At 38.7% G+C, this 112,474-nt stretch overlaps 4 protein-coding genes across 4 annotated transcripts; 1 reads left to right on the top strand and 3 right to left on the bottom strand.

Annotated features, from left to right (window-relative positions):
• Positions 1–460: 460 nt before the first annotated feature.
• LOC106909327 (hatching enzyme 1.2-like) lies at positions 461–5,001 on the bottom strand. The gene is made up of 10 exons (XM_014975677.2): positions 4,876–5,001; positions 4,694–4,724; positions 4,472–4,537; positions 4,209–4,361; positions 2,660–2,777; positions 2,376–2,554; positions 2,172–2,253; positions 1,243–1,367; positions 984–1,045; positions 461–627 (listed from the first exon to the last, which is right to left on the bottom strand). Exons 1-9 carry the CDS (start codon positions 4,921–4,923, stop codon positions 993–995), a joined length of 855 nt encoding a protein of 284 aa, XP_014831163.2. The 5' UTR covers positions 4,924–5,001; the 3' UTR covers positions 461–627; positions 984–992.
• A 9,673-nt stretch (positions 5,002–14,674) lies between these two features.
• LOC106909328 (hatching enzyme 1.2-like) lies at positions 14,675–18,469 on the top strand. Its single transcript, XM_014975678.2, has 9 exons — positions 14,675–14,749; positions 15,071–15,074; positions 15,160–15,237; positions 15,357–15,512; positions 15,634–15,754; positions 15,989–16,167; positions 16,934–17,015; positions 17,575–17,699; positions 18,287–18,469. Coding segments are annotated over exons 1-9 (807 nt in total). The 5' UTR covers positions 14,675–14,689; the 3' UTR covers positions 18,289–18,469.
• An 18,173-nt stretch (positions 18,470–36,642) lies between these two features.
• On the bottom strand, positions 36,643–64,984 carry hdip1 (HDAC and MIER1 interacting protein 1). The gene is made up of 4 exons (XM_088004048.1): positions 64,708–64,984; positions 62,712–62,811; positions 50,459–50,638; positions 36,643–37,204 (listed from the first exon to the last, which is right to left on the bottom strand). Exons 1-4 carry the CDS (start codon positions 64,771–64,773, stop codon positions 37,086–37,088), a joined length of 465 nt encoding a protein of 154 aa, XP_087860174.1. The 5' UTR covers positions 64,774–64,984; the 3' UTR covers positions 36,643–37,085.
• A 7,811-nt stretch (positions 64,985–72,795) lies between these two features.
• Positions 72,796–112,145, bottom strand: vps35 (VPS35 retromer complex component). The gene is made up of 17 exons (XM_088004047.1): positions 111,992–112,145; positions 106,580–106,678; positions 96,125–96,221; positions 95,139–95,262; positions 92,534–92,716; positions 91,147–91,366; positions 86,889–86,972; positions 86,214–86,323; positions 85,342–85,438; positions 85,074–85,222; positions 84,770–84,977; positions 83,186–83,341; positions 82,828–82,950; positions 82,571–82,750; positions 82,211–82,450; positions 79,216–79,359; positions 72,796–73,560 (listed from the first exon to the last, which is right to left on the bottom strand). Exons 1-17 carry the CDS (start codon positions 111,992–111,994, stop codon positions 73,381–73,383), a joined length of 2,397 nt encoding a protein of 798 aa, XP_087860173.1. The 5' UTR covers positions 111,995–112,145; the 3' UTR covers positions 72,796–73,380.
• Positions 112,146–112,474: the final 329 nt, after the last annotated feature.

The following is a 112,474-nucleotide window of genomic DNA, read 5'->3' as shown; positions in this document are numbered from 1 at the left end:
CTTTACCAAGTCTTTTATTCTCTTCTTACTTTAGTCCAAATATTACAACCTAAACCACATTCTCTTGCGTTTAACACTGTTTCTTGGACCATAATGGCAAGTCTGCTGTAGGAGCAAGTAAGAAAACATGAGAACAAAGTTTCTGTTTTTGTGACAGCTTGCACAAACTTCAACATAAGAGTCTTCAGTTATATGAAAAAAAATAGAACTTATCAAAACCTAAGCTAAAATGTTTATTGATAGTGATTATTTAAACTTCTAATCGTACCAAATGTGACATTCTCACAGATCTGAGTTGAGCTTTCAGATCGGTTCCACCTTGAGGCTTATCACTGACACAATTTCCTATGTTTGATCACCTGTGTTTGTCAGAATTGCTGTGGGCCACATACTGTAGACAACATTACTGAATCTGATGTTGTATTTTGAGTGAAAGAAATAAGCACAATGAACATTTAGGTCGCTTTGACTAGTTTTATTAATATTTGCATTGCATCAAGCTGGAAAGCATCCATTCTTGTGTATTTGTGGAAAAAGCAGTGACAGTTCAGTCGTTTTAATTTCTCATTAGGTCAGCAAAGAAGCCAATAAAAGCAAGAAGCCTCCTCTGTATGTCTGCTACTGGTCCTGTAGGGTTAAAGAAAAAGATGCAACAAAATCAATAGTTATCACCAGAATATTTTAAAAGCTACGTTCAAGGACACACACAACAGTTCTTAATCATATGGTGTGTGAAACTAACAGCATCTCCTACAGTCTCTGCAGTGATAAAATAAGACATTTCTGTAGGTCAATGCTGATGAGGCAACATACGTTTTAGCTTGTTTATTTTGGAAGTGCAAAAAATATTCCTTCATGTATCATCAGTAAAATATTCTATAATTTTAATAGAACTGTTCATGTGCAGTTATTGTAAAATATCACATGTTGCGTGTGACTGAGAATGTTATAGGTACTGCTGTGTAATGAAACATTGAGCTTACTTTGAACTCTCAGAGGAATTGCATTCCCGACGCAGATTGTTTATTCTTAAGAACATTTGAATCTGCAATGAAATAAAAGAGACATCAGTAAAAGCTGATAGATTTCCTGTCATAAAACCCACTGGACTAACTGATCACTCCACATTTTTAACTTGTAAGATTCAGGCCGTGCGGCTCATTAGGGATTAAAAAAGACCTCTGGTATTTTGTGCCCTTCGTCCAGCAAAGGTGATGGCAAGATTTTGGAAGAAATACTCACTGCATTGATAGAGGCGATTCACCCGGAGGATGTCATTCCGACTCATCTGGGTGGCTCTTCCAATCTCTACGTTTGGGTCGGGGATGGGAACAATGGTTGGCTCTCTGTTCCTAGAGAAGGCAAACCTGCCAGAATATAACCAGAAATGTTATTTCTCTTCTCAGGCACTTTATTGAATCACTTCTTGCTTCCTATTGTGCAGCATGAAGGTTAGAGGTCTAAACTAAAATGAAGAATGGTGTGGTACTGAGGAGGTTTAGACTTCTCCAGGCAGTTGGAGGACAAAAAGAAAACAGAAATAAAAGAACTTAATATTGGATAACTTGTTTTCCATCTTTGAGAAGACAGCCATAAAAATATTCCTACTCTCACTCTTTGTTCAGGCAGTCTGGCTTTCTGCTGCTGCTGGCAATGTTTGTAGCACAAGTCTTGCTACAAATATCAGCTGACACTTTAAGAGAAAGTGTCAGCTGAGTGACACGCCAGGACCTAGCTAGTCCTAAACACACAAGTCACTCACTACTACTACCCCCTAACATTTTATTCAGAGGAAACTGAAGAAAATGAAGTCAGTGATCAACAAGAAACAACAGTTTCAATGTGTTGTTTCTCAGGATGAATGTACAGAGCAGACTAGCTCATCAATAACACCACATACTGACATACAGACATGTATGGCCATTCAGGGTTCCAATTAGAACTGTGTTCAAAATAGATTTTTTGAACTTAAGATTATAAAAATAATTCCAAGGAATCATGTTGACAGGCATTAGGAACATCCTCCCTGAATAATCCCACTCCTAATGACCCAAAAGGTTCTTGTTGGCCAAAGTGACATTTAGATCTTATATTTGATTTTACAAAGTTATCATTTCCCTGAACAAAGACCCAACCAGAAAGCTAAGATAAGATGAAAACCTTTCTGTTACCTTCCATAGTGCATGACAGAGTTGTAGTCATAGGGAGTGCCAAGGTTATTGGTCTGGATTTTCCTGAAGTTATGCTCCTGTCCTGTAGGCGGGAAACATAACTATGATTCCTCTGAATTATATATTTAGACAAATTAAGTTCAAAAAAATCTTATTCCATGTTTATTTGAACACAGTTATAAAGGTTTGTGTACGGCGGCTCACCAGGGATAACATTCTCCAAAAGGATCCGGACATGACTGTCCCTGTCGGAGCGGGTCTGTTCATGGTTGAAGCCCAAAGCATGTAGCAGCTCATGCTGGACGATCTGATGGAAAACACACCCGTTGCGCATCAACGACACCACCTGACCGCCGCCACGACGGCCAACAAAAGACCAGCACCTGGATTGATACAACATAACTACATCACACCACAAACGACTATCTGCCAGCTGACCTGATGCAGTGGGAGAGCACTGCATTGGGGTTTTTGTATCAGGTTGTTACCCAGAGAGGGACTGGATGTCCACAAAGTCTCTTTCCCTTTGGTGGGGCCTGAAGCGAAGGCAAGTTGAGTCGTGAAATGACTCCAGACCTCTGACGATGATGCTTCTTTCTCTTTGAGCTTGGAATAAATATGACAGGAAACATTATTGCTGTAACTGTAACAATTAACTGTGTGCAAGGATATGTGTTATCATTACTGTATGTTCCTGGAAACAAGCAAAGCAGTTGTGTATGTGAAGCTTCCTATACCCCTGAAGCAAACACACTTACTGTTGAGCTATGATCAGCTATCAAGAGTTTAGATAAAACTGTAAGACAAAGAAAACTCAGGATGCTGTTGGACATCAAGGTACCAAGTTGAGCTAAGCTACACTTTATTTAATATGTCCCAAAGACCATAAACATTTCATATTGAGATATGATGAAAAGTTATGAAGTAGTATAGAGTAAAGAGCATATGCTTACTGTTGTATGATTATGTTTAAATGTTTAAGGCTTTTACTTTCTTAAGTTTTTATTATTTTAATCAGATTGCTGTTTATTGATATAATGTGTTAAAATGTGTTGTTTAGGTCAGAGGTTGTCTGCCTTTGACAGTTGTAACAGAAAAGTTCCTGTTTTTTTATCTACACACTTACATGTACATGTTACATTACACAAGTAGAAAAATGAGCAGAATTCAGTTGCTGAAGCACTGAAGACAGAAAGTGATTCACAGGGAAAGGCCCTTTTAGGACGTAGTTTAGTTTAGATGCCTAATAGGAGATGAATCCTATTGTTTGGTGCCACACCATGTTTGCTACCTTATTGATGCACAGCTGTGGGCCAGCACTGAAATGAGAAACTACTTCTCTGTTCTTGTTATACATTGTATTGGATATTTTTCTGTAATAAATTGGATTGTTGATTTTAACTTTGTTTTCTTGGTTATTCGAGACAATCTCTTCCAAAAGAACATTACTCAATAACTAAACTTGAAGCCATGTTGGGCTTGAGTGCTGTTTCAAACTGCATGCTGTTATATTTGTGTCACTGACCTGAGCGTGCAGTGATGTGAACACACATCTGAACAAACTAATAAATCTTTCTCCACTCTAACAATCTCCTGTCCTGCCTGTTCTGTTCCCCCAACGTAACCACCAGGCAATCACAGACAGATCTTTTTCTTCCAATTAGAGTATTTCTAGCAAGTACTGCATGTGCTTAGATGGAAAACAATCACAACCAGCAAATCAAAAATGCTGCAGCAAGCAGCAGGAATGATAAAACAGAACAGTATGATTTATGAAAAACATCATAAAACATGATCAAATAAACACTTCTGTGGCCTTAGCATATTCATTGCATCTTAACTAAAATGTTTGAGTTTCTTGAGTTAAAGTGTGACATGTGAAATATATTTTATAATTTTTCAGTAGACTTTTAGAGATAGACTTAGTCAAATATCTCCTACGCTCTCCCCCGCATCTTGCTTGTGCATTGACAGCGACAATCCACTCCCAGTCCACTCACACTCCCACACTTTTGAATAGCTTGCTACACCACTCACAGAACTGGTTGGAAATCCTGTAAGGAATGTAGACGTTGCCGTCCTGGTCTTTATTCCACAGGCAGCCTCGAGCGGTGCAGGGGTCAGCATTCCGTAGACCAGTTGGCAAGGCAATGTCTCCAAACATCACCAGAGGGTCATCCAAGTTCTTCCCTGTCAAATATAAGGAGAGGAAATGTCATTGTGTACTTCCTGTATTGTTAGTATGCAGAGGTGATTATATTCTAATTTTTTACAGTATAAGTTCTAGATGACATGCATACCCAGGTTAGCATTGGCCTTTTCCAGCAGGGTGGAGACACTGAAGTCATCATCCTCAATGTTGTTGCCTGTGAAACAGAACACAAATTCAGGGAGGTTAGGGTATGAGTAGCTCTGATTACAACAAAACATATGAACTAATCAAGAATTAAAATATCACTAAAGACAATGTTTTAAAGGACATATTTCAGAACAAATGTTCTGAAATACAAGTCAAGTCTTACCATCGTTGTCATCAGTCTTTACAAATAAAGGCTGCAAAAAAGTAGTCGATTAGTCTGAGACAGTGTAAATAAAACACAAAATAACCCACAAATGTTTTCTAGTTTTTGTAGAAGTCATTTTTTCAGCAGAGTGAACTAATTGTTACAGCAAAAGCTCTATAATAATTAGACTCTAATCTCACCTGTGATGTGGACAGGAGCCCACAGAGGAGAGCAGTTAGGAGCATCATGGCTGTTGGATAGCAGCGACTCACTCAACACTCAAGCAAAGAGCTGGAGCTTAGGCCTATATATGTGGGAAAGTCAACTTATTCTCATCCTAAAATGGGAAACTGCTCAACAAAGACAGTTATTACTCAACAGGTTCTGTGGTATCAGTAAACTGTGACACACTTTGCAGTTTTGATGAAATTTCCTCTTGTCTTCTCAAAACACCAAACACAGCCACCAAAATACAATCCATGACTGCTTCCCAATTCAAGCGTAGTGTGTCTCAATGAATCTATTGATAAAACATCATAAGTGGCACAAACGAAATTATGTGCTGCATAAACCTGCACAAACGTTTGACACCAGTATGTGAGCTCAGTGGCGCAGCAACACTTTCTCTGAAGAAAACTGAACGAGGCTTCTAGGTGAAGACTCCTCAGTTGTCCCTGATGCTGTGAGGCATTTAGAATATTATAAGTAGGCCTTCATGCAGCTAGAAGTAACGGTGAGCTAATCAAGACTGGTGTTTGGTTATTACACTTTACCTGCCTGCTTTACTGACTGGTTTCTAGCTGACTCACCAGCTTCCTTTCACTCTTTATTACATGAGTTAAACGTTGGTACTGAGACTTGAGTGACAGACCAGGAGTCCAGGTCAAGTCTCCAGTCTGATGGCACCAGGCTGCATCAAGCCTAAAGTCTTTTATTTTTGTGAAACAGTGGACAGTTTTTCCTTTCCACTGTTGCCATGTGTGCTGCATTAGGGATTATTGCAAAGTCAAATATTTGATGTAGCCAGCCAATTTTCCTGAGATATATCAAAATGTAACAGTAATTTTGCAATAGGATGTGAACCTGACTAAAGCTGGATTTAACAATGCACAATTAGAGTTCTAGTATTATGAAGTAATTTATATTTTAGGAAAAAGACTTTACCTGAACTATTAAAACTTCTGGCCTCAGCTTACCGTTGTACAGGTGGAGTCCGAACACCCTCTCCCCATTTCACATGCAAATATTCTGGGTTTTTTCATTCATGCAGCAACGGCTTCAGGCTTGTACTGCTTATTGGAAAGTTATACTGAATAACATCAGCATTCCCCCTCTTTTCCATCTAATCTTCATCATTCAGCTCTGTGAACCAAATTAGAATTAAACTGAATTCCATGTTCCATATACCGTAATTGGTCATGTCTTGGCCCAGAGGTTTGTCTTGTGAACTTTTTAAGACATTTGAATTTGCTCTAAAATAACACAATTCAACACAATGCAGCTGAAATAAATTGCTTCATATGGACCAGATATTCTTTGTGCATATATGTCCTGGTGTGAAAATGTACTCAACCTCTTTTTGGTTAAAAGTGGGGTTGAAGATTTGTAACAGTTCCTTAGTATTTCCATTGCATTACTTCTTTAAAATGTGGGAACAGTTGCACTATCTATTGCTTGCACCTACATTACAAAAGAACATGTTGAAAGCTTTCTCTAGAAAACCATTGTCTCAAAGAAAATGCTTTGTGCATTTATAACAGTGTCTTCCTGACTTGCAGGGGCATTAAATACCGCTCAGCTTTTGTCTTTTTAGTCACATTTACTTTTATGTAGGGGCAGTGATGTTGACAGTAGTAGGAGTTCATCAGACAATTGGTGAATTGCTGGTTCAATCCCTGCTCTGTCTGCCTCCATCGTTGTGTTCTTGGGCAAGATACTTCACCGCCTGCTGGTGGTGGTAAGAAGGGCCAATGGGGCTGATGAACGGCATCATCACCTCTGTGACTGACCCAGCACATCTGTAGTTACTATCTAGTGCATGTCACATGTGTAGCACTTTATCATATCTATTAATTTATTTTACACATTTATTTCACATATCCTATCTTAGCATTTCAGACAAATCCTACAATCCAATAAATTTACTTTATTAAATCCAGACTGCATCTGGCAGTTGACAGGCCAGCTTGATTATAAAAAAGGAACCCCATGTCTGTATAAAAATCAACATAAGAAGCAAAATACAAATAAAAAATATGTAAAGGAGAGGATACATTTTTAAAGTAATATTGGTTCTGTAGTTAAAGTTTTAGAAACAAGATTAAACTTGTTTTTGTTGTTTGCAGACAAAATGCTTACAGTCAAGACAGTTATCATACTTGACTGTATTCTTCAAAAACTGCATAATTTCCTTGCATTTAACTGTAAATTGTGTTCACCTAAAAGGAATTTTTTTTGTCGTTGTTGCTTTTTACATTGCCAACATGATGCTGTTCGTAGAAGCGTTTTTATGTGACCTGTCTGGCAGTGTGAATTGTTGTCAAGGTGAGGCCCAACAGATTTACTTTCACAAGTGGAGCATTACTGCTTTCACCATGATGCGCTACTCGATATATGGAACTTTATCAAGATATATGACTTGATAAAGTCATATATCTTTATCAAGATAAATGGCCATATATCTTGATAAAGATCCATATATCTTTTCTGACACAGATACAGAAAAGAAAGGAGGAAAAACACAACAGTTTTGCCAGGACTGTGCAGAGACCACTAAAGGGACAGGTGCTCAAAAAAAAGGGCACATCTAACCGCCTTCTAGGACAAAATATGAACAAAGCCACAGCTTTCAGAGCTTAAAACCCTCTTAAGACCATAATTGTAACTGGGGCGCCTGGTATTTTTCTGATTTTATGGCTGTAAAATTCTCAAAAAATGTGCAATAAGTCTGAATTTTTGCTCTTTTTTCCAGAACAACCTCAGCTTTCAGTATTCGATAGTTATTTAACATTTCTGTCTATTAAAAATTGAGAATAAACAGTTTAAAGACAAAAAAAACAAAAATCGGAATTGAAATTTTCAGGTTTATTTCTGAACAAAAAGTTTCTGATTACAGGGGCAAACAATTTCAGATGAACAATTTCAACTTTCAACTATATTACATAAATGCAGAGAAAACTGTGAAGCCTGGCCTCCAATTTACAAGTTTTTATGCCTGTTTTTTATTAAATTATTTCAGGCGTTTTCATTTTTTGTGGTAGGCTCTAAAGCAGTTCCTCTCCAGCTGCAGACAGAATCTCACTCTTGATCCATTCATACTTTATCTATCAGACTTCAGGTTGAAAGGGTCCTGGTATCCTTCTCCAGTGGTCAAGAGCAAGAGGCATCGGACACACTGGACAGGTCACCAATCCCTCACTTGGCTGATTTGTTGTTGTTTTCACAATTCATCTTTTGGCAGAAAAAAAAGTGTTGGTGATTTTTATTTTTTTCCTTTTTGCCAAAATCACTTTAGGTAAAAATATTACTTAGGACATTATTTTAGGAAGACCACGATTTTATTTTCAGCATAATAAATAATTATTGCACAAATTATGCAGGAATCAAGATGGAGCTAACAGTTAGCCAATAGCTGTGCAGCATTCATATGACTAACGTTAGCTTGTACAAATATTTTACATAAGCTGGTTATATGTCTCTTATGTTCACTGCCTTCAGACATCAGTCTTCTGGACCCTTAATCAGTTTGGTGGATTTTCTTTTAGACATTTCCATAATTTTATGCGCGATTTCAGCTCGTCCTCTGCCGTTTTCTCTCTCTCTCGCACCGCTACTCCGCTGATACAACACGGAGCCCCGCAGGGAAATTCCGTAACGAAAATATTTACTCTAATATCTGCTGCAACATGAACATGTGATACACCGTTGGAAAGCTTATTTTATGCACTTTCTAATACTTTTTGAATTTTTTGAATGCGACCAACTGTTCAGGAGTTACGATACAGAGTAGGTTGGGTGACAAATATGACACAACGGAGAATCTTTCTTGTGATTGGTCAAGCTCATATCAAACTTTCCCGGGTGGCTACCGTAATATATCATATATGCCCTGAAAGCGCAATGTCTTAGCTTTTCTGCACTTTTGGAATTTTTTTGATATGTTGAACTGTTCATAAATTACGGTAATGGGAATTACACATGCGGAATCCTGTCGGCGCCGACAGGTTGGTCGTAAGAGGGTTTTAATAAACAATGATAAATTACAATCAAAGCTAAGGAAAATCTCTAAAGCATACAACTATCCATATGTAAGATATTGTATTAGTAATTTCTTTCTGCAGGTCTATTTTGTTATAGCAAAGTATTGCAATATTCAAACCCACAATTTAGCAAGAAATGTAAATCAGAGCTGGACCACCAGACATATTTTGTCTTTACAGAATTACACTATTAAAATATAAACAAGGGCATAATGCAACCTTTTAGTGACTGTAATTTATAAAAAAGAGCTGCCTGTTTGCTACACTTGCAGTGGAGATGAAGATGGTTCATTCAGGAAAGCAGAGCTGGATCAAACTTTAATATGGAACTGCAGAAAAAAGAAAAAAAAAAAACACAAAAGCAGATATTGAATTAATGCATGTCACCATGAGAAAAGCCTACTGAGTTTTGCTTGAAAAAACTTTTTTTTTTATTAAAATCACATATTTTTGTCGCATGAAGTGAATTTTTTTTTTTTTTTTTTTTTTTTGCAAAACAAACTTATTTGCACTTGTCATAAATCTTTTCTTGCTATTCTAAGTTTTTGTTTGTGACTCAAAGTTTTGCTTGTGATTCTCACATGACGTCGTGGGCAGGGCCTAAAATCACAACAAAAGATTTCTAATGTGTGCAAATAAAAATTTATGTTTTCCAAATAACTTTTTAAGTTCACAAGACAAAAATGAGTTATTTAATTTAAAAAAAAGTTTTTTAAACAAAACTTTTTGTTTAAGAAAAAAAAATCATTACAATTCCAAAAGTTTTGATTAGAATCTTATTTTACTTAAGTGAGGTTAGTTTTTTTTTTCTCTCATTGAATGATTCCATCCATCCATTTTCTAACACCCTTGTCCCTTAGTGGGGTCAGGAGGGTTGTTGGTGCCCATCTCCAGCTAACGTTCCAGGTGAGAGGCGGGGTCACCTGGACAAGTCGCCAGTCTAAAGCAGGGCAACACAGAGACAGACAGGACACACAACCATGCACACACACACACCTATGGAGAATTTAGAGAGACCAATTAACCTGACAGTCATGTTTTTGGACTGTGGGAGGAAGTGGAGTACCCGGAGAGAACCCACCATGCACAGGGAGAACATGCAAACTCCATACAGAAAGACTCCGGGCCAGGAATTGAACCCAGAACCTTCTTTCTTGAATAATTGTGAAACAAATTTAACTTCATACTCTGTGAACCAGACCCTAAACTTACTTAAATTCTGGATTGAGTTTTTTCCCCTTCATTATGACACACTTTTATTGGACCGGAGCAGCTTGATTGATTATTACATACATTATATCTATCATGGTAATTCAGGGTGAGTTATTTTTAATTCTAAATAATATCCTTATTGGACTTTTATTTAAGTGCTATTCTCCTTCAAGATACATTTACCTAACGCCAGAATAAATGCAATGTACATTATGCAGCAATGTACATCCGGACCCCCCCAATCTTGGAAAAGTCTAAAATTGCCCCCCGCCCCCAAAAAAAAAAAAAAAAATCATTGAAGAAACATTTGCGTTTAAATAATATCAATATGAAACAGAGAACGAACTAAATCTGCTATTTATCCCAGAGAAAAAAATAAGAATGAATTTTTAGGATCCCCCCTACCATTGTTAGAACAATGGTTCAGTTAAACATGAAGGAAGAGCAACAACAGGGCACAGGCTGGTCAGAGCCACTGAAATGAGGAGTTAGCTGTTAGCTGTTAGCTGTGGCTCTCCATCACAAACATAAAACCCTCCAGTAAGTAAATACTTAAAAGACATGTAACACCTTGCATTTACTTTCACTACTCAATAAGAAGAAACACATTAACAATAAAGATCAGACTGCAGTTCGTTATTTTCTTACTTTGAATCATAAGTTTCCTCATTAGCAAAACTGCTACACTGCTTTCATAGACTTAAGCTTTTTCGTTAAAGGTATCTAGAGCCTGGCTGCTTTATGTGTGTCTAGTGTTCTCAACCAATCCAGGCTGTTTGGCTGAAACAGATTTCTTGGCTCACTTCATGGTGGACAGATATGGAAGTTTTCAGGAATCTTTAACACCTGTTTCCTATCAGTCTAAATACTTAAAACACAACAACTTTTTCCACATCTTGGCAAATCCTGAATTTCTTATTGACTTTTCAGGTCCGAGTGACCCAGTGCATGTATAAACATTTCTTTCTTGAAAATGTCCATATTGTTTTTGGCTAATAGCGTATTTATTAACAAATAACAACAAGGTCCTGGTATAATTTGAACTGGATATAATTATTGATACTTGTTGCATAACCGTAGCAACAAGGTATTGTTTTACAACTGGGAGAAACTGATTAGCATCTCAAAAGCTCTAATTAAACATGATTTATGACCTCAAACCCCAGAGGAGGTGAAAATGAAACTTCATTGATACAAAGCAGGACCAGAGAGAGAGAGGAGGAAGTTCAAACCATCTCTTCCATCCAACATGATGATCAAGGATCATATCGCAGACTCCAGCATCTCTCTGCTGACTTTCTTCTGAAAGCAAAAGAGGTGGATTAGCAGAGCTGCTAAGGACGTTACTGTGGCAAATTGTCTCTGTTGCCTGGATACTGAGCTGTTAGTGTGATATGAAGGTCACACTAACCTTCAAAGCATTTTGTTTTCTGTAACATGCTGCTTTTGCCAAGGAAGAAATTATATAATTCTATTGCACATTGCATACTCTATATGGGCAGTCCCCAGTAAAGGATGAGATCTGATGACAGTTTAGTTCATTTATATGTTGCCAGTGAAGTAATCTGGTATTCAGAAAAACCAGAATACATCCAAATGAAAGCAGAAACATAAAATTATAATTTTATCTATTCCAAGTCAATAGGTCAGTCCAATAAATATTCAGTTCAGTATGATTCTCCTCAGTCAAATAAAGTTACTCAGTATGTCAACTATTTAATACAATTATCCACTAGAATCAGTCAGCTGTAATATAACAACAAACTGAAAGATATCTCACTTGAGCTCAAACTCTTCATGATGTGCAGCATAAAATAAGTTAAACTGATGATGTGCAGAGCTTTAATTTCTAGACATATCCCAGAAAAAATGTACAATTCCAAAGTATTGATTGATTGGTTAAACATTTTCATGCTCGCTATCTGACAGTGAAAATCTAGAGATCAATTTTCAAGAAAAATATACTTATTGTAAAGCAAAGCTAAATGTAAGAGAATAAAATACATACAAGTCATTTTTGAATTTATTCAAAACAATATTGATGAGCACCAAAACAAATGTCTTAATGATTACATGTTTGGCAATGTGGTTCATTTGTAGAGCTTAGTGCAATAACCAGTTCACAGGCAATAGGTTCTGAAAATGTCCACTGCAACAACTTCTCATAACGCAGCAAGTAGAAACAGAGGTATAATGTTTGTATGTTGTAACAAAAATGAGGAAGAGTGTGTTGCAGAAGTCTGGTGCATGCAATGTTTTCTGGAGTCACATTGTTGTGTAAAACTCATAATTTTACCAAATGAATCAACTGACTTCAAAACCACAAATCTAAATCAAGACATTACCATGAAGCAAACAAACATGGTTGGACTATGTAGAAAAAACACTTTAAAAAGAAAACAAAGACAATGCAATAGAAATATTTTCTTGCCATACCGTTATACTGAACCACTGAAATCTTACATGGAGCACATTACATATTTTTTGCATACTTTTTCCAAAATGTCCTAAAAGAAAACTTTTTTTTAAAATTAACATTTAACGTTAATCTTCTTTTATTATTAGCTCATCTGTTAAATAATAAACATCTATAACATATATAATTTTAAACATGTCATGATTTGTGTTTGTGAACAGTGAGGGAGACGCAGGCAGGCCCAGGTTGTCATAATGAAAATGAAGATGATTTAATGATAAATACGTTAACAGGGTAGCACGAGGAACAGACTACAGACAGGTAGGACGACATGGAGCAACGAATGTATGACAAGGACCCGACAAGGAACAAAGACAACAGGTGGACTTAAACACACAGGAAGAGTAATCATGGAACTAGACACAGCTGGGATCAATCAACAGGGAGGACAGGACATCACAGAGACTCACAGGGGAACAGAACACATAAAAACCAAGAAATGAATACACAGAAACAGAACCCAATAAAACATCTGTTTCTCTGTTGCAAAACACTGGGCTTATCAGTCAGGAACATTCAGTTCACCACTGAATGAAGGACCCACCCACTGTGAAATCACCCACCCACTGTGAAACAGCCAGACCAAACCACATGCTGTTAGTATGTGCCTGTTTGCGTACTTAGAAAGTAGACACAAGTGGTATGACGATAAAGTATTTTTCTGAAAAATTAAACTAAAAGAAAAAACAGAAACATATCAGTTTATTTGTATCACACATTTACAGGTAGGACGTAAATGTCCTTCTGCAACAAGGCAGTTCAAAGTGCTTTACATAATAAAAACACAAAAATATAAAGTCATAGAACAATACTAAGTCATAGAACTTTATCACAGAGATGTGGGGGTGATGGTGGTGAGGTAGAACGCAGACAGACCCAGGTCGTAGAAGATAAATGATTTAAAGAAGGATAAGCTCTTACACAGTTCAGGAAGCTGGCAGCACAGCAGAGCGGAAGGCTCGGGCTCAGCACTGGTAGCAAACAGTACAGAACTGAATAAATGAGAGCTACGCAGTCTCAGGACTACACAGTTCAACTGAGACGACTGACATGCAACAACGACCAGGGACAGACGTTAGACAAGGACACAACAAGAGACAAAGACAACAGGTGGACTTAAATACACAGGAGGTAATCAGGGGAACTAGACATAGCTGGGATCAATCAAGGGGGAACGAGACATAACATCACAGAGACTCACAAGACAGAACCAAAGATAAACACACAGAGAAACTCAAATCAACACAGAGAAAACCAAATCCTTACAAATGGGTCATCAGGCTGAAGAGCAGTGGGCTCAGTACACAGCCCTGAAGGAGCCAGTGCTGAGGAAGATGACCTTGAAGTATTTTTCCCAACCCTCACAGACTGGGGTCTGTCTGTGAGGAAAGCCAGCAGCCAGTTACACAGGGGGTGTTGAGCCCAAAGGGAGCTGGTTTGCTCACCAGGAGCTGGGGAATGATTGTGTTGAACAGTGAGCTGAAGTCCAGAAACAGCAACAAGAGTATTCATCTCCTCCAGGTGTTTCAGGCTCAGGTGCCGTGTGGAGGAAGCAGCATCCTCTGTGCAACGATTGGTATCATCTCAGTATCACCACGTCTGACAGAAGCAAAACAGAAAAAGGGACTAACTGAAAGAGTCCATCAAATAAAACTGTTTCAGTAACTTCTGATAAGAAGTTTAAAAAAGGAGCTGCAGAGGCCGTGTGAACAGCAAAAAATCAGCCATTAGTCAGTGATCAGTGGAGGGTAAGATGTTCCACACTGACGGCCTGTTCTGGAAACACCTGTGCAAATAACATAAAGTAGGGAGGAAACCCCAGAAACTTCAGCTTACTCTGATAAAGGTGTGCTGCAGTGTTTGCACTTTTACTCGTATGTTTATTTGCCTTTGGCTGGATAGTGAGTATAAAATGTCTCCCTTGCTGGCAGAGAGTTATTGGCTCTTGGGTAAGATCCACGAATCCAACAGCAACGTGCCTCTGTGTATTGCTGACAGCTTGCATACAGAAGCCGCAGTTGCATATTTTATGGCCATGTTTTTGTCTCTCACAGGTCTGTTGCAGCCATGCAGGTTTTCTCTTGGTGTTTTGTGGTTCTGGTGCTTCTGTCTTTCTCCTGGGCTGAGGTAAACATGTCCAGTGCTGGCATGCAGCGGCAGCTGCTCAGAACTGGAAATTGTTGCTCTGTAGCAGATTAGAAAGGTTAATATAGGTGGGAATCTTCCTAATGCCAAGAAGAATTCTTGATATTTAACATTTTGAAACAACAAAATATATTTTAATAAATACATAAAACACCTATTAAAATATTTTGGATGTAGATGTGTTAATAAAATTATTAAAACACAACATGATTGTACAAAAGCTAGTTTCAACAGCAGAATGTCTCTGATATGCATGTATAACAATCATTTTTCTCTTTTTTGTGCTGTGGTGACTGAGGACAGGAAGGTAAGTTAGAAATTAGCAGCACTCTTTTCTCGTTTTTAAAGCTGAAAGGGACTGGAGCAGTATCTAAATGTTTTATTTCATACAGAGGTTGCTACCTTGGAGGTGGACACCTCCCAAGAGCTGTCTGTGGGTGAGCTGCTAGAGAGAGCCAACAGAGACCGCAGTAGGTCAACACTCCAGTCAGCAATGCTCACATTTATCTGTTGCACAAAAAATCCACTCCAAGGAAAAACCTGGTCATGCAACCAGATGATGTAAGCTGTAGCTGTGTGTGTCTGGCAGCTCCTGACTTTGATGAACCGGTCCTCATCGGAGGAGACATTGCTTTACGGTCTGAGGCAGACAGAAATGCTGACCCTTGCACCTCCAGTGGGTGCCTCTGGTTGAAATACACTGATGGGAACGTCTACATCCCCTACTACATTGCCAACCATTACTGTAAGCAGCAGCTCATTGGTTTTCCCACTGAACTGAGAACACAAAGGTGAACAGCTGATCTGAATCCACTTGTACCTGATGGGTCTGGAATTTCAATGTTTCCTGACAGAGAGAGAGACAGCTGACAGAGAGAGAGAGATCATTGTTCGTGGGCTGCAGTCGTTTTCCACGGTCTCCTGCATCCGCTTCAGGCCTTACCAGAACGGTGACCATGAATGGTTGAGCATTGAATCTAGGAATGGGTGCGTCTCATTTTTTGTTTTTTCCACATTAAATGCTAGTTCAGAGTGGTAATCCTAAATGCTGAGCTAAAATCCACACTTTCAGATGACTTAAAGACTGGCTAATCAGAATAGTGGTTGGGGTCTGCAGGGCTGGTATAAAACTGATTGGTTAGTCAAAATCAGGTTTGCTGCAGTGTTGGATGTTGGATGTTTCTGTTGCAATGGACTTCTGATGTGAGTGTGTGGTTGCAGCTGCTACTCCTATGTGGGCCGTGTGGGTGGAGGTCAGACAGTGTCTCTAAGCCGCCAGGGCTGCCTGTACCACAGCACCGTCCAGCATGAGCTGCTGCACGCCCTGGGCTTCAACCACGAGCAGACCCGCTCCGACAGGGACAACCACATCAGAGTGCACTGGGACAACATCATTGAAGGTGACACACTCCCATCATCCACTGCCCATCATTGGTTCATGCTTGGTAGTCCTACCTTCTACTTTAAAGATTGTTGAGATGAGCTCTAAAATCTTTTTATTTCACTTCACCATGACTGTGACCGAGTGAGGCCTCTGTAAAGGTTTTTTAGCTCCATTGCCCCCCTGTGCACCAACTGGAAGCGGCCTGCACCTAATCCCTGATCAGTCTGAGATATTGAAACCAGTGGAACTGAATGGATTTGCAACCAAGGAAAGGTTTTCAGGATGTATAAAGGCAAACTAGAAAACTAAGCTGTTCTCCATTTTTCACCAGCAGGTGGCAGATTAGAACACAGGGTGAAATTCAACCTGATGTTCTTTAACTATATTTTTAAATATGTTTGCTTGCATTATGCTACACTTAATCAAAGCCTGTGTGTAGATATTTCATAAAATCTAAATGTTTAAATTTGTAGACATCCACATCATTAATGACTCTTATGGGAAAAACATGGAGCAAACAAAAGTAATGACAGTTTTTAGACACTATTGCTATGAATGCAGAGTGCTGCAGCATGCAGATGTCTTCATTTAGCAGAAGTCTTAAAGCAGGGTGATCTAAAGAAGTGGCTGAGCTGCTGCAGATGTGCAGCATGCTGAGTATTCATACATTTTTTTTTCTCTCAATCCGATCCATAGTTTGGACTCTACCAGTTCTGTACCGAGGCACACAAACCTGTTTCAATCAAACCTAAAACTATGCATCTCTCCTTTATTCTCTCTAGGCATGGAGTATAACTTCTATAAGATTAACACTCTGAACCAGGGAACTCCTTATGATTACAACTCTGTCATGCAATATGAGAGGTAAAGAAACAATTAGCTGTTTTATTAACAACACTTAAAATATTTTTGGTGAATTTTGATTCTTTACTTGTAAATTTTAAATCAGCAGGTAATTTTTTCCAATTCAAATGTATTTCATCAAGGATGGCACATTAAACCATGTTACATGTGAGACACAGAGCAACCATTGTTTTGTACATAGGTTTTCTAGCCACAGGCTGATGTCCTTCGTTGGACCTATAATAAAAGTAAATATAAAAAAATTAAAAATTTCTGTCACATGCACATATAGAACACTACACTAAATTTCTGCTACTATAAACTAGAAAACATGAAAATGCATATTAGAGAAAGCTAATTCTCCAAAGTAAAGAAGGCTAGAATACATCACTGTAGCAGCTGTTTCAAGGCCTAATCAGAGTCTGTGGAGGGCTGACATCTAACTCTGACTTAGACATTGGAAAGAAGACTCATGGCTAAGTTGTAGCATTTTAGCCTTAATGATATTTCTGCCCACTAAAGAGTTGAGTGGGAGTGTTGGGCGTGATCACCTGTCTGTGTGGAACCTGCGTCTCTTCAGGTACGCCTTCTCCAAGAACAACCTTCCCACCATGGAGCCCATTCCTAACAGCAACGTGTCCTTTGGCAAGGCCACACAGATGAGCCAGAATGATATTGACAGGCTGAACAGACTCTACAAATGCTGTAAGTGTAATAAATCGTACACTATTATCAGTATATTATTCTCACTGTACTCTAGGTGGTGTGATTAAACATAGGGGAAGAAAAAAGTGGCTCTTCCTCAGTTTGACACATGAGCTGAAGAAGCCTGTCTGCTCTCAGCTCAGCTTAGAACTTTTAGAAAGCTATTCTTTAGGGGTTTTAAACTGACATCTTACCAGATGACAACTAAACATTAGATTTTTGTTTATTTGATGAGGCTTTGGGAGAGAGGGTGAGGATGGATGATTTAAATATAATCAAATATGAGGGTCTCTTGCATGGTTTGACCAAATCTAACAAATAGTCTACACACATCTGAAGACTGCCATCTACTGTCAACAACAGTAACAGTCACCTGTTCGATTTGTGTGAAGGTCATTCTGACCCTTAGAAAAGTAGGAACCACAACAAAGAGGAGGTAGAAGTGTTTTACCACCATGCTGCCGTTTCCTTCCTATACTAACATTAGTGTCTAACTGAGCAGCTACTGATGGTCAGAGACCAGCCAGCCTACATTTATTATCCATGGTTCAACAAAGCTCCATCACCAATGTGAATTTGATTTGCAGAAACTTCAGCTGTGACCTTTGACCTACAAAGCTGTTGACATGGGAACATGCCAAGGAAGGAGGCGTGGATTGGTGCACTTTAGTTGCCAACTCCAAAATCATTAAATGCTGATGTGAATGTGAAGCAAAATGAGAAGAAATAAAATACTGGAAATAAAAATAAAGTTTCATTCAAAATGGTTAGAGCTGTTGAAGCATTCTTCACAACCTGATTATAATGAAGCTTTTATTTAGCGCAGAAGGTTTGATTGAATACTCAGTAGTTCCAGTGAGAAGCCGACATCCCTTCGTTGTGGGCTTTAATGTCATTAAATCTGGACTTTTAATCAGAGATTTGACACATTTGCTAGAGTGATCAAAATTATACACATTGGCCGAAATATATATCTTCACATAAATAAGCATTAGTAAGGCTTTAGAACAGAGGAACCAAACTCCAGATCTTGATGACCGATGTTTTAATGCATTCCTGCTTTCATGCTGCTGATAACTGCAAACCCCTCAGCATAGAGTTGACCTCTAAAGTCCTGCTAGTAACCTAATAGGATTCATTTGACAATAAATAATCACTGATGGAGAACAAATAATTACAATAATATAGTATAATAATAACCAAAGGCAGCATGGCCAAAACAATAATCAGCTACTTTCTAACTAGCAAGAAACTGGAACTACCAACAGACTGTGTCTACAGTCTGTTGGTAGTTCAGTTTATTTCATTAGGAGTTATTTTGAGAAAAACATAAAGTAGTACATAAATGTGAAACCATAATGCACTGATTTCTTTCTTTTTTTTAAGTAATCTGAAAAGTGTGGCATGTATTTGTATTCAGCCTGAAGGAGTTGATGTTTGGTGAAATTGTGTATTATTGCAATAGCAGTTAAAATTCTTCAGATTTAAGTCTTGAAGCCCTGTTCTGTTATCAAGGCTCTTCGTTTCATTTCCAGGATTGCCTTTTATTTGGTTCCATCCATCTTCCCAGCAGCTCTGAGTAGCTGCACCATCTCTGTGGACAAAAAGCATCACCACAGGATGATGCTGCCACCACCATCACAGTGGTATTCAGGGGGATTTGTGCATCCAGGCCAAAACGTTCACTCATAGATTGTACTGAAATGTATAAGGTGTTAGAAAAGGGGACATGAGAACATATTCATGCTATTTAAAATGTACATTTTTAAATTTACTGTAGCAATGTGCCAAAAGGTGGAAACATTCACAGAAATCACAGCAGTGATAAAAGAACTCCATTTCAAATGAGGTTAAGCTAGAGGTCATGTCCAGTCAGAACCTCATGAGTTGTTTGTGTGTTTAGTCTGAAGTGCAGATTTCACTCTAAGAAAACCTGGACTTGCATAGTTAAAGATACTATATATAATCATCTTGTTCATTAAAGGGCTGTTTCACAGTTTTTAGGGAATCTACCGTGTTTCCCCGATAGTAAGACACCCCCGATTGTAAGACGTATCGGGGGTTTCAGGGGGGTCGGCTAATATAAGCCGTACCCCGAAAGTAAGACATATGTCTTACTTTTCGGGGAAACACCTCTCATCTAGCTGCGCGCCGCCTCCTGCCCACGCCTGCGCCGTCCCCCCTCCATACGTCACCGCGCCGATTCGAAAAAATTCGACAATTTTTTTCCAATGTAAGACATACCCCGAAAGTAAGACATAGTGGGGCTTTTGGGGATAAAAAGAAAGTAAGACACTGTCTTACTTTCGGGGAAACACGGTAGTATATGCTTTATTATCTGAAGCTAATTCTAAGACTTGCAATAGCTCCTACGTTCAGCTCTACAATGAAAATTCATAGAATTTTTAAACTTGAGCTTTCCAAGATAAAAGTTATTCACAAAGCATCTTAGGCCTTATGAGAGCTACTAACATGACAAAATGTTAAGAGTAGAGAGGACGAGCGCTTTAGTTAACCTAAAAAGAGAACAATAAGGCTGAAAATTGAATGTAGAGCTGCAATTCAGAGATTGTCCATTTTTCTCTTCTTTATGTTTATATCCTCTCAGCTGCAGCTCTCATGAAACTCAACATTTAGGCTTAGTCCCACCTTCAAACCACCAGAAGAAAAGTCAGAGGTTATCAGATGCTTATCTGCCTTAATCATCCATCCATCCATTTTCTTTACACCCTTGTCCCTTGGTGGGGTCGGGAGGGTTGATGGTGCCTATTTCCAGCTAACGTTCCAGGTGAGAGGCCTGTCACCCTGGACAGGTCGCCAGTCTGTCACAGGGCAACACAGAGACAAACAACCATGCATACACACACTCACACCCAGGGGCAATTTGGAGAGGCCAATTAACCTGACATGTTTTTGGATTGTGGGAGGAAACTGGAATACCCAGAGAAAACCCATGCATGCACAGGGAGAACATGCATACTCCATGCAGAAGGACCAGGGATTGAACCCAGAACCTTCTTGCTGCAAGGCAACAGCTCTACCAACTGCGCCACTGTGCATCCCTGCCTTAATTATAACAATCATAATATTGATGTTCTTAGCAATATATTTAATGTCAAAATCATAAACGTATTGGGAACAGACCCTTAGTAATAGTTGAAGGCCAGCACTATACGGGCACAGGACTACCAAATTATCTGCATACATTATCTGTTATTGATTATGGGATCACCAACAACAAAGCCTGTTTTACAATTTGACAGTTCATCCATTCAGAATTCTAATTAAACATTTGGGTACACCTCCATTTTCTAGCTTGTAAAACTAATTTTGATGATTCTCACAATCAAATCCTTTACAAGTATCAATAAATCGCATAAATACTGTAGTGTTATGTAAGTTGTACAAGTCTAAAATCTCCTTTAGTGCAAAGATGCACTTGTCTGTGCTATGTTTAGGTTTGAAACCAAAATGATTATCAGAGGTCAAGACAAATTCTTCCAGCCTATTTAATAGAATTCTTTCTAGCTAAAGCTATGGGTCTGTAATTCTCCAAAGAGCTAATCTTACCAGCTTTGTTCTTAATACGATTAATAGCATTCAGTTAGGTAGCAAACCATGTACTTGAAAGCCAGTAAAACACATAGAAAGTAATGGACAGAGTTTCTTACTGGCATTTTGCAGATGCTCAGTAGAAATGTTATCAATCCCACACACATTGTCTTTCAGCAGGCACGTACAGAGGCGGGAGTGGTGGCTTGAGCCCCTGCCTCTTATATCCTTGATGCCCTTAGTGCTCTTTTTGAATTGTTTTTTTGTTTTTTTTGTATGTCAGAATGCCTGCTTGTGCCCCTTGTCGAGAAAAGTCGACCTCATCCCACTTCCCTATGCTGGAGATTTTAGTTTAATAATAACAATAAATAAAGTTATCTTTAAAACTGATTACACAGGTGACATGAAGACCCAACAGTAGAGTCAGACGGTAAAAAAATTAATCTGGTTATGTGTGTTGTTATAGTGTCCTGCAAACTTTGCTTTAATTCTACTTTTTTCTATTTAATCATAAAAAAAACATAATCAGACAGAAAGAGAGTCATGGAACAGGAAGAGCAGGTTTCCTGAAGAAAGAGGAAGTTTCCAGCCTGCAGTGAATAAAAATAGTTCAGATTGCTCATTTCGGAGCATTAAAGGTTTAAGGAATAAAATCTAAACATTTTGAGTAATTGGATAAAACCCAGAGTAAAATACTTAAATTAATAATGATAACTTATAATTAAGCCAATAATTAATATTGGTTTAACCGGTGGTTGATGTTGGTTTGATTATAAGAATATTTACACTTACTCTTAAACTTATGGAAGTACTTAAAGGTAAAATAAGTAACTGTAACATGGTATCAAATAATTAGAATAATGGATTATTCTTGGTTTCTTTTCAGAAATGTCTGTAATAACTCACATCATGATTATAATAAGAGTAATGTTGAGAAAATAAATTTAAAATAATCTAGTTTTAAAACTTAACATGTCTTGATTCAAATGGCCTAATTGTGGTTTTGAATTTAGTAATGTATTCTGACTTTTTGACCTTTATGTTACCTGTAGTTACAGCAGATGGTTTGCTAGGATCGTTTGAACTGCCTTTTGTCTGTGGGAAAACAATACAGGAGAAGTTGTAGCTTTTCACACTCATCTGTGAAAAGCCGTAAACACGGCAGGGGTTTCTGGCTTCAGATAGAGGGTCAGAGATAGCTCCTGGATTGGATGAGCAAAGATACGCCTTATTTGAATAAATTAAAGAAAAGAAGATAAAACTTTCTACACAGAAGTAACAGATCAGATTTGCTCTTGCAACTCTCCAAAGATGTCTTTGCACGTCTTTGCTTTTCTTTCTTTCCTTCTTTTCCAAGTGTGTCAGGTAAATGAATGTATGTCTCCGTTGTTCTGCAGTTTCTGGTGTAAGTTTATTAAACTCTGTAATTCTGTGACGTCAACACGCATTGTTGTTTTCCTTGTGGCTACACATGGCTCGCCGAGAGGACCTGGGATCCAGAGGAAGAGAGAGCCAAACTTTTTCCAAAGTTAACTATTTTAGATAATATATTCTTCCTTAACAGTAACTAAAAATTTATGGTTATATAAAATTACAAATGAATGCTAAATCAGAGAAACTAAAAGGTTATAAATGTGATTTTGACATTGAACTTGAAATGGTGTAAAGTGTGTAACTGTAACTAAAGGTCACTGATGTTGTGTTGGAGGTAGATGGTAGGTGAAAGGTCAGGTGAAAAGAGGAACCGAAAGGAGAGCAGAGGTGACCAAGGCATTAATTAGGTCATTAGAACAGACATCATGTCTCCAAGACGGTGATGGATATGAGATCATCTGTCCAAGCAGAAACAGGAAGTGAGATTTTTGAGATGCATGAAGGAAACAGGTGCAGAAGGCAAATGGAGAACTTCAGAAAGTTCAGTTCTAAAAAACAAGGGAGTTCATCTGAAGATTGAGGCCAACCAAAAGGCAGTTGACGTCAAGGAAAAAAGTACGTGAGGAAAGTTGAGCGGCTGCTGATAAGAATAAAAAGACACCAGACAGGAGGATTGGGGTTCTTTGTTCCGCAGCGTTCGAGTCGAGCACACATGGAGATGCAGAATCAACGGAGGGCTGCGTGCTGATACCCCGGGACGATGAGACTGCTCGCTGCACAAGGAAGGAACAAGATCCATTTACCCACAACCCGGGATTCTGATTCGACTGCGGCCCCACACTCAACCCAAAGGATTCCAACGATGCTGCAGTGGACATGGGGAATAGACAAAGATTGTATTTGGATAAAGAACTGAGTTCGTTGAGGATTCTCACCAGTTCAACTTTGGATTTATTCTAAAAGGATTCTGCCAAGACAAAGACAGGACTCCATCCATGGACGTTAAAGTTTTCTGCTGCCAAGGAACGTCTCTGCATCTGGGTTCAAGTAATACTGCCTCCCCCAAAGCCTCTGTTTAGAGTAAGACACAGTGTAGGGTTTAGAATTAGGTGAAATGTCTAAATTTTCTTAAATCTATTGATTACTTAATCCTTTGTTAATTGCTGTATGTCTTTTCTCTCCTGCTAAAGCTTGCTAATAAAAATACTAAAGTCTAATTTACGTGGACAGTTAAATTAATTGAGTCAACTAGATTTAATTCTTTTGATTAATGTGAAATCAATGTTAATGGTCTTAGTAAATCAGGGTGGCTTCGTACGTTCTTTACTTCAGATAAATAATGACCCTGGGACTTATTCCTAGTCTCTAAAATTATCTAGGCCGGTAAGAAGTGCACGTTAATGACAGGGAAAGAGCTACCGTGAACAGACGTGGTTTATGAGCTCGGACACCGGCGGGGCTACTCCGATGTCTGAATTATGGACTGAAGCAGGTCATAACGTCTGGATGAAGGTAGTTAGAGCTTAGACGAATCTTTCTCGCTCCCAGCTTAAACAAAAGTTCTCTATATTCTTTGCGGTAATACCCAGGAATTAGAGGCTTTTAGGACCCGTGAAATGGAGAGCTGGTCAGTAGTCAGTCCGCTGAAGGTTAGGAGGAGTTAGGGGGGTGGCTGAGTACTGTGGATTAACACCCTCAGCAATAATGTTTAGCTAAATATAATAATTTAGCAAAATAAACTAGTCTGGCTGCCCTCAGTCTAATAATGACTCTCAGTTTCTCTGCCTCCATGTTGTTCAGACACCGGGTCCGTGGTGAGGAGGAGGGGCGGATCTGTGCCTCTATCAAATTATGGGCAAGAATATTTTGTCCATACACTGGTTTGTGAATAAAAACGTAGGTCTGTTGTTGACGTTAGAAAAACTGTTTGTATTTGTATTTTCGTAATTGTTCTCGCAATAGCGGGAAAAAAACTCGCCTCGCCCCTTAACACAGAAATACTTCGGCTGCAGAGAAAACTTCTGACTTTAACTTAATCAGGCTGCTAAAAGCCCGGTTCGCTACAGGAGGTCTGAGTTGGTCCCACCGACAGATATAAAGAATCTCTGACTTTATATCAGACATTCTGACATAAGACACGGTACTGTGACTGTCACCGCGTCGCTATGCACCTCTAAGCCCCGGTACCACCCGGTACCACCTGGTCTCTGTTTGCTCTGCTTCTCCTTAGCGTTTCTATCAGGCGGGTTAAAGCCGCTGCTGGCGGGATCTGGGCTGGAGGTGAGCGGCTGTAAATAGAAGTTACTGCAGAACCTCAAGTGTTAAAGGAAGATTCGGCCCATAGTGTTCACAAAATAAACATCAGCAAAAATACTGTAGCAATAATTAGAACCGCAGCATAAACCCAAACATGCCACAATTAAATGAATCAAAATGTCCCCAAAGCATCCGCAGCTTCCAGGTAGATTCCAGAGATGCGCATCGCAGCAGCTGTTCATGCAGGGCCGGCCCAAGGTAATATGGGACCTTAGACAGAACCCTCCCCAAACCCTTCCTACTAGAACCTCAGCATCACTAACATGTCTAAATATTAAGGTGAATCTGTGAAAGGGAAACCCGGTTTATTGGCCGAATTTAAAATCAATCACTGATTATTGGTTATTTGCTGTGATGTATTTATGAACAAACCCAACTGAAACACAAAGATTAAACCATATTGTAGCCATGGTAACACAACAAACTATCAAGATGATTCTTTAAACTTCTACAAAGTAAATTAAATGTCCTAATTAAATTAAATGTATTAAATGTAAAAAGAATTTCAGCTGAATGCATTAAATAAAATGTAATAACATTGTCATTCTCTATAAATGAATGCTACAGGTTTAGATGTATGGTATGCATTTCTAGGGGCCCCTGAATGTCTGGAGGACCTTACCAGCAGCTACTGAGTTTCTTTGCCTTGATATCCCAATTCGCTCTCTCTAGATCTCAGAGGTGCCAACATAAAAAAATTATAGCTTATGAGCTTTTTTGATCTATAAAGCAGTCTACAGCCAAGTTGTAGACATTGAGTAGATATTATTAGAGCTTAATCAGATCAACTCAGCCCTCCAGCTCTGTCAGCAGCAGGAACAGTAACATTACACCTGTTGGGGAAAATAGACTACATTTGTTTTGCATTGTCCCCACATGATGGCAAAGATATAGTAGGATCCAGTTAAATTTTTGATTAATATGGGTTGTTGCTATGTTGTTGTATGGTGTTTTAAGATCTTGTTCAATGTGCCCTTTTTTAACTTGGAGCCCCTGCCTCCAAAGGTCTCTGCACGGCCTAGTCTTTCAGTGCCACAACTGCATTATGTTTTTCTTGTGGGATTTCTTGGGCTGTCGTGGCTTGATCTGTGAAGTTAACCTCATATAAGCTCACTGATTTGGACATTTATATCCACCCCCTGTGAGGATGAGGATCCATGTTTTTTTTGTAGAATTTATCAAGATAAGAGTCAATCTAAAATCCACTGCTTTTGCTCTGCTTACACAGAATAATGGGAACAGCAAATGTCCATAGGTGCACATTTAGAGGTATGCGTTGAGCATGCGGTGAGAATATTTCTTTGTGAACAAAGTATTGTATGCGGCATGTGTGTTTACGCCTCAACATGCTTACTGTCTGCGCTGTTGAAGTTTGAGGTGTTACAGGTGTTACGTCAATCCGCGTTTCCCCATCAGATACTGTTCCCCCTTTGTCTTCTTGCCACTCCGCACCGCCCACGCGGCAAAATACGCACGTGCTCGTTATGAGCACTGAGAAAGCACGCGCTTGTTCGGCACGCTTGTCTGGGGAACTATGGACACCGTGAAAGCTCAAACAACATGTTTCGGCAAAGTTGTCACACTTTCTTCACATTTTTGCGTGAAACTAATAGTAATACTACTACTACTAATAATAATAATATTAATAATAATAATAATTATATATATATATATATATATATATATATATATATATGTTTAGATAGATAGATAGATAGATAGATAGATAGATAGATAGATAGATAGATAGATAGTGCAATATGAAATAAAAACAGGGCAATGCATTTTAATGCTCAATATTACCCATCAGATACCGTTCCCCCTGTGGTAAAGGGGGGAACGGTATCTGATGACTGAAAATCATCCATCAGATACCGTTCCCTCTATGTTAAAGGTGTCCATAGGTGCACATTTAGAGGTATGCGGTGAGCATATTTCTTTGTGAACAAAGTATTGTATGCGGCATGTGTGTTTACGCCTCAACATGCTGACTGTCTGCGTTGACTCTTACCTTGATAAATTCTACAAAGAAACATGGATCCTCATCCTCACAGGGGGTGGATATAAATGTCCATATCAGTGAGCTTATATAAAGTTAACTTCACAGATCAAGCCACGACAAATGACCATATTTCACCCATCAGATACCGTTCCCCACTTTAAAACAGGGGGAACCGTATCTGATGGGGAAACGCGGATTGACGCAACACCTGTTAGCCGGTGTGTTAGTAGACCTGGGGTTCAGCCCATGGAGGAGCTTTCTTGCTTGCCTCGTGACTATCGCAACATGTTGGTTTGTGTTATTTTATTTTTTGCGTCGACACAATGCATATAAATTGCTTTGTCTACTTGAAGTCAGGTAGAGTTTCTGCGCTGAGATCAGAACAACTCATCCCATAAAGCCCGGGCAACCAAACCATGAGTTTTGACTATAAAAGAGCTGATATGGTGCTCATTAAAACTCAGTAGACAAGAAATGAAAGATTTACTAAAGCCACATGAATTAAATTTCCCGTTTGGATACAGCTGCATTTCTGCAGTTGTAGCCAGTTGCAGAAATGCTGAAGAAATGCGCTTTGCAGCGGGTCTAGCTCATCATGCAGCCAGGGCCGGTCCAATGTTGAATGAGGCCTTGAGCAGAATTTGATTTAGGAGCCTCTCTTGCTGCTAAGAACATCAGCACCACTAATAGGGTTTCACCATGGATTTAGTGAAGTCTGGGAGAGGGGGCCCAGTTTAATTGACCGAGGAGTCAAATGTAATTGTAGTTTACTAAGATGCATTAATGAACAGCTAAAACGCAAAGATTTAACTCATAGCATCAGATTGTTGCTATGGTCAAGCCCAGATTTTAGCATGGGCTTACCCGGGCTGCAGCCCGGGGCCCTGGGCTTTGGAGGCCCCGAAAGATGCTTTGTATTTTTGTGATTGAATAAGGTCACAATGCCTTAATTTTATCACTGGCTAAGAGGATTTTGGCGGTGTTGTTGAAAAAATGTCTGATTTGTTCTGACAAACGTCCATCATGAATGCTTGATTATTATTGGTCCAAGTTGGACACTTCTTACACATTGGGCAGAGCGTCAGGGAAGGGATTTCTCACGATGGCGGATAACGGAATGAATGACAGCGGAGCGCAGGAACAAAAGAAAAAGAAGAGCGACAAAGAGGTGATGAAGAAAATATTCAAGCTAACAGGGTTTTTAAACCATTTTGGACATGGAACAGAACCATCGTCCCTCTCCGGTTCTCAAGACATTAACCTTGCTATCCTGGATCTCTGACTGATCTGGTTCCCGAGGAGTCAGAGGCAGCGGAAGGGCGAGCTTCTTTGCAAGGTGCAGTGATGACCACGGATAATCCGAACAGTACTGATCCTGCGCTTTGGGTAAAAACTGATGAGTTTGTGTGAGCTTACTGGGCTGAGCAAGAAGCAGGAAATATGGATGTTAGTTTTATAGCATCGGAACATCTTTACAAACATCAGAAACGATTCTTCTCCAGCTCACGTTTTGAAAGCCAGTTCCAAGTGGTGAGTACATCCAAACACAGGCTGAGTTATCCTCCATCCACCACAGCTGTGTTCTGTATTTTAAATGATGCTAAAAGTCAGTGATGTCAAGGTGCGAGGTCTTGCAGCTAGGCAGCAGCGTGATGTCTTGCGTTTATTTCTCATCAATACACCCACAGATCAGCAGCTAGGCTCGGTGGTACAGCATCATCAGAAAGTCGAAAAACAACGAAATGGAACAGAACTTACTTCCTCTAGACTAGACTGGACTCGAAACTACACAACCCTACTCATTCGATCACAGGAAAGATCAGATGAGGATCCCGCGCCACCACATGGTGCGCACAGACTTAAAAAACAAGGGAAAAAGGTGAAGGCAATAACTAATCAATGGGAGACACATGAGGATAAAGAGAAACTGGGGACCAGGGAAATTACATCAAACACAAATAAACCCTAAACATAGCAAGAGAAAACAGTAAAAAGAGAAAATCCCCCAAATATAATTGACATATTGACAAGTGATGCTTTGAAACGGGTTTTCGTGAGTGGAAAAAAAAGCAACAGAACGATTCAAAGAGAAAGAAAACAGCTAAAGTCACAGAAAAGTAATACCTACTCTGCTCGCTTGCGCTCAATGCAAAGTTAAAAAAGCGGAACTAGCTTTAGCCTCCAGCTAGCAGCGCCGGGAGGAAATGTCCTAATCATAAGGCGAAGGGCCGACTGTACAAATTATCTCTAGTGCGTCCTGTCTTGCCCTGACACGCAGCTGAAATCCCGTTTTGGCTCTCAGAGGGGAAATAACCTGACTGTCTGAAGTTGGTAAGGAAATAAACCTGATAATTACAGAGAAAGATACAGTTGATAAAAATTGAAAGAGGGAGGGAGACAGATAAAGACAGAAATGAAGAAGGATTAATAAATACTGTACACAGAGGATGGATAGAGAACATTGACATAGACATATTCAAGATGTTAAAGTATTTCTTTAATAACTACTAAGTATATTTTGTTTGTAGTAATGATCTTTATATTCATTAAAGGTGCATCGGTAGCAATTTTCTGGCCGATCTTTAAAAATCTAACTTGCTGAAATTTTTTTGTGCGTGTGTGCAAAATATAGCAAAAAAAGTTGACAATCATGGAGTGACTGTTGTAAATCTTGCATCGAGAGATGACCTGGTGGTTGGGACTGTCCATCAGCCCTCTCTCATGGTGGACAGTGGCTGATTTTTGTGACCTTATAGGTAGATAAGGTTTGTGGATTGGATCGGCTCCACAAGGAAGTCACGGCCAAACACCGACCACCCAAAGGGAAGGAAATCAGGAATGTATATATATATATATATATATATATATATATATATATATATATATATATATATATATATAGATAAGATATAGATCAAGATAACAAGGAGGGAAGTGAGCCAACTGTCAGAGCTCCAAAGAGGTGCAATGAAAAGACCAGTACCTAAGAAGTACAGCCCGATGCCCATACCTGAAGCACTCGAAACTGCCAAACAAAGGCTCCAAGCCTTGGCCAGCCGCCTAAAGAGATACACAAGAGAGAATGAAGCCAGGAGGATTAACCGGCTCTTCTCCACCCAACCAGCTAAAGTGTACTCTCAATGGCAGGGTAATAACAACAGAGCAGACCCACCAAGGCTGGAGACTGAACAATACTGGAAAGGCATATGGGAAAGGGAGGCGTCCCACAACAGCAATGCACAGTGGCTAAACTCTCTACGAGAGGACCACAGCAACCTCCCTGAACAAGCCCCGGTAACCATCACTGTGGCAGATGTCCAAGAAAGAGTCTCAGGTATGAAAAACTGGACAGCACCAGGGCCTGACATGATCCATGCCTACTGGCTAAAGAAACTCACTGCCCTCCATGAGCGACTGGCAGCTCAACTGAACCAGCTGCTACAAAATGGGACCCACCCTGAATGGCTAACTGAAGGGCGCACAATCCTGATCCAGAAGGATCCCTCAAAGGGTTCAGTCCCATCCAACTATCGGCCGATAACCTGTCTCTCTACAACATGGAAGCTCATGTCAGGCATCATAGCAGCTAAGATAAGCGGGCACATGAATAAATACATGAGCACGGCACAGAAGGGCATCGGCATAAATAGCAGAGGAGCCAAACACCAACTCCTTGTAGACCACACAGTCGCCCGAGACTGCAAAACCCGACACACCAACCTGTGCACCGCTTGGATTGATTACAAGAAAGCCTATGACTCAATGCCACACACTTGGATCATTGAATGCTTAGAGATGTACAACATCAACAGGACTCTAAGAGCCTTCATTGCAAACTCGATGGGGCTGTGGAAAACCACCCTTGAAGCCAACTGCAAACCACTTGCACAAGTGTCCATCAAATGTGGCATATACCAAGGAGATGCTCTGTCCCCACTGCTGTTCTGCATAGGCCTGAACCCCCTTAGCCAAATCATCAACAAGACTGGCTACGGATACCGACTCAAGAATGGGGCCACAATCAGTCACCTCCTCTACATGGATGATATCAAGCTGTACGCTAAGAGTGAGCGAGACATCGACTCACTGATCCACACCACCAGGATCTACAGCACTGACATTGGGATGTCATTCGGACTAGAGAAGTGTGGCCGGATGGTTACAAAGAGAGGGAAGGTCGTCCGCACAGAAGGGGTCTCACTCCCAGAGGGAACGATAGCAGACATAGAGCACAGCTACAAGTACCTGGGAATACCACAAGCAAATGGCAACCTCGATGAGGTCACAAGGAAAGGAGCCACAGCCAAATACCTCCAACGAATAAGGCAAGTCCTGAGAAGCCAGCTCAATGGCAAGAACAAGATCCGTGCAATAAACAGCTATGCCTTACCAGTAATCAGATACCCTGCCGGAATAATTAGCTCATATCAATAATTAGCTCATATCAATAATCAATGGAAGAGATAAAGGCTACGGACGTTAAGACTCGGAAGCTACTAACCATGCATGGAGGGTTCCACCCCAAATCCAGCACCCTGAGACTGTACACAAGCCGTAAGGAAGGAGGCAGAGGACTAGTGAGTGTGAGAGCCACTGTCCAGGATGAAACATCCAAGATCCATAAATACATCAAGGACAAAGCCTCAATGGACGATGTGCTCAGCGAATGTCTCAGACAATGGGGAACAGAGGACGAGGTGCTGGAGGAACCATCATGGGAAGACAAGCCCCTACATGGGATGTACCACCGACAAATAACTGAAGTGGCTGATATCAGGAAATCCTACCAATGGCTGGAGAAAGCTGGACTCAAGGACAGCACAGAGGCCCTCATCCTGGCCGCCCAGGAACAGGCCCTAAACACCAGAGCAATAGAGGCTCAGATCTACCACACCAGACAAGACCCAAGGTGTAGGTTGTGCAAGGAGGCCTCTGAGACAGTCCAGCACATAACAGCAGGGTGCAAGATGCTGGCAGGGAAAGCGTACATGGAACGACATAACCAAGTGGCGGGCATAGTGTACAGGAACATCTGTGCCGAATATGGACTGGAAGCCCCGAGGTCAAAGTGGGGAACACCCCCAAAGGTGGTGGAGAATGACCGAGCTAAGATCCTGTGGGACTTCCAGATCCAGACAGACAAGATGGTAATGGCGAACCAACCGGACATTGTGGTGGTGGATAAAGAACAGAGGAAAGCCGTTGTGGTGGATGTAGCAATACCAAGTGACCACAACATCAGGAAAAAGGAGCATGAGAAACTGGAGAAATACCAGGGCCTCAGAGAGGAACTGGAGAAGGCCTGGAAGGTGAAGACCACAGTGGTGCCTGTGGTCATCGGGGCCCTCGGGGCAGTCACCCCCAAACTGGAGCAGTGGCTCAAACAGATCCCAGGAACAACATCAGACATCTCAGTCCAGAAATGTGCAGTTCTAGGCACAGCCAAGATACTGGAGGAAACCTCAAGCTCCCAGGCCTCTGGTAGAGGACCCGAGCTCAGAGGATGAAAGAGACCACCCGCGGAGGGTGAGAAGGGAATTTTTTTTTTTTTTTATATATATATATATATATATATATATATATTGCTTAATCATCTGTATAACGATGATTAAGTAGGGCCCGTACCTTGGCATAAGCCCAGGGGGCCACACCCTCCTAAGTCCGGCACTGGCTATGGTACCAAAATAATCTAACTATGAAGATTGTTCTTTCAACTTTTACAAAGTAAACTTGCCAGCTCCTTAAATTCTTAAATTTAAATGTTAAACAATTTATAATCTTTTAATTTATCTATGCTGAAACCATTAAATCAAATTTAAGTGCATTGATATTCTCTTAGTTCATTTATGCCTTGGGCCGGTGTTCTAAACGTGATCAGATCATTGTGGTTTTAGATCCACTAGCCAATGACTTAATTTGGATTTAACTGATAAAGTGCAAATAACTGATATTTATTTTAATTGTATTGTTTTGACTTGTTTTTAAGATTCTATAATTGTGAGTTTAAGTATTGTCTGCAATGTCTTCCAGTAACATAATTACCCAGTAATATTTTACGTTTCCTGTTAACTTAACATCTTTTAATACAAAACTCCGGTGGACCGCCTCAGTGCCCCGACCACCGGGCTTAAGTTTTCTTGGGGAAACCCTGTCATTCTCACTACTATGTATGTAACTCACTACAAAAATGTTACTTTTGACACAGTTAAACAGTGCATTGTAGCGCTCCTGTCATAACTGAGTAATTTCTTTTACGTCACCATCAATAGTAGTTGATAGTGACATTTTGCAGTTATTTTCTTGATTTCTTTCCAAAAGCATTATTTCTCAACTTTCTTGCAAGAGAGTAAGACCTCATAGTATTTTCATTTCTTTTTATGAATCTTATATTTAAAATGAGCATTTGCCTGAACTGTTACCATAGTAGCCCTTCTGGCCTCTGCATCAAGCTCTCCTAGTCATTCCTACCTGAGTTGGTACTATGTGAGCTGGTTTTATACAGTGGCTTGCTTGAGGTAAGAAGGGACTTCACAACATTCTCATGTGAGTAATTTCTCAAGAGTATATCCCACAAGAAATACATAATGTAATTATGACGCTGCAAGATAAGGTGTGTGGCATAACATTTCTACACCATGTTGTGGGTCCTCCATGCCATGAGATGGCTCCCTTTGGTAGCAATCTCATGCTACCAAAGGGAGCCAGTGTTGCTGTTACCACCACACCATACTCTAAGCAACACAGATGTTGCCAAACTGGACACAGCCCTACAGACGCTGGAAGAAACGTCAAAGACAAGCAGCGCTAATGGAGCTATTACTACTGGAAATGCTAATGAAGTTAGAACACCGGTACTGAATGTGAAACCACTACCAACACTGAACAAAGTTCAGACTCTAAACCGCTGTTGCCGAACCGGACACAGAGCTTATAGAAGCACTTACCGGATCACACAGTCTGACCAGAGGTACATGTCATTCATTGTTTCATTTACGAAGCTGAAGGCAGCAGCAAACAAAAGCTCCTATGGCTAACTCTGCCTCTTCCTCTGTTTGGCCCTCCTCCTTATCATCATCACTTCTTCTGATTTCTACGTTCCGATCGTTTTCAATGCACTCTGGTTCAAATTAAAAAGGCATAACGTTACTCATCACTGTTTTGGCTGGAGGAGCCAGGCAGTTGGACCATTAGTCATTTACCCAGAATGCCTTGCAGCTTGAACAACATGGTGGCATTCCTGTGAAAATATTTTATTAAAATTTCTAAAAACTAAATAACCTACAGTATTATTACTGTGTTGTTTTTACATCTAAGATAAATATTTCCCAAATAAGGTCTATTTTTATAACTAATCATGGTTCCCTTTAAGCCTCCCTGGTAAGGTCTATTCAGGGGTCCTGGAGAGGAGGGTCCATTGGATAGTTGAATCTCTGATTCGGGAAGAGCAGTGTGGTTTTCGTCCTGGTTGTGGAACACTGGACCAGCTCTACACCCTCAGCAGAGTCCTGGAGGGTGCATGGGAGTTTGCCCATCTAGTCTACATGTGTTTTATGGACTTGGAGAAGGTGTTTGACTGTGTCCCTCGGTGAGTCCTGTGGGGTTACTCCAGGAGTATGGGGTATTGGCCCTTTGAGACAGGCTGTTAGGTCCCTGTATGATCAGTGTCAGAAAGTGGTCCGCATTGTCACCAACATGCCTCCAGTCGGGCTCGTTTCCGGTGAGAGATTTTCACCAGAAATCTCTCACCGGTGATTCTGGTGAGAGATTGTCAGTGATTCTGTTCATTACTTTGATGGACAACATTTCTAGGACCAGCCAAGGTGTTGAGGGGATCCATTTTGGTGGTCTTTGGATCATGTTTCTGCTTTTTGCAGATTATGTTGTCCTACTGGCTTCATCAGACTGTGACCTACAGCTTTCACTCAACAAGGATATTCATTTCATTTAGAATTAAAAATAACTCGCCCTGAATTACCATGATAGATATAATGTATGTCATTAATGAAGGGGAAAAAAACTCAACCCAGACTTTAAGTTTAGGGTCTGGTTCGCAGAGTATGGAGTTAAATTTTTTCCCCAATTATTCAATGGGAAAAAAATAAACTAACCTCAGTTAAGTAAAATAAAATTGTAATCAAAACTTTTGGAATTGTAATGATTTCTTTTTTAAAAACAAATTCTTTTGTTTAAAAAACTTTTTTTAAATTAAATAACTAATTTTTGTCTTGTGAACTTAAAAAGTTATTTTCCAAACATAAACTTTTATTTGCACACATCATAAATCTTTTGTTGTGATTTTGGGTCTTGCCCATGACTTCATGTGAGAATCACAAGCAAAACTTTGAGTCAAACAAAAAATTAGACTATCAAGAAAAGATTTCTGACATGCACAAATAAGTTTGTTTTGCAAAAAAAATTCCCTTCATGAGACAAAAGTGTGATTTAAATGTTTAAAAAAGTTTTAAGCTAAACTCAGTAGGCTTTTCCCATAGTGACATGCATTAACAATTCAATTTTTGCTTTTGTTTTTTTCTTTTTTTCTGCAGTTCCACCTTAAAGTTTGCTGCAGCTCTGCTTTCCTGAATGGACCATCTTCATCTCCACTGCAGCAAACAGGCAGCTCTTTTTTATAGATTACAGTCACTAAAAGATTGCTTTGTGCCCTTGTTTATATTTTTAATAGTGTAATTCTGTAAAGACAAAATATGTAAATCAGAGCTAAACCATCAGCTCTGATTTACAATTTCTTGTTAAATTGCGGGTTTGAATATTGCAATACTTTCCTATAACAAAATAGACCTGCAGAAAGAAATTACTAATAAAATATCTTACATATGCATAGTTGTATGCTCTGTATAGAGATTTACCTTAGCTTTGATTGTATATTTCACAATTTTGTAATTTATCATTTGCAGCCGAATGTAAAGCAGCCGGGATGAGGTTCATTGTCTCCACATCAGAGGCCATGATCTTGGGCCGGAAAAGGGTAGAGTGCTTTCTTCAGGTTGGGGAGGATGTCCTGCCCAAGTGGAGGAGCTTAAGTGACTCAGGATCTTGATCACGAATGAGGGAAAAAATGGAGTGGGAGATTGATAGATGGATTGACGCAGCATCTGCAGTGAAGTGGGTGCTGTCATGATGAAGAGAGAGCTGAGTTAAAAAGCAAAGCTCTCGATTTACCGGTTGATCTTCATTTCTACCCTCATCTATGGTCATGAGCTTTGCGTCTTGACTCAAAGAACGAGATCACAGATACAAGTAGGGTCTGTGGGCTCTCCTTGAGAGATAGGGCAAGAAGCTCGGTCATCCGGGAGGGACACGGAGTAGAGCCGCTGTACTTTCACGTCGTGAGGAGCCAGTTGAGGTGGCTTGGGCATCATGAAGGGATGGGGTGTTCTGGGCACGTCCCACCGTGAGGAGACCCAGGAGAAGATCCAGGTGTAAGGAGGCCTCCTTTTCTGGCTTGCAGTCAGTAGGACTGGGCTGACAGGGTTTTTTTTTTAAAAATACGTTTTATGCATTAAAAATACAGTTATGATGAAAAACCATTTTTTGTTCAAACATATATTCTGTGATTCATTTCAATTACATTATAACTGAAGATTTGTATTCATAATATTTTCAAGTCACTAATCTATATCAGAGCCAAACATACACTTTCTTTCATGTTCTATATTCAAATTAACACTACTGAGCATCTGATTTTCAACAAAAAATGTTTTATATAGAATTGGATATAAAATTCAGCAAATGAGAGGTTAGTGGTCCTTTACTACTAGCATACAAACAATAATCCAAGCCATTACAACATTCATATTTAAACCACATGTATACTGTTGTCCATAAGAAAAACAATCTAACTTTTTTTATTTTTTGAAGATCCCTTTTGCAGGAGAAGCATGTACTCCAGCCAGGTGTGGAGTCTTTGGTTATTTCACAAGCAATTATGACCTGTAAAATGATTTTCGCAACTATGAAGGTCCAGAGATTTTCAGAAGTCATTTTTAAAGACACTGTCAAGGGTCAAACCTTTGTGATAAGTTTAAGTCAAGTCTTACCCTTTTCATTCCAAGTCAAGTATCCACTTCAATGTGACTCAAGCCTAAATCAACTCTTGTTCTGATCTACTCTTTGGTCTTAATCTATAGGATAAGTCTCTGACTCAGGATCTTGCGGTTGATCTCAGCCAAGGCCACAGAAAAGACAAATGCCTTTTCATCAGAAAGGCTGGCATATACGTCCACTTCCTTTTCTTGTTTTTCTGTGAATACAAAAACACAAGATATTAAAATAATTTTAATATATAAGATTCTAAGATTTTAATCAACTCATGACAGCTATTTAATTTAATTTTAAGGACAAATGCAGACTAGAAACAAGAGAAAAAGGAAATTTTCTTAGATGAGCAGTCAAATTCTAGGTCACTGGGGCCACAGCAGAAAAAGCAGTATTTTCACTTGACATACAACTTTATATACACACACACACACACACATATATATATATATATATATATATATATATATATATATATATATATATATATATATATATATATATATATATATATATATATATATATATATATATATATATATACACACACATTTTTATACATTTATATGTCAGCTTTAGAATGTGCAATACACATCCAAATAAATTTATAAATAGCATACTCATGACAGGTACCGTGCTGCAAGGTGGCCCAGGTTCCTCCTCCCCTTGGTTCACAATAATAAAGAAAACAGTTGTCAGACAAACTGCTAGTGTGCGACACCGTGTGTCCATTAAAAAAAAAAAACTACTGGAGTGTTTACAGTAGCAGCACAGAACCAACACTGTTTATAGTGGAGATGGTGTGCTGCTGACCTCGACTCGGGACGTTGTGGGATGGTGGGCAGAATATTTCAAAGACCACCTCAATCCCACCAACATGCCTCCCATTGAGGAAGTGGAGACTGGGGACTCCGGGTCGGGCTCTCCAATCTCTGGGGACGAGGTCGCCGAAGTGGTTAAAAAGCTCTTCGATGGCAGGGCCCTGGGAGTGGATGAGATTCGGTTGGAGTTCCTTAAGGCTCTGGATGTTGTAGGGTAGTGTTGGGTGACACGACTCTGCAATATTGCATGGACATCAGGCCAAGTCGCACTCTTAAGCCTCCCTGGCAAGGTCTATTCAGGGGTTCTGGAGAGGAGGGTCCATCAGATAGTCAAACCTTGGATTCAAGAACAGCAGTGTGGTTTTCTTCCTGGTTGTGGAACACTAGACTAGCTCTGCTCCCTCAGCAGGGTCCTGGAGCGTGTGTGGGAGTTCGCTACATGCGTTTTGTGAACTTGGAGAAGTTGTTCGACCGTGAAGAAAAATGGATGAATAGAGGGTTTAAAGGTACATTTGAAGCCAGAGAATTGTAGAATGGACAGGCCAACAACATTTTATCAATTATGTTTTTGTTCAGAAATAACAAAAATCTCAGCTCAGAGTGCAGTAATTCCAGAGATACTGCATATGATTCAGTCAGGTGCACCTAGCATTAATATCAGTCCTGGATAATACGATTATGTCCAGATGACACTAAATAGAGTCATAAATATTCTGAATATTTTAAGGCAAACTTGACTCATACTACCTCTAGAGGTGTGTCCATTGTTTATTCACTTCCACACATCAGGAACAGGTTTTGTGCAGCAAAAACTTGTGAAGAAGCACATTGTTGGATGTCTTAAGGTTTAATTCTGTGGAACTTATGTGTTTGCATCCACCTGACTAATATGTAGTTGCGACCCTGATATATATATATATATATATATATATATATATATATATATATATATATATATATATATATATATATATATATATATATCACTGACGTGCGGTCAGGGTAGGCAGGTGAAGCAGAGCCTCACCTGTCATCATGGAAGAATAGTAATAAAATTATTTATATTGCCATTTTCACCCTGTGGTTTGTACTATAAAGTATCTATTTTTTACTTAGCTTAACCAATTCTGATTATTTTTTCTTCAAAATCGCTGGATTTTCGCATTTTCCCATTCAAATGCTCAGAAGTGAAGCCGGTGAGGCAGCAGCGAACTGAGCCTCACCTGGGATTCATCAACCTCTCACTCACTGCACTGTTTGCCGTTCTATGGGAGCATGTTCGTCCTGTCTGTACGCCAGCAATGAAATGGCTAAAAAACATTTAATATATGGACTGATTTTCCATAATTTAGCTTATGTATATAATGTACAGTGTTTTTTTTGTCACCAACTGTGTGTATCGTGTTTTGTGTGCGGAGGAGCGATCAGAAACGGCAGAAAACAGACTCGAAGTGAGGCAGGCAGTTCTCTTGCCTCATGGCAGGGGGCGCTCATGATCCCAGATATTGTGACTCCACAACTGCAGAGTAAGACACGGTGAGCTAGCCCTGGAGCTAGCCATACAGTAAATAAGTAAAGTACAGCGATATATTTGTTTTCTCCTCTCTTCCGACGTCAACATGAAAGACATTTCTACACTTTAACAGTTTTCTAAAGTGGATTTTCAATTGAAGCAGGAAATAATAACTAAAGGAAGACCAACACCGGACTGAAAGTTTTGCTTCGAGACAATTTGATGATTCTCAAACGGAGTAGAAAAGACATGCCGAGGATAGACTTGGCTTTGGATGAACGGATATTTTTGTGCAGAATTAGCGGTGCATGGATTTCATTGATACATAAAGGTAAGACAGCAATAAGATGTTTTTTTTTTTATGAAATGTGCGTTTTTTGGGCTACAGTTTGTATGTCTAAATAATTCAGTAAAGTAGAAGCGGTAGCTAATCTACCACAGCAATTATTTATTAATTAAACATTAAGCCTAAAACGTACTACAACAACAGACTAAATGTTCTGTTCTGTGTGCAAATTTCTTGAATGTTTTTTGGTGTTAAATCCTAAAACATGAAGTGGCATTGTTGTCAGTTGCTATGGCAACGAGTCTGCGTGCAGCGTGGAGAATACCTCTTTCCCTTTGCTGTGGGATCATAGCACGAAATTAATACCTACATTTCAAAGTTTCACTAAGTTAACGCGGCTATGGATGACATGTAAAAGATTCGTCTTTTTGCCTCCCAGCGTTGTATGCCTGCGCAAAATATAAGTCGTAAGTCAGTGCCTCACCAGCAATGAATCTCACCGCACGTCACTGATTATATATATGTATATATATATATATATATATATATATATATATATATATATATATATATATATATATATATATATATACACAGGTGCTGGTCATAAAATTAGAATATTGTGATAAAGTTCATTATTTTCCATAATGTCATGATAAAAATTAAATTGTCATATATTTTAGATTCATTGCACACCAACTGAAATATTTCAGGTCTTTTATTGTTTTAATTTTGATGATTTTGGCAAACAGCTCATGAAAACCCAAAATCCCTGTCTCAAAAAATTAGAATATTATGAAAAGGTTCTCTGAACGAGCAATAAAAATAATCATCTGAATCAACAAAGTAACTCTAAACACCTGAAAAAGATTCCTGAGGCCTTTAAAAACTCCCAGCCTGGTTCATTACTCAAAACCGCAATCATGGGTCAGATTGCTGACCTGACTGCTGTCCAGAAGGCCATCACTGACATCCTCAAGCAAGAGGGTGAGAAACGGAAAGAAATTTCTGAACGAATCGGCTGTTTGCAGAGTGTTATATCAAGGCACCTCAGTGGGAAGTCAGTAGGAAGGAAAAAGTGTGGCAGAAAACGCTGCACAACGAGAAGAGGTGACCGGACCCTGAGGAAGATTGTGGAGAAGGGCCGATTCCAGACCAAATTAAATTTTCATCTCCATAAAACTTTTCAACAGATGGAAGCATGAAGTGCTCCAAAATCTTCTGATAGCTGCTGCATTGATCCTGCCCTTGATAAAACCCAGTGGACCAACACCAGCAGCTGACATGGCACCCAGACCATCACTGACTGTGGGTACTTGACACTGGACTTCTGGCATTTTGGCATTTCCTTCTCCCCAGTCTTCCTCCAGAGTCTGGCACTTTGATTTCCGAATGACATGCAAAGTTTGCTTTCATCCGAAAAAAGTACTTTGGACCACTGAACAACAGTGGTCCAAAGTGCTGCTTCTCTGTAGCCCAGGTCAGGCGCTTCTGCCGCTGTTTCTGGTTCAAAAGTGGCTTGACCTTTGACCTGGGGAATGCGGCACCTGTAGCCCATTTCCAGCACACGCCTGTGCACAGTGGCTCTGGATGTTTCTACTCCAGACTCAGTCCACTGCTTCCCCCAAGGTCTGGAATCGGCCCTTCTCCACAATCTTCCTCAGGGTCCGGTCACCTCTTCTCGTGTAGCGTTTTCTGCCACACTTTTTCCTTCCTACTGACTTCCCACTGAGGTGCCTTGATATAACACTCTGCAAACAGCCGATTCGTTCAGAAATTTCTTTCCGTTTCTCACCCTCTTGCTTGAGGATGTCAGTGATGGCCTTCTGGACAGCAGTCAGGTCAGCAGTCTGACCCATGACTGCGGTTTTGAGTAACGAACCAGGCTGGGAGTTTTTAAAAGCCTCAGGAATCTTTTTCAGGTGTTTAGAGTTACTTTGTTGATTCAGTTGATTATTTTTATTGCTCGTTCAGAGAACCTTTTCATAATATTCTAATTTTTTGAGACAGGGATTTTGGGTTTTCATGAGCTGTTTGCCAAAATCATCAAAATTAAAACAATAAAAGACCTGAAATATTTCAGTTGGTGTGCAATGAATCTAAAATATATGACAATTTAATGTTTATCATGACATTATGGAAAATAATGAACTTTATCACAATATTCTAATTTTATGACCAGCACCTGTATATATATATATATATATCCAAAAGAGTGATGTTATTCTCTTGGAAGAACTCCTTTGTCAGGCGGGCATTGTGTAGAAAACATCTCAGGTGGGATCTCCTTGTCATGCCAGTAACATTGGATGGCATCAGGACCATCAAGGTTAATTTTTTTCTCATCAGAAAAGACAACTTTCTTCCACCTTTCAATCTCCCATGTTTGGTGCACCCTTGCAAAGTCCAAACAGGCAATTTTGTGGCATTGAAGAAGACGTGGTCTTTGAAGACGTTTTTTGTTTCTGAAGCCCTTCTCTCGCAGATGCCGTCTGATGGTTATTGGGCTGCAGTCAGCACCAGTAATGGCCTTAATTTGGGTAGAGCAGTGTTTCTCAACCTTTTTATGGCCAGCGCCCCCCTAGCCCTTATCCAGGTCCCTCACCGCCCCCCACCAAAAAATTTGCAGGCTACTTTGCACTGACCATTATTTTATCATTAATATTACTATCACTATTGTTGATGTTTTGATTTTTATGCTTGTTTCTGTATTTATCATCAAAATAAAAATTCCCCAGAGAACAAAAAAGCCATGGGAATAGAAATTATTTTCACAGGTGTCTACGAAAAATGCAATGAACATTCAAGTTAAAATTGGTAGGTCTAACAGCAGCCAATCAGAGTGGAAAAATATTCTTATTCTTTGCCATTTTCTAGTTGTTAAATATTCCACAAAATGACCAGATAAAAGATGTTCAACATGCCAGTTTAAACTTTGAACTATTTGCAAAACGACTGAGCTCTGCAACATTAAAACATGGATAGAACTGTAACTACATTAATCAGAACTCTTCTTCTCTTCAGTGTCAGTTTCTGGTGGTGCAGCTCTGTGCTGCCTTCAGGAGAATGGGACATCAGAGTATCATCCATAAAATTTCACCCATATGGCATTTACTGTGCAAACCAGAGCTTTTAGTGGAAAAACAAAAGGTCCACATCCTTTTAATACCATATAAATATGAGACAGAAACATGGATTATATCTTTATATAGACCTGTCTATTGATTTATAGATGAATAGTTTTACTGGACAGAAATTACAAAGAACAAATCTGGTTCTTAATCAAATCTAATTAAAAACATGAATAAGTGATAAGTTATTTACTGTTATGGTCTGTAAGATATATTTATTCTCAGTACTAGATGTGGTCTCAACAAACCCATGACATTTCAACAATATTATTTTATTTCTTATCTGGAAATAGTGTGTTTATTCTTGCCATACAGTCCTCTGTATTGATCGAAAGGTCTTGCCATACCAGTTTATTCCTCTGTATTTACTTTAGTTTGTTAGTTTATTCTTGCATTTTCTTCTTCATTCATTTCCTTTGATTATTATCCTCTCTTGGTTTATTGCTATGTCCACTTTAGTTCTTTCCTGTTGCTAGATTTATTTTATCATTTATTGACCATCAGTAATCTTCACTCATCACCTGCTGCGCCGCCTAATCGTCATGTTTCACATCATGTGTTGATTATTCACTGTTCAGCGTCGGATTCTCTGTTTTTATGCCATAATTCACATCTAGTTCGTCGCTCCGTTTTATGTCCCGCTTCTCCTGTTTCAGAGTTTTGCGCCGTAAGGTGCAGGGCGGTTGGGAAGCGTATTGATGGGGAAAAGGCAGACTGACATAAACCTTTTAAAACAACGAAAACAATTTCTGCATTCTGATTATTGAAATTTAAAAGTGCTGTGTTGTTCTATCACCCCAGTTTCATACAGTATCACTTACAGCTCCGGTGTTATCGCTATAAAATGAACGCTCTCTATCGAGGTATCACCATGGAGGGATTTCTTTATTTAAATGGGTTCATTTTTCAGAGGGATACACAGTGAGGGTATTGTGATTTTAGCTACCAGTAGCAGGAGAACGGAGCTGCGCCAAGAAGCTAACAGAAGCTAACAAACACTGAATAGAAGAAGAGCTGCCATGTATATTGTTGCAGCCAAGCATGGTTTAATGTTACACAATACAGTTTTACCAAGTTGCTCAAAGTCTAAACTGGCATTGTTGTGCATTTAAAGTGTAAAGTTTACCTTCGACCAAACGCCCACCAAAGGTATCCCAGCGCCCCCCTTTTGTAAAAATGTCCACCAACGCCCCCTGCCGTACTCTGAACGCCCCCTGGGGGGCGGTACCGCCCACGTTGAGAACCGCTAGGGTAGAGGATCGTCCCATGTCTTGACAGACAGCCAATCGGATCCTGCGGCTCAGAGCCGGTGAAATTTTTTTGGGTCTACCATTTGACTTTTTTGTTCCATAACCCTCAGGATCATTTAAAAAATGCAAAATGACTGTCTTACTGTGTCCAACCTCAGCAGCGATGGCACGTTGTGAGAGGCCTTGCTTATGCAGCTCAACAATCCTACCACGTTCAAAGTCAGTGAGCTTTGTTGCTTTTGCCATCAGGAGGTCTTGACAGTGTAAAGACTTGACAGAAAATGACATGGAATCCAGATTTTTGCACAGCTTTTGGCTTTTAAAGACTTTGGTCTTAAACTTTTGATCAGCTGAAAAAATCATGTTTGAGTGTAAATGCAGATTTCAGAAAATTTCCCGCTTAAAAGTTCTTGTCTCTTGCACTGATTTTTTCCTTTAACATTGTGAAGTTCTACTTAGAACCTTCTTAAGATCCAATAGTGCAAAATGCAAATTCTTGCAATTTTTTGACTGGTCTTAAGATTTTAATCAGGATTTTGATTTGAATCTCAAATTGATTCAGCTTGGTTTTATGTCTTGCCTGCGATGGTCTATCAGGTCCTCAGCAGATTGAAAAAGGAGTGACCTTTTGCCAGAAAAATCTGTCATTATTTTTGATCTGTTATATTAAAATATTTCAATTTTTTAAATGTTTTAGTAATTTATTACTCATTTTAATGGAAAATAATATTTAGCAAGTAAAAACATTTAAGTAAATACATTTAAAATTGTTTTATATAGCTGAAAAACCAAGACTTCTTGTCGTCCGAGTTGCGTACTGTCTTTTTTATTAACCTGAAAAATGATGCAAAAACCTGTTTTATTATTTTTCTTTTGTGAATTTGTTTTTCTTTTTTAAACTGCCTAAATGGTCAATTTAATAACAACATCACATTAAATTAACTCAAAATAACCTTATTTTCGAAAAATATGTGTCCGAGAATTTTTTGTCAACTCTGTTACCATATGGTTTTGTCCCTGTAAATCTATGAAATTGCCTTCTACAGCTATATAAACTGCATAAAGGTAGGTCACTTACTTTGGTAACACTTTATTTGAAGGGGGGTGAATAAGACTGTCATGACACTGTCATAAACATGACATAACACATGTCATGAACATCAATAAGCCTTCATGAATATTTATGATTGTTGTCATAAAGTGTCGAGCAGTAAATTATGACACTTTTAATACAAAGTTGACATTATTCAAAATGTCTGTTATGACAACTTGACATTAACCAAGAAAACATTACCGTTTAAACTTTACCTTTAATAACAAAGTTATCTAATTTTTAAAGTGCAATCAGTAATGATTTCTTGGTTAATGTCAAGTTGTCATAAAGACATTTTGAACGACACTTTATGACAACAGTCATAAATATTCATGAAGGCTTATTCATGTTCATGACATGTGTTATGTCATGTTTATGAAAGTGTCATGACAGTCTTATTCAACCCCCTTCAAATAAAGTGTTACCCTTACTTTTACTGATAAGACCTCAAACACACAGAGGTCTATGTGCCATTCTCTGGGAAATATTTTAGTCTAAAAATCACAATCACCAGGGGTTATTGTTTTCAACGTCAATCTTGTTACCAAAGTATCATGAGAAAAATACCACAGATTTTTGATCAGAGACAAGTTTATTTAATGGTTTTTAAACCATTATCTCAGTGGTGTCATGTTTTTTCAGCATTTCTACTCACAAGTGGAGTTTTTAATAAAAATGTTTGAAATGATCAACTCCGTTACCAAATAGGGTAACAGAGTTGATGGTAACAGAGTTTTCAGTTCTAAATTATTCTGGTCCTGTCAATTCTGTTACTAACACCAACTCTGTTAGGTAACAGAGTTGACATGTTTATGACATACTTTCACACAAAAAAAGGAAAACTGTTGTCCAGAGCACCATATACATTGTTGGTTGACTTCTGCTGTGATTTAGTGTTACTGACCAATTTTATTTCTAAAAGAATGATGGTTTTCAATGAGTTTTAATGAAAAACGTTTGACCCTGAGCGAATAACTCTGTGAAAAGTTGAGTATGTTTTGATTTTTTAAAATGTATTTTTAAGTAAAACATCTCATTTTAAAGTATTTGGGTAGTAGGACACTTGGTGTAATGGAATAAAACTATTTTAGTCTGCTAGAATTTATTGTTTTTTTCACTCACTGTCTATATTGTCCGTAACAGAGTTGACATAACATACTGCAAAACATACGTTTTTTCTGAGAAAAAATGATAAAATATGTAGCTAATGTTTGGCAATTACAGATTTTTTTAAGTTTAATGCCTTTTCAATAGACTACCTAAGAAACTTTTTAAGAAATGATTTTTTTTTGTCATTTCTTGAAGTGCCAAATGTATCTCCAATTATAGAATCACTCATATATATGCTTGGTCAGTCCATCACCTTTACCCTCAGCCTCTTCAGTAAAGAAGTGATCATCTTAGAGGTGTGTTTGGGGTCATTATGTTGGAACGCTGCTCTGTGATCCAGTTTCCATAGGGAGGGGATCAGGCTCTGCTTCAGTATTTCACAGTACAGATTGGAGTTCATGAAATGTAACTCCCCAACACCTGATGCACTCATGCAGCCCCAGATCACCATGATGGCATTCCCACCACCATGCTTTATGAGAGCTGAAGAAGCCAGGCCCTCTCCTCTCCTGCAGGGCACGGTGTATGTCGAGTTACAAAGGTTGCAAAGTCAGGGTTGACTCATGGTTGCTAAAAACTTTACAAGACCAACTGATTGTAGTGATGTAATAGGTGTAAAATACGAAATAAAATGTTGTGCTTACATGACTGGCTTTATTTTCACTCTTACATTTAACTTTGTGACACGTAAAATTACAAGTGGATCGTCCATATTGTCTCCAAGTGTATTTTGGGTAAAACCTGTCACCAGCCATCCACCAACGTCGTCATCAGTCACTTGCAACAGATGGCAAACTAGCTAGAGCATTCTTATGGACTAAGTTAACATGAGTGGAGCTCCATGCAGCAGCAAAGTGAAGAGAATGGAAAAAAAGAGAGCAAGGAAAAGCCAAAAACTGTTCACGTTGAACACGATGGAACAGCAGAATGGTGTTTATAGTGAAGGCCTACATTGGAGCCACCTGCAAGAGCATCTTCCAAATCATCCAGTTTATGTGAACGGGGTGCGCGTGATCCGCGCCAAATTACAAAGATCCAGAAGTGGCGGTGCACGAATCACTGTGTATCCGCTTCAACACACACTGCTGCATGCCTTGTTCAATGCGTCAACAATAACCTGGCTTCAGTAGTTGCTAGCTGCTCCAGGCTCTGAGCTGAAATTGATAGTGTCAAAATAATCTGATCTCCATCTGTGATGCTGAACTGCTTTGAATTGGTGTCGTTTCATCATTAGTGACCACCAGTGATGTGCGTTGAGGTTTTTAGCTGGTGAGTCACTGACTTAAGCATAATCAGTTTTACAAATATAGACCCCCTACATGTCATTGTTTACATACGGAAATGTTGCGCATGCAGACAAAAGACTATTCATTTACATGCCATTCATAGCTGCGCTAGAATAATTCCATTAACTCAATGAAACTTGGAAATGTAGGTATTATTAATTTCGTGCTGTGCTCCACAGCAAAGGGAAAAACCACTTCTTTCTCACTCTCTGTATTGGCTAAGCTACGCACAGACTCAGTGCCATAGCAACTGACAACAACACCTTACCTGACTATTCTCCCGTTTTGGCTGGGAAACTACCGTTTTTACCCCCCTTTCTCGTCGTACTCCCATATTATTATTTTCCTGTAAATATCCCGGATTGTGCCGCCCACTCTCACGTTAGTTTTCTCACAGGTCTCACCTAGTCCCCCAGTCTTATTATTACGTTACTCTTTGTTTACATAAAGCCATGTGCCATCAACATAGAAGTGAAACATTCATTTCATCAGTCCAAATATTGTCCAATAAATATTAAACATTTTGTTGCAACAATATTGCAACATTTAAAAACAGTTTGGTTTGCAGCACCAAAACGTTTCACAACACAAACAAGTGACTCCTATCTACGGTGGCCGACAGGTGCAAATGCGCAGCAAAAGAGAAAACATGCAAACAAAAGAAAAGACACCCCCCGAATCAAATGCAGCAAACAAAAAAGAAAACACCCCCGAATTAGAAAACACCCCCGAATTAAATGCAGCAAACAAAAAAGAAAACACCCCCGAATTAAATGCAGCAAACAAAAAAGAAAACACCCCCGAATTAGAAAACACCCCCGAATTAGAAAACACCTCCAAATTAAATGCAGCAAACAAAAAAGAAAACACCCCCGAATTAGAAAACACCCCCGAATGAAATGCAGCAAACAAAAAGTGTTGAAAACGGAAGTGCTCCAGACCACTATGGGGAGTCTAACAAAAAATAGCTGTGTCCGAATTCAGGCTCTGCATCCTTTCAAGGGCCCTGAGAAACTGATCCTTCGAAGCATAGACATAATAAAAGAGTACACCCTCCCCCCCACGATTGGCTGCTCCGGCGCAAATACACTTTGCTTTGCTCAACCAAAACAGCAGAAGATGCCTTCAGCACTGCGGAATATTGTTGATCGGATCGACGGACTACTGACGTGAGGGCTCGACAGACTTTTTGCAAGTAAGATGGACATATTACTGTGTATTTTTGTGATTATAATATTACTATACTGTATTTATGTCCACTGGCGAAATACCAGCTAATGCTAGCTATAGTGCTTGGTGTTCAGCCCCCGCTCTGACAGCTAACCGAGATTCCGTAAATCTTAAAATGTTTCAGTCATTCTCCAACATTTAGATTATCTGATACAAGAGCCTACTATAGAAATGAAACAATATTATAAAAATCATAACATTCACCAGCAAAGTTTACACAGATGACAATGGCTATTATTTAATTATTTAACTCAGTCAACGTAGGATAACTCGAAAATGTCCCGTTTTTGTTTTGAAGGTTTCCTACGACGTGAGGAAGAAGGGAGAGACAGATTCACTGCACAGCACGGATGAATCTCGTATCGGATTTTGGACCCAATCTCAGCTGCTGAATCACTCTTAAACCAGAACTCGTAGGCTGGAAAACATTATATATATATATATATATGTGTGTGTGTGTGTGTGTGTGTGTGCATAATCATGCATAGCCTAATGTATTCAGTATTAATGATTATTTATTTATGTTTGTATACTTATATAAGTATGTATTGATAAGACGAGAGCGGTCCATTAGGCGTCTGTCCTTTTATTATGTCTAAGTGAGAAACGGCCCGATCTACAGAAGACGGGTCCTTCGAAGGCCACGAATATGGACGACCAGAAGAGAGAAGCTGTAGCCTCCGGCTAGCTGCCTAGCCTCCATCTCGGCTTTATGTTGCTTAGCAACCGTGACAACGTGAAGCACAGAGCAACGAAGTAAAAAAAACGGACTCAGTTGTTTTTTACTCTTTATTTCTGTATTATTCTTCACCTTTTGTAATAAAGGTTGTTCCATAGTAAAAAGAAAATCTGTCTGATTCTAAAATGTTTAATGTATACAAGGGATATTATTCATTTTCAAATACTCTCCAGATCTCAGGTATTAAGACATTACAGTTAAATAAACTATGTTTGAAGGCTTAACTTTAATCAGTCAAACCCATTTGCTCAGGAATAAATTAAATACTTTATTAATATCTACATGGAGCGCCCGGCCAGCTGACAGCTTGCAAGTGAAGCTGGCTGTTAATGCAGCGGGAGAAGACATCTCCGAAAACGTCGGAGCAATATTGGAAGTAGGTGATTTATTAATGAACCGAGCAGATATTTCAGATCTATACATCTACATTCTCGCCTAAAAACATTGTAAAAAATAAATTTGTGTAATTTTAAGTGTAATACAGCAAAAATTATTTTGTCGCCATTGCTGCTTTTCTGAACACCCGCTTTAAAGGATGCAGAGCCTGAATTCGGACACAGCTATTTTTTGTTAGACTCCCCATAGTGGTCTGGAGCACTTCCGTTTTCAACACTTTTTGTTTGCTGCATTTCATTCGGGGGTGTTTTCTAATTCGGGGGTGTTTTCTTTTTTGTTTGCTGCATTTGATTCGGGGGTGTGTCTTTTCTTTTGTTTGCATGTTTTCTCTTTTGGTGCGCATTTGCACCTGTCGGCCACCGTACCTATCAGCCCAATTTGGGCCCAACGTAAAATTCAAAATAGATACAATAATTCTTAAAACTTGAAAATTTACAATATTCTCTATGTAGTCATAGACCTCTGCTTATTAATAAGTCTTGTTAAAATGTGCTAACTGAGTCAATTCTGGATATGTCACTCCATCTCTGGGCCCAAAACTTTTGAGTTTTTTTTTAATAAAAACTATTGATTGTCTGGATAGATGTTAATTGCAAGGATTTACCCTTCTCTTCTTCCTGTTTCTTCAGGCCCACGGTCTTTGGGCGACCACGGCCTCTACGGATGGTATCTGACTGACTGTTGGCTCGGGGTCTTCTGTGGTTTTCTGAGTCACTGGTTAGAGGAGAGCCAATCCTCTCTCTGCGAATGCGCTCTGTTCTTCTGCGCTTGAAGTCCAGTTTGTCTGAAACAAAATCACATGGCCAGACAGGATGCACAAAAAGTGTAATTTTATATTTTAATAGGACATTATATTTTAAAAAACTTAAAGAGACATAAATGAATGCTTTTCACTTTGAAGTGATGTATTTATTAGAGGTGTGTCAATCGATCAGCCACCAATCATAATCGGCCGATTTCCGTGAAAAAGTCTATGATCGGTGATCGCCGATCATCGTCTCTTGTTGCCGATCACACAAACCGATCATCACCTGCATCTCATTTCCCAGCCTGCCTGTGCAGCTGGTCTCCTCTTTCCTTCACACTGCGCAAACGCGCAGCAACAAATCCTAATTGATGTGGTGAGGAACTTCAACGCTGATAGTGAATAGGGTAGTTTGCATGTTGCGACGGACAAATACCTCGGGGGTGAAGCAGGTCAAAATGCATCAACACAAAGTTTAATGACATTTTAAAAAACAAACACTTGACGGAGTTTGTCTACATCAAGGCTCACTGCAAGGAAAAAAAAGACATCCAGAGTGGCCAGACTGCATTAAAAGCAGCACACACCTACCAACACTCACTCGGAGAAGCAAATAACCCAAACAATTATTTAAGTAAACGAACCAACGGTGGAAGACCCTGGTTCTGCTCTTGATGTTGAACTGACGCTACTCGCTTGAGTAGTAATATTTCACAGATGGAGCGCCGTTTCTGCTCCACCCAGCAGTGAATGTCTGTTTAAAGCTGAAACATACAATTTAAACAATCACAAGATTTTACATATGTATTAGCCATGCTATCAGGAAGTTTTGATTTAGTAACTCAGGATTGTTTATTTTGATGCAGCCTGCATCTGAATTTGAAAGTTTCCTTTTTTCTTGACATTATTTGATATAGGTAGATTATTTGACTCGTGTATAATAGGGTACTGAGAACCTCAGTGTAAAAAATATTGTTTTACTAATTGCAGATTTTTCAATTGTCCTTTTGACTGAAAGGACAATTGAATACAGCTGCTGTATTGTGCCTGCAAGTATTTTGCATGTTTATGTCTAAACTTTGTTAATTTATTACCAGATCATTTTTACATTTTGTGAGATAGCATTTATACCTACCTATATGTTAAAAGCCTTTAACAGGTAGGTATTTATACCTATCTGTTAAAGTGAAAAAATTAACAGCCAATCCAGATGATCGGCAGTAATTGGTCATCGGCAGTGATCGGCAATCATGGGTGATTGGAATTAGAATCAACAGCAAAAATCCTTTTTTTTGTCATTTTTATTCGCTTTTTGATCCACAAGTACAGCAAACATTCACTATGATTGGGAACCAACACACTAGATACCTGTTTCAAGCGAATTTCATCATAAGTATAACATCCCAAATGACATAGCAAGTTCACCAGGCTGTCTGTGGATTGTTGTTGGATCTAGGAGATGGCGCAAACGGAAAAGTGGGAGGAAGCAGAAACAGGGCTGCAGGTTCGGTGTCATGTTAAGGCTGAGAAAACAACCAAACAAGCCACCTGTTCCGATGCCTGTATCTCTCTAATGTCAGATTTCTGGTGCATAAAATGGATGATTTGGAACTACAACTCATTGGAAATCACAATGTCTGGGACTCTTAGGGATAGATTTTGATTATCTCTGAGACATGGCTAACTGCTGTGCCATATTTTCTGGCTTTAATCTCATTGTACATGTGAGAAATTCTAATTCTACAAAGACAAGATATGTCATTTTCAAATAGATAAATTTGTTTTTGGCAAATATTTATTCATTTGGATTTTGATGCCTGCTACACATTTTAATGACGTTTGGATAAGACCTTGTTTACCACTGAGTTACATCACCTTTTCTTTTAACAAGACACAAAAGCTGTGTTGAAACTGAGGATACTAAAGGTTGAAGCTTTGAGTTATTTCGCATTCAGTTGCTCATCAGTCCAGAGTCTGTGTTGTATTTTGTGCATCATAATGTGAAACACATTTTCAACAGGAGTTCATTTACGTCTTTTTTTCTCAACAAGTTTCTATTCCTCTTTGAGCTGGAGGCCACATCGTCAATGATTTCCAAAAACAATTTGAAGTGTGGACTCATCAAACCCCAGGACACTTTTCCACTTGCATCAGTTCATCAGGCTAGCAGCGTTTCTGTGTGTTGTGGATATATGGCTTTCGCTTAGCATTTTAGAGTTTTTTTTTTTTTTTTTTTAACTTTATTTTTGAAGGGGATTTTTATACAGGGCAAGCCATAACAGTAACAAGAAGGGAAAGATACAAAAAAATAAAAAAAAATACAAATAAATAAAATAAAATATCACAACCAGGACAATAAACGGCACTCAAAAAAAAAACAAAAAACAAACAAACAGAGAGGTCACCAAGGGAGGGAGACGGCTATACCATACAAAAAGATAAAACTAAACTGACAGATAACTGATAAACGGGTTACAGTGTATGTAAAGTTCTGTGAAGAGTCAGGCAGGTGGGAGTTTGTTTCCATATTTACCAAGTCCTGCCAGGCTACTCAACACCTGACTCCTCTTACCGCACCTGATGATGTAATAATGGAGCTCAATTTACTCTCGAGTTCCTATATGTTAACCATTTCAACCAATATTTTTTAATTTTGTTTTCCTGAAGTCTGATGGAGAAGGTGAGCATTTCCAATTCCCAAATTTCTTCAACAATCGCTGACCAGTCTCTCAATGTCGGTGAGGTCCTACTAAGCCACTTTCTTGTAATTGATTTTTTCCCTGCCATCAGTAGAATTTTCAACAGGTACTTATCCTGAGTGTTGAGTTCTTTTGGTAGATTACTTAAATATATTTTTAAAGTTGTGTTCAATTTCAAAACCAAGAATTACACTTATCTCTTTGGATACCTTTGACCAATAGGAATAAATCAATGGGCAATCCCAGAAAATGTGAAAGTGGTCAGCCATTACATTATTACATCGTCTCCAACAAAGCCCAGATTCAGCTCTGCCGGACTGGGAAAATGTTCTTTTGGGGGTAATGAAAAACCTAACAATATTCTTCCAAGAAAATTCCCTCCAACATCCTGAGCTAGTGGTGGTGGAGTTAATTTGGCATATGTTTAACCACTCATCCTCTGTCAGTGATATTTCTGCCTCCCTTTCCCATGAAATTTTAATATAAAATGTTGATGTTTTTTTAATAGCTTCTAAGCACATATATAGTCTGGACAGCCTCTTCTTACAGGGTTTACCTTTGTAAGCATCAATGAAGACGTTAATGAGGTCCTGATCATATTTCTCCGATATTTTAATGTTCTTATTAAAGTGGTGCCTGAGCTGAAAGTATCTGAAAAAGTCTCGTTTGTCAAGGTCAAATTTTTCTTGTAGTTGTTGGAAACTATCCAGATCGGTTCCAGAGGAAATCACGCAGTATGATGTAAGGCCTTTTCTGGTTAGTTGATTGAATTTTGAGTCAAGTTGTGCTGGTACAAAATCCCTATCATGTTCAATCCATCTTAATAACCTAGTTTTCCTCTCTAAAAGTGGGTTGCGGAACTCTCTAAACCAGATGCTGAGAGGGACTTTTGTAGAAGCGCTCAACTCTTCTGAATATATGGTCTTGAGGTGTTTATCCCCCAGCAGGGCTTGCAGGGGGATGTCGATTTGACTTAATTCTAGTTCTTTCCATTTTGCTTCATACCCCTCTTCACACCAGTAAACCGCAAATTGTAGTTGTGCTGCTCTGTAATAACTTTCTAAACATGGGAGTGACATCCCTCCTTTATCTCTTGGTAATTGTAATGTTTTATAGCGTACCCTTGGTTTCTTATTCCGCCATATAAATCTGGAGATGATCCGGTTCCACTTGTTAAACTGCTTTGTAGGAATTTCTATTGGTAAAGATTGAAAAAGGAACAACAGTTGAGGTAGAATGACCATTTTTATGATTTCTATTCGGTTGTACAAATCGAGCATCAGGGGAGCCCATCTGTCCAAGTTATTTTTTACTTTATTAGTCATAATACCATAATTTGCTTTGTATATTTTGTTTAGGTTTCTGGTAATATTAATACCTAAATATTTCATGGTTTTTGTTTTCCAATTAAATTTGAACCGATTACTTATATCCTCTCGCGGTAAGTAGTGGAAGCACAGGGTCTGAGTTTTTCCAATATTTAATTTAAAACCTAAATAAAGTCCAAATTGGTGGAGGCAGGACATGAGGTTAGGTAGACTGGCATCTGGGTCAGATAAGGTCACCAGAACATCATCAGCGTATAGACATGTTTTGTATTCTCTTCCCTTAAAAAAGATTCCCTTAATTTCTGGATCTTCCCTAATTTTTTGAGCAAGTGGCTCTATGAAAAGTGCAAAAAGAATTGGACTCAGAGGGCATCCTCGCCGGCATCCTCGTTCCAGAGGGAATGTTCCTGAAAGGCCACCATTTATTTTGATCCGGGCTACTGGCGACCTGTATATTGATTTTAAACAACTTATGAGTGTATTATTAAAGCCAAACCGCTGTAGGACCAGATATAAGTATTCCCATCTTACAGAATCAAACGCTTTTTCAGCATCAAAACTGATTGCTAAAGATTTCAAATTATTTGAAATCTTTAGCAAGATTTCAAATAATCTTGCTAAAGATTATTTTATCGCCTCACGTTATGTGAGGCGATAACGTTCGCCTCACATTATCCTGTGTGCGTCTATTTTTAATAAATCCTGTCTGGTCTGTATCAATCAGTTCGGGGATGATATTTTCTAGTCTACTGACAATAATTGAGGTGAATATTTTATAATCAATGTTCAAGACCGAGATAGGCCGGTATGAGCTACATTCACTTTTATCCTTTCCTGGTTTAGGTATAACGGATATTATCGCTTGTTTCCAGGATGGAGGAGTCTCACCTCCTTTAAGCACATGATTAAAACAATTTAGCAACAAAGGTCTTATAGAACTCCTAAACATTTTATACCATTCAGCTGGTAATCCATCACCACCTGGTGACTTACTTGTTTTCAGTTTTGAGATGGCTTTATCGACCTCTGCCGGTGTTATTTCCGCAGATATCCAATTATTTTGCTCTATGCCAATTGAGGGGAGATCTAAAGAGTCCAGAAACTGCTTCACTGAGGAAAGGTCGGTTAATTTGGGTTGACTATATAATTTCCTGTAGAATATTTCAAATGATTTATGTATTTCTTCTGGGGAGAAACTCATCTGATTGGAAATGGGATTTTTAATTTTAAAGATAGATCTGTCTAGTTGTTGTTGTTTTAGTCTCCAGGCTAATATTTTTTTTGCTCGAGGTCCATTTTCATAGTAAGTTTGTTTTATATATTTGAGATTAAGTATCACCTTATCATTGAGTTTCCTATTTAGCTCCCCTTTTATTGCTGCAATTTGTTGTAGCGTAGAAGGGTCTTTGGTTTCAATATGTTTCTGCTCTAGAATATTTAGCTGTTTAGTCAGGTCATTGAATTGCTCAGATTTTTCTTTTTTCTTCCTTGATGCCCACATAATAATTTTCCCACGCAGTACTGCTTTTGCCTCATCCCATAATATACTTGGGGACAATTCATTGCTGTTATTAAATTCTAGGTAATCTGTGAATTCCTTGTTAACAAATTCTCCAAATTTGTCATCGTTCAACAAAGCTGTGTTAAGTCTCCAAATTGTAGTCTTAGGATGAGAATCTAAACATAGTGTCAGATATACCCCTGAGTGATCCGACACATCCCTAGTACCAATACTGCAGTCTAGGACCCTGTATCGGTCTGCTCTGAATAGGAAAAAATAGTCAATTCTTGAATAAAAGCCATGTGAGTGAGAGAAAAAGGTGAACTCCTTAGCCAATGGGTGGCATTCCCTCCAGACATCAAATAGGCCTATCCTTTTTATCATTTTCTTTATATACGAAGATTCTGGGTTGATTTTTTTTTAAAGGGTTTGAGGAATCCAAGGAAGGATGCAGTTGTGCATTCCAGTCCCCTCCACATATCAAAACACCAGATGTTTCGGCCAATATGAGATCGAGCATTTTATCAATAAAGGTTTTGTCATGTCCTGGAGGTCTATATACGTTAAGTAAAGTTACTTCATTTGAGTCTAATGTTCCCTTTACCAGAACAAAACGACCTTCTTTGTCTGTAATTTGTTTAGATACCTGGAAGTCCACATTATTTGCAATTAATATTGCCACGCCCCTAGTGTGTCCATTTGAGTAGGATGAATAAAATGTCTTTTTAAAACCCATTTTTTTTTATTTTTCATGGTTCTCTTTGGTTAAGTGGGTTTCTTGCCAGAAGATTATTTGTTGCTGTTCTCTCTTCATCTCAGCTATAAGCTTTCCTCTTTTAATTGGATTCTGTAACCCGTGAACATTAATAGTTATAAATTTATATTGCTGTTGGAACATAAATCTTTAAATGAATAAAATCCTCTAACTTACACATCCAAGGTGACCATAACAGCAGAACATTTATAAAAATCAAAAACAAAGAACCTAAAACTTCTAACATTACAACAGGAACGACTTCAACAACAAAACGACTCATTAAGGAGTCTTGGATGAAGAGAAAATTCCCCATGAGATTCTTCTCATGGGGGGTCTCTCCAGTGCGAACTGACATAGCTCGTACGAGTATAATCTCAGTGCACGATCAGAGCCTTTAAACCGGCTCCCAAAAACAGTCATGTATTATCTACTTTATTTTAAATCGGTAACGTATTTCTTAACGTTGGCGAAGGTTAAACGAAGGATTATTATAATAATGTCTGACAGTGTCTCTATACGAGAATATTCATATCTTAGTCCACATTCTGGATCGGGTCACTGTGATTCCTTATCTTACCGCAATAGTTTTAACGAGCGGCGCTTAGCTTGAAAAGGCGGCAGCGTCTCCAGCTTCAAGACGAAATCCGCTGAGTTTTTTCCGTGCTCTCTCTCTGTGTGCGTCGGTGTTCCGACGTTTGGCCTCCACCGTCACCCAGGACAGGCTGTCCAATTTCTCCATCGGCGCCGCCGCGGGGGAACCATCGTTGCTATTGCACTCGGGAGCGAGACCTCTCCTCTGCAGGTCCTTCATGGCTTCCGCCGCGCTGCTATACGTGATCGGGCCACCGTCAAAAAACACACGGAGCTTAGCTGGCGGCGGGGTTTGGAAACGGAGACCTTTTTCTTTCAGAAGTTTTCGGATAAAGCGTAAGCCTTCCTCTTCTTTTGGGTCTCTGCCGGATAATCCTGATCGAAATAAACCCGCTGAGGCGAATCTCTCTTTTCTTCCACGCGGCACGAAGCACCAAGTCCCTGGTTCTGAATGCCAGAAAGGAGATCACCACGGAGCGGGGGTTCGCATTCTGCGGCGGTTTGGGACCCAAAGGCCGGTGGCAGCGCTGTATAGCTAAATCGATATCCTGGAGTGACAGCTCAGCCTTAATGAAACCATCCATAAAATCCAGCAGATTGTCTCCCTCTGTGTCTTCCGGAATCCCGTACACACGGATGTTGTTTCTACGTGAGCGTGCTTCTAAATCAGTCAGTTTGGCTTGAATTTTATCTTGGTTGTTTATAGTTTGAGACAGCACCTCTTTCGCCGCCGCGGTCCACTCCTCCATTTCTGCCACACGTTGTAACGACTCCTCCGCTCTCTTTTGGTTCTCCCTTATGTCCGACACAATTTCGTTTAGTTTTCCATTAATTTCCTCTTGGAAACTTCTTAAATCTCTCTTCATGTCGGTAGAGAAGTCTTCACGAAAGCAGCACAGCTCTTCCTTCATGTCTGCACGGATAGCTACAATCTCTTTGTGAATAGCTCCGATGCTAGCCTGAAGCCCCTCCATAGCCATGTGCTGATTAGTTACGCCTTCGTCAAATAGTGAATTTCTCTCGCTTGTTTCGTATGTCTGTTTTGATTTAACGTTACTTTTCGATGCCTTTCCCCTTTTCAAAATAAAATAATCGGTCTTAGAGGGTTATTTCAGCTCTGGCAAAGGGGGAATTAGCCGACCGAGTTGGGAGCTCTGGTTCAATGCGTCTACTCACCTCAGCGCCATAACCGGAAGCCCAGCATTTTAGAGTTTTAACTAGCACTTGTAGATGTAATAACAAACTGTTCACTGACATTGATTTGCTGAAGTGTTCCTGTGGAAATATTTGTTACGGAAAGATGTCAGGTTTTAATGAGGTGCTGTCTGAGGGATTGATTGCTGCGGGCACTCAGTGTGAGCCTTGCTGCTTACTTGCAGAAATGTCTCCAGATGCTCTTAACCTTTTAATATTATAGACTGTAGATGATGACATCCCTAAATAAAAATATGTGCAAGAGGAATGTATAAGATGTTTTAATGCTGGCAAAGATGTTGTGGCCTCACTCCCCATGAGGTCGATTGCAGCGAAAGCAATTTCTAGTAAGCCTATTTGAGGTGGTGCATTACATATGTCACAGGCAAACGATAGGGATTGGGTAAACTCATATCCATTCACTTACAACTTAAACAGAGTCCATGCTTCCAGATAACAATAATTTCTCAATAGTCAATTGTCCAGTCCCTCTGTATCAGGGGTCTCAAACTCAATTTACCCCCGGGGCCGCAAGGAGGCAGAGTCTGGGTGAGGCTGGGTCGCATAAAGGATTCCACAAAAAACATTTTTAAAATATCCTCAAATGTCATCAACATTTAATTATTTCTCCAATACATGAACTTTTGGTTTTAACAAAGACATGATGAGCACAGACATTATATACGTAAACACCTCATGGAGCGCCGAGTCCTGCGTTATGTCACCTCCATCTTGTATGTGGCAGCAGAGTGATCGGAGGTCCTTAATTCCTGTGCTGTGTGGACTTATTTTCCGGTTGCTTAGAAGCAAATTTCTGGCTGCAAAGTCAAGTAATTCTGATCTTTCATCCTTACCTGTGAAAGGTAATGCCAATGAATCCAGTTTGTTTTGTAAAACGGTTGAAATGTTTCCTATGTAGCTTAATTGGCCCAAAGTAACCGCTGATTGTTAGCATAGCAGCTAACATTTTCTTACTGTTTTCTAATGAGAGAGAGGTGATGAGAAACCGCTGTTAGAGGAGAAGTTCATTAGAAACCAGAGGATTTAGTGAGGAAAGATCAGTCAGGATCAGAGCTGGAGCTGCTGTTCTTCAGTCTGTTTCCAGCTCAGCTTCACCATGTTGATATTTAGCTATAAAGATGCTACGAGTCAGAGCCCAACATGCTGAAAATGTATTATGAATGTGAAAGAAACATATACGAAACATATCGTATGTATTTTCTATTACACTTTTGGATAATTTCTCTTTTATCCTTGGCTTCAGCCTGTGAACCAGGACGTCTCAGAAGTCATTGAGTTCTCCCAGTGTGACCAGCAGACTGAAGCCTGTGACCAGCGTTCCTAGTATAATAAATAAATGTTTTATTCTTTCACTTTTTGTGTATTTTTAAATATCTCAATCTGAAGCATTAGTGTATTAATGTAGCTTATGTAATGAAATAAAAAATAATTTACTCTGTTAGAATTATTTTTACTCTTTGCTGTCAATAGCAGAGTTGGCATACTGTAAATTCTCTGGAAAAAAGTAAGAAAAATATGTATTTTAATGTTTGACAATGACTGTCATTGTCATTTGACAATAGCTTTGCTAAATCAGTCATTTATCAATAACATATAAAAAATAAATACAAGAAAATGTTTTTTTTTCTTGTCTTCAAACGTTAAATGTACATTAAATTATGGAATCATGTAAATATATTCTTTAATAAAACACTGTAAATATGTGTCTGTTCATTCATGTCAATATAAAAATTATCAGAATCGTTTCTATCAAATAAAACATTATGCTCTTTATTCAGAAATGCCCCAAAACAATTAAATAATCACATCAAAAGTTAGAAACGCTCTCTTTAGTAATTTATTTGATTGCCAAATATATTAATGTGTGTGAGAAAATGTGTCAATGACAGGAATTAACTTAAAATACTTTGCAGAACGGCACTTTATAAAGTTCGGTCCATTCACTTGTATTAGCTTACTGGCACATATTCCACATTCAATATGGCGGAAGCTGTTACGTATCGCAGCAACGGGCCTCCATGAGGCGTCTATGATGTCTATGATGATGAGGGTGTGACAAAATTTAGTTTATTCCACTTGACGTCACTCTTGTTCTACGTTTCATAGAAGTTTTTAGCCAGCCAGCAACGTACAGAGAACGTCTCGACGCGTGACGTCATTACCGCTTCTACTTGTCACAACAGCGCGGCGGAGGACGAGCAGCCTGGTAACAGTCGCCTTTTTCTGTGTTTGATTGTGGCATTTGTTAATGGTAGGAAGTACCGGAATGGCGACTGCAAAAAAAGGCAACTGGTACCGGACAGTTCCATCATCCGCCGCACTATTGTTACAAGCGTAGTGTGCATGAAGTCAGTGTAGCTTAGCCTAGCACCGAATGTCAGCCATGACGAGGAACGGCGGGCGGGACTTCCTTCAGAGGTTCGCTCACCCTAATATTATACTTTCATATCATGGTGGGGGCCACGAGACATTGTCCTGTGGGCCGCAATTGGCCCACGGACCGCGAGAATGAGACCTCTGCTCTGTATGAAGGGCTATTTTTTAACAGACTCACTTTTTATTGCAGATGGCACAAAATAAAGCTGCAGGTACCAACAAGGGCGTAGATCCCATCTCATTATTGGGGGGAACCATAAACAGGAAAATTTCTTAAGACCAATTTTGTGGGGGTCGGCAAAGTTACAGTGAAAAGTAACGTAAAATGTGGTTTAAAAAGTTTTTAAACCACATTAAAGCTGCAGGATCAAAAATGATCCTACTTAGAAAAACGTGTTTTTTTAATCAGCCTATTGAGAAAAAAAACAAACATTCAAATGTTGCTTAGATATGAATTTTGTTCAGTCTCACTGATCTAATCTCTGCTACACTTTTACAAAAATGTAAGGTTCTAAATAAAAAAGCTTTAATGAGTAACTATTAAAATTCCCCATAAACATTGATTTATTGAAATGGCTCCCAATTCAAGTTATGGACTGTTTAAATTATAACTTGTTAAGTTGCTTTATTTTTAACCCTTTTTTAATTTTGGCATGTTCTGAATGACTGAGAACAAATAAGTAAATAGAAATGAATATCTGGGAAGTATCATAACTTACACATAACACTTAAAGCACCAGGGTTTATATAGAAAAATATTCAGATTTTATTTTGTGGTTTTAAACGCTCTGTATTGAAGACAATGAGAAATAAATAACTTTCTTTTTTTTCCATCTGCTCTCGGCTCCCACACTCTGAGCTGGTCCACTTGCTCAGCTCCTCCCTCCCGTTTCAAACTCTTCTAATTAACTAAAACTTAAAGAGTTAAATATGAATGAGATGTTTGCTACCTTTGACAAAAAAGCTTAAGTCTATGAAAGCAATGTAGCAGTTTTGCTAATGAGGCAACTTATCAACATTCAGTCAAAGTAAGAAAATAACGAACTGCAATCTGATCTTTATTGTTAATGTGTTTCTTCTTATTGAGCAGTGAAAGGAAATAAAATGTTTACATGTCTTTTGTTTTAAGTATTTACTTACTGGAGTTGCTCCTCCTACACTTTGGACTGAACCATTGTTCTAATAATGGTAGGGGGGGACCTAAAAATTAATTCTTATTTTTTTCCTGAGATAAATGGCAGATTTAGTTCGTTCTTTGTTTGTTTTGCCTTTTCATATTGATATTATTTAAATGTAAATGTTTCTTCAGTGATTTTTTTTTTTTGGGCGGGGGGACAATTTTAGACTTTTCCAATATTGAGGGGGTCCGGATCCCCCCCCGAGATTTACGCCTATGGGTACCAACTGCTCAATGGCTACCATCTTGTCCTCACTCCCCATGAGGTTGATTGCGGCCTCATGCCGAGTAAGGCTGCAATCACTCCCCAGCCTGACCAGCACCACTTGTTTTAAATTCCTTTCACCATACTCATCTATTAACTAAAATTGGGTTGAGATAGACAGACAGGCTGCATCGTTCTCAATCTGGAAGTCCAGCCACCAGCTTGAATGCTTTACGCCATGTGTTTGGTGAGGTGAACCTTACCTGTAATAGCTGGTGAAGGACATTCACTGAATTTTGCATTTAGAAGTTTTCTGCTGATAAATACATAACCACATGGACAGGACTTGCAGGCAACTGGAATCTGTAAAAAAAAAATGCAGATTTTTATATAATGCTAATATTAAACGATGTTTTCATGACGCTCAAGAGGGATTGAAAATATATGCCACCAGCAAAACAGGTACACAATTTTTACTGTAATTTACAAATGCATTTGTCTTTTTTTTAGGCCCTAGCAGCGAAAGGGCTGCGAAGGTCCAGTCAATTACATTTGTTTTCCTGAAAATTAATTGCCGTTTTAGAGGCCCACACATATAAAAAATTCACCAAACTTTATACATGAATGAAATTTACATACAGCATGTGTTGCACAAAAGAATGCAGTATAAAAATAGGTTAACAGCACCGCTGGGGCATCTTTCAAAACCCTGTTTGGTACCCTTTCCAAGACTTACCCCAAAAGTTTCAACAACAAATAGGAAGTCAGCCATCTTGAATAGAATTTGCAATTTTGGTTTCAATTGATCTGTTTCAAATCAAGTCAGCATGACCTTACAGCACGGGGGATTAAAATTAGTAGAAATTGTAAATTTCTGAGCATGTTATAATACAATAAATGTTTTTATAAGCCGTACAAAGAAAGTGACAAAGGTACAAAACCTTTGATTCGTTCTTTTCAGGTCCCTAAGAAAAGATCAGTGGTCAAATTTGGACATCACACTAGACTACTGAGTAGGAAGTGTAATGTTTTACTTTGAAAAGTCTACATTTGACCAAATAGTTGCATAAATAAATATTTAAGCAAATATTTATGCAGTATATACCAAAATACTCCATAAATATTTAAGCATATTCCAAATATGTGCATAAATGAATATTTATGCAGTATTTGCATAAGTATTGCTAGATCACTAGAGCTTAGAGTAAAGCTAAACTCACTCTAATAATAGTGAGTTTAGCCTCACTAAACTCACTATTATTGAGTTTAGTGAGGCTGATTGTTTTAATTGCTAGAAGCATTAAAACAATCAGCACCAAACCATATTTATTTTCACCTAGGATTATGAAATTTGGTAAACATGTAACTTCTCAAGACTTACAAAAAAAGTCTCTTGGAACACTGGCCCCATCGCAGAGGAAGTTGGCCAATTTGGGATGAAAACCACCTTTTGTCTCTTTTCAACACATTTGAGGACACTTCTTCTAGAGTTTTCCAATTAGAGACTTCTAAATGAGTCGCATTGTTTTGAAATACTGGCAATCAAGAGTTACTATCTTTTGTTGTTTCAAAGCATGTGGGTGTGGTCAAGCCTCAAAATCTGACTCTCACCATCACAGGATCACATTAACTCTTTATTGTTCACTCTTTGGTTGGAGCCAGTAGTTGGTAAGTTTCTAAAACCTTTATCATTTATCCTCATTCTCTGATGGTATAACCTAGAATAACACGATGTGACAATCTACCAAATACTAAATGTTCACTGCTGATAAAATTGCACAGTCACAAAAGAGAAAAGAAGAGTTGCAACACTTAGGAACCTGCATTTCTGCTGTTCTAATGAAACTGTGCACATATAAACAAAATGCATTTTGTGAAGTAACATTTTTTTAAATGCAACTTAAATGTGTCATTATTTGGACTGTTGCCAACAAGAAGGCTCTGACAAATAGAAAAACGTGTCACTCACTGTATATGAAAGCATAGCATGCATCTCACCAACATATAAAGAAACCCAAAGGGGCGAGGATCCAGATTTCTCTCCAACAGACAACTTAATTAGATTACATTTAAATCCCTTAGAACTGTAAACATCAGACAACCTACCAAGGTTTTGATCCAACTTTGTCCTCCTGATAAAAGATTATACAGTAATTATCCAGAACAAATGTTATATTTTTCTTTCTCCCCAGCAATGGTGAACTTGCTTTTGGCTGAGAAAGAAATCAGAACTAGATATTCTGTTGTACACAAACTGACCTGTTGGTCACATTCAGGACAGGATTTAGTTGCCATTTTAACCTTCTTTGTTTTGTGGGCCGACATGGTCCTTCAGTTCCGCAGACACACGAAGAGCCGAAGTCAGACCTCTCTGAGTCGCGTGGACCGGAACCGGATCAGACCTGATGATCCCGCAGTAACACCGAGCCATGCAGTTGAAAAATATTATCTTAGACTGAGGCTTCGTCTGCTTCCAGGATCATGATCAATTTCTTTTTCTTCTTCTAGTGTCTTAATACAAATGTGATACCAACTATAATGTGCAATAGTTCCACCTGCTGGACTACATGGGTACGGAGCCCTCCAGGGGACATGGGGAAAACTTTTTCTTTTGCGTCCCCTCGCAATAATCTACTGATCAGTTCATGCGGCATAATTGATACTGTAAGCCTCTTACGGTGGCCGCCGTACTTTCTGCTTTAATACAAAGTTATGTAAGGGTTTTCCATGTAATATCTCGTTGTGAAATATCTGACGTTTTATATCTTTTTCTTTAGTATAGAAAGGCACCACAAACTTATGATATAAACAGAAACGTTCCGTAAGTAGGAAAGAAATAAAAATACATCCAAACTATTTGGACTATTTCTGAGTTATTATTGCGGGGTAATGAATTATCTGACAGTTTTGATCGTGTCTCTATTGTGTTCGTCTGAATGGTTTATTTAAAGGGCTGCTTTCAGTGCTGTTCCATCTTTGACTTGACAGACATAAACATGCAGTAAATAAATCGTTTTCCACCAAATAGTTAATAATAAATATGTTTTGACTGAGGCTCTGTAAGAGCCATATGAATGAAATAAGTAATTATTGATATGACAGGAGCAGCGGATTTGACACCTGGTGGTGGGCGTGTCGATGTGGGTGTGACGTCATCAAGTATGAATGGGAAGGAGCGGTGGTGCTGGCTCTGTGTGTGTGAGGAAGCGGGTGATCATTCCTCGCCAAGTTTGGAGCATGATAATCAAAATGGAATTAACAGATAATTGTGACAGAACAAAGGTTTGGAGTTGATTGATACACAGACAGATAAGATTCCCTGAGTTAACCCAGTGCAGCCCTCTACTACCATTAGTTTGCCCTGTTTTATAATAATAAAACGTGTTTATGATTGTGACAGCTTTAGATCCTCTTTTTACCAGATCACACAGATAAGTTTGTAAACATGGACAGAGGCACTGCTGCAGATTAACAGTTTATTGAATTCACAAATGTTTTATGAGCAAAAATAGTCAATTTATTTTATTATACCAAGTGACCACACTAAAGGTGGAAGTCTATGCTGGCCCTGGGATTCTTAAAGCTGAAAAATAATTAAAACCCAATTAGATAAAAATTTGACTGTTTGGGGGAGGAATAATAAAGAAAACACAAATACAACTAAATGCACTTAAGTGTTCCCCAACAAAAGCACACTCACACAAAAATCCTTAGTGAATACAAAGGAAAAGAAAGAAAACTCCCCTTCCACTGGTCTCCTCAATCTAAATAAAACAGCCTATAGGACCCAGGGACAGCATAGGTCCAAGTTTAAAACAAGCCAGAGGGCTGCAGTAGAAACTCCCTTTCCCTAAACAAAACCCCAAAAAAGAAAAGTTCTTTTTAATCAACAATAACCATCTAAAAATAAGTAAAACAAAAAATTGAAATTGAAACAAATCAAAAACTGAAACAGTAGCAGGCCAACCTACACACAAAAGAAATCAAGTTAGACAAGAACATTAACCAGCCAGATAAATCATAAGAAACGGCCCTTACCTTCTCTAAAGGGAAACCAGTAAATGGTGCTTTTGACGTCACTCTCTAAAGTGCATTTCCTACAACAATCAGTGGCGGAATCAGACATAAATTCTAAACTCACTTCACAATCGATGTTAAACATGCCTTTGCACAAGTTATCAGCCTGCATCTGATCTCCTCAGCGATCTACCCACTTTTAAATGTAAATGCGGATTACCTGTGTCTTAACAAGCCAGATGCGCTCTGTCACAGCGTCTTCCATATATGGACTAGAGGAATATGCCCCGGCTACATTATTATTAATTCTTTGGTGCAAAAAACAGATTTAAAGTCGATTTATTTACTGCATGTTTAAAGTCAAGTCAAAGATGGAACAGCACTGAAAGCAGCCCTTTAAACCATTCAGACAGCCAACACAATGGAGACACAATCAAAACAGTCAGATGACTGATTACCCCGCTATAATAACTCATAAATAGTCCAAATTAGGATGTATTTATATTTATTTCCTATTTACGGAAAGTTGCTGTTTATATCATAAGTTTGTGGTGCCTTTCTATACTAAAGAAAAAGATATAAAACGTCAGATATTTCACAAGATATTAACATTTATGGAAAAACTTTACATAACTTTATATTAAAGCAGAAAGTACGGCGGCCACCGTAAGAAAGGCTTACAGTATCAATCCCCATGTCCCTTTGAGGGCTCCATACAAGGGGGTTCGAAACTTCTCAGGAAACAATTGATTTTTCCCCTCTAAACTTGTGTATTTAAAAAAAATTTATACGTTTTATTTATTGCCGACCTGTTCAATGCTTTTTAAGCTCAGTGTTTTCTAGTTAATATGCATGAAACAAAACAAATGCAGGCAGGATGCAGTGATCATACAAGCTTACAGTGTTTTCCGGTTACTTTAAGCCAGGGGTGTCCAAAGTCGGTCCTCGAGGGCCGGCATCCTGCATGTTTTAGTTCCCTCCCTGATGGTAGAAACAATCTTTTCAGCTCGTCAATGTTCCTCTTAGGCCTTCTAACAGCCATCATTTGATCCAGGTGCGTTAAACCAGGGAGAGAACTAAAACATGCAGGATGCCGGCCCTCGAGGACCGACTTTGGACACCCCTGCTTTAAGCGTCTAAAGACCTGTGTTTTAGAACAGTGTTTTTCAACCACTGTGCCGCGGCACACTAGTGTACCGTGAGTGATCGTCAGGTGTGCCGTGGAAATTATCCAATTTCACCTGCCGTATTTTCCGGACTATAAGCTGCTACTTCTTTCCTACACTTTGAACATGCGGCTTTTCTGTGTATTTTTCTTCAACCACCAGGGGGCTCTTTAGCAGGAAGTGAATAATTGGAAGTCAAAATTGGAAATCAAAGAAGAACGAGCTAATTTTAATTTAGAACAACCACATGCTAGCAGCAGGCACGACGGAGAAATGTTTTCAAACTCATATGATGCAGCTTCTAAGTTGAGGAGTATCGATCTGGCAGTACAGGAGGGAAATAAAGCCGCTGCACGTAAATTCGGCGTGAATCCGCGTTTCCCCATCAGATACGGTTCCCCCTTCGTCTTCTTGCCTCTCCGCCCCGCCCACGCGGCAAAATAGGCGCGTGCTCGTGATGAGCACTGAGAAAGCACGCGCGTAGCAAGCACGCGCTTGTTCGGCGCGCTTGTCTGAGGAACTACGGACACCGTGAAAGCTCAAACAACATGTTTCGGCAAAGTTGTCACATTTTCTTCACGTTTTTGCGGGAAACTAATAGTAATAATACTAATAACTATTATTATAGTTATAATACTAATAACTATAATAAATATATATGTTATACATATTATAATTATAATAAATATATATATATATATGTTATACATATAATTATAATACATAATATGTTATATATATATTATAATTATAATAGATAGATAGCCTAGTGTGCTATATGAATTAAAAACAGGGCAATGCAATTTAATGCTCAATATTACCCATCAGATACCGTTTCCCCTGTTTTAAAGTGGGGGAACGCTAACTGATGGCCATAAATCTCCCATCAGCGTTCCCCCACTTTAAAACAGGGGAAACGGTATCTGATGGGTAATATTGAGCATTAAATTGCATTGCCCTGTTTTTAATTCATATAGCACTAGGCTATCTATCTATTATAATTATAATATATACAACATATTATAATTATAATATATACAGCATATATTATAATTATAATATATATAACATATTATGTATTATAATTATAATATATGTATAAAATATATATTATTTATTATAATTATAATATGTATTACATATATATTTATTATAATTATTAGTATTATTACTATTAGTTTCCCGCAAAAACGTGAAGAAAGTGTGACAACTTTGCCGAAACATGTTGTTTGAGCTTTCACGGTGTCCGTAGTTCCTCAGACAAGCGCGCCAAACAAGCGCGTGCTTGCTACGCGCGTTCTTTCTCAGTGCTCATCACGAGCACGCGCCTATTTTGCCGCGTGGGCGGGGCGGAGAGGCAAGAAGACGAAGGGGGAACAGTATCTGATGGGGAAACGCGGATTGACGTAACACCGGATTTGGAGACGGAGAACTGCGTCCTTAATATATCCAGCAGTTATTAGGACGCAGCCCTCTGCTGCCCTCTGCTGGGTCCTTATGGAAAACCGAGAGCGGCAGAGATACCAGCGGCCTGTAGCCCGGTGCGGCTGATATAGTTTCCAGGGGGGGGGGGGTGAATTTTAAGGTACGGTTTATAGTATGGTGCGCTCATAGTCTGGAAAATATGGTAATTGGTCTTAAAAGATTTTTTGAAAACGAATTAATTATCTGCAAATAATGTCATCTTTGAGTGTCTTTGCTGTAGTAATGACTAGCAGCGTAATCATGTAATTTTATTACCACTAGATGGCAGTAGGTACAGAGGATTTTACATTAAAACAAGAGAATTAGTGATGCATGAGTGTTACTACATTTATGCATCACACCACAGTGTTGTCGCTGTTCAGGTGTATTTTTGAAGTGGACATGTTAAGTGCAATTTGAAATAAGAAATGTAAAATATGATAAAAATAAATTTTTGTGTTTATTTGATTTCTATTCAAGACACTTTGATAAGAATGACTATATATATAGGCGGATACAGAGTGTCTTTGTTTACATTTTTGGTTGGTGGTGTGCCTCGTGATTTTTTCAATTAAAATAATGTACCTTGGCTCAAAAAAGGTTGAAAAACACTGTTTTAGAAGCTTAGTTTTTATAAGTGTAGTAATACTTTTATTTTTTCCTGTTTTTATTCCTCAATATTCTCACCAAATGTTTTGAGCATATTTGTTACTTTGCATTCAGACTTATTCAATGATTGTTTTATGGCAAGAAGTTCTGCAGAATCATGACATTTTATTTCTTCTTCTCTATTCTCTTTTATTGCCAGCACATTCAATAAAGCTCACCTCAATCAAGGAAACATAGATAAATAGTGGGTAAATCGACCATCTCGCTGAGTCTACTTGCCTATCACACTAGTGCAGGGGTGTCAAAGTCAAATGGACGGAGGGCCAAATAAAAAATTTAGCTACAAGCCGAGGGCCGGACTGATCGAATGTTCATTGAAATGTTTTTAAATGACGCATATAGTCTAGTGAACCTAATTGAACCTACTGAAAACCTAACAAATATATTCCAATATGATCAGATAAATAAAGAAATATTTTCTTATGGCTCTGTCAGTAATCTTTAATTTTCAACAGACACAACTGAAATATTTTTAAAATATAATTGGATTGAAATACAATAAAATAAAGTGCAAAAATCTATTAATCCACATATGTCAGAGTCAAGGCATTTAGATGTGTCGCCGGCGACACATCTAAATTTGCAGTACCGTAATTCCGCCACACGTAGCGCTAAGTGGAAAAATTCCAACGGTTTCTGAAAGGGGAGACGTTGCACTTTCCAGCAAGTATCGGGTTAATACGGTAACTTCGCAGCTGCAGCTGCAGAGAGTGTAATTAATCCGGGGGGCACTCGTTTAATAGACGGTATATTTCGGCAATAACTTGGTGGATATTGAAAGTTCCGGTTGTTATGGATACATGGGTAAGTACATCATCTCACAGAACATTTAAAGAACTACTTACAGTTCAAATAAGGAAGATATTTTTTTTCAGACGGGGTGTCGGCTTGCTGCGGTCTGCGGGCCGGTTCTAATAATAAATCAAGATCATCCCAGGGGCCGCAAAAAACCTTCTCGCGGGCCGGATGTGGCCCGCGGGCCTTGACTCTGACATATGTGCACTAGTGGATTACCAACATTTGACACTGATTACGCTTTGTTGGCGGCCTACTGGTGTATAAGAAAACAAAGCAGGAAAAAGAAACAGATGGCAAATTATTTTTGATGTTCATTACAATAAAAAAGGTGTCCATGGTACAGGCATACAGGGATGAACATGGTCAGCAACAATGCAAAAAAGTAGCTTTCAGGAAACAAGACACTTTTCTGTTCTTAGCGGAAAGAAGGAGCATCCAGCATGGCATTCTGGTAATGTAGCCCATCTACGTTGGGTTCCACCTGAAGTAGTTCCTGCAATCTGACTGGTTGATTTGCTATTTACCAAGCAGCTGGTAAGTACTTCTGTAGCTCTGTGTCCAGTTAGGCAACAGGATCTGAATTTTGTTTCGCTGTTGGTAGTGGTTTTACAGTACCGTGTTCTAGCTCCATTAGCATTTCCAGCAGCAATAGCTCCAGTAGCACTGCTTATCTTTGACGTTTCTCCCAGCGTTTGTAGCGCTGTGTCCGGTTCGGCATCAGCAGTGTTTGGAGTGGTGGCAACAGTGACACCGGACTTTGTTACCACCGACATGGACCGGACCTGCATGGGTCCGGTCGGATCAGTGATGTCAATACCGCAGGCAATACAGCTCCTGTTAGCATCTCAAAGAGCATCCAGCTCTTCCTGTCTCAGCGGCAGCACAGCATTTATTTTTAGCTCATTAAGGTAGCGATCACCTTAACGCTACCTTAACGTTGGCTGTTAGAGCCTTTGTTGGTTCTGCTGGGATAAATGGCACAAAGTGTTGTGGAGAAATGTCCAGGGTCCAGATTAGGTCCTTCGTTGTTTTCCAAAACAGAACACCTGATCACACAGTGACCAGAGGTGAGTGTCATTCATTGTTTCATTTACGAAGCTGAAGGCAGCAGAAAAACATCAGCTCCTACGGCCAACTCTGCCCTCTTCCTCTGTTTGCTCCTCCTCTTCATCACCTCTTGTTATTTCTACGTTCCGATCGTTTTCAGTGCGCTGCGGTTCAAATTAAAAAGGCTTAAACATTTTTTGGCTGGAGGAGCCAGGACGTTGGACCATTAGTCATTTACCCAGAATGCATTGCAGTGTGGAAAAACATGGCGACATTCCTGTGAAAATATTTTAAAATTTATAAAAACTAAATAACCTACAGTATTATTACTGTATTGTTTTCACATTTAAAATAAATATTTCCCAAATAAGGACTATTTTTATAAATAACCATGGTTCCTTTTAATCAAATATGATTGCAAAAATAAATGTAAACTTTGCTATACTGCTTTTCATGTTGAAGGTTGGGGTTGTTTTTTTTGAGTACTGGCATTTTATTTGCATCATTGTTGATTGATGCCACACGACTATCATTATTGCAACACTTTGCAACAATTATTGCAACAATTAATCACAAAATTAGCATCAAACAACTACAAAGATTGATACTTTAGCTAGCCAAAATTACCATCAGTGTTAATATAAATTAGTTCAATGTTTTATGAGCAGTTTAATGCTCAAGATGCCTTGGTGACCCAAAGTGGGACATCCTTATTTGTTCTTTTTTATTCTCAATATCCACATCTGTGTAAAGGTAATTTCCATAAAACTTGGCAAGGATTTGGTTTTAATTTAAAATTTCTTTGTCATTTCTATACACCTTTTCACTGTAAGGTATCTAGAACAAGTGAAATGCAGTTTGTATATACTCTTTACCTTCAGTACCATTTTGGTCCCAATGACTTCCATTCTAACCATGTATCAATCAATAATGTGTTTTAAACACATTCTAATGGTAAAATAATCAGCCTTGCCTAATGAACAACAAAAATGAACATGTTCAGAAGCTCACAGTTCTAGGAAAAACGTAACCAACCAAACTGGTTTTAGTTCATGAACTACACAGCTCAAATTACAGAGATTTGACTGACTGAAAGGACTTTAGTTTGAGGCAACCTAGAACAGGCCATTACTACTGGTTACCTAAAAAGAAAAAGCACAAGTACAGAGGAACAAGAGCAAGGACATTTTCTACATTTAATTAGTTTATTTATTACAAACAATAATCATGCAGTGTTTCTTATTTATTAACTCATTGTTCAAATGTTTGATTACATTTTAATTGAAAACCTGTAAATTGGAATCTTTTCCTTGGAGCAAAAACATTTTATGTGTTGTAGTTTGAAAGAACATTTTGTGCTACAGACACGTTCTAAATAACCAAAAAAGCTGTGAAATTGTACATTTTAGAAGACCACAGTTCAATTCTGTAGATAATTTCTCACAGCAACAGGCATTAAACATATACGGCCTGTGTCCAGCTGTCAGACTATCAGCTAGGAGGAATGAGAATTTTAGCATTACTGACATGCTTATTTACTGATCTAACCAGCTGCACAAAAATATATATTTGAGAAAGTAATGAGTAAATAAAACAAAGGAAAATACAATAACATGAAAGACTGAGTGATTTAGCTCTCCTCTACGTTTCTGTTTATTTCTGGCCTACCTGATGCTTCTCAGTGAGTGCGTGTGCAGATGCATGTCACAATATGATAGCGATACATTTTCATAGCTCCCTGAAATGTAACAGAGGGCAAACTTTACTGGTTTCAAAGGACCAATCCCTCGTATGCAGGTCCCTCGGACTCTGGAGACTCTCTCTGCAGACGGAGATGCTCCAACGTGTTGTTGAAATGTTTGTTGATCTGCTCCGTTTCTTCACTTGCCTCCAGGTTAGGAAGATCTTCCCTGATCTTTTGGATCAACTGGTTTAGTACCTGCAGAGTCACCTGCATGGAGAGGAACAACATTAGTATTTCATTGAACACAGGAGGTTTGAATTGTTTCTTGGTTCACATGATTTAAGCCGTTTAGCAGAAGCATGCTGGAGTTCAGAAAACTGAAACCCAAACCTGACTGGCTACGATAAAATATCAACAGTTAATGGTGTGAAGTTCCTCAAGCTGCTCTGTACACCTGCTCAGCTAACAGATGAGAACCAAAGATAAAGCAGACCACATTCAGAAGAAATCAAGAAGGGATTCAAATTGATTCCAACATGTATTCAGAAGAAAACAGTAACTCAACATAGTTTTTGATTTTAGAGTGTATTCAGCAGGCCAAAAAAAGGAATTAAAACCAATTTTTTTCTAGAAGGCGTCTCACTGATACTCTCCGGTAACAGAGAATGTCCAAATGCCCCATTAACTGTCCCCTAAACTGAAGCAGCCCCTCGCTGTGCAACCCTGCAGTTGAACACTGAAAACGCACAGACTATTTATGATGCTGCTTTCACAACTTCAGTTTGGCATAGACAATCAATGCCTGAAGGCAACACGCACACACACATTTGTGTGGCTGTCTTTGTGGGGACTTTCCATTGACTTCCATTCATTTCTACAGCCTTAACTACTTACCCTTATCCTAACCCTAACCCATATATACCTAACCAAAACTCAATTCACACCTTGTAACCCCAAAAGCAGCATTTTTGGGTCAGCGTTTTCTGGGTCCCCACAAGGTATGCACGCACGCACGCACACACACACACACACACACACACACACACACACACACACACACAGGGCTGCAGTAAGGCACTCCACCTATAACACCATGGTGTGCGAGAAAACCTTAACTTTAAAGATGGATTAACTCAAATTACATGTAGACTAAGACTATTAACATCAATGAATCACTATGGTGATGTAACCGTCACTGACAGTTACACCTCCATTTCTCCCTCCTCTCAACCCTCACCTCTTCTGTCAGTTTCATAAGCAGCAGGAAAACACAAGGCTGGAGGTTCAAATGTTTCTACAAATGTCTCTAACAGCTGACTGGATCACAATTTTTTATCTACTTGCTGTGATTAGCAATATTAAATGTAGTATCTCTTAGATATACTTTTACACATCTGGTCTAATTCACAACTAAAATCCATCTCATCCTTGGATCAAATGCCATTCTAGCCAGAATTCTATTGATAAAGAGACCTTTAATCTCAATGGGATTTTCCTGGTGAAATAAAGGTTTGATAAAATAAAATAAATACAGTGCAGTTTAAGCAAAGCATGTTAAAACGTTAAACCATCTGAGCTGATTACATGTAATCAGTTTGTAGAAGGAAACCAGGCCAGTTGCATTTTAGTCTTTGGCTTTGCCAAGCATCAGGTGGAGAGGAGCCAATATAGGTTTGAGTTTTTTAATGGGTCTGCAACATTTTCTCTCATGAAATAATTGCTCTAACTTTAATAGGCTTTAATTTTCATTAATGGACAATTATGTACATTTCTCAAGTTCTATTCTGTTTCTTCTGATGCTTAGGAAAACACTTGCATGTAATTTCCAGTTTGAGGGTGTTTTCACACCGGATAGACTCGGTTTGATTGACACTGCAGTGTGACAAACGACCCAAACTAACTGAAAAACCTGTTCCCCCTGTTGCCTGTGGGGGCACTGCACCAAGATCTACTGAAGGAATCGACACAAAACCTCTGAAGAAGACCAGTGCAACTTCCTTCTTCACAAAAAGTCAACAAAAACAGATTTTAGCGTAGGTTTCCTACAGTAGGAATTTCTCCATTTATATACATTACTGGTTTGGACATGGCCTATAAGCCGCTAACGCTAGCAACGCTCCTACAGGCGCCATTACTGACGCAGTGAGTCTGTCCACAAAACCAAACTGTTCCAATGCAGTATGAACATGAATCTGTCACAAAAAATGATCGCAGCGCCTTTATTTCTTACCCGATTTCTATAAACATGGCTTAAATTTACTGATCTCAAGGCTTTCATCATTTAATTTCTCCGAACGGTCATTGTTTTGGTTTAAATCATATTTGAAAGATCGTGAACAATCTGTCATTAATAACAGTAAATCTTCGGCAAAATTGTAACAGGGATTCCACAAGGAACCATCTTAGGTCCAGTCCTTTTTAGTTTGTATGTTAACAGTCGTCCTGAAATTTGTCCTGAAGTCAATCTGCAAATGTATACTGATGACACCATTGTTTACACATTGGACAAAAGTGGTATTGTTGTCAGTGAAAAACTTCAGAACAGTCTGCAGAGATTATCAACATGGCTAAAGGATTCTTGCTTAACTCTCAATACAAAGAAAACAAAGTGATTTGCTTTTCAATCAAGAAAACATCATTACAGTCCTTGAATATTCAGATCAATGGGGACCTATTGAACAATATCACAAGAAAAATATTTAGGAATAATTCTGGATGCTCAGTTAAATTTTAGGAGCCAAGTTGATACAATCTGCAAAACTATTAGATTGAATACAAATTGTTTTAAAATTATTAGACATTGTTTGACACTTCACTGTGCAGAGATGTTTCTGAACTCACTGATCCTCACATTTTACCTACGGAGCTCCTGTCTGGTCTCAGACTAGTCAAACTCAAACCATTAGCAAGTCTCTATAATCGGGCCTTAAAGGTTTTACATCAAAAGCCGATTAGATTCCACCACTGTCACATGCTGACTAAATTTGACATTTTGGATTTTACAAATTTTCTAAATTATAACGTTTTAAAATTGATTTTTAAGTGTTTAAATGGACTTGCACCTACACCACAGAGACTGCATACAGAGACCGCAAGGCAATAGCAGATCTACCAGAGCAGCTTTGGATGGAAACTGTAAGGTCCCCTTTTGAGGAACCACTTTTGCTCAAAGTGTGAGAGGATATGCAGTTTGGAACTCACTTCCTGTTCATTTAAAGTCTGTAACCAGTTTTAGTACGTTCAAAAATCAAACAAAACTCTGGTTATGTCAAAAACAGAACTGTACCCATTTTTGATGTTTTACATTTTTCTGTTTGCATACATTTTAAATGATTATCACTTCAATTTTTAGAGTTACTTTTTAAAAGCCCATCTAGGGACAAGTGCTGCGAATTAGCTCTTGCTATTGCACCATGATGCAAACATGGGACTGCTGTTTTATTCAGTTTGTCTATGTCGATGTGTGTCTGTTCCTATCAAATAAACTTAAAAAAAAAAAATTAAAGCTGAGAAAATTGCTGATGTTTGCAAGTATTCTCCCTTGATATAAATCTATAAACCAGTGGTCCCCAAACTATGGCTCGCAGGCCGGATCCGGCCCCCTGAACAATACCAGAGAGCATTTTGACTTTTTTCATATACCGTATTTTCCGGACTATAAGCCGCTACTGTTTTCCTAAGCTTTGAACCATGCAGCTTATAGCCCAGTGTGGTTTATATGTGGATTTTTCTTCAACCACCAGGGGGCTCTTTAGCAGGAAGTGAATCATTGGAAGTCAAAATTGGAAATCAAAGAAGAAAGCGCCCATTAAAATGGAATTAGGTTTTAATAGGGAATTGAAATTTGAGAATGTTGTTGATCAGTTAAATAGCATTGAGGGGAAAAAAGAAGATTCAGTTTTTTTAAATACTGGGATCATTATGATAATTTGAGGTATAGATATTAAGATCCAATAGATGACAGTAGTGCAACAGTAATGGATCCAAGCTGCTGTTGAAATCTAAAGAAGCAGAGGAAGAAGCAGAAGAAGAAGCAGAAGAAGAAGAAGGCGCCCATTTTCATTTAGCACATGCTAGTAGCAGACACGAAGGATCAGCACTTTTACTGTTACAGTTACTATTCAGAAACTTAAATCTAAACTTGGCAACTTTTTCTTTTAATAAATGTGATATTCAATTGACCTGTTATTACTTAAATTTTGGCTGTCCGCCCCTCTGCTGCTGCTGCATCGCTGTGGAAAACCTGAGCGGCAGAAATATCTGCGGTTTATATATGTATGTTTACTGGTTATTTAAAAACACTTTGGGGGTACGGCTTATAGTCCGGAAAATACGGTATTTATTTCATAAATAGTGTTATTTCCTGACTTTTGTTCTGTGAAGAACCCAGAGACGGTTATTTAATTGTGCTTTCTGGAAAACAATACATTTTTTCATTTAGGCACTCCTGCAATCGTCAGACTTTTTCTGTTACAAACTGACTCCGCCCGCCACCAGAGAAGGGAAAAGTTATGTGGCCCTCACAGGAAAAAGTTTGGGGACCCCTGCTATAAACAGTTTGGTTTCTGTCAAAATGCAAGAGAGGACTAAGCAAATTGCTTTTTTATATTGGTGAATAATTACATAGTTGCCGCTGTTAATTTTATTAGTTCGTCAAAATGTAACAAACCATGACTCATATACTTTAGGTTCAAACAAAGCAAATTAGTCCCTTTTTTGTCATTTATTAAAGGTTTAAAAATTACAGCAGCTGCAGAGCGCCACAGCAAAGGGAAAATAAGCTGATAACAGTTGTAAAACAACTTTAAACCATTTATATTCTGCTTATCCTCGCTTTCTGTCACCATGTAGACCTGTTACCATGACAACCAACAACATCTTTGTTAACCCACAGAGCAGAGAGTAATATATTGACCAGAATGCACTGCTCTGTAGCCAACTTCCTGAATTTGGAATGGTCTCAAGACCAGTTACATTTCAGAGTTCGCTTCAACCGGACCCAGACCGAGGTTTTTAGGCGGATCGGAGTTCGCTTTTTTAGACCATTTTATGATTCAAATTTGCTTTCTTACCTATCAAACAAATTGGACTTTCTAGACAAACAATTTCAGGTGTCTAATCCTAGGCTGGTGTGAGTGCATCCTCAGTTCTTCACAGCTGTGGAGACGGACTTTTACTTTTAAACCAGATTTTTTAGCAGTTCAGCGTCAGCTCCGTGTAATCTTCAACTCCAGGTTTACACAGAGTCCCTGCTAAAGCCATAGTAGTTCTTTCCCACTTCCACACGGTTCACATGTAGGAGAACAAGAGACCTTCAACTAATTCAAGATTGAGCTTCAAAGTCAAAAATCACTTTTGTCGCAAAGTTTTAAAGCAAACTGTTGAAATTAATGGGGATGCAAAAATCAAGATGCAACGGAAGAGACAAATATGGACAAGTAAGGACATATATTTGTAGAGAAGATGCAAAGGCTAGTTACCAGAGAAGTATAGAAGTAAGAAGTCATGAAAATAAAAAAAATAATTCTGAGCTAAAGAACAAAGGTTACAGAAACTTCAGGAAAAAAAATACAAACAGATAATTCATCTTTAAAATTTAAAGGACAACTTGGAGTCCTAGACTGTTCCACATAAAAAAACAACCATCTCGTTCACCACTTTCACTCAGCTATAATTACGTAATTATTTCATTGCATTTAATGGAAGAATGATTTATTGCGAAACTAAAGACAACAGCAATACAAATGACAGAAAAAGCAATACCAATAGGAGACAGATATTCAGGAAATAAAGTTGTGGTCAGTGCAAAATGACAGTAAGAGAAAATGCAAACAAATTGTCATGTCCTCCCAGCAGAGCCAACAGGAAATATTTCATAAAAGGCAAAAAAAAAAAAGAGGAAATTTATAGAAGAAAGCTTACCGCATCATTTTCCCTCTCATAAAAGCAGATGTATCTGTTGAGGATTTCAATGAAAAGCTGGACTTGCAATGATGAATCCATGCACTGGTTGGCAATCTTCAAGGCTTTCTTTAGACATTCCATCACACGTTTCCCATCACGAATCTAAAGAAAAAAAAAAAAATCAAACACAAGTGAATACGGACCAAAGCACAGGTATGACAGGCAATATTTTTACCTGGCATATTGGTTTAAATGTTTACTACATGTGACCATCCCATGAAAAAACTATTCAAATATTCTGCTGACAGAGTGAAGCAACCACTTAAGTGACAAACAATAAGATAGATACTTTATTTTATGAATTTTGTACAGGAGAATATTCACTAACTGAGGCTGTTCAGAGTTGTGTAAGTTTATTAGCTCAATAGAGCTAATAAACTGATTTTTAAATCTTTATCGGTGCACCCCTACCATAAGTATTAACCCTAACCCTTTGACTCATATTCTAAAAGAATCATAACACCAAGAATTCTTATGATTCTAGAATTCCAGGATTCCAAAACTGACATCACTAGGGGCTAGTAGCAAAATTCATAAAATTTCTGGAAATTTAAGATTTTAATTTGGATTTTAACTTGGTAAGATGAAAGTTATTCACAAAGCAACTTAGGCCTGGCGCGAGCTCCTAAAGTGACAAAATGTTAGGAGTAGTGAGGAGGACTTTTAGAGAGCCAAAAGGCCCCCACATACTCTGGTGTACTTCAGTCCGCAGAGGTCAGCGCGTACTCTATGCGAACTCTACGTGGACTCAAAGTAGACATCCGCCAGCCATGCCTGCGCAAAGGTCAATTTTTATGACTGCATACACGTTTCTTGGTGTCGCACACCAACAAAGAACAGTGGTGGAAACTGTTAGTTTAAGTAAATCAAGCTTACTCCGGGCTGATAAGGTTACACAACTTGATATTGTTTTAAAGTCAACATCAACATGATAAAAGTCAACAGACTTGTCGCAGTGAAGCAAAAATGCTTAAAGGCAACAGGCTTTGTTACTATATTCAGGTAAATATTGAGATGGTGTATTATGCAGAATTAAAAGAACAAAAAAACAGAACATCGTCTCAGACTTCTTTATCAGCAGCAGAGCAGAGAGGTGGTCTGATAAGTTGAGTGTGACTTTTTTTTTTTTTAGAACAACGGCAGGTACTGATGATAGAGTATATGCTTGTTTTGGATTGCTGCACAAATTATTACATCGACCACAATTGTGCTTTTGGAACATTATAAATTAAGCGTATTATGAACGGATCCCATCTGATTACAGATAAATCCAGCGCAGCCTCCTGCTGCTCCTCTGCCCCGATCCGCAGTAGGATGCTGCGCTGGCTCTGGGCAGCGGTTCTCTGACATGTGACTGCCATTCTCTGCCCCACACTGACAGAGTTGAGGTTTCCCAGATGGAGAAGAAACAGAGTTAGGCACCCAAATAGCTCATCAAACTTGCTAGTTCTCATTAGGATTGTGTGAAATAAAGGAATTTGTCACGAGAGAATTTTAGGAAATCAGTACGCACAAACTCTGTGCAGTTCATGGAGTGCGCACAGTACACCCAAATATGTGGGGGCCTTAAGATGGTGGGAAAACTATCAAAAAGAAATATTCTATAAAAAGGATAGAGTTCTGCCAACAGCAGTCTCTGCTCCTGTCTTGTTTGGTTTATCCCACTTTATGTTGGTCATTTTATACAAGCAAGTAATCACGACAAATGACTGACAGCTGAGGGTCCACATTACTATCAAATAGACAACTCGTAAAATACCAGCATGACAAAAAGTCCTGACCAATCAAAATAATGACACAGAAATAAAAAAGGTGCATTCAAAAATGTTGATGCTGTGTGGCAATTCAATTTTGCATACTTTCAACATCATACGACACATTTCTTAATTCTAACGAGACTGTAGGATTGGTTAATGTCTATTGATTGCCTACTGGCAGCGTACTTGTTTGTTTTTTAAGTCTTGTTTCATGTTTTCAGGGTCAACCACACCTTCTCATTAAGTTAGGAATTTCTGTCCACTCCACGCTGAGTTGCTCTTAGCAGCAGGCTGAATCACTCTGAAGTTCAGAAAGAATTTTTAGGCTAAGATATGAACTCTCCAAAACAAATTTGAGAATCTCTGAGAATATGGGCCCAGTTTTGGTTGCAAAATCTCAGACTTTCCTGATTGGAATTCAGACTTTTTTAAAATTTGTCTTCTGTGTTGAAAGGGAATGCAGAGATAAGCTGCATTGTTGAAGTAAATATTCAGCCCTCGTCGATCAGAACCAGGCTGAAAATCACAAACGCATACAAAAAAGTCTCTGTCTTGATGTATTCCTCATTTAAACCTTCGAGGTGTTGATGTTTTCAGAGCTGGTAGGAACCTCTTGTAAGTTGCTTGAAAATCACTGTGTTCAATTCAAACACAGTAATTTGAATACTTTATTTTTGATGTAGAGTATTCAAAAATACTTTACATCATTCAGTTTAATAAAAACTGTTATCTTAGTCAACACCAGATAAACTGTTCATCATTTCTGATATTTGTTTGCATCAAAAAAGAAAAACAAAACCTCAATTCAAATTATGTTTGTGGTTGTTTCAGGTAAGTAATTTGAGGGCCAGAGTCCTGCAACTTTTAGATGTGCCTCTGCTGCACCACACCTGAATAGAATAATTAGGCTGTGGAGAACTTATCTATACAAGGAGGTAATGAAGCCGTTTCATTCCAGTGTTTTGTAGCTGTGGCACATCTAAAAACTGCAGGACAGCAGAGGACTTGAGTTTGACACCCCTGGTTTAGAACAAGGAACACATCTAAAAGTCTCAGAAATCTGGCACTTGAGGAAGGGAGTTTGAGAGCACTGATTTAAAATGTTTCCACCTTAAAACCATTTTAGCATATATTTGCATGTTTGATCTATTAACATATTTTCTGTGGAATTAGCAGGCATAAAATGAGACGCATACCTCTTCGCCATTTTTGTCAGTGCTGCGACCTGACCAAAAGAGATGGGCGCATATGCTGACGGCTCGGCACTGGTCTGGTTTCTTTAAAAGTTTGGAAGCAGCCAGGGCACATTGAGTCCTCAAAGGCTCGTGATTTTCCTCACTGAAACATCTCATTCGTTCAAAGGTGCCGATGATCAGAGTGATGGCTGCCAGCTGGGCTTTGGAGTCACTAATCTCATCCTCATACAAAGAAAAGGCCTAAAGAGATGGAAACATTAGGAGGAAGTACAACATCCCGACTCATGTCAATCTCACAAATATGATTTTCTGTCTGACCCAGCTCTTGTTGTTTTAGCACAAGACAAACATTTACTCTACCTGTGACATGAACTCATATGCCACCGTTTCATGATTCTCAAAGCCAATTTCACCAGCAGCCAGCGCTCCCTGCAGGAACAGTCGCAGAGGCAACTCAGAAAGCTCAGCCTTGATAAGTGCACTGATAGTCTGGTGGGCAAAGGAAAATATCTTCTGGCACTTCTTTTCCCACTTGTCATCCTAAAAATGGAAACATTTCAGTATTTCAATACCAACAGTGTAGCAGGTGGGATGGTGGAAAATAAAGGTATGCTGACCACTGATGAGTTGGCTTTGTATCGAAAGGCCAGCTGATAGGCAGCAAACACCAGAGGAGGCAAGGTGTAGCGGATCCTCTGGTTTCCTCCAGCACCAAAATGTTTCCGGGCGGTATTAAGAATCTAAAACCCAAAAACAACATTACAGCCAGCAAATGCATCACTGTCATCTTCATCGTCAGTGAACACCACACACCTCCCTCTAACACACTAAAACCCTTTGTAAAGTACAATACTATTTGCTCTTAGAACAGCATTTGGCAACAGGCCTCTAATATGAAAATATTTCCATAACAGGCAGCTCACTACAGTACGACATTACCTTTCCCCTACAACAAACTTTAAGGGAAGAACCTACAAGATACTGCTGATCAGGATCTTCAGAGTGGAAAAGATGAATGAAGCGGCCAACAAGACTCTGTTCCTCGGCGAAATCCTCGGGGTCAGGATCATCAGCTGGTTGGTCTGGCTGGTCTTGTATCAGTGTGGAAACCAAGCTCAAGATCGAGTCCACCTACATATACATTGAATTACTATTTAGAAATATCCAATCATTTAAAAATATGTATAATACAGTATGAATTTGTTGTACTCAGCAGTTGGTTTGAAAACTGACACTGTCCTCTTTTGCTCTGCTCTGAGAGGTTTGACTGATAGACCAGCTGACCAGATCATGGCTAATAACTCATTTGCATTTAACAATAGTCACTTCACTGTTGCCAACTCTGACTTTCTTCCAATATTTGGTGACATTTCAGACACAAAAATTATCGGTCAAAATTGGAACTGGCAGATCAGATGTTTTAAAGATTGGTAATCGGCGATCGGCCTCCCCTCCAATATATACAACTTCATGGTATACATAGTATGCTTGGCTTACGGTGCCCACTTCCTAAGTGGCAGGCAGCAGAAGATGAGGCTGGGCAGCCTCTTCTAATTAATAAAAACTATCAGCACTGGAGTCACTCACAGATGTGTTCTCTCTTTAGTGATCTTCTCTGTTTAGAAATGTCTACCATGGTAGACCCATCTGTGAAACTAAACTTAGCATAAGACACCACTGACACCCCTGTCTGATCCTGTAAACAAGTCCGTGCATAGAAGTCAAGGTTGATTAGCTGGTCCACCTGGAGCTTAACTCGTTTAAGACTGTGCAAATGACAACTGACTAGCAGGGAAAACCCCTCACATCCCCATCCCTCTGAGTGTACTAAGCAACACTGCCTATTGTGCTGCTCTTCAGACTCTTGGGATACACCTTTTCTTGGAACCTGAGATAATCCTCACATATCTTTGTTTGGAAGAAAGCCTAGTAAGAAAAATCCTGCGTTCCTTGCTGGTCATCTTCATGGAAATTATTAAGTCTGTTCTGTGTTTGTCAATCACTGTGTGGATTGACTTAGCCACAAAAGAGGACATGATTAGACTGCGGAGTGGATCAGGGCTGACCCTCCCTACAACCAGGAGTTGTGCAGGTCTGGGGTCAGGAAAAAGGTAGATAAATCTCTACAGTCCCCACACATACAGGACACAGACTGTTCAGACGTTTACCTTTCTGTCTGTACTACACAGTGCTATTTGAGAAAAACAATTGGAAGAAAGTCAACATGAGCAATGAGAGTATTTCACAGCTCTTTTCTTTTTTTCCTGCTCTTCTCATTTTTTCTTCCCAGAAAAAATACATATGTTTATACTTAAAATGTCTGTACATTGAGAGCAAAATGAAACAGAAATCAGTGTCATCCTTTCTTTGCACAAACTTGGTCAATAAAGCTGATCTTGATTCTGATTAGCTTCCTATAAGAAGAATTAAAGGAGTATTTAGGCATAAAATGTATGTTTATCACACACGTCAATGGATGAAATGTTGCTACAAGAAAGCTTTTATTGTGAGTTTAGGAAAAAGACAAGACCGTGCAGAAACTGAAGTATTTGTACAAACCTGTTCCTGTGAAACAATAATGGTGTTGGACTCCAACGTGTTACTCAGTACGTAACAACTCATGGTCTTGCGGGACTCAAAGTCAAAGTATTCAAAGAGAGGTGGGAAGTGCTTGAGTTGGAGCACCATCAGCACATTGTTGTAGGTATCCACTGGGATCTTCAAAAGACGGGTAAGTTCTTTGGACACAGCACTACTAGTTGCTATGCTACAGAATAAAAGAGGGTCCAAATAAGCAAACTAAAAACTGGCACTGCACATACATCAGTTCAGACTTATACTTTTCTGAATTCGCCAAACTTACTGTTCCAAGTTGAGCTTGTTAAATATTTCTACCGTGCTTTCCAGAACTTTGTCCACATAGTCAACACGGTCAGGGTAGCACTTCATAGCCAAATTGATGAGAGACACTTGTAAAGACACTATGTCCTCTGATGGCATGTCCTGGCGTGACTGAAGAAGACATAATTCTGCAGTATGTTAAGTGTGTACACCATACTGTTAAAACTCAGCTTGTTTGCTCTAGTCATGCACAAGATGCATATATTTTTGCAGTTGTGTGTGTATCTTACTTGAATAACAGTGGCCACTTGTTGAGAGAAAATGTCAAACAATTTGATTTCAGGTGGAATGCCTGGACCATCTTCTCTATGAGCGAATAGAGCAAGTCTGAAAGACAAAACGGCACATATTATATATAGCATGGAAAATCTACTTTAGATTGTTCTGTGTGTGACTCTGTAAAAAGATGTTTAGCAATTGAAGTAAAAGCTCCTACATACTTTATTCAAAGTGTTCTCAGTGACAAATGCATGATAAAAATTGCATCATTTTGTTCAAAGAGGAATCCACCTCCATTTCTCAACACCAAGTCAAACTATTTTGACAGAGATCAGTACACAAAATGTTGTGTGATTGGTCAGATGTTTGTTGCCATGCTTTATGCAGAAATGCCCTCAATAAGTTTATTTCCACTATCTGGGTTTTGTGTCTGCGGGTGAAATGAATACTGACTTAAAGTCACATACTGAGAAAAATGAGAAGGAAGAGACTGTTTTGTTCCAGAGATGCTGAAAGTAAAAGATCCATCCTGACTGCAGCTTTTCAGCTCAACCACTCCACACTGTTACTGTAAATATTTCTGCAGTGGTTTCCAGAACTTTTCATGTTATTCTAATTTTATGGCCAGCACCTGTATATGTCCACTCCAATGTGCATAAGAGTATGAAAAACACAGAAAACATGAAGAGAAGGTATGCTTAGATGTCTGCAATTACTTGCAAGCTAACTGTGGACAGTTGTCATGATTTCAATATATAGCCATTAAAAGATAATTTGTTACTGTGGAAGGCTTAGGAATACAAAAACTACAAAATGTTTTCATCTATGGTGAAGAAAGTGCAAAACCTTTGGCTTTCCCACTTTGAGTTAAGTGAAAGTGTACCTGTCAATAAGTGCAATGATGATGTTCTTTACGTTGACATGTTGATGCAACTCAGCACAGGAACGCAGAAAAGGGTTAAGGGTCTGAAGATGAAACTCATCTGGAAAAACCTAACAGAACCAGAGAATTGAAGACACATTGAGGAAGAGCTGACTGCTGATTGACAGAGCTAACAAAATCAGTACACAACTTTCGTCCATGTTTGACTTCTTTACCATGAGAATACATTTAAACAGTTACTGTTCCAATAAACCTAAATGTGGAACAAACCAGTCAGAATCAGCAACAAAAAACAATAAATGTTTTTATTGAGTGCTATGAAAGTATTTTAGTTTATGCATGCATGTTTGAGAAGGGTGTTTTGCTGTAATTCACACTGTGAAAAAAATATAGTCAAAAGCCTTTCAGGAGAAGGCTCCTGTTCAGCCATGCTTACAGCAGTAAAAGATAGCATGCCTTGCAAAATACTAATTAGCTCAAACTGTAATTTTGTAGCCCTGCCATTAACTATAAATCTTGTTTCCTTGGGCTAAGAAATTGAACAAATGTTCCCAAAACACGTTCTCTGTTTGCAGATGCCACAATATTCATACTTACTATCATACAAGATGTTTCTAAGACCTTTACTAATAGTAAAGCATAATCTCAGAAAGACAGAAAATCTGCACCATATACCTGAATAATGCACTCCATTAGGTATTCCTGAGCCAATGAGTCTCTACAGTTCACAACTTGCTCCAGGACTCCAGAAAGGACAATCTGTGGACAATAGGAAAAGCAATAATTCTATTGCAATGCTCACTAGGCATAAAGGGTACATGAACATCCCACTAGAGAATAGCATAGATAAAATAGGACAGAAAAGAACAGTCTTTAATTTGTTCCTCAGAGGGATAATGTGCAATCGGCACAACAAACACAGTAAAGCATGTATCATGTTTATTGTAATTAACTATTGAACTGTATTGTATGGAGCTAAATCAATCTCAGAAGGATTCATAAAGCGTACAATAAGATCCACATGTGTAAAATAAAATTTCAACGCATACAATATAATTCATAAATGTGTACAACATAAATATGTACCTTAACAGTCACATATGTATAATTTACTTGTTTCAAACTACACAATAATAATTATTCAGCAATATTGTGATTGACAGAAAAGGCTCATCTAATCTGATCTATGAATTTGTTCATCCATGTTACAAATCCTCAGTGGGAAACACTTCACCTGTTTAAGAAAATGTTAGTCAAAAATACACAAAACAATACAGGATTTCCCCCAGAAACCCTGCATTGCTAAGCCTTGTGGTCGGGGCGGTCCAAAGTGTTTTTTGTATTAAAAGATGTGGAGTAGACAGGAAAAGTAAAAATATTGCAGAGTAATTATATGTTATGGGAAAACATCATCAGTGAAACGCCACAACTAGTCTTAAAAACAACAAATCAAAAAATACAATTTAATTTATGATCAATTATTTGCACTTCTGTTTAATCCAAATTAAGTCAGCAGCTCCATAAAGCCCTCAGAGCTTCAGGGGCCCCATAAATGCTAATATTTTAACACAGACCACAGATACAGTGGGGAAAATAAGTATTTAGTCAGTCACCAATTGTGCAAGTTCTCCCACTTAAAAAGATGAGAGAGGCCTGTAATTGACATCATAGGTAGACCTCAACTATGAGAGACAAAATGTGAAAAAAAATTTGAGAAAATCATTTTGTCTGACTTTTAAAGAATTTATTTGCAACTAATGGTGGAAAATAAGTATTTGGTCACCTACAAACAAGCAAAATTTCTGGCTGTCACAGACCTGTAACTTCTTTTTTAAGAGGCTCCTCTTTCCCCCACTCATTACCTGTAATAATGGCACCTGTTTGAACTCAGTATCAGTATAAAAGACACCTGTCCACAACCTCAAACAGTCACACTCCAAACTCCACTATGGTGAAGACGAAAGAGCTGTCGGAGGACACCAGAAACCGAATTGTAGACCTGCACCAGGCTGGGAAGACTGAATCTGCAATAGGCAAGCAGCTTGGTGTGAAGAAATCTTCTGTGGGAGCAATAATCAGAAAATGGAAGACCTACAAGACCACTACTAATCTCCCTCGATCTGGGGCTCCACGCGAGATCTCAGCCCGTGGGGTCAAAATGATCATAAGAACGGTGAGAAAAAATCCCAGAACCACAAGGGGGGATCTAGTGAATGACCTGCAGAAAGCTGGGACCAATGTTACAAAGGCTACCATCAGCAACACAATACAACGCCAGGGACTCAGATCTTGCAGTGCCAGACGTGTCCCCCTGCTTAAGCCAGTCCATATCCAGGCACGTCTGAAGTTTGCTAGAGAGCATTTGGATGTTCCAGAAGAGTATTGGGAGAATGTCATATGGTCAGATGAAACCAAAGTAGAACTATTTGGTAAAAACACAACTCGTCGTGTTTGGAGGAAAGTGAATGCGGAGTTGCATCCAAAGAACACCATACCAACTGTGAAGCATGGGGGTGGCAACATCATGCTTTGGGGCTGTTTCTCTGCAAAGGGACCAGGACGACTGGTCCGTGTACATGAAAGAATGAATGGGGCCATGTATTGTGAGATTTTGGGTGAAAACCTCTTTCCATCAGCAAGGGCAATGAAGATGAAACGTGGCTGGGTCTTTCAGCATGACAATGATCCCAAGCTCACTGCCAGGGCAACAAAGGAGTGGCTTTGTAAGAAACATTTCAAAGTCCTGGAGTGGCCTAGCCAGTCTCCCGATCTCAACCCCATCGAAAACCTTTGGAGGGAGTTGAAAGTCCGTGTTGCCCGCCGACAGCCCCAAAACATCACTGCTCTAGAGGAGATCTGCATGGAGGAATGGGCCAACATACCAGCAACAGTGTGTGCCAACCTTGTGAAGACTTACAGAAAACGTTTGACCTCTGTCATTGCCAACAAAGGATATACAACAAAGTATTGAGATGAACTTTTGTTATTGACCAAATACTTATTTTCCACCATTATTTGCAAATAAATTCTTTAAAAGTCAGACAAAATGATTTTCTCAAATTTTTTTTCACATTTTGTCTCTCATAGTTGAGGTCTACCTATGATGTCAATTACAGGCCTCTCTCATCTTTTTAAGTGGGAGAACTTGCACAATTGGTGACTGACTAAATACTTATTTTCCCCACTGTACATGAATGTAACATTTGTTTATTGAGATGATCAATGCTGCTAAATGTGATTTAATGGTTTCAGCATACATAAATTAAAATATTTTAAATTGTTTAACATTTAAATGTACGATTTTAAGGAGCTGGCAAGTTTACTTTGTAAAAGTTCAAAGACCAATCTTCATAGTTAGATTGTTTTGTTACCATAGCAACAAGCTGAGTTTGAGCTCAGTTTGTTCACAAATACACATTAGTAAACTAACTGTTTATAGGATGGCCAGTTAAACTACTCTCCCTCTCCCAGATTTCTCTAAATCTAACACAGAAGCTGTAAGTGGTACTGATGTTTTTAGCATGAAGAGGGGCCCCTAAATCAAATTCTGCTCAAGACCCCATGCAGCCTTGGACCTGCCCTGCATGGTGAGTTAAATCTGCTGCACTGCGCAAAGATGCACAACAAATGGGAGATTTAATTCAATGCTGCTAATTTGGCTTTAGTAGCTCCTCCATTTTGTGTCTGTTGAGTTTTTAATAAGCGTCACAGAAAATGTTCCGGTTGCTCAAGTTTGTGGGACGAGTTTTCTGATCTGTGCACAGCCGCACACATGAACTCGGGCTGACTAAGTAGACAAAGCATTTGGTATGGTTTGATGCATCATGTAACTGGAAAAATAATACTAAAAATAAATAAAAAAATAAAACCAGCATGATGCATGACTACGTGTATGTATATGTACCATATTTTCCGTACTATAAGGCGCACCTAAAAACCTTCAATTTCCCCAAAAGCCGACAGTGCGCCTTATATATGGACCAATATTGAGCCACAACAGGTCTAGCAACTACGGTAAGCAGCCGCCGACTTCATTTTCCCCCGTAGAAGAAGAAGCGCGCGGTGCATGCTGGGATAGTTGTCAGAACGCTGGTTTGTTAATAAAGTTTGACTGACCCATCTACCTACCCACCGTCTAGAATCAGGTCGTCTGCAGGTCATTTAGCACCACGTTCTCCACCAACATGCTGTGCGCAAACGCCACGCCCCGGCCCAGTCGCGGAAAGCTCTCCTCGCTGACCGGAATCGGATTGTTTTGTTGACATTCCCTTTAGTGCAGCTCCATCTAGTGGATGCATAACGTAACTCCACCCTCTACTGTAGCGTCTATTCTATGCGTCTTATGTATGAAAAAAGTTTTAAAATAGGCCAATCATTGAAGGTGCGCCTTGTAATCCGGTGCACCTTATAGTGCAGAAAATATGGTATATATATATATATATATATATATATATATATATATATATATATATATATATATATATAATTTTTTTTTTTTTTTTTTATATATAAAAACAAGCAACGATTACCCTGGCGGGGGGGGCTACTAAAGCATGGCGGGCCGCAAGGCTTATGATACACTGGGGGAAACCCTGAAATAATAACTGACATAGATGGTTATTACAGTATCTCTGCCAGAAAACCTTACTTTGTCTTTAACACATTATAATTAGTTGTGCTATCTGGAATGTTTAAGCTCATCTAGAATTTCTCAAGATTTCTTGTTTCTCAACTTCAAGTTGCAGCTGCTGCTTTATATCATGTTAGTTTATCTGTTTCAGTATTTTGTAACCAAACTCAAAAAATATGCACATGAAAATTAAAATGACAGAAAACAGACCAGCTTAACACCAGAAATTCAATGTTCTCGTCCTGCACTCTAAAGCTTTAAATGATAAAGCTTGAATATTCTGGGAGAAAGAGACACACTGACCTGTTTGTACTTGTCCACATTTACACCCTCTAGTTGACTGAGGCGAACTAGATTGGTGCCCACCAGAATCCTAAGTTCCTGTCGTTCTTTTTCTCTCTTCTCTCGGTCTCTGCTGTGACCTTGATGCTGCATTCGAACCCACAGTTTGTTCATTTCAGCAAAGTTCAGAAGGACAAAGTCTATGGAGTCATTAATATCTCCAGTCATCTCCTCTGAGCCCCTGAGAAACAAAAACAAAGATGACTCAACACTTTTATTCCTCTATTACCTAACCAAAAAATGAGTGAGAGCTGAAAAATGGTAATGATAAATATTCCAACAGTGAGATGTCTAACTTGCAGCAACACTGCAACAGGAAAAGCTAACATATATAATATAATTTATTTAACAGGCAGTTTGGGAAAGAATACTGAAAAGCTATGTAATTTTTCAGGCTGTTCAGCTCTAAACTTATAAATGCCCCCACAATTTGTTTAAATAAAACGTTTGAAAGTGGTCTGCGATGGACTGACAGCCTGTCCACGATGACCCCGCCTGTTGCCCTGGAGATAGGCACCAGGACCCCTGGAGACCCTGCTAGGGATAAGCCAATATGACAATGGATGGATGGATTTAAGGAGAAAGTATTATGTATTTTCCAAGCACATAATGCCATTTTATAGCAGAATTAAGTAACAATGTTAACTTCAGTTGTGATTAAAGTATTGTATATATCAAATAGGACCTAAAAGAAATTTGACTTTGACGTCTTGTCTCTTTAAGTGTCTCCTACTCACACTCACACTCCACCTTCCGCATGTCATCACAACAATGAACATAGGAATGGCACTGTACTGAGTAGTTCCACCTGGTGTTTACTAATTGGTGCTGCCACAAGTCTGGAGGAGCTGAGTGGGGACGCTGTCCCCACAGGGCAGAGGTTCTCTGTGAGGCAGAAGCTCAGCTGGAGGCTGCAGCTCCAAGAAGGGGCTCGGTGGATATGGGTGTGCCTGAGCAAGCATTTAGGCACAACCAAATGGCTGCAATGGAAGATTCAAGGATTCTTCAAACATGCATGAAAGAATAAAAGCAGCACTATGCATATGCAGACTATGCATAGATCTACATAATGTCACCAGGTGATGGGGAACTCTGAGTAGATGTACTGTATAGGACAAATCAAAGTGTGGATGTGCCATAACCACTATCATTTTAACTCGGTTGTCTATTGTCCCCATCATTTGCAAATGGGTCCTCCTTATCAGAAATGTATCATCTCAAATTCAGAGACTGAAGAAAAAGAAAACAAAACATGTTTTAAACTGACAACATACTCTCATTGTCCTTTAACATTTATTAAAATGATTTAAAAAGTACAGAAAGTGAAGGAAAAATGTAAGTGACTTACTCCACTTGCTCCCCATCATCTGGAAGAATGTTACGGGTACACTGCAGCAGATAATTTCTCAGGAAGAGACCTCTGAGTGGGTGTTGGACGCCACGACACATCTCTACCAAGTCTTTCAGGATGTCTTTGCGAGACTGGGGAAAGGAGCGAACATACACTACGCCCACCGTGATCAGAAGATAGCTGAGGAAGGAAACAAGAAGGTAACATATAAGTTTTTGAATTTTAAACTGTTTAAACTTGAAATTATTTTTCTACAACCTGACCTATCAACAGTCCACTGTTGAATTATGTGCAGCGTGTATGTTTACATCTAATACACCCTGCTCAGTGAGTGACTGTGTGTCTGCAGTGCAGCTAATAGGAGTTTATGCAAGTCTTCCAGCTTAGATGGTGCATTGGAGGGTCAGTGCTTCAGCCTGTGGAAGAGGTGTCGGACTCGTCTCGTAGTCATACACCACGATGGTTTAATTTTGTTTTTTACAGCGGCATGATAAATCAAACTGCGTCATATCAAATGCTTCGTCTACTTACAGTTAGATAGAGTTGCTGCGCACAGCCGCACAGAGATCAGAAATACTCTTTGCATAGGGTTCGAGGAACCAAAACAGTTTCTGTGGTGCTTAATAAAAACTCAATTAACAAGAAATGGAAGAGCTACTAAAGCCTAAGAGAGGGGCATAGTTTAATTGGGCAACCTTAAAAGCAATCGCTGATAATTGTAATTGTGAACAAACAGAGCTCATACTCAAAGATTAAACTTACAGCATCAAATTGTGAATTATTCTTTGAACTTTTAAAAAGTAAAATTGCAGCTCCTTAAAATCTTTATGCTGAAACCATCAAATTTATTAACATTGACATTCTCAATAAACAAATGTTATATTTCAATATATGTGGTCCGTGTTAAAATGTTAGCATTCATGGGGCCCCTGCATGCTTGGGGAGGCCTTACACAGCTGCTTTGTTCATTTATGAAATGGGCCGGTTCTAAATGTGATCAGGATTAAATTGTGTTTTTAGATCCACTGACTTCTGTATTTAACAGAAGTGCAAATAACTGATATTTATTTTAGTTTAATTTTTTTGGATTTGTTTTTAGTACTGTAGTTAGTACTATATTTATGGGTAGTACCAAGTATCGTCTGCAATGTTTTTCAGTAACATTATTACATTATTATTATTGATATATAATATTGTTACATGTCTTGTCAACTTAACATCTTTTAATGCAAAAACCCAGTGGAACACTGGTGGACAGCCTTGGGGCCCCGACCACCGGGCTTAGCAAGTTTTTTGGGAGAAACCCTCCGGTAAGATCATATCCAAACTGCCTACAACACCACGATCCAAATGGCTATTTGTTTTGATTTGATTAAGCCACTTCAAATTACTTTAGTTTAGACAGAAAGGTTGTTTGTAGCACAGAGACACTACACTGCTCAATTAATTGAACTTTAACCTCTGGTTGCCAAAAAACATGTTGGATTTAGAAATTGTGGGAGGCTTAAATGACATCTCAAAATTCAGCAAAGACTTTGCATACTATAAAAGGGAAAACAGGGTGACACTACCTATGAAAAATCAGAGACATGAGATGAAAGTTTTTTATTTTTTATTTTGTCGAAGTGCAGAGGGGGTTCAAAGTCCTTTTTTAATTTCGGACCAGACCAAGATCACAAACGGTCCTGAAAGGACCAGTTGTTACAGAGTATACTGAGAAACTAAATATTAATAAACTGTTAAAAATGTAGCTTTCTATGTACTCAATTAGTACCTATTATTAACTGTTAACCTTTTCACATTTATGTAAATCGATATCTATGCTCAGGGGTGAAAGTAAGCGGGTACGGTCGGGTACTGCGTACCACTAAAGGTTTTAGCGGGGGTACGCAGTACCTGCAAGAGAGAGGAGCGGCTGTCTGCGGTAAAAAAAATGAAAAATCAGCCGTGACCGATTAGTTTTTCAAGAACAGTCTAAAACACGACTTAAGCAGTTAATAAATAGCTTTTTTCCCTCATTTCATATTGTTTGAGACGATCTCAGCGGTAGGGGACAAACTGAACGCCACCAGGACGCCGAGACCAGCACGTCCTCTTCTATACTTTACAAGGATCTACAGAAAAGTCTTACAAAAAATGGCAATGTTTTCTTTCCTATTTTACAGACTTGTAAATAGGAAATACCAACTGATGGTACTTGTCATTCTTTTGCTTTGCTTATAAATATGGGTATGCATATCTGAGTATTTTGGGGGGTTAAGGGGGTTGACTTGGGGAGCTAAAATGGGAAGGGTGCTTGGGCTTGTTCTCCATTTTTATTTATTTTTTTATTCCTTTAGTTGAAAAAAACAAAAAAGGGCCGAGACTGGTGCATTGTTGCTTTTTTAATGCACTATTTTGTCAGTATTATATTAAATGTATGTATAGCTTTAGATGTATAAGAAGTATTTTATATTGTAATTTATTTAGTTTGATTAGCTCTAATAAAGGTATTTGACAAAAAAAAAAGAAAGGTTTGTTTAATGCATCATTTTTGATTGATCCAAAAGCACTGTAAAAACACAGAGTAAAAGCAAACATACGTTTTCAGATTATTACTCACAGCCTGGGTATGATGTTCCCAGCATACTGGACCAGCTCATAAAGATCTGCCACCTTGCGTCCCTTGGCAAACTCATCGGTCAAATAAACCTCAAGATAGTGCAGTTCATCAGAGATGGCCATGTCTGAAACACTGTCAGGAACTAAAGCAAAGTCAGTCTTTTCATATCAACACGATATCTGGAAAATAGATTTATGTCAACATAGGTTCGCAGTACAGCTGTATTAGAACTTTTTTCACCTAGAAAATATACTTCTATAATTTATTATTTAAATAGGAAAGGTCTGATACTGCCATCCGCCGTTATGTAGCACTTTGTTTGATCAGAATGCATTCTCATAAAAGTACAATATTGTGGAATTGATTGCCCCCAGACTTAAATGTCATAACTTATTTCAAAATGTTCATCCATATAACTACATCTTGGCTAAAAGAAAACCAAAAATGTGTTCATTTGTAATATGCTTCAATGAATGAAAAAGTAAATGTGGGACTGTATGAAAAAGTAAATTAGTATTACATTGCTTAGAACATAAATGCAGCTCAGTGCATCTATGTGGTTATGCGAGGGTCTGAGGATGTATGCATGATCATTTAGGCAAATAAATGTATGCATTTTTATACTGAATTTATGTAAGCCTATTTTATAGAATCGCCCAACCAATTAATGAAGTTGCAAATTATCTGTAGCTCTATACTATTGTTGCAGATCATCAGTAGCCAATTTTAATCTGTTAAGTTTATATGCACTGTCCCTGTTAAATAGATGAATATATAAATGCTGATGGTTGTAGAATGTTTCTACAGGAGCCTGTTGGGACCCTTAAATATGTACATGTAGTTACATTTGGGGAAGAAAATGAGAAAAATCAATGCCCGTCTCTGAAAATTCTATTTTTCTGCAGTACTTCAACTGTTTTTCCAATAACACGGGAGATAAGACATGAGACTAGCAGAAGACCAACAAATACAAATGTAAAGGATACATAACTCATAGTAGCTTTTTGGAGAGAGCATGGATGTTCTCAGTTCACCTAGCATGTTGGAGGCATGCTTCAAAGCATCCATCAGTTTGTTCTTATCCTGCAGAACACAAAGCAAAGCCCATCTTTGAATGTATTATAAAACTGAAAACAGCATACATAATTCAGGCCCTGTGTCATATTGCAAAAAGAAATTGCAATGATTATTTGAAAATGTGTATTTCAACTTAAAAATTCTGTTTGAGAAATGGTAGCCTCAATAAAATAATCAGCAACTGGAATTAATAATCAGCAAACACAATAAAATAATTCGCAAACAAATTTACTATTGTTTCTTAATCTATTTCTTAATCTGAAGCAAAATTAAGAAGTCTGTTTTGCTCCTTTTCCACTGGCTTTACTTCAGCAGCCCGGCTCGGCTCTGTTTCAGAGTGACCGCGTTTCCACCGGCCCTTCTTGGCTCTGCAGTGGATGTGCAGATTAATCCTCTGATCTTTTGAATTTTCTCTGAAAAGAAACTGGAAAACTTGTTGCAGGCGGCATTAGATTGAAATTGAGATGGTAACATCATAGGAGGGTTTGTCACCCTGTCAATAGTAGCAAATAAAAGCTCGAGCATTGTTAATGTTTTTGTTTATGACATCTGCAAAGAAAGTCTCCCTTGCATGTTTTAGTGTTGAGTGATAGTTATGTAATCTTTCTTTGTAGATGTCATAATAAACGTGCAGTTGAGCTTTACGTCATTTTCATTCGGCCCTACGGCAGAGTTGTCAAGCAGATTGAACTGCTTGTGCATTTCTCCATGGAGATTTCTTCCTACCAGACACAACCTTCACTTTAATGGGGCCAATGTAATCAATGATATCTGAAATTTTAGAATGAAAATCATCTACCAACTTATCTACGTCATTACAGCTTAAGGGCGAGAAAGAAGAGTAGATTTGATTAAATGTTTCTGCTGTGTTTTCTGTGAGAACATTTTGTGATAGTAGCTTTTTGTCCAAGTGGGTTAACGGATAAAGAACTGTCAAAGATAACAGGAAGTGATCCAATAGGGCGACATCAGTTACAGAGACATTGGAAATATTCACACCCTCACTGATAACAGGTCCAGTGTGTGTCCATGAGTGTGTGTTGCTTGTTTGACGTGTTAAAAAAAAACTCTCTAATATATTAAGGAGCTTTTTTGCCCCTCAGTCTTCAGGTTGTCAACATGAATGTTGAAATCACCGACAATTATTAATCATAATCAATGCATATGAGAGATAGAACCTCATTCACGTCAGTAAAAAAATTTTCCACATATGTTGGAGTTTTGTATAAAGTTAGTGTCAAAGTTCATTTGTGACCTTTTACCTCAATTCCAAGATACTCAAAAGATGTGAGATGACCCAAAGAGATTTTACTACAGTTTATGGTATTCTTAAATATTGAAGCCACACCTCCTCCTTTATGTTTTCTATTCTCACTTAAAAAATTGTAGGTAGGAGGCGCTGACTCAATTAGTACGATTGGTTCATTTCTGTCAGAAATAAATCATCAATATTATGTTCAGTGATGAAATCATTAATTAATAGAGCTTTAGCACAGAGAGATCTGGTATTTAAGAGAGCCAGTTTAAGTGACTTGGAGGCCGAAGGTTCTTAAGTCTGAGGTTCCTTTAGGTAGGGGATCAGTCTGAGGTTTGAATTAAGACCACTGTTTTTTGTATTTCTGTTTTTTGAAACTTTTCTTGTAGCGATCTGGACAGGTAATGTCCTGTTTTGCAGTGCTGGGGGGCCAGACACATTCTGGAGGAAGACGGGTGTAAAGATAATATCTGGACCCCAGTCTCAGACCTCAGAAGCATAGAGTGGTGGGTCCTCTGGGAGGTCAGAGGCAGGTGGCTTAAATGAAGTGAGGTCTGCTATGTTAGCGTAAGGAGAGACGTGCCGAGGCAAACCTGTTGATTCAATTCCATCCGTAAATTTGAGAAACTCTGGTCCAGAAGACATTTCTTCATATGTATCCATGGAATTAGTGTAGGAGCAGAGAGGGAGGGGGGGAGGACGAGGGGAACCAGTCGCTCTGTCCCTAGTTGATGTTTTATCAGCTTGTTTTGGAACACTTTGCTCCTAATAAGCGAAGGGTTCCATCCTAGTACCCCCATCGCACCTGAGCGGCGGTGCCATGGGGGTAAAGCAAAAGCATTTTTTGTACATTGGATATGCATTAAGGGGTTAACATCATTTTACTCTTTCCCGCAGAAATATAAAACTGGTCTTAGATTGAATTGATGCCCTGTTACTAGGTTCAAGTTAATGTTTGATTTGACCCTAGTAAAACCATTTTATATACCTATATATGTGTAACAAAGATATGCTGAGGACTGTCTTTAGTTGCTCAGATACCACAATTTGGAGGATTTGACTCCATCTGTTGATTTGTAATCATGCAGAACAATTTTTTATTTTTCTACAAATGCTTCACAATAAGCAGAGGTATGTTTTAAAGTGGACATATCATGCTTTTAAATCCATTTCATATGTAAATCATTCACTTATCTATATAAAGTAGAAATGCCTATATGCAATAATATCTCATATATGACAAAAAAACGCTAATCTTCAGCTCATTCAATATAAAGCACTTCACAGAATCCACTACACAACTCAAAGAATGCATAAAATGGGGTTGGCTCACTCTGAATTGTGCAGAAATTGTTCACAAAATACCCCTGACACATACTTTCATGCTTTATGGTTATGCACACCTGGTCAACAATTAAAAGTAATTACATTCCTGTCCAGTAGGTTTGGCTGTTTCATCCCATTATCACCTTCTCTTTGTTTATTGGGAGACATCACCAACATCAATGATGTCCAAATACTAAACTACTTATAGCTTTAACGATTACTAAGAAAACAATTCTTATGAATTGGAAAACAACGACCACCATCAGTGTGACACATTGGAAAAATGTACTCATTGAACACATTTCAAGGGAAAATAAAAGATTTTATATGACTCTCATATATACTTTAAATATTATGATAATTGTTTCCACCCTGTTTTGCTTTTCTTCCTTTTTCGGCATCATTTCTCCTCATTTCACGTAGTTCCTGTATGCAATATAACAAATTCCACTCAGAATAATTAATCAATTCCATTAATTGATCTGTCATGTCTATATTCTTTCTGTGTGTATATATATATATCTTTATCCACCACCACAATGTCCGGTTGGTTCGCCATTACCATCTTGTCTGTCTGGATCTGGAAGTCCCACAGGATCTTAGCTTGGTCATTCTCCACCACCTTTGGGGGTGTTCCCCACTTTGATCTCCGGGCTTCCACTCCATATTCTGCACAGATGTTCCTGAACACGATGCCCGCCACTTGGTTATGTCGTTCCATGTACGCTTTCCCTGCCAGCATCTTGAACCCTGCTGTTCAAGATGCCCCTGTCTCAGGGGCCTCCTTGCAAAATCTACATCTTGGGTCTTGTCTGGTGTGGTAGATCTGAGCCTCTATTGTTCTGGTGTTTAGGGCCTGTTCCTGGGCAGCCAGGATGAGTGCCTCTGTGCTGTCCTTGAGTCCAGCTTTTTCTAGTAATTGGAAGGATTTCCTGATATCAGCCACTTCAGTTATTTGTCGGTGGTTCATCTATTGAGGGGCTTGTCCTCCCATGATGGTACCTCCAGCACCTTAACTTCTGTTCCCCATTTTCTGAGACATTCGCTGAGCACATCATCCGTTGAGGCTTTGTCCTTGATGTATTTATGGATCTCGGATGTTTCATCCAGGACAGTTGCTCTCACACTCACTAGTCCTCTGCCTCCTTCCTTACGGCTTGTGTACAGTCTCAGGGTCCTGGATTTGGGGTGGAACCCTCCATACATGGTTAGTAGCTTCTGAGTCTTAACATCTGGGGTCTTTATCTCCTTCTTTGGCAAGCTAATTATTCCTGCAGGGTATCTGAGTACTGGTAAGGCTGTTTATCACATGGATTATTAGCTTAATTAATTATGCTAGTTTTAATGCTAGTGTTAACTTTAACCACATGTTTAAATATTAGACAAATCAACATTGTTTTGAGTAGGCCTAAACTTAGGTTAAAATGAGATTCATGGTTCAATTAACATCAGTAGAATATTTTTCTTAACCATACCAGTATGATTTGAGAAAAAGTACTCTAATCTGTAGTGTTCCATATTAAAAACACATCCCTGGTCAGTGTGTAAGTCATATGTGTAGGGTCAAAAGACCATCTATATATGTGTCTTAGCCTTTCTGTGAACCCAGCAACCATTTATAGAGATATGAAATGTGGTTCTCTGAACGTAAAGCTTTCTCCCTGTGTTTGAATAAGAACTGATAAAACTGTCTCACGAAGGAGACAAAATGCCTTTAAGGTTCTGAGGATAAACAGGCTTTTAGCAGTCGTAAATCTCCCGCCTCTCCACCAGAGACGCTGCTCAATTCATATACGGTAGAGAGGAAAACACGCCTACGCAAACAAAAGCTGGGTTCCGGAGCTGGGAGACCAGATCACTGGGGTCTCCTCATGTTTTCTCCAGGGATGGGTCCGTTCTTGAAAATGTGTTCCTGTATTTTGTCTTCATGCTTTGTCTTTGTCTCAGGTAATTATGTCTTGGTTTGTGGTTTTAGATGATTATGATGAACTGTGTGAATTTATGCATTTGATTGTTTGAAAAAATTCTGAATGATTGTTAAGGTTGAAGATTGTTAAAGAACAGTGATCATTGTGTTGTCTTTATGGTTTCGCTGATGCACATGACATCATGGACCCGGGAAATGAGAGAAGATGACACGAGCAGAAAATTTAAACAATTTATTCTCTCAACAAGTCATAGGCTTCCTTGTAATCAATCTAAGCCGTGCACAGATTGGTGTCAGGTTTTGCAGTCTCAGGCGACTGTGTGGTCTACAAGGAGTTGGTGTTTGGCTCCTCTGCTATTTATGCTGATGCCTTTCTGCGCTGTGCTCATGTATTTATACATGTACCCGCTTATCTTAGCCATTATGATGCCTGACATGAGCTTCCATGTTCCATATTGGCCGTGCACAGGTTGGTGTGTCGGGTTTTGCAATCTCGCATCAAACCCAAGATAAAAACATAAAAATAAATAAATAAATAAATATTCTGTATGTATTCTGTTTTTATTGCTCTACATTCTCGTGATGTCATTGATATTACCATTTCTGCTCACACATATACACACACAGTTAATGATACTCATTCTTTGCAACACCATACCCTGTTTTCTTTTTTGTTAGCTCTGTGATTTTATTTTCCGTTCATTATGTAATGTATCATACCATCTTTTTTTAAATTTTGATATTAAATAAAATAAGAATGAAAAAATAAAAATGAATAAATAAGAAAAATAAAAGAAATGTCTCGCCCACATTCTTTGATGTAGGAGAACACTTTTTTATAACTATTGATCTTCAATAGTTATCAATAGGTATATTGATAACTATAAAGGCCTGAATTTCATGTTATTGTAGCTCCACAGACCCCTCGTTTACTCCTGTTCCCAGTATGGAAGTAAATATGTGTCACCAGAACATACCTCTGAAATTTTAATGTATATGTATTAGAGGTGTGCCGATCGATCGGTCACCGATCATAATCGGGCCGATTTTCGTGAAAAAGTCTATGATCGGTGATCGGCGATCATTGGCTCTTGTTGCCGATACCGATCATCTCATTTCCCAGCCTGCCTGTGCAGCTGGTCTCCTCTTTCCTTCACTCTGCGCAAACGCGCAACAACAAATCCTAAGCAATGTGGAACTATGACGCACTGAGTGAAAGGGGAAGTTTGCGTGTTGCGGTGGAAAATTGAAGCACGTCAAAATGCATCAACACAACGAAGCTAATATGGCATAAAAACAATGAGATACTTGACGGAGTTTGGCTACATCGAGGCTCACTGCAGTAAAAAAGACATACGGAGGATCAGACAGCAGGTAAAGCAGCGCACAGCTACAAACACTCACCGGATTAGCATGACGGTCAGAAAGCTAAACAAATAACCCGCGAAATTATTGAAGTCTTCGAGCTGCGATGTCAGACGCTGGTTCTGCTCTCCTGTTGAACCGCTGCTACGCTACAGGTAGTAATATCTGACAGACGGAGCGCCGCTTCTGCTCCACCTGGTAGTGACTCTCACACCGAACCTCTGTTTGGAGCTGCAGCATCTAACTTAAAAAAATACATTTTACATACGTATTAAAACTTTCACTGTCCTAACATGAGACAGATAATCTCTGAAAAAATAATCCATCTCCTCCCTGATCTGCATAATTACTCCGCTCAGTCAGAAACAGCCAATCAGACCTAGCAGTAATCAGCTAGCCGCCATGCTAACAGGAAGTTTTCATTCAGTAACTCTGGATTGTTTATTGTAATGGAACCTGTTTTTGCCTTTGAATGTTAAGTTTTATACTTGAATTTTTTTGGCAATGTTGAGAGGTTTTATTTTGGCTCTTTGCATTATTTAGCCTCTTCAGAGCCTTCATGTGTTTTCAGTCTGTTAAAGATAGTATCACCGATAGCAGTACAATTTGCACAATGCCTGTTTTGTTTAGTTTTCTTCTTGAAAAAAGTTATTAAAAACAAGTTTTTGTCTAAATTAAGGTGAATTCATGGTTCCTTTTTCCACATAATGTAACCGGTAGTGTTTATGATAAAATAATAATAATAATAATTATGTGATCGGTATCGGTGATCGGCCCTCATGGGTGATCGGTATCGGGAGGAAAAAACCTGATCGTCACATCTCTAATATGTATATTTGTACGTACTATTTCAATGTTCACATATATCCAGGATACATTTTTAACCTAAAGCATTTCATTATTATTTTTACATTCGTAGAAATTTAATTTATTTCCACTTCAAGCAAAAAATTTTACATTACCATTTCAAAATAATCAACTTTTCAGTCTTAAAAGTCAAAAATCAAACGCAATATTTTCAGTCTCCTCAGATTCAACTGGCTCAATTTCACTGTCTGAAATTCAGCATCTAAAAATTTAGTATAAAAAAAAAAGGGAAGGTTACTTGGAGTCACATACATTAGCAATGAATGTCAGATTCCAACACCCAGTCAATCCAGTTACGTGTTTCTAGTCACATGACCTGACTTTTTATGCTGATGTGGAGGAGATCACATTGAAGGAAAACTACTACTGAGGCAGTCCTGGAAGCTAACGCCAACTCAACGGTAAGTTTAATACTTTTATTTTTATGTAGTATTGTTTTTCATACAATACTACTTTGTTTTTTACATTTCCCAGTTTGTTCACTTTATTGGCATACTTATTTTAGAAGTGTTTAGTACACAAAATGGCTTACGTTAAGGTAAATTCATGTCACCATATAACAATTGTACCATAACACAACATCACAATTATTTTGCAGATGGTCTGACAAAAACAAATCCCTAGTCTCTCCTAAGGGCAAAGACGGCATATTTTTAGTCTGTTTATTCATTTATTAACCCTTACCATGTTTATATATTCTAACAATTTTTTCTGTTTCCCCTATTTTTCCAATCCCAAATCTGTGGTGTTTTTAAGCACCTTGACTGATAACGTTTTGTCTTCTTACTGATAATATAGTTTGGTTAAAGTTTAAACAGTGCCCCAGTTAGAATTTTTGAGTTCTGCTCAAATTTCTCATTGATGCATTTCATACTTTTAGATACTTGTACATACTTTGTTTATAGGGTACGTTTGTTTAATGATATGGTTAATGGGAATGGAAGAAGCAGCTTCATATACAGAAAGTGCTAATCAAAGGTTTAAAAAATATATTAAAAGTTTTAATATTTAATACACATTTTTTAAAGACAGTAGTGATAGTCAATAGCTTTGTGTGGTCATCAACATGATATTCAGTTTACATACATCTGAGGCCTCATGCATAAAGCCTGTGCACGCACAAAAAATGTGCGGCGCCATGTTTTACCCACAAGTCAGTATGTATAAAAAAATTTACTTTGCGTCAAAGTTTGCGTAAATGTACGCACATTTTTTAATGGCGTGAAAGTGTGTGGCAGCCACGCAAACTTTTTCTGTGAACAATATTAAACTACAAAGTGAAATCTGACTACATTCAGTGTCATTTAGACCAAGAAGCATCAAACCCAATATTTTTTTTCATGATTTTAATATTTTATTGTTTAAATGTAAACGATGAAACTGAACCGCATTTATCCTCAGACAATAACCTAACAGGCACACAGAATAAATAAAATAAAAAGATGTGAAAACCTCACTCCAACGTAAATAGTACTTTTCCTCAGTTTTTGTCTCATAAAGATGTAACGCATTGGTCTGTGCGCTGAAGTGTATGGAATGCATCCATGAGGTCATTTCATTCTCACTAAAAGAAGAAAACAGGGTTGGATCAGCAGATTAACTCCAAACAGGTTTGATTATTTTTAAGGTGATCAAGGTATGTAAATAATGGAAAAGTAGCTGCGCAAAGGTGAGCTGTGTAATTGTGGAGCTTTGGCTGTGATGGAGAACATCGTCAATGGAAGGATTCAGAGGGAGCGACTGATCAGAGATCATATAGATCTGCTGAGAAATGTTGATGGTTTATTAATGTTTAGATTAATCCAGACTGATCATCCTGGATCTCTGAGCAAAACTTTAAGAAGGAGCCGTGCGGTACCGGTACCAGTCCAGCTGCAGCTGCCATCCTTCAGTCGAGCCACCCGCTTTATGAATGTGCCTTATGGAGAGAAAGCATCTCTACTCTGTAAATGTACAACTTATGCAGATAGTTGAATATCTGCATATACCATACCACATGCGCATGGTTCACAAAAACAAAAAACAAAAACAGTGGATGTGAATGAAAGCGAATACGCTTTATTATTATTAGTTTTTATTTATTTATTTTATTTATTTTTATTTTTTTACAAATTATGCTAAATAATAAAGATGGGAAAGAAAAGCCTACACATGTGATCCATGGGAGGTGAAAGATGGAGATTCCCAGGTTCAGGTGACGTATCTGAGACCCTTGACCCCCCTTAGAAGTACAAGACGGTTGAAACTCTGCTTATTCGTTTTTAGCTCGTTTCACTCCATAGTCATATGTAGCTTACAGAAAGAGTACAAAGCCTCCAAATAAAAGTAAACTGACTAATAACATTTATGTTTGGGACGGACATGTTCTCATCCCCACAGACTCACAGATGTGGGCTATGTACAATATGTTTTTACACAAAATACCCTTTTTTACCCACAATGCTAATAGCAAAGACGGTTAGACCAAAAATTCAGTAACTTTTTTTTTTTTTAACTTAAAGAAATATCTCAAGCTATGCACAGTACGTGCAGGCGCTACTGGATTTACAATACTGGTCATTGAATTGTGAAAGTGCTCTTGATTTATTGCACAATTTCATTGGACCTCTGCAAACAATTCATCAATTGATTGGTCTACTGTTACGAGGCTAAATATTTTTGCCGACATGAAAAAAAGACGCATTAGCCGCACCTTAGTATAGGCCGCAGAGTTCAAAGTGAGGGAAAAAGTAGAGGCTTTTAGTCCAGAATTTACGGTACTTTAATTTCATGCGGGGGACAATTTTGGGCAAAGTTTGGCAAGTTTTTGAATATTCACCATAATTTGGTTTGGTGAGTATTCATTCCGGGATGTCCCAAATCCGACCCGGAATTTGGAACAGACAAATTTCCATCCCAAATTTGTGATTTCGGATGGAAAAGGATATAAAAGTAATTAGAAGAATTCATTCAGATAAAATAGGCAGTCTCAGTGTTTCAATGCTTGGGCCTAGATAAGCTTTTAAAAAAATGGTGGATTCACAAAACTGATTAGCTGGAAGTTATGACTTGTTTAGCAGTTCTACAGCAAATGAGGTGATGTCATAGACAAGAAGATGTCGTAGGCAATAGAGAAAAATTAGACTGAAAAATATAACCCAAAAAGAATATAAAGATATCTATGCAGCACCAGCAGAGAATAAACTTAATTTTGGACAAAACGTGTATTTAAGGGATAAAAAAGTGGATTTTGCAAGATATGGCCCCTTTAAGTTTTTTAGAAAGAAAACAAAGGTCAAAAGTTCAATAATTAAAGCTTTTAAAGAGAAAACTGGAGTCATCTGGTAGGTCAAAACTTTACAAAATCAGAATAGATAAAAAAAAAAAGAAAACAAATCACATAACTTGAAACCATCATCCTAAATCAGGTTTCCAAATACATTTATAGCCGTTTTTCTGTAAATATTTATTTTAAATAGTTTTTGTCTTTTTTTTTTTTTTTAAGAAAATGTCACCAGTGGAGTCCAAAGGAGGCTAGAGAATTGCTTATTTTTCTATACAAAATATTTGAAAGGAATGCAAAACATGAGTGAAGTTGTGAAAATGGTATTGTAAGCAGAGAGAACAAAATGAAAAGCAGCCTACCAAGCATCGCTTCATCTGGAACGACTGGACCTTGACAGCCTGAACAGCTTCATCCAGAAGCTTCTCTTGTTCATCCTGAGCTGTCTGCTGCGTGGTTGGCTGAAAAATACCACAAGTCATTATTCTCATTTCCTCCACAAAAGCATTAGTCTTTTCATGCTGTCCCCCACAACATGCCGACCTGAGCGATTGCCCATGTCGCTGTTATGGATTCACTGGTGGCGAGATTAACTTGCGTTGGCAGCTGTGAGAGGCAGAGGTTTCCGTGGACATGTTTTTTTTAGGGTCATTTAATAAACTGAACCAGGAAATAATCAATGTGATAAGCTGATAGTATTTTACAAATATTTGGAGTTCTGCTTCCACGACACCCATTAAGATCTCAAGAGTAACTCACTAAAAAGACTTTTATTGGGCAAATCTGGGAGAGGGGGAGTGGTTTAATTGGTCAGCCTAAAAAGGAATAAATTATAATTAATTAAAATTTACCAATTTGTATTTGTGAATAAACAGATCTCAAACTCAAAGATTAAACTCATAGCATCAGAGTGTAGCTTTGGTATAAAAAAAAAAAAAAAAGATAAATGTTGTTCTTTGAACTTTTACTAAGTAAACTTGCCAGCTCCTTAAAATCTTAAGCTAAACAATTTCAAATATTTTAATTTATGTATGCTGAAACTAGGGCTGTTGTAAACGAATATTTTAGTAATCGAGTAATCTATCGATTATTCTTACGATTAATCGAGTAATCGGATAAAAAAAAAATTATAAAATGAAATATTGGTAAATCTGGCATAATACCGGTGTTACTATCAGATATCAATATCAGTCCAATTGTTCACATTTGAGCATCCCTAACAGTTGCTTTTTTGTAGTTTAGAAAACTAACCTGTAACAATAATAGCTCACTTTCTAAGTTAACCAGAAGAAAAGTTATAGAAAAATCTGAAATTATATTGAATTTAATAACAAAGAGGCAGGCTCACAAATATGCTTATAAAAAATGTCTACAATCCAGCTTTTAGTTTATGTATTCATCTTCAGTGAGTTTAATAGATTAATTAAACTCACCTTGCCACCTAACCTGTCACGCTTTGGGTTTGAAAATACGGGAAATGCCGCCTGGAGTGGGAGGAGAGAGCGAATGAACGAACGTAAGATGGGGTGGAGGGGAGGAAATAGACCAGCGGACTGACGAACCGTTAGACCGGGGGACGAACACGGGGGGAAGCAATACGGGATATTTACGACACCTTCACTGGTCACACTCAGAAACTCATCTACCAGCCATGTACGATGCGCTCCGCCACCCGTTTCTTCAGACCGGGATATGAAATTTATTGTGCGGTTCGTCGGTAAAGCTACATTTACACGGTAAGCATCAGCTACTCAGCCGCCCGCCCTGCTCAGGCTATCCGCTCACCTCAGCGCTCTTCCCGCCGTTCGCTTTCAACCAGCAGCCCCGGAGGAGAAATGCTGCCGTACTCCAGGCATTCCCCCAGTCATTTTAAGGATGCTTATTGGTTCCCCAAAAACGATAAAAAGTCGGGCATTATCATCAATCAATAAAATCCCCACGGGCCAATCTTGAAGATTGGACTTTATGCTGCTGAGACTTAGCTTTTGTCAACAACTCAGAGGCGGAAGTGAGAGCTCCGCGCAACGCAAATTAAGTCCCGGCCGGAACACGGAACACGGTGCGCTAACTAAAAAAACATAAATTAACGAAGCTTCGAGGCAGGTAAATTTTCCTCGAGGAATTTTAGTAATCGAGGTACTCGAATCATTCGAGGAATCGTTTCAGCCCTAGCTGAAACCATAAAATCAAATTTAGCAGCATTGATAATCTTAATAAAAAATGTTACATTTACTATATATCTGTGGTCTGTGTTCAAATATTAACATTTATGGGCCTCTGAAGGTCTGGGGCTCCTTATGGAGCAGCTGCCTTCATTTGGATTAAACAGAAGTGCAAATAACTGATATTCATTTTAATTGGATTTTTTTGTGCTGTGGTGGCGCAAGGGCAAAGCACCACCCATGTATTGAGGCCTTAGTCTTCGTGGCGGCGGTCACAGGTTCAATTCCCGGCCTGGTGTCATTTACCGCATTTCCTGTCAAACTACTTTCAAATAAAGGCCACTAGAGCCAACAAAACCTTAAAAACACATTTAATTGCATTTTTTGTTCTGTTGTTTTTAAGACTAGTTGTGGGTTTAGATAGCGTTTCACTGCCGATGTTTTTCCGTAACATAATTACTCAGTAATATTTTTACTTTTCCTGTCTACTCCACATATTTTAATACAAAAACACTTCCATTGGTGGACCGCCAATGGACCGCCTCAGTGCCCCGAACACCGGGCTTAGCAACTTTTCTGGGGGAAACCCTGCACATCTAATTATTTCTGCTCTTTCAACAGGTCAGACATTGTAGCAGACACAGAGGACGGAATTATCCGTCATCATAACTCAAAATATTCACATATTTACTTCTGTAGGAGTACTTTGCAACAAAAGTTGATTTATTTTACACATGCAAAATAGGACCTTTTTAAGATGTTAACCCATGGCTTACTGAGATTCCTTGACATTGTATGGTTAATATAGAACCAGAGAATTTCATCAAGTTAATATTTATTATTCCAACAGGTACTTTAGTAATGTGTGTTGTAAAGTTGTCCTTTAGCTCTCAAGAAATGAGCAAATGAGGAGAAATATTTTTTAAACCCTTTATTGAGAAGTATTCACAACAAATGTATTAGAAATGTTTTGAATAAGCAAAATATGTATATGCAAACAGAAACCATTAAAAATTTTAAAAGCACTGCAGCTATATTTTGCTTGAAATAAATATCCAGTACTCTCCAAAGGAATCTAGAAATCTGTCCTGGATTGTCCAAACACACCAGTTTGGGATGACTGCTCTGTGATCAGGACCCAGAGTCCCATAATGCCAAGACATCTATGCAGCATGTTCTTCACCTTCATCTGGAAATTCAACAGCAGCACACAGGTCATTCCAGATGTTCCTGGCCAGATGCAGGACTCATGCCTTAAGAGTGTAAGGCTCCATGTGTGGTAGGGCTGAAATGCAAAACAGTGGCAGTTTCTTGCAGCACTTTCTCTCCACCACAGAAGGCAACATCTCTCTGCACCTCTGGTAGATGCTCCAGGATTGTTGGCCGGAGACAGGAGGTGATGTTGGAGAAACAGCACAATGGCTGAGTACATCAAGGCCCGGATCCCGATCCACACATTGCTCCAACACTTGCTGTGTCAGCTGTAAATAGGGCTGGGGGATATATCGAATATATTGAATTTACAGCCTGTAAATTCAATTGTTGAAGGTTCTCCTAGTGACAGATAAAAATAATTGCTGAAGCTCATTATAAGCAGCTAACATTATGCCACATAAAATAAAATGTAAATATAATTTATGATGTGCAAAGGGAAAACAATGAAACAGAGCTATATTACATGTTTAAAAGCAGCAATTTCAGATCATAAATTCTCAACACGCCATATCCTCTACAGAGATGGTAACGAGTTGGACCGTCTCCGCGACTGTTAATGTAAATCCTTTATCGGAGCCCATGGACTCCATGTCAAAACTCTAGCCGCATAACATGCAGATGACATGTCATATCGTGCAAAGCAAAAATTGTAAATTGCTAACTCAATGACTTATTACCTAGATAGCAACCTAACATTAAGTAATTACACACGTATCTGGTTTTATGTTAGCTTACTAGCCATTTATAATTGACAAAAAAAGTGCAACGTTAAAATATGAACTGACTATTTTTAAAGTGGAAAGCATACATTGATACCTACCGTTGCCATAGCTATTTATCCGCTGTCATGGAGCCTTGTTTACTACCCTGCACATGTGCTAGTCTTCTTTGTGCGGGAGGAGCTGTGGAGGGAGGACTGCATGACACAGCCAAGAACAAGGGGGCGGGACTTGTTCAAATTTTCAGGCTAAGTCCACGGTTTCAAAACAGTTACATACTGCAGGTTTAAAACTCAGACTAGGAGTAGAAAAATATAATCTGCAGAGAATGTGGAAGAGAGGAAATACAACCATTTTGTTTCACCACCTTAAAACAAAGCATGTGCTTGAATACCAGCAATGCAGCTAAGTACAAGTTTCAGTCACAACACTGGGAAGAAAATGTAGGATTTGACCCAGTTATCCATTACATTAAGTTTATTGTGTATGTATATATATATACAGAGAGAGAGAGAGAGAGAGATTATTTAACCTCTTGCCCATCATCACCAGGTTTCCCTTACATCAACAATTTTTTAAGGAAGACCTTGCAATGGTAGGTAGCAACATAAAACGAAACCATTACAGACATCATATATCCACGAAAACAAGTGTTAAATGAGTTTTTATAAATATATACATTCCACTCAATTAGTATGTGATTTTTTGTTTCTATTGCAAGTTTTCTAGAAATTATATATTGATATATATATCGTTATATCCACCCATCACAATATGCATTGTGATATGAATTTAATGCCATATCGCACATCCCTACTGTCCACTTAGGTTTACATTGCGACTGTTCGTGAGTTTAAATCTGGTGAACCTAAATGTGAATGGGATTGTGTTGCTCATTTATCTGGTTATGCTCAAATGCGGTGTTTTCGAAGCGCACTGAATGCTATTCTGTAGAAAGAATAGTTTTTAAACATAATTTTAACGTGTGGCATTAAATATATATACGTCAAAATGGGTTTACAGCAAAGTTTTTGCGAAAGGGTTCGTTACACAGGTAGCATTTTTCAACAGGCATTAACGCAGCCACCTACAATTTAGAAACATCTGCGGTGCGCGTAGGCTTCAACCAGATAAACTCGCAACCAGTTAAACCATAACACCGGTAGATTTTTAATACGGAAAAATAATGTACGGCAGAAATGTGTAGCTGTGTGTTCTGTCCAAATAAATGTAAATTAGAAATTGGATAGGAACACAGACCGATTGTGCAAGATGAGGAAACGAACCCACTCCACAAGAGTTTATAAGAACAAGATCCAGCAGAGCTGTGGCTTCAGCTAACATATGCTAACGTTAGCGCTGACAAACTCAGCTTCTCTTCCATAAAAACACTGACCGAACAAACTAAGTATAAGAACACAATATCACTACAACAGGGGCTAAATAAATCTGCAAATATTCAGACGGGATATTTTAATGAGTTTATCAGCAGACGTTAGCTCAGCTAGCTGATGTGTGCGCAGAGTTAGGCCAAAAGATCGAATAAAGTAATCGGAAGCAGAGATCACCCGAAGGATCATTGACATCTTCTGATTTCTTCATCATTATATAAAACACGTCACTGAGCAAATGGTAATGTTAAATGTAGGTCAATACTTTGAATTTAGATAGTGCTTACCATGATTGCAGGACGTTTTTCAGTACAAGCAGAGACGGTGACCTGTCATGTGACTCGCAGTGACGTCTCTTCAGAGAAGGGTGCTGCTGCTGCTGCTGCTGCTTCTTCTTCTTCTTCTTCTTCTTCTTCTTCTTCTTCTTCTATGGTGTTTTCTGGCAGTTTACAAACGCCATCAACTGGACGGAGATGTAATTCAGAAATCTATTTTCTTTCGATCTTCAAATCAAAAACATTCGCACACATACTAAATCCTTTCAGCTAATTTTGTAACTTTCAAATATTTAACAAATGCTAGAATTATATCCTGTGACTGATGTTCCCTTAATAAATTAACCGTTGTTACTGAACTCCCCATTACCTTTCCCAGTCCCTTCCTCTCTTTTATATATTTTCTACAATAAATCAACACATGTTCTAGTCCTTCTGTTTCCCCACAATTAGAACAATCACCTGATAGATGTTTTCCTATTATTTTTAAACCAC

The sequence above is a fragment of the Poecilia mexicana genome, unplaced genomic scaffold (assembly GCF_051168715.1).
Source record: "Poecilia mexicana isolate PSO_F unplaced genomic scaffold, ASM5116871v1 scaffold_3, whole genome shotgun sequence".
In the NCBI taxonomy this organism is placed as follows: Eukaryota; Metazoa; Chordata; class Actinopteri; order Cyprinodontiformes; family Poeciliidae; genus Poecilia; species Poecilia mexicana.
This window is presented reverse-complemented; position numbering and strand designations above follow the sequence as displayed.

Coding starts and splice junctions, on each gene's coding strand:
- LOC106909328 (XM_014975678.2), top strand. CDS start 14,690: ATGCAGGTTTTCTCTTGGTGTTTTGTGGTTCTGGTGCTTCTGTCTTTC. Junction 15,238..15,356: donor GAGAGCCAACAGAGACCGCA/GTAGGTCAACAC, acceptor TGTGTCTGGCAG/CTCCTGACTTTGATGAACCG. Junction 15,513..15,633: donor CTACATTGCCAACCATTACT/GTAAGCAGCAGC, acceptor AGAGAGAGACAG/CTGACAGAGAGAGAGAGATC.
- hdip1 (XM_088004048.1), bottom strand. CDS start 64,773: ATGTCGGCCCACAAAACAAAGAAGGTTAAAATGGCAACTAAATCCTGT. Junction 62,812..64,707: donor GTCCTGAATGTGACCAACAG/GTCAGTTTGTGT, acceptor TTTTTTTTACAG/ATTCCAGTTGCCTGCAAGTC. Junction 50,639..62,711: donor TCCTTCACCAGCTATTACAG/GTAAGGTTCACC, acceptor ATTTTGTTTCAG/ACAAACTGGACTTCAAGCGC.
- LOC106909327 (XM_014975677.2), bottom strand. CDS start 4,923: ATGATGCTCCTAACTGCTCTCCTCTGTGGGCTCCTGTCCACATCACAG. Junction 4,725..4,875: donor GGCTCCTGTCCACATCACAG/GTGAGATTAGAG, acceptor ACTTTTTTGCAG/CCTTTATTTGTAAAGACTGA. Junction 4,362..4,471: donor AAAGGCCAATGCTAACCTGG/GTATGCATGTCA, acceptor TATATTTGACAG/GGAAGAACTTGGATGACCCT.
- vps35 (XM_088004047.1), bottom strand. Junction 86,324..86,888: donor TAATGGAGTGCATTATTCAG/GTATATGGTGCA, acceptor TGGTTCTGTTAG/GTTTTTCCAGATGAGTTTCA. Junction 85,223..85,341: donor AAGTGGCCACTGTTATTCAA/GTAAGATACACA, acceptor TGTCTTCTTCAG/TCACGCCAGGACATGCCATC.